Genomic DNA, 121896 nt, shown 5'->3' on the forward strand with positions numbered 1-121896 from the left:
CCTCTTACACCAAGTGTTTGTCTTTCTTGATCTAGAATTTCCCCCCTGGTCTCTGGGGTCTGCCATTTCTGATGGCTGGCCTTGCTAGTAAAAGACTGAAGCAAAGAAGGCATTCAGTAGCTGTGCCTTTTCCATGTCCTGGGTCACCAGGGCCCCTGCCCCGTTCAACAGCAAATCCACATTTTCCCTTGTCTTGCCACTTATGTACTTACAGAATCCCTTCTTGCTGCCTTCAGTATCCCTTGCCAGCTTCAGTTCCAGGTGGGCTTTGGCTTTCCTAACCATGTCTCTGAATGATCAGACAGTGCCACTCTTCCTCCCAGGTTACCTGTCCGTGCTTCCACCTTTTGTATACTTCCTTTATAAGTCTGAGTTTTGCCAGGAGCTCTTTGCTGATCCATGCAGGCCTCCTGGCATTTTTACCTGACTTCCTGCTCATTCGGATGGACTGCTCTTGATCTTGCAGGATGTGTTCCTTGAATATTAACCAGTTTTCTTGGGCCCCTCTTCCCTCCAGAGCCTTATTCCACAGGACCCTTCCAAGCAGATCCTTAAAGAGGCTAAAGTCAGCTCTCCTGAAGCCCAAGGTTGTGACCTTGCTTTTCACCCTGCTCCCTCCTCTCAGGATCCTGAACTCCACCACCTCATGGTCACTGCAGTCAAGGATGCCCTCAGCCTTCACATCCCCAATGAGCCCTTCCTTTTTTGCGAGTGTGAGGGCCAGCAGAGCACCTCTCCTCATTGGCTCCTCTATAGCACCTCTCCTCATTGGCTCCTCTATAGCACCTCTCCTCATTGGCTCCTCTATCACTTGGGTGAGCAAGTAGTCACTGATGCTCTTCAGGAACCTCCTGGATTTGCTTATGTCCCACCATGTTGTTTCTTCAGCAGATATTAGGGTAGTTGAAGTCCCCTGTGAGGACCAAGGCCTGCAAATGTGAGCTATTTCTAGCTGTCTGTAGAAGGCCTCATCTGCTTGTTGTTTCTGGTCAGGCAGCCTGGAACAGACTCCCACTCCAGGGTCACTCATACTGGTCTGCTCTTTAATCCTGAGTGGTAAGCTCTCAGTCAGCTCATCATTCATCCCTAGAAGAGCTCCATGCATCCCAGTGGTTTTCTCACATCAAGTGCAACTCCACCTCCTTATCTTTCCAGTCTGTCTTTCCTAAAGAGCCTGTATCCTTCCATTGCAGTCACACAAGTCATCCCACCACATCTCAATGATCCCAACAAGATCACAGCCCTGCAACTGCACAGAGATCTCTTAACTTCTCATGTTTATTCTACACACTATTGTACACATCAGAGAGCCACCTCAGCATGCTGATTTCTCAGAAGGGGTCTGGGGGGTTTTTCCATAATGGTGCCTTGTAGGTACTTCCTTGCTTAAACACAAATGTTTGAGATGACCCCACTTAAGCCTTGTTTTGTTGATTTTGTGCTCCCTTTCATTCACATCACCCCAGGCTTTTTGCTTTCAACCCTGACCATCACTGTCTTATGGGGCTGCCAGTAACTCTTGTCCTCCCCAGCATGGCTAGTTGAAAGCCCTCCATACCACATCAGACATCCTGCTGCTATCATCGTTTAACCCCAGCCAGCAACTAGGACCATGTAGCCATTCACTCACTCCCCAGCAAGGTAGGGAGAAGAGGGAGAAAAGGAGGGGAAAGAAAAGAATCTCGTGGGTTGAGATAAAGACACTTTAATAGAACAGTAACAGAAGAGGAAAATAATAATAATAATAATTGTAAAAGGATATACAAAATAAAATGATACAATATAAGTTCCTCTCACCACCCGATGATTGGTTGCCCAGCTCGTTCCGAGCAGTGATTTTGGATCCCTGCCCCCTGGCCAATGCCAATTTATATACTGATGTCTATGGTACGGAATAACCCTCTGGTCAGCTTGTCCTGTCTATGTTCCCTTTCAGCTTCTATGGGAAGCTGAAAAAGTCCTTGATTAATATAAACAATACCTAGCAACAACAATATGTGTTATCAACATTCCTAAATGTTCTTCCCATCCCAAATCCATAACACAGAAGCTACTTGAAAGAAAATTAACTCTATCCTAGCTGAAATCAGGACACTGGCAAAAACACTGTTGCCCTGCTTACAGGGGTGGATCCCCACCTCCTCCAAGCAGATGCCGATCCTCAAGCAGGGTACCATGGTTGTAGAAAACAAATCCCTGTTGCCAACAACAGCTCTGCAACCAAGTGTTGATGTGCAGTATCCTTAAACCCCTTCCCTACAAGATTGAGAACACCACCTGGGCCCCCATATCCCTAACTATTGCCTCCAGAACTCTGTAGTCAGTTTTGATACTCTCCAGGTTGCCCCTGGCAGTATCTTTAGTGCCCATACGGAAGAACAGCAGGAGGTAACAGTCACAGGTCTGGTCAAGCTTTGGAAGTCTCTCCACCATGTCCCAGATCCAGATCCCAGGCAAGCAGAAAACTCCAGACAACAGGTCAGGTTGGCAGATGGTCGACTCCAGCTCCCGCTGCATGTAATCACCTACTACTATCACTCAGCATTTCCTCCTGGTGGTCTGGCATAGCTGAGGGTCAGTTGGCCCAGATGCTTTGCTTAAAAGCACATCTGGCTCCTCCTCAGCTTTGAGGAATTTCTTTATCTCCTGCCAATGACTGAGTGTTTTCTGTTGCTGGGTATTCAGCATGCAACCACGTTCTTAACTCCAGAATTAATACACCTACCTTTCCAGATGCTGATTAGTTAATCTCCTATAGCAAGTACAAAACCCTGCATTTTTGTTTCAGAGAAACTACATCACAGATTATGCACATGGAATTTATTTAATTTTTGAACATTATTGATTAACAAGGAGTTATTAGAATACTTCCTGTATTATACTAACACTTTGAGTTACATTTTATTATGATTTATGATTTTTATGAAAGGGCTCAGACTGCCAGACAGGCATTCATTATGAGGGCGTGAAAGTAAATGAAATAAACAAAATAATTTTTGTATATCCAATATCACAAACTTTGTTTTGTACATTGAGTATTCTAAAGAATTAATGCTTGATATATGAGCCAATTAGACAAAAAGAACCATTCAATTCACTTTATAATAAATATATTTTACTCAAAGTGCCCTTGAAAGCAACTAAACACATCCTGAGTGTTCCTTCCTATGTACTCTCTAATCCTTGCCAATGAAATTAGTCTTTATTGATTTCCTAGCTCACTAACAAAAATGTCAAAATAGAAGAGATAAATGAAAATAGTACTGACCTCAGTTTTGTACTTTCTGTTCCTCTTTACATATAAGACAATTTTATTCATAAGGTAGTTTTATGTGCTTTTTTCCTTTTTTCCTCTTTTAGAAGCTCCAGTCTGTCTAATGCAGTGTTTAAAACTCATCAGGATCTCACTACAGTTTTTAGTATTACCTGCCGAGGTCTATAATTTCTTAGTTTAATGCAAAGGTAGGTCACACAAAACTTTATCATACCCCACAGACCAGATTTCTAGAAGTAGCATGGCTATAGGAATACTGAACTTTTTCTGGTGTCACTTGATGTGGGATGTCAAAGAAAGTTTTAAGTATAGGAAGTCCTGGTACTGATTAAAATAATAAAGTTACAAGTAATAGAATCAGACTGAATTCATTACTCCTGTGTGCAAAGAGCTCTGTATTTTATGACCTCCCAATTTTAGGACTCAAATTCTTTCACTTGGTACCAACTCCATTATTTAATTGCACAACTGAAGAACAAATAAGCAAATACAAACAAACCCTTTTTCATATTCTTATTTCCCTTAAGTTCTTCTAAGAATATCTGCCATTTGGACTAGTTGCACTATTTTGTTTACAGACAATTTTGTGAATTTTAGAGATATACTTATAGATAAAATAGTGAAGAAAGGTTAGCAAATCTTTCAATAGAGCCTCTTTGGAATACTCACTCTTTTTTTGTAGCTTTTTAGCAAAAAGTATCAGCATTTGTTCTACACTTATAGATTGGCTCTCTGATTTTTCTTCAATTAAGAGAACTCTCCATTGATCAAGACTCATGAGATTATTTTAGATTTTACTTGTAGGCCACACATGCTATTAAACATATGAGAAAACAAATTATTTATAAAAAAAATATTTAATTACTTGCTTTTTATTACAATTATTAATTCATGCTACAATTAGCTTAGAGTGCCTACCTGAAAACTTCCTAGCATTTGAGAATGCACAAAGATGTGCAGATAAAAATATGAAAAATACATGCCATTATAATATGAATTATAATCCCTTTTTTTTTTTGGAAATTCTGATTTTTTGGTCACCTAAACTCAAAAATGACAAAGTACAGGTAAAAGAAGAGCAATTAACTGACTGGACATGTGTGAAAAAAGCCTTACTTACTCATCTATTATGCAACTGAAAAAACTAGCATTACTTAGAATGAAACACCAGACACAAAAATAGGTAAAACAGTTATATACAATAATAGAATGAAAAACTAAAAGGAAAAGTCTTCTAGTTCCTTTCCTTACCTGTCCCAACCAGAGATGAAACAGAAGTTAACCAGACTAACCACAAAAATAAAAAATTAAAAAGCTGTAGTTTTCCCAGCTTAAACCAAGGCAAACTTTAAAGAAATAAATACAGACTAAGACCCACCAAATTTAATTATTCAGTGTTCATAAGATCCACATATTTATTATGATACCATTCTATTAAATATCTCCACATCATTTAAAGAACAATTATAAATAAACTTTTATAAATGCACTTGCAAACTGTACTTCAGATCACATTATTTGAGACACGTATTCCCAAGGATACAGGATGAAAACTACCATTGCACAGGGAGACAATACTCTTCTGTAAATACATATTCTGGTTATTAAATGAAGCAAGTCTGCCTGGTTGGTTGCAACAACTGACATATAAGGAAGGAGTTTCTAACATAACAAACAAATTGATAAAAAAAAAAAGAATTTAAGGATAAGTAATGGAGATATGCCAGCCAGCATAAAAAAAAAAAAAAAAAAAAAAAACCAAAAAAAACCCTGAAAAAAACCAACAAAAAAACCCCTAAAACCAAAACCTTTCAGTCTGAATTTAAAATTAAACTCTTTGCCAAAGAAAGTTGTAAGTTTTCCTCTTTCAATTGCAGAACATCTATGGCATGGAGTTCTCAGGAAAGATGATGCAACCTCACTGGCATCAAACCTGAAACTCAAAGACACTACTTTAACAGATCTGAAAAAATGTGCAATGGGACACAGTATGAACATCTACAAACGGCTTCTATGGGGAAAAAAAGCCTGCTGCAGTCACTGTGTTTAAAAAGGAAAGACAAAAAAGATAAAACATCTTGCAAATACTAAAAAAAAAATGACAGTACCAAAACCTCCTAATGATATGCTAACGAGAGACACCTAATGGATAAGGAAAAACAAGCCAACCTCCTAAGCTTGCTGGGAATTTTGACAAACCATCTTATATCAGAAAACAGCACGTTAGATAACAACAGATTTCTCAGCCCCTTAAAACTTCTGATATGAAAACGGAAAGCCCCAAAATAGCCACCAATGCAATTAATAAAAAACGTACAATACTCAGGTTTCATATTGTCTTGGGTACTATCCATCTTCCCCTCATGGATATGCATACCAGTTTTAGTTTTTAGTAGTTGCACAGTATACTCTATTTCTCACTCATTATCAGATAATGGACTACTACATCTGTTACATACACAGCAAGCAATATACCTGAGAAATATTTAGTATGTAATTCATATCTTATAAAAGCTGAGGGCTTGGGAATAAACAGCAACATACTTTCAACAACTTTTTCCTGGTTCACAAGATCATAACCTAAGAATCTTATAAAGCATTGAAAATAATATAATCAAAAGGAAAAAAATATAAACTTATTACAGCAGAATGATTCTTATGACAAGGAAAGAGAATAAGCACACAAGAACTTACACAAAAAAATTAAAGTATAGAAAAAATATAGAGTATAAAGAAAGCTTTTGCCTTTCCCTTTTGAAATAAAGGACTGAAGACAACCTTACTCAGGCAATAATGTCGTCATTCAGACAAACGAATCAGAGGATGATACTAAATGGAGTTAGGGCTTTCTAGAAAACAACAATGTAACCAACTATACACAAACACATACACACATATATTGACCTACAAATATCTATATTTAGCATATATTCCTGCATCTACAAACACTTGGAAAATATGAGGTCTCACTACCTTTTTTCCAAGAACCTAGCAATAACTCTGGGTCAGTCCCCAAAACTGTTACAAGTAACTTGCAAGTTGCTCTTTAAACAGTTTCTCCTTCATCCTCCAGTACTGACTTTCTGCCAACTCTAAGGTTCCCATGTACATGTCCTAGAAAATAGCAAAACACCTTCAAGAAGCAGCCCCAGGAACTCCTACATCAGGTCTGGAGTCTGCTCCAGCTGTTATGGTATTAAGACAACCGAGAATTTAATAAGCCATACTTCAATCAGAACTATTTACTTTTCTGCAAAAGATTTCATTGCCCGGATTTACAGAACTATGCCACACACGTGGGCTAATGATATTCAAAAATGAAAGCCAAACTGGATTTAAATATTTCCCATTAGAACAAACTTTGCAAACTTTTTTTTCCCCACTGTTCCTTCTGATTCAAAAAACACAGACTTTGACAGAGTGAAGTGGTTATTTGTTTCTAAGTGTTGAAGCATCTGAAACTGGTAAAATCCCAGTACAGATTAAAAGATTTATAGTTATCACCTTTTAATATATCTGATCTTCACACCCACAGCAAGATACCTGACTGGAAGAGCTAGAAAAACAAAACAAAACAAAAAAAACACTTAAAGAGCAAAAAGAGTAATTGTAGCAAGTATACAATCTTATTTCTTAAGTCATAATGTCAAAATTATTTCTAATAAAAAACTGGAAAAGTTAAAAGGCATAAGAGAAAGCTTAGATTTCATTAAGTAAAACAAACTCTCCATTAAAGTCTAAATTACACTTAGTTTTAAAAAAGCAGTGACAAAATTTAAGTCCCCTCAATGATTTCCAGAAAAAACATTTTTAGTCAATCACTTTCACCTACAGAAGAGATAAGAAAAGTATCATTTTTCAAACGCATATTGTCCGAGAGATTGAACTTGAATTATCTTGTTCCCTAACTAGAAGGATGCTAGTCTTTTCTTTATAGAACAAACAGAATTAGGGTAAAAGCTTCAGTCAAACATAACTGACAACAATGAGAAGAAAAGATATTGCAAGAATAATCACAGCAAATGCAGAAGTATGAAAGTGCTATTTTTTCCTGCAAAATTAATTTCAATATATAGCATATAAAATACCTCCCCAAAACAACTTGTAACTACATGTGGTACTGTAAAAGGAATATTTGTTTAACTGTTGCTTAGATGAAGAATTCTAGAAAACATGAAGAATCTGGAATATGAACAGGTCTTGCATGTAAAGTTTTATTACGCTCTATAAAATCTACATGTACTGTCTGTCTATATATCAGTGAATCCAATTTGACATAAACAAATTTATCTGCCTATTTTTTAAGGGCTACATTGTAGGCAGTGTCTGCATATTTACCTGTATAATTACAGGTATTCTTTACCTCTGAATTGTAAACTTCTGTGTAAAACATAACAATACAAAATAATCAATGCTCAACACTTAAAATCTGGTCCTGCATTTGGATCTACTGACATGTATTTCTGGATGTGTGGAGTCTCATTCTCTTCAATGGATCAGGACTGGTATGTGAATTTTTATTCTAGGTGACTAGTAAATTTCTCTACAAGGTTATCAGATTGGGGTATTTAAATTCAGCCAAAGCAGCAGATGTTTTGTGTTAGTTCAGTGGCTATTCATGAGCACATATAACAGGTACCAGAGGAGTTGTTATCAAAGATGGTTCTAATAAAATACTACTACCAACTGTCAACTTTTTACTATTTATCACTTCACATTCCTAGACATATTCCAATTTGTTTTCTTTTCTTAGATTAAGAAAATTGATGACACAGAGATAACGTGAAATGTCATAATTTTAACTGAAAATTCTAAAGATTTCTAGAGCATTAAGAAATAAACCTGATGCTTTTAAAAAGCACACAAAATGTTTACCTGGCAATAATTTCTGAATTTTTTTGCCATTGATTATGAAGTATTGAGGGAAAGGAACGGATTATTTGAAGCCAGGAAAGTGAATAATCCATTATAAAATAAACATTTGAGAAAAGGATAAACCAGTGAATACTATAAACCATAAAATAATAGAGATATGAAGAGCAGAGGAGAGTAAGGAAATAAGAATGTAGGGTGTATGGTGCAGTTTTCTAGGGTAAGAGTAGAGAGAAGTAGCAGTAATAGCGTTCCATCAGAAGCTGTTACTCCTAGAAGCCTGGCATCTGACCTGATTCTTCAGAATATGGATCAGATTTCTATGAATAAGAAATAATGAGTATACTTAAATGAGTTTAAATGAAAGAAACACCATATCTTTACTAAGACACTAAGCTTAGCAGCTTTTTTTGTAGACTCTGAGGGAACAAAAAGCTCCTTGGACCAGAGCATTGTTCCGTTTTACATGGTTTCCTGAAAAATGAGTACTGTTGCCTTGCTCAGCTCCTCTTGATCACTTCCAGTAACCAATTCCATCCAAGTCCAATACATGGGAAAAGGTCTCAAAGATATAACAGTCCTGCAAACTTTGTGAAAGCAGGCAGCTGCATAGGGTGTCTGCTAGCTAAAATAAAATGAAGTGAATGAAACTTTTACTTAGCAGTGCAGAATCTACTTGTCAGAAAAGGCCTCTCTTTCAAATTGTCTCTCTCTTGTCTAATAAAGGGTGAATTTATACTGCAGCCTGAGTATTACTCAATTAAAAACAGAAACACAAACCCACAGGAAATAAGGACGCATTTAGTCTTACAGAACTATTTCTTAAACGCCAAACCTCTAATTTAAAGTATACTAACAGGCCAGTATGCTGCTCCTTCCTCTCTTTCTGTCTCTCTGGCATGCAGTCAGTCACTCTCTCTTATTCTTCCTTGCCCTATCAATCTGGCATTCCTGCCTGCACAGTGGCTCAGGACCAAAAAGCCCAATACCTAGCAAGCCCCCTTCCCCAGTCATCCCCCTCAGACTATTGAATAACCTGGCAGTTAAAACTGGCTACAGAAAAACAGAGATGGGACCACAGTTAGGGATTTATGCTGAACTTAGTGCTGCCCAACCGCACTGGGAGTGTACCAAGTACTTCTCCCAGAACATACCGCACACCTCCAAAGATGAAGGCAGTGATTCAGTGCCACCCTTTTATTGCTATATTTTAGCAGATATTAAGGAGAAGTAAGGGTGTAGTGATCACACTGGGAAACTACATGCAGGAACCAAAATGTACGTAATTCCATGGAAATTAACATCACAATAACATATACATGCTGAGTTTTAGGCACATACAGATTTGGGCAGCTGTGAGAGCACTGATTTCCTGGGTTATTTGCTAGGATTTAGGCACCAAACTTCCACTAGTCTCATTTTAATCACCAAGACAGGCAATCTAGCTTTTGTTGCTCTCAATCATCAGGAATCATACACATAAACAACGTCCAAAAGATGGTACAGAACGGAAGTATTTTATCCATCTGCTACTCTTAGTAACATTCTGCCAAGAAGAGCTGCAAATAGCTAGAGAAATGCACAATGTATAAGGAAATGTGCATTTTGTTACTATGCCACGGTTTTCTTTGTATGAGGAAGTTCATTATCTGTCCTTTGGATCAGATGTTAGTTATAACAGATAGTTGCTTTAAGAACATTTGAACGGGATCAGATCAGAAGTCCAACTGGTTCAGTATCTTGCCTGTGACAGCATCTCTGACAGCAGCCCAAGGGAAGAAAAAGAAGAACATAAAAAGCATACCATGATTCTTTCCCTGGAATATTCTCTCAGCAATCAGTATTTTGTGTTTGCACAAGAGTGAGACTGTGTTCATCTCCCAAACTTGAAGTTGTCTTCATAATATTTTTCATCAGAGGGTTACGCTGCTGGTGACTCATATAGGGTCCAGAAAGGCAGTAGTGCTACACCTCTTTAAATAAGTGACCCTGCTGTACTATCTAAAGGAAAGAACAGATGAGCAGATGCACCAAAATGTTTTCATGAAAAAGTTTTGTTAAGATGTTAACTACCATAGCCTTGAAAGATGATCACAGAAGTCCAAGTTCAGCTATCAGAAAAGAGGTCAAAAGAGGTCAGACATTTTTCAATTTATCCCCCACTAAGTTACTTTTTTTTTTTTGGGGGGGGGGGAGGGGATAAAAGAAAAAAAAAGAAAATTCCTAAGAATTAGACTTATCACTATCTACATTTTATTGGATCTTTCTGGAAGACATTACACAGTCCTGTATATACGTTTGAAAGCAATAATTGGAGAACGGTGCTATTAACAAAAGACAGATCATGTAACTTCTGTTATTACTGCAATGTAATGATGCAGAATTTAAAGGGAAAAATCTGTCAGACTATCGTATGATTCTAAGCCTTGCACAACAATTTACTTTACTAACAATTTTTACATTTGAGCTGGGATAAGAGCAAGTTCATAAACAGTGTTAACACCAGTGAAATAGAAGAGAACTTTGCCTTCCCAACTAACAACAGTTTGAGAAGCATTAATTGAGAAATGCATTGAGAATCCTGAGTTTCCAAAATCTACTGTTCAAAACTAATATGGTGAAAGACCATGCTTGCAGCAGAGTACTGGGAAGATATCCCACAAATCTGTTCAGATCAATGTAGCTCTTGACGTAGACATAGGTATTGTGTCAGCACAAAGCTGTGTCCAATTAACTTGTGTGTTAAGATGTACCATATATCAGCTCAGACAAAACAATATGCTAATTCAGTGATATTACTTTTGAGACCCCAGTCAGTGTCTTTGCACTTCAAATATGACATAATCAGCTTGATTGACCCTCGTTTTAGGTTCAGGAAAAATCTTGTGGGTTAATTATCATACTGTTTACTTATAATGGATAGGTGGCTTTTGTGTAGCTATGATTATCTGGTATATCTAGCTGATTTTGGGGCTAATAATAGCTTGCTCTAAGAAGTATTAAGATACAGTATTGATTTCAAAAAGGCTGTATCACTGTGCTAATATACATGAAATTCAATTAGTAAAGATGACTGGCAACATTTATCTAAAAAAGCCCCCTGCTTTCCTGTCACTATCTAAACTATGACTCAGCTAAATACTAAAAATCAAGATCTGAATATTCAAAAGCAATCAGAAATTTGAATTCTAAAACTTTAGAAACAACAAACAATTTCCAGAGAGTAAGGGTTCAGAAACCTTGGTCACTTTAAATATCTCAGACTGCATATTCATAACTTGAAGACAGGAAAAAAAATCAGCTATTATTTTTTAAAATCTTGAAAATAAATCCATTTTAAAATAATTTGCCAGATTCTCACTATAAGTTCTGCTACCCATTCCATTCCAGTAACATGATAATTTTTTGCAGTCCATCTGCTTTACTGAGCAGTATAGAGGTATTCTCTCTTGGTAAATACCTAGAAAGTTGAATGACAGTTGAGCAGTGACATTTATTCTCTTTTCCAAGTCTCTCTATAAGTTTCCTACTGGCTTTTTTGTTTTAAATTATTGTTTCTGCATGCTTTATGGTACCATATCTTCAATTAAAAAAGAAAAATTAATTTTTATAGGCCAATTCCTCCTCCAGGTGAAGTCTAAACAATTTTCATCATTTCAACCAACAATACTGCCTCTGGTGTTCATTATGCTCAAACAGAAAAAGAGATCTCTTTCATTCTGTTAGCATAGGAAGAATCTACTCTCAAATATCTGATTGTTCGAACGTCTGCTCCAGTGAGCATCTGTCCAGCACACTGGAATAAAACTACAAATTTTTGTCATGAATTTAAATGATCGGATCTTAGGGTTTGTTTGGGTTTTTTTGCTGAGAACCATATTTGTTGCTGCACCAGGACAAAGGACTATGCAAGAGCTTTTCCTATCAAAGTGCAAGGGTGAGCCCTATGTGCTCAAAGTTGCAAGGGCTACTTATAGTTCACCCCTTCGTGAAACATAAATACCATTCATTCAATGCACCTTTGAAAATGCATTTGTCCAAAACGAATAGTGATAAGAGAGGATCATTGCCTCAGCCCTTTCTCTAAGATGGGCTGCCACAATCTCCTGGAACATTCAGCTTCTATTTGCACTCAGTGTTGAACAGGGAGATGTTCTTCTAATTTAGTCTACAATGGATAGCCATATACTGAAATCCACATCAACCTGAGCAGGGGATAAATTAAAATATCTTTGAAGTGTTGTTTTACTGTATAGGGTTGACTAAAAGTGGTTAGCTCTAAACATAATTACAGCACAATTTTATGGCTTTTATCAACCTACTTGAAATTATTAGATCTAATCTGTTATATAATACCATTGTACAATTTTCATTTTTCAAAAATAGCAGTTTCCCTATTTTCGTAAGTACTGTTAAATCTATTAGAATATACAACATGCAATTAGATAAGATTCATTACTTATGCCCACTAGTTAATTTGAGACACATTTTCGAATACAGTTTTCATGACAATGTATTTTCATTTCTGTCTTTTAAGCTTGATGTGAGACAGCTGTCAATTTATTCTCACTGTTCTCTACTTCCATTGTTCCACACATGTCAGACTGACAACAAGGAAAGTTTAATGTACTTCTAAGTCATATAAGCACACCTGGCAAATTACAGTACAAAACTCTCATCAGGAAACCCGAGAAATCTCTAAAAAAATTATAAAACCTTGAAGCTTCTGTGTGTGTGTTTACTAAAAATACTGTAGACAGCATGAAATACCAGGCACTTTATGAAGTGGAAAATTACTCCAGTGGCAGACAGACAAACTTCCTCTCCTCTCTCCCCAGGAAGAAATCTGCCTCTGGAGATGTCAGATCTAGTCATCGGGCATCATCAACACCATCCTATCTTGTAAAACCTTTCTTTGCAGAAAGGACAGCACAACTCATATTAAGATCAGAGTATGGACATCTAGAAATAGAATCACAACAGTAGCATTATTTTCAGTTATCATACAGACCTAGCCCTTTGAAGGCTAGATACCAGATACTGGGAACAAAACTCCTCTTTTTTTCTCCATGACAGACACTTCAGAATAGTTCCTTTGTACAGTCCTTTAAAGTTTGCTATTACAAACTCTTCAGCCAGAATGTCTGTTTCAGCCATATTTATTTACGTGATTGCTGTCAAAACAAAGATTACATCATTTTACATCCATGTTTTACAAATTAGGTAGCCAGGGCATCTGCGAAATGAAGGTTAAGCTCTTTTACTTTGGCAAAGCCTTTGAGATCAGCAGAAGTGATATCTGTATACAGTTGCCTCAATGTACTAGCTAACAGCTCATCCTCAGACAACAGGTACTGATTTCTATATACGTTTTTGAAAGCATTTGATTTTACTGGTTCCTATTATGTTTTGGAACACCTTTAAAGACAAAGGTCTTCCTTTCTTCACTATTCGTTTTCCCCTAGGGGAAAAAAAAACCAAAACAAAACCAACAAACCTAATAGGAAATAGTTTTATAAATATGTTTTTAGTACAGTTAGCTAAAAAGGTAGCTCTATGACATACAGTTTGAACAACCTCATCCCACACACTGAAATAAGTACCATGGTTGATGAAATCTAAATGGATGAAGAAAAGCTTCAGGGCTAAATGATTGTGTTGTTACCGAGTTCTATGAAAGAGAACAATGGGAAATCACAGTAAAGCTGTGCAAAAGATGAATGGGGCAGTGATGACCTAAAATAAATAATAAATAAAAGGGAACTAAAGAATCAATTCAAATCTGAAGATTCCAACGCAGAACTCCTTTTAAGAATTAGTATTTTTAAAAATTTCCCTTGCAAATGTAGAAATATGCTAGCTATAAAAAAATGTTTTGTGTAAAAGATGTTTCTGGAGCAGGATACTAAATGACCCCTTCCACAGACTGTTCCTTTTGTTTCATTTGAAAAATCATCTCTTTCCCCATCTCCTTTCAGGAATCTCACTGGACAGACGTTCAACAGAACTTCTTTTCATTGACCGTTGGAAACTTTTGTTAATCTCCACACTTGTTCATACCAACTTGGTTTTAGACATTTGTTCAAGTCCTAGAGAATCTAGGAGCCTCCTGGAGACTTTGGTGACAGTAAGATGTCACTGGTGTGCTTTAACGACATACTAAGAGAGAAAAGCTGCATTAAAATTCATAACTTTAGATTCTGCAAAAAGTAGGAAGATTTCCTTTTCTATTACACAATTGAGGAACATAGATACAAGGATGAGCTGAGTCTCTGAAATCATGCAGATAAGCTATGAAGAATGAGAAACTGAATTTGAGCCATTGCCTTTGTATCCTTTCTGCTAATGACATCTCTGTTTTCCAAGTTGCTAAATGAGAACCTGAGATACTCAGGACACTTTTTTCTTCCATTATATAAATATTACTATAAAATTCTCAGGGGCAAAAAATATCAACAGATTTTTTTAACTCAAAAATTGTTTAAGTCATGCTAACTATCCAATGGTCATCCAAAATTTTCTTTTTGGCAGGTTACACTGAGGCAAAGAGCACAAAGCACTGAGAAAATGAGAAGGGAATATTAATGAGATGAAACAAGAATGGACAAAATAGCATACTTCTGGAAACCACAGATGAAGTTTATCAGAGATACACTTTCTTGAATGGTTAGTGTAATTCTCAAATTTTCTTGAATGGTTAGTGTAATTCTCAAATTACACTGGGTTAAGCCAGCTATTTTTAGATGCCTATTTGAACATGTGGTTTACACTCAGAGTGCCTCTGTGTGATGCCCACATTCATATCCACACAGATCATTTATACGCTTTCTAAATTTACAGCCTCTGGACAAGCCATGAGAAAAAGAGTTTTGCTAACTAGCAAAGCAGGAGCCCAGCATTGTTTCCCAATAATAGACAGTGTGAGTTGGAGAATGATAGCTGGCCTCACAGTATTATACTCTTTTCTAATTAACCACCTTCATTCAAATACTGTCAACTACAAATCCATGCAGTGGTGGTAAAGCAGATATTCTGTTTTTAAAAATTCTGCACCAAAACGTTTGTGAAATGGTTTAGTCAAAGGTTCCTGCTAAGCTTCATGTTGGATTGCAGAGTTGTGCCTTCCACTCCCCCACGTCAAATCCCCTTCACATTTGATGCTACCAACATACAGTACACCAAAATGCTGATAGCCAGAAACTCATCCTCCAACATCTAGAGTATGTGTTTATCACATATTCTGTAATATCACCTTAAAAACACTGGTTCTTTCCAGGACTGTGCATCGTCTTTTTCCTCTCACTCTTCGAATAAACTCTTCCTTGATGTTGCCTTATGTCTATAGTCTTCTCCCAGACAGACCTTGGTTCTAAACCCTGTACACATTTATTCTCAAGAGCCCATAGCTTTTAGAGTCCAACTTATTTCAGTCACATTTCTGTGTCCCTCCTTGTCCAGCAACCCTTCATGGATCTCCTTGCCAGTCCCTATGCCAGGAAATTGCATTGCCTTTCAACACCCTGACCCCTCTTTGCACCGTGGTGCCCCCACCACAGCTTTATAATGTCCCTTTTTTACAGAAGTTGTTTGCTCCACCACAGCCACTCTTCAACAAAACTATTCCTTATGGCAAAAATACCTTCAGCCTACAGCTGGACTGATACAATCCTTCAGCTGTACCTATGGAGTCTGTATTACCACACCAGAAACAATTTATGTACCCAAGAGCCAAAAAGCTTTCAGCTCAATTGTTATTGGACCTAGGGTCTTTTTGATGAAGTATCACATAGGAGAAGCAAAGATAATAAATAGAGTCCAGTTAACAGAAATATTTTGAGCATAAATTCTGCTTTGCTTGTATTCGGCCCCTTTCTTCCTCAGTTTCTTACTGCCCTAACCTGTCAACTTCCCGGGATCCACATGGAATTCTATCGCAAGGAAGTTGTAGGTCTTGAAAAGGCTGTCTGTGTTGCTAGAAATTAAAAGGGTAGGAGTTAAAATTATTAACTGCACACATTATTTGTATTTCTACTGTTATGATTATTCATTGTATTAAGACAGAGCCTAAAAGTCCTCTGTTTTGTGCTCTACAAGCTCAGAAAAGAAAATACAACAGTGTTTTCACCAGAGACCTTGCAATCTAAACATAAAGAGACAAGATTCTACTCGTAAAACGATGAAAAAACATAGTGTGATAGGAAGAAATCTCAAGGACATCAGCAGTCTAAATGTTGTCAACTCATGTACAAATGTAAAAAGAGTTTTAAGGAGGGATTATTTGGGAATAGTAAAAGCCTACCAAGCTTCAAAACAAGCATGGGGAAAACTTTAATAAGAATGGCTGAAAAATTAGCAAGTGAGCAATGAAAGCTGGAGTTTAATGAGGATACAAAGTAGCTCCTAGCATAACAGTAGGTACAGAAAGTATGTATAGATGATGAGACAGAAGAGAAGACAGTTGGAAGTGGCAAGATGCTTTGGTGCAGTACTAAGTATTCTTACTACTATTTTTTCTGGCCTACTATGGATGCAGATAAGAACTGCAAAGTTTTATGGATTTACATTTTATAGAAGATTGAGCATGTGAACTCATACAGTACATTAAAGCCCAAACTGAGTTTATAGTATGAATATTTATCACTATTCTACTTCATATAATGTATACATAGACTTATATATAGGTTGGAATTCTTAATACCGAGTCTATTATATGGAATTTTACGGACTAGAATGCATATGATATGCAAAATATTTCCTGGAAACCACTACTGAATGTAAATGCATTTGAGATTTCTATCAGATATTCTGATTACCATTATTCCACTGGCATATATCTTTCAGTGGAGAAACAGATAAATTTGGAATTCAAAATATTATCAGTAACTCTCTTTTCACTCTCAATATTTGTTTCTTTTGGTTAACCTTATTCTTTGTCAATTGAGTTAAAACAATGACTCGAAAGGGAGATACCCTGGCATATGTATCCATTATTCCTCCTAGAATGTAGTACTTCCACTGGTTTTCATGGGAATTATGCATATGAAAGGACTGCATTATTAGGCTAGATTAAGAGAAGACATTTGGAAATACTTAACTCATCATACCACTTCAGAACCTAATATTTATAAATGGCACTTGAGCCTGGAGCAATATAAATAAAAGCACAACTTACTACTCCTGGAAATATATTATGGATGGATTTTTCTTAACTTTTTATTAGAGATATCACTAAAAATTGCACTGCGTTAAAACTATTTTCTTAGCTTTTTGATATACGAACAAATACAGAAATATAAATCAGATCCAAAAAAACTTGCAGTATTCCTCAACCTGGGAAGTTACAGGCCAAGAGACTGTAAAAGGATTACATTCCAAATATATAAAATACATGGTCCTTAAAATTTTCTTTGTTAGCTACTATGTCTTCAAGACCAGATTATATTAACCCTGATCCCCTGGAAACATCGCAAATCATCTTCAATTCTTCAGACACATGACTCTTGCATTTTGGCTTTGGAAATGTTGTTCTCCTCCCATGCCATTACAATTCGGGGATACTATGAATCATCTTCCTCTGACCTAGGAATGACAGCGAGCCCTTCCTTCCCCAGAGCTAAAAATTAATTGACCTCCGCTTTACTTTAACAGACCAGGTAGACGACAACTTGCTCTTTCCTAGATAGCTCAGATGTAGAATGAATCTGCTAGGCTAGTTAGAATGAGCTAACTTTCTAAGTTTTGTGGTTTTTTTTTTCCTAACTAAAACATACTGTTCATGTTTGCTGCAGTTAAATCTGGGCCTTATTTTCCGGTTGCCACTAACACCCTTGTCACTTTCACAAAAACATTTTCTCACCTGAGTGTTGTAGTGCCTCAGCTAGGTTTCATCTTTTTATATGGTACTAGATTGTATCCTGGATTAACAAATGTCATTGCACCCACAATGTGCACGTCATATTGTTAAGATTTTCTTCAGAAAACAACATAAGTGAAAACTACCTCTCATTAAATGAAATCATAGAACTTATATGCAATTAGAATATCATGCCTTAGTCTGGAGCAGTGCATTTCAAGAAAGAAGAAACAGGGAGAGGCCAGAGGAGAGCAACAAGAATTAAAGATTTGAAGTACAAGAAAAAAAGAAGCTTTTTTTTTTTTCCAATAAAGAAGAAAACAACTAATTGGGATTGGCTAAGAGAACACAGTGAAAACACGACTGAATCTCAACTAGGTAAAAGTCTCCTGCAAAGAGGAAAATAAATTCCCTGTAACCACAGTGCAAAAAATAACAGGTTCAAGTAATTTACTTTCAGCAAGTTACATTTAAGATCAGAAATCAGGAAAAACTTTCTAATGGGAAGGCTACTGAAATGCTGGAAGAGATTACTTGAGCAAGTAATCATAAAAAATCTTACGAAGACAGGCAAGCATTCATTAAAGAAGAGAGATATTATTGATCCTGGCTTCGAAGGGAGAGTGAAGGGGTGGGCATGACACCTTCTTGGAGTCCTTTTCAACTGTATGATTCTATGCTTAAGTGACTGAAGAAACGTAGCTATGTAGCAACAGTGATACCGTTTTACAATACCACTTGCTGTGGGATCTTGACTTGGAATGAAAGTCTTATTCTGCAAAAGACTCCATCAATTTCTTCACGTAGACAGTCAGCTAGATTGTGATGCAATCTTCCGGCTATGCATCACCTAGCTACATTGATCTAATCTGCAGCTTCTTTATTCAATAGTTTAACGATAATTACTTTCAGGACTAGACTATACATAAACATCATGTCTAATCTGGTCACGGTATATAGCACTTTGTTTGCTAAGAGGAATAACTTAGTAACTTGTCCCATGGCCTTTAAGGCCAGACAACACTAGCTACAGCTGCTAATAACACCAAATTCCAGATGTAGTCCTTGGTGAAAAATTTTTAAAGGAATTACCTTTAAAATATTTTGCTTCAAAAATTTAGATGTCCTCAAAATTCTTAATCCCATATCTGTATTTGACCATGAAGTTGAGATCTTTAGTGGTTTTCTTTAAATTTAAGCCTAAAACTTATATTGGTAGACCATCTTTAATAATTAGAACTGCAATCCTTTAAACACTGCACAAGAATATGTTTATTTCAGAGTAGTCTTTGGAGAGTTAACACAAAATAGGTAAATAACCTTCCCTAGTCAGATATTTTGTTTCCAGTAAAAATTTATGATTGTTCTAATGTGAGAACTCAGGACAAATGTACAGCTGCCAGTCTAGCAACTAAGTATGGAAAAAGTAATATTTTCTAACTTCATTTCAGTATTGTTGGGTTTTATTCTATAATAAGCAGCATACAGAAGTAGGAAAATTGCATAACTGCAAATCTCCTACATTCAAATCACCTGATGTAACACCACGTAAATGATCCACGGAAAAAAGAACAAACCTGCATTATGATTGACATTTTGGATGGTGAGAACTAAACTGTTAGAAAAATAGCATGTTTTTTAAAATATGTATACCATAAAGACCACGACAGCTGAAATAGATACAACCACAATATAGCAAGCATCAGGTGTTCTCAAAGTTTCTACACATAACAAAGTAGCTCCCATTCAAAACATCCTAATTTGATAGAAGTTACAAACACCTGTGCTTCAGATAAAATCCTTTAAAATACATTTAATCTCTCCTACTGGAGATTGCTCTCTGATGGTGTGTACATTATTGTCCTTCTCACAACCTTTAAAAAGAGGCACAAAACAACTCCACCTCCACCCTCCGATCAGTGAAGTTGCCAAAAACATGAGTCCAAAGTGAAATGCGCCCCCGGTTTGCCCCCTTGGGCTGTCCGCAGCGTACTCACCAGGGTGGGCTAGTTTGGAAGACTTTCTTCCCCTCCCCCTGCACCTACATACAATGAGGGAAAATGGAAAGCAGTTTCAGCATTAAATTTGAACTTCCCCGCTTTTGTTAGCATGAGTCACCACCTTAACATTATCTCAACTGTAGACTTTTATCTGTGAACATCTAAGCCCTGTCTTGTGGAAAACTAATTACTGAGCCACTGAGAGGCTTCATAATGTCCTGCATTTAAGTCCTGAACATCATACATAATGCATAGGAAGCAGTCTCTGCACTCTGATTACAGAACACTGTCATTAAGAGAGCAAATTAAAGATGTGAATAATTCACTGGCTGAGCTTATTGTCAGTGCTGCATTGTGAAATTAGAATTTCTAATAAGTACTGCAATTTTTTTAACCCAATTAACACAGAGAACATCTTGAGTCTGATTAGTACAATAAAAATTATTACCTTATTCTTTTGCTTCACAACAGCCAAATTAAATACTGTACTTAATTATGCAGCATTCATCGCTTCTGTGCTAGAAATAATAATAATAAAAAAATCTCACTATCACTTTAATAAGACTTCCAATATTTAGAGTGCAACCGAAAAATAGAGCATATGAATTTCCAGCACAATTTCTTATCACAAAGTTACTGGCTTTTTTTTTTTTGCCCTTTTTTTTTTAGACTTTGAAAATCGGTTTTACTATCAGCAGTCAACCATGATGTCACTGCTGAAGTCCTCTCTGGAAACAAAAATGTATTCGGAAAAAAACCCCCACAAAACGACCCTTCCAAACAAGCTCTGAATATATATTGTGAATTAACTTTCTCTGGGTTGATGTGAAGACAGAAAAAAAACATTATCACTTACTGACTTGAAACCTAACATACAAATATACAAACATTGAAATATATGAATATACACACATATACATATACACATACGTTGTTTCAGACAAGACGCTCAGGAAATATACTATGAAAAAGCAGGAGCTGGATCAGCTCTCTTACCTCAGTTCTCTCTTGGCACGGGATAGATAACATCCTTTCATCCTAGAAAGGAGAAAAGTCCAATTCAACATCGAGCGTGTTGATTTTCCCCCACACGGTGCCTGCTGCCATGTTAAATAAAGAAAATGATCACTGAGGATGCAGCTTTTGTCTCCAAATATTTTAATACTGCCTTTTAGTGTCAAGGTCCCCAGGAGCCTTAGCACATCTGGCAGCAGACACCACTGGCTGCAGCTGCTGCAATGGGCTTTTTCCTTAACCCTGTTTCATTCCCAGCTCCTTTTTCTTCCCCATCCTGGGTTAAGTTTAATCACCAAGCATGGGTGGGGAAAAAAAAAAAAGAAAAAAAAAAAAAGGGAAAGGTGGCATTGCAATCACGAGCTTTCTTGGTTTTGTCCTAGAGACAGGGACTGCTGCAACCACCTTACATCTTTGTCTAGTTATTTTAGCATGTGCGTGCAAGAGGAGAGGAAAAAAAATAAAAGCTGAAAATTATTCAAGCATAATGCAATAGACGTAAAGAGAGACAAAAAGACAGGGAGGAAGAGAAAGAGAGGGGAAGAGAAAGAGGGAGAGAGAGGGAGGGAGAGAGGAAACAGAAAGACTAAGAGAGGGAGAGGGGGCTGTCAGTGCAGATAAATCTGCATATGGAAATCAGGGTTATCCTGGGTACAGTTTTATTTAACCATGATGTACTGCTTTTTTAATTAGACAGGAATTTAAAGAAGGAAATGAGGGATTCTTACAGACACAGGAGCAAACGAAGCATTTTTAATCACAGGAGAGTTTTCACAGCAAGCTGTAGCAGCCACAGCAAAACTTTTTATAGCAACTTTCTTCTTAGAAACAAAAGTTTCATGCACTGCTGCTAATTTACAACAAAAAAAAAACAACAGGCAAAACTGGAAGAGCATTTTGAAATGAAATCACACAAAGGCAATCCAAAAACACTACAATAACTATTAAAAAGACCCAGAAGCCGCTAGGTGCACAGTATGCATTTTAAGCTAAGTTATGCCAGGCAGAGGCTTTAGGACTTTCTCCCTGGCCCCCTTATCCAGCGGTGACTGTCATACCCAACGAAGGCGCTTCAGTAAATGAAAAGAGCAAAACCCAGCCTGAATTTCAGGTGTTCCCACGCCTGATGGGAACTGCCTGTGTCGCTAGACGGGAGCGGTACCTGACAGACATGGGAAGGTTGAATCAGGGTCCGTAAGGGATCAGGAAAAACCAGGACCTCTCACCCGTGGCTGTGCGGAAGCATGGGGAGGAGTGAACCCAGGTGGCTGAGGAGGAGGAAAATGAGGCTCAGGTACAGGCTAGATGAGAAGGAAACCAAAGAAAGGTAGCAGACAGCTGGAGGGCAGGAAGATTAGGGCAGCAGTCTGAGCTGGGGCACTTACTAGCAGTAGCAAGATGGTGACTTTCAGGTGACAAGTGGCCAGGATCAACTCTGGGTGGCTGGGACCCACTGAGGGGAGCTGCTGGAGTCCCATGGGCTGGGGGAAGCCGGGGGAGAGTGACTACCAGGAACCTCCACCTAAATGACAAGCGGGCGAGGAAGAAGTACATTAGGAAGAAGTACATTGGGAACGAACAGGCACTGGGAAACGTGTCCACGGCACGGCTGAGAGGAACGAGGGGCAGAAGCCGGAGGCGGGCAGGAGTCCACGCTGAGGGGAGCGCGGCGGGGCCTGCGGGCCGTGTCGGGGACCAGCCGCGCCTAGAGCGGCCCCTACAGGCGGCGGGCAGAGGCCCAGGGGGCCGCAGGGTCGCGCACCAGCAGGGTGAGGCGGACGGACGGACCGACCGCCACCCGCCCGGCGGCAACCGCCTGGCGGGCGACGACCCCGGGCGCCCGCGACGCTCCGCCCTGAGGCGGGCGTAGGGAGGGCGGTGGGGAGAGCGGAAGGGAGCGGGCGGGCGGCCCCTCCCCAGCTCCCAGGGTAGAGGAGAGGCGGGCGGCGAGGGAAGGAGGAGCGGCCGGCGGCCAATGGGCGCCGCGGCGCTTGCGCAGTATGGGGCTGGCGCTGGGGCGCGGGACCTACGGAAAAGCGTCTGGCCGCGGAAAGGAAGCGGCGCCTCCGCAGGCGCGCAGGTACTGGGCCGCCCTCCCTACCCACATCCCCCTGTCCCGTCCCAGGTTTGTCCCGTCGCGGCCAACTGGGGCTGGCGAATCCCCCCGGCCCGGGAGAGGAGAGCGGCGCTGGGCGTTACGGGTGGGGGAGTCGTGTCCATGGCGGCTCCCCGGCGGCTGTGCTGCCCGGTGGGCCTTCCCCGGCCGCCGGAGAAGTCGTTGTGCAGCACGGCCGGCCGGCCGCGGTGGCGGTGCTTAAAGAAGTCAGGAATTGGTGCCCCTGGGTGAGGGATGTGATGGGCAAGTACAGAAGTGATGGGGGCTGCGACCATGAAGAGCTGCCTTTTTTGTGCTTTTTTTCCCCCCAGTGTTTTCTGTCGTGCGGGGCGATTTTGATACCCCAAAGTGATCAGACTTCCCTTAGAAACTCTGCTGACTTAGGGCATGCCCTTTAGCTGCTTATTTCTGCCTTGCCAGCTGTGCTAACACACCTATACGCAGGGTCCTGCTGTAAGCTGAAGCACTGAAGTCATCTTTCCACTTAAGAGTTGCATGGCTTCTGCTGCGTGGCCGACTGCATCGCAGGAATCTGAATGAAGGAGGAAAAGTACGAGAGAAACTTCTCTCTTTTTTTTTTTGCTTTTTTTTTTTTTCCTGTCATGCCTCTGTATTACCAACCTCTAGCCACAGCGTAAACTGGTTTCTGCAAGAATGGTGTAAAAAACTGCCAGCAATGAAGCTTAAAACTTAAATTAGAGTTAATAATTTTAATTACATTGTTTGCGTATTACTGTAGAATTCTGTGGCACCTGTTGCCTAGTTCTAGTCTTGCAGTATGTTGTATAAAATATTAATTCACTAGTCTTAACTATACTGTGAACTTCTTTTGGACATGATCTTCCTTACCCTTTTGCTTCTCTTTTTTCAGATTGCCGAGAAGTCAGACTTTTTTAATAGAAACTTCCAACTTGAGCTATGTCAGAATCATTTTCTGGGCCTTAAAACTTTAGCATTTCAGGGTTCCGTAATTATCATATGGGGGTGTATTTCCTGCCTCTTAGAAAGAACTTGAGCTGTAATATTGCCTTAAAGTCATGGACAACTGGGAGCCTGCAATGCATGATGTGTTTTCATAGCATAGCTATTCTGGCTGTAAAATGAAGTGCTGCTGAAAGTAGCTTCCCCATGCCTTGTAATGCATTCCCTCCTCTTAATTTACCCTCGTGCTACTCAAACCTCATGACTAATCAATTTAGAGAGCTAAGCCAGAAGAAAATGAACCTATTTTGGTTTTTTTAGGGTTAGCTTTTCACTGAGGTGAATCCCTGAACAGGTTGTGATGGAGGAAGATGGAGCTGCACAAAGTTTGATGTTATGGTTAGTCAGATCTGTGTCCTCACTTAAGCTGAAGGAGATTGTGGGGAGTTGTAACAATGAGAAAATTATTTGAAGAAACACTATGAGTGTTTTTTAATTTATCTATTTCTTTTTTTGAATCAGGTGGAAGCAATGGACGATGACTTTGAGGGTTCCTCCACACCCCTGTTTCTCACTGAAAGCTTGGAGATGGCAATAGAAGTGGAGAATGAGAATTCAAAGCCGCCTTGTTTTTCCTGTGCTTTTGACAACCAAAATGGAGGGAGAAGCTTCTCTGCAGAGTCATATTTAGCAAGTGGGTCTCTTAAGAGGTATGGGTGTTTTTTTGAGTTGCAAATACCTTACCCTTCTAAGATGGTCTTTTCACTGGTGTTTGGTGCTTCTAAATGCCGACAAGGTTTCCAAATCTGTTCTTCAGCTCTTATGATCCTGAGATCAACTTGGTGGTATATGAAAGCAGGAAGGGCAATTGTGTTGATAGACTGCTTCGAAAGGTGTACTAGGTACAGTTCCTAGCTTTGTGAACTTTAAGATATTGTAAAGGACCTATTACAGGCCTGCTAGGCGTCTGAGACCCCCTTAAATTTCTGAGGAGGCTGCAACACTGCTTTTTCCAGTCATATGCTTTATTCAATGCCAGCTCTTTCTCTCTTTTCCACGTGATAGAAACAAACCTGCACTGCCCAGCTTCCCCAGATCGCTGGGACTGTCCTTTGTAGCTTTAACACCATCCTTCTTAAAGCTCTACCTCTGCGTGCATTCTGGATTTAAGGTTCATAAGTCACATGCATAATAAGCAAGTATTTTATGTGAGATTCTAAAATGTCACTTTGGTTTAGTTAATATCTTCTTCACTGCCTGTGATCCAGCTTAGTTTTGTGTGCCATTTGCTGGTCCTTCACGGGTTGTCTTGTTTTTCCTACAAAAACATAATCTTTCTGTCCGTTTTTCCCAGTACTTTCTCTATGCCTTTGAACTTGAAAATTTTCTTACTGTGGGTTTCTTCTGCTAAGCCTCATATTTTGTGTTGTTACTTTGGGGTTTTATAACCTTCATTTCCACAGCTTTTTCTGTAAAGCCTTAAAGGGTATTCCACTGTACCTCTGCCATTCCCTACCTTATTTATCTTTTTTTATTGTTGGATCAGAGCACATTCATTCAAATTGTTGTCAAATAGAGGACTGAGAGAGCTGCGTCTGCATGAACAGATCAGTAATGAATTTCCACACTGACAAAGAGGCATTTCATGACAGAAACAATTTCATGTGAAAACTCACTCAGGACCTTGTATGTAGACAGGTTTCCCAGATCACTACAGTCAGGATAATACTGTTCTCCTGTCCTTTATTCACCTTGTCTACTTGGATTGTAAATTCTTGGAAAAGGCTGTATGTGAGGGACTCTTCTGTCTTCATTATCTAGAACAGGAGTAACTGGATTTAATTGCTAAAGGCTTCAAACCAGACCAATGTTTAGGCAGTTACCAAGTGAACTACAGGTGTTGTGGGAGATTGGGCCAATTATTCAACAGATGGTCTTTTTGCCTCTGAGAACTGAATAGTGCAGTTCAAGAGGAATATGAATATAATAAAAACAGTACATTTTTTAACTTTTAAGAATAGAAATATTTCTTGCATCTTAGTGAATTCAGCTTCATCTATGCTGAATTATTTTATGAAAGTCAGTAGGAAAATTATGAAATAATTTGTTTTGATGTCTTTGTTGTTATTATATGGTAGTCTTGGGATTTTCTGGAAAGCACATTAGTGAAATATTTCTATATTTGCACAATTAGTAATGTTTTAACAATCTATACAGATGTCTAAGTTTCTCCCCTTTGAGTAAAATGGTAATTCTGTTTTTATTTTTTTTTCCTTTAGCCAGAGCAAGGGGTAGTCATGGCCTAGTGTTAGTTTAAGTTATCATAATGAAGTCACATTTTGTGACTCTCATCAGTTCACCTACCTAAAAGTGTGCTTTTATTAATGTGTTTTTATCAGTGTGTTCTGTATAAATATTATTAAATGTCTATAAATCTATGTCCTAGCATTATTTATTAGGCCTATAGTGTACATTGAGACAGATTCCATACATACACTTACAGTGAAGCACGTTATCTAATGTAGCAGCCCTTTCTGCTAAGGACAGTCTGTATGTTATGTCTCAGCCTTTTTATAAGGATGAAGATGCTTCAAGGTAGTAGCTTATTAATTTTTATGTGTTTCTAAAATATACTGTGCCCTGTGACTATATCGTGTTTTTCTGCTCTTGAAGCTAAGAGTTGTCATATTTTATGTACTATATATTACATTGCTATAAAAGGTGTAACAGTCTGTCTTTTGAGAGCACTGCTACACCTTCCTATCTATAGTATACGTTACTTATATATTGATAAAGTATAAGTGATACATAAGCCAGATGTAGATATTGTATTCTATAGGTTTATTACTGGGGAATGTATGAATATTGCTGGCTCTATTTTACAGGGTTTTGCTGAGACTAGATCCTTCTCCAAATGACTATGAAGATGATGTAGTGGAAATGTTCGGCTTTCAGTGGGTTACTGAAACAGCATTAGTTGAATCCTGTGGACTTCTCTTTGGATTATTTAGGTATGATCACGTTAGTGTATTTTATAATTAATGCACTTCTGTAATCATACTCACCTTAAGGATGTAACAACCTTTTCAAGTTTTTGATAGTAAAATCATAAAAGATTGTGGGCTATGCAGTGCAACCAAAAAGATTACGCTGTCTGTCTAACGCTCCAGTAAGTGATGGGCAAGACACAATTATGGGAAGAAGTATATTTTGTGTCCCAGATTTTTAATATTGTGGGACTTAATAATAAGTTTCTAAGCAGTGTGGTGCGTATCTTAGCCATCACCAGATAAAAATTGGTAAGTATAGTTATTACAACAGTCTTGTGATTAATTTAGAAGGCTCTAGCTTCAGAATAAATGAGTAAACTATATAAGATTTCGGTGAATGAGATTGTGCTACCAATATAATTAAAGTTGTCTTTTAAAGATTTTAAATCCTTTTTTTCTGCATAAAGAAAAGTGGAGGTTAAAAATCAAATACTGTAAATGCTGGATGCAGCACTTTCTTCAATTGTTTGGATTAGGATAGCTTCAGCAATCTCTTCAGATACAGTTACTCACTGTTTGACTAATTCAATGTAGATGTTTAATCTGGTCAATGCAAATACACAGATCACCGATAATCCTCTTTGCTACTGATAATCCTCAGGATGTACGGCACATACAGAGAGTGGATGGGAGAGGAGCTTTTCTATGATTCCACAAATACATGTGGTATATTCCATCATTCCTTTGATTGTAGTAGATTCTTCCATCCCTTTAGGGTATGACCAAGGGCATGATGTGAAACAACATTAATAGGGTCTGGCTTATCAAAACACGGTGGCATAGATGACCGGACCTATATTAAAACCAGTATTATTTAGCTTTGCTTGTTTGATGCAAGCTTTGTATTCACTGTGATTAAAAAAATAAATAAGTAAATAAAAAGAATCTTATAATGAAGGAGATCGTAGGATAACTTAGTTAAAAGAAGCAGTGTACCCCTTCCAGCATTAGTCTGATCTGTTTATTAACATAAAATCACTGGGCAGTGAGGCAGTGATATAGTTGATCTCTTGAATTAAATATTTTTTTTTTCTGTAATATGAACTGCTCTGTAATTGTAATAGAAATGAACATAAGGCATAATATATTTTATTGTGGTTATTAAGTTATTCAAGCTATACATGTTTTAAAACCTACTGAACTGGTAGGAATAATGGATTTCATCTAACTCTTGGCTGTGAAAGTTTGGTTGCTAAGCTGTCTTTTGGTGTGACAAGTCCCTCTGCAAAGATATTCTCTCTTTCAGTTCATATGTTCAGTCATAAAATGGAATGCTTTCATTTATAGACCGGTTGACAACTGAAAGTAGGAAAACTCCGTTTTCCATTGTAGAAATCATATGTGTTAAGTACAAGTTATAATGATTCCTGAGGACAAGGTACCTGTAAATAGTTCAATTTATAAAGTACAGATAATATCTATGTTTACATGCATGCTTACAGAAACCTAATCTTTTTAATGTGTCTGTAAATGTTATAGATTGTTATTTAGTATTTTCAATATTGTCATTAATAATATTGTACATCAGAACTGCAAGTTAAAAACATTAATTGCACAGCAAAAAGAACTCTTACCTGTGACTTTTTTTTTTTACGTGACTGAAGATGTGTGAGCGAAAGTGAGTAAGAGCTGTGTAACTATTTAAATGTCTATGTTAAGACAATATATCTTTGATTAATAAACAGAAGTACTGGCTTAACTGTTAGAATATTTATTTGCAAGTTAAATGATTTAATGATTAACAACCATGAGGATCGATCTTTGAGGTACAAATTGAAATTACTTATTTAATTGATGATATCTTTATGATTCTCATGCATAGTTTGTGCTTTTATTTTATCAGCCCACTGTATTCTATCTTTTGTCAATTCAGTGGAGAGTCTCTTATCTTTTTCCTATGTGGCTCCTTTCTGACACCATCTAACCTTCAGCCTCAACAGCCCCCTCTCATGAAGCCCTCCTGTTTTAGACTTCCTTCCTTTCTACATGATTGAAATGCTTGAGAAGTTAATGCAGAAATTCATCCTTGATTTCAAAACAAAACAAAACCCACAACCCATCTAAATGGCTGAAGGTGATCTTGGGTAGCTGACAGGATTTTATCCAAGGAAGGAAGAGCTAAGGGAGATAATTTTAATGTGTGCCTGCCCTTTAATATGCAGGTTACAACCAGGGGTTTTGGATCCTAGTAGGCACTTCCTAGTTTTCAATTTATTTATTATTTTCATAAGAACATTTGATCTGGGTTGGATCCAAGTATCCTGTTTTTGAATCTTTTGGTAGTTGCTGCTTTGACTGTATAAGAAATGAGGCAGAGAGCTCCTTCCTCAATTTATGCAGCATTTTCTTTCAAAAGTCTGTCTTACACAGTTGCGCTTTTCATGTATTCAGTTTAGCACCATGTTATCTCTGTGGAGACTATACTTGAGACCATTTGAAAATAACAGTTGTTGCAGAACATGGCTGAGTACTTACCTATGTTACAGCTTTTTTTAATTTTCATTTGCAGTTAGCAACTTCTTTAGAAGTGCTCTCCCCTCCCCCAAACTTAACTGAGTTTTAACTTTTTTAGAGATACTTTCTCCTCTTACTCTACTATATTTGTTTCTGTTTATCTTTTATGGTCAAGTTAAGCAGCAGACCACCCTAAGCAGGAAAAGCTGCTGACAGAATTTACTAGTGCTCATTCACAAATGAATTAATTTAGTGTATACTGAATGTATGCCACAAGGACTGACTTTCAGGTTTATTCTGTGGTCAGATATGAAGCTGAGTTACACTTATGGAAAGACCACTTACAAAGAAAGGCTTTCAGGGTTTTTGTGCTTGTGATTGTTTTTTATCTTCCCATGATATTTAGCTAATTTTGTATTTGTTGTTACTGTATTTTAATGTTTTAAAAACAAGCAAAAATTCTATCCATTGTCATCCTTTGGCACTTGGATGTGTCTGTTGCTTTCTGCTAATACTCTTTCCTAAGTTACGTTTCTGTAAGCTTTTTCAGAAATACAAAGCAAGGAACAGCTCTCACCTCTCTCTGTTCTATTTAGGCCTAACTAAAATGTAGTTAAACAACTTTTACCTATATAAATACCATAAACTTTTGTATTCCTTTAATTAGGCAACAGATATACAGACTGGAAAACCTAGTACAAATGAGTTCATCAGATTTTGGTAAGTTTAACACATTTAATTTGACATGGAGATAGGTGTTTGACTACCTTTTCATTATAGAAGTATATTATCACAGATCACACTTGTGCTTTGACTCTTGACCAAGGGCTCACGGAATGTACGACAGAACAGCATATAACCAGCATAAACCTGCAGTAAGGGTACAAATATAGGCAACCAAGTGATGTAAGGTAGTGTGAAAATAGATAGTGGAAATGTTGTCAGTTTGGAGCCAGATCTGCCTGTCTAGTAGGTGCACAGGGCAATTCTGAGCTCAGTGGGGAATTTCGCATTAATTTGACTTGAGCTAAAATGTCACTCCTAAGGTCGAACTACCTTGTAACTTTTTAAACTAAAAATGGAAAGTTGCATCAAAATTCCCAATGACTATTTTAGTTACAAAGGTAGCGGTTGGGACTTTTTTCAATGTTCTCTTGGGTTACATTTAAACAAGCTAGTTATATTCACTTAGTTTAGAGTTATTTAGAAACTTAATTTATCTTTGCTGCAGGATCAATAAAATGAGATCACTACAAAATGCTTTGTTTCAATTAAATACTAAGGCATGAGAAGCAGTATGTTTCTGAAGGATTATTATTGCAGCCTTGGGCTTATTGTAAGTTTGAAGGCTGAATTACTTAGCAAAGTTGAGAAGTTCAGTAATTACTCAGAAATAAACTAGCTGTAGTATCTTCTCATTACAGACGAATTGTTAGTGTTCTAAGAGTACAAGTGAATATTTTATTATTTCGGTTTGATATTGTCATGCTCTGCCATTTAAATCATTGGTATGAATTTGTCATCAGGCTTTTTTCATGTTGATTGTATCTTAAAAGTCTAATTTTGTTGACAGTTAATACATAAGTGGAAATAGCCATATTTTAAATTAAAAATGAACTTTTATATAATAGCTGGACACCAATAAACTGTTCTGTAGTTCTTTTTCCCTTAAATTTAAGCACCTGCTTTGTTCTCGTCTTTGTATCCTGTTCTTCCTCTTGTCAAATAAGCTAGAAAAATAAAAACCTGCTGAATTTTATGTTTTGCACTAGGCTTTCTTTGTGACTTGCAGAGCAAGTCACTGATATAGCCATGACTTAGCTCCTGCTTGATGCAAGCAGGCTAGCAGTAGAGGAGTGTAGTGAGGATTAAAATATTTAAAATGATCAGGCAGTATGATGTTAGGTATTATTGATGTCTTAAATAAATGCACTATTGCCACTGTTTAAAACCTCTCGTTAGAGTTTTAGCTCAGTAAATCTCTGTTGTCTGTATGTGTTTATATGGATATCAATATCATACATTTAATTTCCTGTCAGTCTTAATGAGCTTTGAAGGCTTTGTACTGAGAACTTTGTAGCATGGAAGACATGTAAAATATTTTCTTATGCTCTTTTTTTTTTTTTTTGAAAATGCCTGGTCTGTTCTTAACACTGCTGTTCCTATTTTGTTCCACTTACTTCATTGATCAATGATTTATGACAGGATGCAAAAGATAATGTAGTGAAATAGTATAATATAAAATTTTGCTTAAACAGAACTTCCAAGAACTTATGATAAAATATTTGTAATTGCTACAAAGCAGCAGTAATACCTATAAATAATTCATTTAGAACACAGTGATTTGAGCCTCTAAACCTATGGTTCATTACCATAGCAGATCCTATGGCTTCTTATGTGGTGGGGGTAGACTGTACACTGGAATTTTATGGTACTTGTACCATTTGATTTGCTTTACTCAGTGAGTATTGTTGCTCAAAAGGTACTGAGATAGGCTTACATGCACGAAACTTTATTTGTGGGGTCCGTAACAAGTGTCATACGTGAACTTCAAAGTTACCTGGAAGGCTTGGGGGAAATCAAAGGGAGAGAAAGAGCAAGAAAAGGAAAGAGAAGACTCCCCAGTGGGGCAAGGCGACTGCCATTCCCTGGACATGCAGTCCCGTGCAGTAGGTGACAGAGTTCTTGCCACACATCTCCTCTAGCGCAACACACTTTGATTGGGGCCTGCTCAAACTCCTCGTTTGCTTTTCCCATTTATGATGCTCTTAATGAGTGGCATGTGCTTAATCAGGTACAGCTGTTGCAGGCTGACTGGTTGCTAAGCATTTGTGTATATATATTCTTGGGCAGTAGTTATTGGGTATTTAAATGACTATCTGCTTTGTTATGCACTAAGTTCCATCTTTCCCTAATAAAAGCTGAAAGCTACAAGACAAAGTATAGGAATAAATAAGGAGTGATTCTCACACCACTGGCAGTAGCTTCCAATGAATCTCTGCGGTTATTGATGGTGTTTGAGCTTGCAGGTGCAAGATAAGAAGGGAAACACCATGAGAAACAACAGCTTCAGAGAGCAAAGGAGAGGAGGTATAGTTTAGATTAGTGATGGCTTTTGTCAGAGTTAGGTTGATGGTTGGACTAGACTATCTGAAAGGTCCCTTCCAACCTAGGCAATTTTATGATTCTATGGGAGGATACAGAGCTGCAAGTGAAAGGCAGGGTACGGGATTGGGAATGGACAGCTCTTAGCATTACACGTCTTAAGGCACTGTGCAACAATGTGATGTTTCCTAGGAGGTGAAGTTACATGTTTCCGAATTAGTCCACCTGCCTATGTCCCCCAAGAGAAAAGGGTGCTGAGAAATTGTTTCACACATGCCTTTTCTGAAGGTGTCTTGGAAGCAGACAGGGAGCAGGGCAGTAGGGCTTGAATGATTTCTTCTAGCACTGGTTGCTTGCCTCTTCCACCTTTCCTGAGGGACTGGATACCTTCTTTTCTCTTTGTATCTGGCTATGCACCTGAGATGGTGAGGTAAAGAATGGATCCCTCTGGCAAGATGACTTTTAGAAGTGGGTGTTTGCCACCAGCTACCTCCCAAGTGGTCCTCAGAAAAGAGGATGTCTTTCCAGTGGTCTGGTTTAATTACTGTGGAGAATGCATATGTTACGTGAGTCACAGCGTGGGCACATCTGCTTTAAGGTGTTCATCTCTTTTACTTCAGGTCAAGCTGCAAACTTGCACTCTGAAGCAGAGAGCATCAGGCATCAATGTATTGAGTTTTTGCATTATGTGAAGGTTTTCATCTTCAGGTGAGACTTGCACTCAATTTTCTAACTTATGCACTGAGCTTTGTGTAGCTGCTTCTTATATGTTTTCTGACTGTGTGTCTTTGTATGTGTGTTCAGGTATCTGGAACCCCCTAAAGCGGAAAATGATGGAACGCTTCATCCATACGAAGAAGCATCTGTAGAAACGCAGTTACCATCAATGTTGGTGGAAGAGCTTCATGATTTGACTATGCACATTGGTCACCTTTGTGAACTCCCTAGTAGTGTCCTGGTAGCATTTACTATTCAACATCAGGCAAAGGTTGATGTCTTTTGTAATTTTAAATTTTTTTTGTGTAACAGTACATATTCAACTTGATAAATTTTGGCTGAATAAGAATTAATCTTTCTTCAGGGTGAAATTGAAGTTACACTTTATATTTTGGGATTTTTTTTTCCCCCTTATTGACTAAGTGCCATCCCATGCTTGACAAACACAACTAATGAGCTCTGGATTTTCTGTTGTTGTTTTTATTTATCTATTTATTTTAATGTTTTAGAACTCTTGGAATTCTTCCTGCACTATGCAAATGGTAATACCAATTACAGGTAGATAAGTAGGCTTGAATTAGCGCAGCATGTTTAAAAAATTCCTCAGTGTTTGTCCTTGCTAATGTTTTAAAATTTCTGAGCTTCCCGGTAGGAGGGGCACTTTTTTAGAAATACATTCTGAAATCTCACTCAAAATAGGAAAAGATCACGCATATAAAGAAGAAAAGTGCAGATATGGAAGTAGGCGCTGCACCATTAAACACTAGTTTGGTGAAGTACACACCATTGTTTTGTGCATACATATAATAAATAGTGCTTTCAAATCTTTTAGAAAGAAAAAAGGAATTTCAGTCTCGGCTTGCAAAAACTAATATCTGGAGAGGAATGATCGCTGAGAAGCAGCATTTTTAATCTTTCTGTTTGTTTAGCTTGTCAGTAGGGCCACTGTTGAGCTGATGAAAGAAATAGTAATTTCAAGTAAATTTTAAGGAAGACAATATTGAAATTTTGGAATTACTTTAAAAGCATGCTTTACTTCAGCAGTTTGTGCTACCTGATACTTTTCTGGAAAGGAGAGGATAACTAAGAGTGTTATAAACTGTCAGGCTTGAATCAAGACACTGTGTTTAAATTGTAGTTTAGATTAAATTAAAGACTTCATGAACATCCTCTACAGACAGAATTAATTGTCATGAAGGTTATTTGTTTGTTTTCTTTTTTTTTTTCCCTGTAACTGAATGGCACGTTTGTATGTTACGGTGTGTTTCATCATGGATATCCATAATGTTTATTGCAGGCAAAATATATGCCTATCTTCATGTTCTTAGTACAGTAGCCAGAATGAGCTAAAAAAATGTTAAAAATAAATAAATGTGTGTATTTCTAATGACAGGTCTTTCCCCCATCGTGGCATTTACTGCACCTCCACTTGGATATTAATTGGCTAGTACTGGAACTTCTTCATGTACTAGGTGAAAAAATGATGAGTAAGTATGCTGTTTTTTTCTTGAATGTATTCTTGTACATATGACTTACCTAGATTTCTCATCTTAATTTGTCCAGAATCATTTACTACTTTTGGTAGTGTTTAAGCGTAGCTGTATTTAATTAGATAAACTCCAACATGATGAAAACAGATTCTCTGTGAATCTTCATGTAGTTCAAATTTAAATTAAATATTATTAGGGATTTTTTCTATCAAAACTTGACCAGGGTTATGAAGCTTGTTCTCAACTGATGCTTACAACACAGTAAATAATAACAATACACTTTTTGACGTTGCAAATAAAAATGCATTTGCAGAGATCCAGAATGCATAACAGTGAACAGCAATTTTATGGAAACAATGTAGGAAAAGTGTCCAAGGATGGACCAGAACAAAGAATCTCAGAACAGAGAATTTGCATTGTTAACCATATGGGACATTAAGAAAATACTAGGCAAAGGAAGAAGCCTCAGTAAAAGTACGGGAAGAAAAGGGCAAGGCAATACTTCTTTCTTTTTTTTTTTAAAGGGCAAAAAGTATATTGATAAGAGTAAGCTGTTCATAGAAGCTAGATAAAAAAGGTCATAGAATGCAATTGAATAACCCAACTTCAAAGTAGTTCAGTTTGCTGAAGAAGAATTGTTAAAATACAGAAGAGAACTTTATTTGCTTTGTGAGAATTATGTCTGTTGTTCATGTCCATGCTAGCAAAATAAATCATAAAAATGTACTTTCTTCTGTAATCATTGTGTCACTAGAACTAAACCTTCTCCACTGCCCAGTTGTATGAAATATCAATGTAAGTTCCATATAGGAATTGCAACAGTTAGAGTAACATTGAGGTCTAGAAAGAATGCACTGTATGTTTAGCCCAAGTAACTGCTACTGAATCTGAACACTTGAATTAGCTTTTGCCTGCTCTTAGCACTGTCACAACACAGCCTTGCTCATATTAATGCATCTTTGTTGTTTCTGCATGTCTCTGTTACTGGATAATGTGTGGGTTGGCTGTTCTATAATTCTAAGTGTCTTTTATGATCTGTTGTGGGATAACCTGTTTTCCTTTTTGGGAGGCTTTTGGAGAAAGGATGGGAAAACTGTTGGGGGCAATTTGTTGTCCAGAATTCTGTATTTATTTCTAGATAAAGTTCTGAGTAATAATGCAGTAGTCCATTTTCGTAAGAGAAAGCTTGTGCTTTTTAACAACACTTACTAGTCAAGACAGTAGTATCTCTGCATGTATTATCTTGTCTTGTATTCTTATGCACCTTGTAGAATTTCTTAGGTTCTCATTTCGTTCTGTAAAGTATGCTGAGTGGAAACTTTACACTGCTGAGGCCAATGGCAGGATGGTGGGTTCAGGGCTTCACTCTGCATTTCCAAGAATAAAATACAGGCTTGTTCTACGTATCTTCTGTTCCACTGATGTCAAGGGAGCTGTGCTATTGATAAGATCTTACAGCCTCTTAACTTTATCATTTTATCTGTGTTAATGTCTACAAATGCTCAAGCTGGAATATGATCATGCCAGCTTTTTACATCAACACATCCAAAGGAAAGTGTTAGACCTCTCCAGAATTGTTTGTCATCAACTTGCATATCTGCAAAACATGTCATGATTTCAGAACATGCGCACTGGCATGTGACAAAGAGGAACTTGCAGATAAATAAATCTTTATTCTACTGCAAAAACTGTGCCAATAAAAGGCTGTAATGTGCCAAACTATTTTACAGTCAACCAGAATAATACCAGACTTCAGTGTAATAATGAAGTGTCTAGCTTGAATTTAGAATGGATGAACTTTCCCAAATGAGTTTGTAAATTAAAGTTACATACGGCTCAACAAACCAATTCTAACATATATACAGTACAGATTAGAAAAAAAAAAAATCTTGTCTTGTATTCCTACAGCCAAACGCAGGACTAAATAGGTCTAATTTTCTTTTGTGTTTTAGGACAAGTTGTATATGCTAACCATTTCACAAATCCAACTGGAGAGAATTTAACCAGTATCAGTTTGTTTAAAACACACTGTGGAAGTCTCATATCTGATTTAATAAGCTTGTCCATCAACAAGTATATAAAGGTAACTTTTTTCTTTATACAGGACATGGGCAGTTAGATGCTTGTATTGGGAACCGTATGAATTAGATATTGCAGCAACGCATAGATGACTTCTTACTGCTAAGTTTTAAATGTTATGTATGGCTTTATATCTCCATGTTTTAAAGAGTGTTATTTGTTAGGAGCTCAAATTGTGTTATATTTATTCATGACCATCTGGCAGTTGAATGAGAGAGTAATATTGAAATGCGCTGTGTACAGAGCAGAAGTGAGTGCCACATTTTGTAAGTTCAGTGTGCCAGGTTTAATGCCAAACATGGCACAGTCTAAAAGGTTTAGAGCTATAGATGAAAAAAAAAAAAATCTCTTTTCAAACTCTCTCAACAGGAACAAAAAGAGAATAACTGTAATCCTGGCAGTAAGCTAACTGGACAGTTACAGAATGTCATATTACAGTTTATTGTTGCACTGCTCCTATTGCTGCAACCGCGTCTTTCTTTTACAGCACTTTTACGTTTGTCAAGGGAAACCTTGTCCTTCTCTTTTCTTTTCTTTTTCTTTTTCTTTCCTTCTGTAGCTGCAGTGTTTTTCTCACTTGTTTTGAGCACTCCAAAGCTAGAAAGTCATAATAGCTCCATATAGCAGCTAGTAAAAGAGCTGCGTAATCTTCTTTGACTGTGTCATTGTGAAACCTGCTTTAGATGGGTATGTGCGGACTAAGCGCAGGACTAAATTCTGAGAATAAGTAGCAGTGGCCACTGTATAATTCATGTTTTCCTAGTACAAGGACATGAAAAATGGAGTCCCCCTTCTTTCATGTTATTCTTTGTGGCAGGAGGGGAGGCAATAGCTGTAGTAGTATTTGATAACTTCTTTTCAAACTGTCTTTCTGTAGAGAACTCTGTTAACTTTAAATTATTAAATTATCAAATTATCAGATAATATTGCAACCTCCTCCCCCATCAAAAGGCAAATAAATGAGAGTAATTTTTTTAAAAGGAAGTTTCAAATAGTATCTGTTTACCATTGTACTTGATGATAGGCTTTGAAATGTCAGATGTTAAAATGACAGATTTATCCTCCTTTCATAAAGCCATGTTACAAAGAGAGAAGATCGCTTTGCCACTGCTTTTCGTTAGCTCTCCCTAGGCTTGGGCTGCACATCTTGAACTAGTTCTATTTGAGATTAATTTCTGAAGCGTAGCTTGGACTTGAGCTGGATCTTCAGCTGGTGCCTCCTCTAGTATGCATTCATTGCTATAATCCAGTAATGGAAATAGTGTTCCTCAAAACTGTTGAAAACACAACAGGTACCCATAATAGATTACACTGTCAGCTCATCACTAAAACATATCATTAAGCTTTTGTCTGAGAATATTCAGAAGTGCAGCTCTTAATACTTGTGGGTAACCTCGGAAGGAGGGACACGCTCCACACTCATCTTTTCTGATCTGTTTCTTGGGCAGCTCTGGTATCAAGATGCTTGACTTGGATCATGTACTGAGCCCATTGTGCTCTAAGATACGTTTGGCAGAGAAATATATGTCCTTGGATATCTTCTTTCTATTTTCAGCAGCACATCTCTGGCACCAGAGATGTGTTGTCCCAACAGCACCACAGTTTGAGGTTATAGCCCTTCTTACCCAGACACTGAACTCCTCAGGATGGTGCAAGAGGAAATCCAGACTGACTCTGAAGAAAACAATGTCTCAGTTATCCTTAGTCTAACAAATATCTGTATGGTGTCTTGCTTTGATACTACTAGCCAAACTCTATCCTGGACGGATACTGCACATCTTCTACAAGATAGCAGGATCTCTTCTGCAGAAGAGCACAATAGTAGATGCAAGTAATAGATGAAGAAACCTAGTTGCTGCAACAACTGGTACTCCATGTAAAAGGCTTGAAACTCTCACTTGTAAGATAGTTTGTGTTTCTAATACTTCCATAAAATCCTCCAGTGTTACACCGTATCTGTAATAATAAGTAGACTACCTCTTTCTGAAGGATCTATTTTGCTCTTTGGTGATGAGTCATAACCAGAGTATTTGTGAGACGCGTCAGTTTTGGATATTTAGAGTTAAGTAATCAATTTTACAATGGACTTTAGTTGGCATACTGATTCTTATTCTCAATATAATATTGACATAAGATTAATTCAGGTTGTTGAGAGATTCCCATTACAGATCTTTAAGTAGAAGCATGAGGTGGCATAGGCACACTGAAGAACTCTCAACAGCATATGCAGAATGTGAAGAATATAACTTTAAATATTTCAGCCTTGACCTCACAATGTTCTTAAATGAAATTGCCAGGGTGGACCCTGACAATCAATAGCGTAAGCCGGGCTCTTTGTAGAGAGAGAAAAACAAATTATGTGTCACGCTTGTAAATTCATATTTATAATTAAGTGTTCAGTATTTAAACCTGATTTGGAGCTGTATGAGAACAGTAGTTGTAAACGTGTTAATCTAAAGGTGGATGATAAATAAGAAGTCTGTATCCTTGTAGAATATTATGTAGATTTGAAACTATTGGTGATATACATGTTCTTCTAATTGTGAGAGTGTGGTTTGAAGTCCTTCACTCTTCTGTGTCTTCCACACAGCTACTGCTGTCACTGGCATTGTGTATTTTGATTTAATTTTTATTTTATACCATTAGGTTTCCAAATACAGAAATGATTTTAAGTGCCAGTGTGTTTTGAGAATAGTTGTGCATGAATGGATCACGAAGAGCATGAGGATATAAAAATTCAGCATTCATCTCATCAGATCTAGGTGTCTAGGAGTTAATTGGCTAAACTAGTTCATTTTATTCTTGGGGAAGGATAGAAACAGTTCTGCAGTGAGTTAAATGAATTAGTTGCTCTAGGTACCCAGTTGCTCTGTGTGCCTTATAGGAGTGTAGGTTGATCATTCAAACTTGGATTACTCTTTGTTTAGGGATAAACTTGAGTATGAGCTGCTTTGTCTTGCCTCTTTTCTTTATACATTTCTGCCACTGTGTCCTTGCTGAAGGTAAAACGTGCTGAATTTATGCTATTTAAACAAAGTTTTTTCTCACTGTTTTTACCACCTCTGATTACAGTTCAGTGGATTCATAGGTCCTAAGACAGAGTAAGTAAAGTTTTGTCTATACTATGATTATTTCAAATACAGTGCTGGTAGGTCTTGAAAACATTAAAGTGTATAGAGAATTTTTATGTATTTAGCACTTCCTTTTGCTGTTTTGCTTATTTTGTTTCACAATTCCGGGAATGTAAAACTGAAAGATGAATCACAAGAAGACTACTTTGCATTTGAAATGCATCAGTCTGAGTGAATTTTGTTAAATATGGAATAGTAATCAAATAACGTACATGATTTGAAATATGCTGTTTTCTGCATATTAAAAGAATGCCTTGCAGTAAATTTACCGAAAAGCAGATTTTGTGAAATGTTGTGGGAACATTAACATCCTCATGCCAACAAAAACATATTCTACTAGCATTATGCCTAGTCATTAAGGATTTTTCAGTTAAAAATAACAACAATAATAGCTATTAAATCATTTGAAATCTCTTTCTTATCTTCCCAAGAACATCAAGAAAATCTAATCAATCATTTTCTCTTCCCTACTGTCAGACAATGAATCAGTATTTATTGCAATTCCTTTTCATTTAGGCCTCAGAATCCCATTTTCATTTGATTAAATAATGCTTGAAAGTGGCTCAGAAGAAGCTAAGAAATAGTACAACCTATAACTTATGTAGAATTAGGAAACAGTCTTTGTTGTATGAAAGATACATTTTGAATGTTAATGTAATAATGCACTTTCCAATATGTTATTGTAGCTATATTGTTTAACCACAAAAAAAAATTCCACAAAACCAAATAACCAAAATCAGAGGAAATATTGGTACATAAAATGCAATTTCAAAAGTAACACTTCCCTGAATAATTGTATTGCATATTCTCTTTCAGGTGAGACCTTCTGAGGCTCTTACTAGCCACCATTATTCCTGTGTCTGCGTTAAAGAATTATGGATTCTACTTATTCAGCTGCTGGGCCACAGAAATAAAGGGTCTCACACAGAGGTAATGGAAGAATACTGTTACATGTGCGTGCATGTTAAATATGCAATACAGTTGCCAAATGTTCCCAGATTGCCATGAGTGCACTAGATGATAGAACTAAATTTCATATTTGCTTTAGGAGGACTGCATGCTAACTGTGGTGCTTTAGGCTGCCGTCTTGAACGTGCATCAATTCCTAACTCTAGGTTTGCAGTGTTCTGTTTGGTTATGACCTAGGGCACTGATGAGGAGTGCTCTTTGTGCTAAAGAAAGCAAAGCAAAGGAGTAAACTGTGTACGTTGTGTGGTAGAACAAAAGAAAAGAAAGCATCTTTGCCTGTTTTTTAGATTTCTTTATTATTATTTGCAATTTATGTGTTATGTCGTGCAGTGATTCGCCTCTGGATATTAGAAACACAGGTAGTCAGACAAATGATCCATCTAACCCATGTTTCTGTCTTTGATACCTATACCTTAACTACCTATGTGAGAACAACCTGGTTTTTGTTTTTGAATCTTGTAGTTGCTGACTTCTTTTGATGCCCCATTATACTTTGATTGGAAGAGCCAATCGCTACCTGTTCTTCTTCCTTGTATCCATATAACTTTATATGCCTCTTCAGATTTTTTTTTTTTCCTGATATCTCCTACCTTCTGCCTTTTCTAGGCTGAAGAATCTTACTGTATTCAGTCATTTATACAGGTGCCATTCTCTACCTGTGTTCATCTTGGTCACCCTTCTCTGAACCTTTTACATACTACCACATCCTATTCCTGTCCTTTGAATTGCGAGTACCAGGATTGCATGTTGTATTCAAAGTATTGATTAGTTGGCCATGTGATTTTATACACTGCATAATGATGTTTTCTGTTTTATTCTTTTCCTTTGCTAGTGTTTTCTACTGTTTTGATTTTTCTTTCTTGACTGCTGGTTAGAATTGAGCTGATGTTTCTCTGAATGAATATTAAGAAGTGTCAAAATACTTTGAAAGTTTTCTGAAATAATCCTTATAAAAACCAAAGCTGCCATCTGCACAATGAGTACGGTTCTCTTAGTATAGCATGAAGTACTTTGTAGTAGACTGTTTGTGCTGATAGTTATTTACTCATTAATGACAACAGATGTAAAGGTGGACAAAACAAGTGAAACTTTGTTAGTGTTAAGCGTTTGTGCTAGCACTTTGAAGCATAAGTTAGGATCAGGACCCAGCTAAGGTGGGTGAAATACAGGTGTAAGGAAGTCTCAAAGAGTTTCTGTAGAATTAGGACAGATAGGCACAGGCTGTAAGAAGTAGTAATACTGTGGTATAGACAGGGATCTGAGACAAAGAGAATGAGTTTGTCAGTGCTGGAACAGACTTGGAACAAAACAGGGAACCTCAGTTTGCTGTCTTTCAGACTGATTCTTTACCATCTACTACTGTCTTCCTCTTGGTTAGGTTAGCCTGGCACTAAAAGTTTTCAAAAAATCTGTTATAAAAAAGTCTTCATTAAAGAACTCTGATCTCTCTCATGTGAGTGTTGGTGCATCATCCCATCTGCACATCGTGATTCCATCAGCTTGTAATTTTGCCTGTGAAGTATCCCACCATGTTCTTCCTTGTGACCAAAGCTTGTCCTTTCACATTGCTTTCTACTAGCACTTGAGAAACGACATTCTAAAGTAGCTCCAGGTTTTCTCTGGTAATACTGAACACTGGTTTTTATTTTTTTTAAATGACTGTCATTTTGCTTGTTCTGCGTAAAAGCAAATTAATCAATAGGACAGTATTGTAGAGAAAATTGTTAACATAGGCTCTGTTATTCAACACAGTTCAAATTTACTTTTGCATTTTCTACAGTGTTTCTGGAGCTTGGTGAACAAAACTCTAAAGAATATCTTTGAACGGCCAAGTAGTTCTGAAAGGATGTCTGGTTTTGAAACAATTCAGTGTAAAGACCCATTGAGTTTTAGCTGGTGGATTATCATTAATCTGGCATCACTCTACCAGTTTGACCGTAATGGAAATCTAGATGAAAAGGTGGGTGTGCTTTCTTTCTAAATACCTAAAAGTTGTTATAATTTATTTAGGTGTCTAACTTTGCTTGGTTATTTTTGTTGACAGAAAACAATTCATGTTGTAATACAGGAATTTTCACACTCCTTAAAAAAAGGTCCTTTGAGGTTGGTGGCATTAAGTTGTGCTTTGTACAAGTGAGTAAACATTCCAGGAGCCTCTGATGTATTCATGTTATATACTAGATATTCAGTAGATTAATGTATTAAGGAAACTTGAAATATCCCAACTAGTTAGTAGAGCATATACTTAATGACGTAGCATACATTTTAAGATTGTCTGCCTGCAGCATAAGTCCTTCATTGGGTTTGGTTTTTTTTTAGGAACTGAACACATTAGATTGTACCCTATGAAGTATAAACCTCAAACATCCACTATGTAATTGTTAATGCCACTTCTTTTAAAAAAAGTGGTAGCTCTGCTTTGGATAAATTCCATTTGGTCTGACTGCATTCCCGTTGCATCACAGCAAGAGCCTGATGAGGTGTTTATACAGCGTAATTTTCTGTGTTGGTGTGGTACCAATAGACACTACCTGATAACTATTGAATTCAAGCTTCAGTTTAGGAAGTTCTGGTACTAAGTTGCAAGACATCTGCTTTTAGAAGATGGCCTTAGCTTTTCCTACTGGCTACAGCAGGCTATTGAACCAATTGATCAGGTTCTTGTCTCTGAATCTCATTGTGGGGGACTGGACACTTCCATGCGTTCCATAAGTAGCCTGGATGAGACCTGCACATGCCATTCCTGCGTCTGTAAGGTGTATGTATGGTCAGACTTGATAGTAATGCATCAAATTCCTTCATGGACCTCACTGCAGTTTTCTGCAGTTCTGGAGTCATGTAAACTGTTATTTTATCTTTCACCTCATTGCAGTTGTTTGTGTTTGGGGGTTGTTGGGTTTTTTTTAAATTTTTTTACATTTCAGCTGGATTGCATATATTCCTTAGATTGCCAAGCATCAGGTATATATGGCTTCTTCCAAATTGGGCTTATTTGCCCTTTCTTGCGAAGTGCCTTTTATTATTTGTAATTTAATAGTGTGTATTAATACTGGAAAGGTCGTACCTTTTTTCTGTTAAAATTTTTACCAAGATTTCCCATCCTGACTTAGGACAAAAGGTTAAAACCTTGAAACCTGTTTATGAACTGCAGATCTGTAAAGAGGGAGAGTCTGATCACATCAGTTGATCAGTCTGTTTTGGTAACTTAGAAACCCTCCCCCCCTTCATCTTTAGATCTTTAAAAGCATTAGTATATAAACAGAGAAGGAATAAAAAATGTTGAACTTCTCTGAATGCTTTTAATCCTAAGTAAAATTAGACTTTCTAATAAAAGTAAGAATGACTTTCATTGATTTTTATCTTGCAAAAGCCCTGATTTGTCAAGGAAAAAAAAAAACAGGGAAGATTTGATAACTCAGTGCTTGAGTACTTAGTTGAAAAACTCATGACCGTTTCTGGTGACCAGAGGACTTGATGAACGTGGGATGCTTATGCTGCTTGTCGGCCGACAGATCCTTTCGGATCCCATGGCAGGCTGCTCATTACCATGTGGTTTGCTCTTTTCTAATAATAACACAACAAAATGAAGCAACTTATTACACATTGTAAAATTGCAGACCACATCTGTTACGCTGAAGGTTGTCTCAAGCTTCTGTTGCTCTTGTCCCATTCCTACGGTAGTGGGGGAGGACCATAGTCCATATTGTATTTCAGAGGGACATTGGGAAGATAAAATTACTGCACTCCCTGCTTATTAGAGGAACTTAGATGGAGAGAAAAGGTTATTCCCAGGTCGAATACTGAAACTAGTGTGAAGCAGACATTTATCGTGGGTTTCTTATATTTTATGCCCTAATCAAAATGCAGTGATACTGTTTACTTTGATCATTGGATTTTTTTTTCTCTCTCTCATACTGATACGTACTATGTGTTTAGCCTTGTGAGAGATTATTTTTTGCCCCAGGCACTATATTATTTAAATATGCCAAACAGACGTAGAATGGAAAAAAGGATTCCTGTTGTTCTTATATTGAAGGAGGAATCTGAGACGCAGTGACAGGAAGTGGTTTGCCCAAGATTAAATAATATTTTTTCCTTAGACCCCACCTGGGAGAAGAGAATTACCAAGTCTTAATTTGTAAATCATGAGACCATCCTGTGCATGCTCTTTGTGATGTTTCCGGTAGTCTTTATGTTCAAACTGTTAGCCGTGCTTTGCATTCTCTGAGTGTGGCTGTGAGTTTGTTGTTGTTTGACCAGGGATCCCTGTTCTCTTAAGTGCTATGGGTGCTTACAAAAAATCTGTCAGTAACAACAGTGCCTTTCCACACCCCACAAAAACGTAATCTGTCTAGACAGTTGATGGCAACCATTTCTTTAGGTCCCCCCCCCCCCCCCAGATTACAGACTCATTCTTTGAACATTATAAGATAAAATAGTTCATGATACAAATTTTTGAAGTCAGTGGAACTACATCGGGGCTCAATGTAGTCCTGTTTTGTTGGTTAAACATCTGATGCGATAGCTTCATGACACATGCTTTCTTTTAATTAACTGTGATCAGAGGTGGGAGGGTGATGTGTCATAATGATGGTTATTCATGTGCTCTGTAGCAAAAATTGCCTCTAAGCCTATGTCATCTGTGGAAGATTTTCAATTTTTTAATGTGGTCTGCATGGCCTTGAGGTTATTATGAAGGCTTTTAAAATTCTAAATAGGTTTCAGACTTGCTTCTTTTTATTTTTTCCCCTTTAGCTCATATAACGTAATTTCAAATATGCAATGAATCAGAGATATTGAATATATATTTCATACACATGAAACCATATTTTTAAACTAGAAAATTTTGGCCAGGTTTCCTAGAGACTCTGTTGTGAGGGATATACAGTACATGTGTCTTTCCATAACCCCACATTCAAGTCCCACTTCACTCTTCCAAAAAGCAGAATTTGTACATTTAAGATGGGACCTGATGAGAAAATTTGCTACTTCTGAACATTGCAGGGGTCAACTTCAATATGTGGGCTAGGGAAGTATAGGCAGAATTACTTGGGGCTAAGAATTCTTTCCTTTGATAGAATAATCTGAAATGACTACATGACAAGATATGCAAACATGGATTTTCAGCTGAGAAGCCCAGTATGGCTCTTCCAGGTAGTCAGCTGTTAGTCCTTGGCAAAACTTTCTTCCTGAGAACCCAGAGGATCTCAGATCAACTTTTTGGTTTTAGCAGCACTTTTATGCATTGTAAGGTCTCCAGGTTCTGTTGATTTTTGGACTTTTTTGGGTGGAGGGGAGAATGTTGTAAGCCAGCAGGTTTGGAGTAAGAGTTGTAGTTTCTACATACTATCTGACAAGGATGTATTGTAAACAGTTGCCGTGCCATATTGCAAGTGTAGCAGGGAATACTGTTAGGATGTAAATTCAGTGGGATTTGAATGAAACAAGTCTGTTAAAAGATAAGAGACAACTGAGACTTAAAAAAAAGAGTGCAGCAGGTGGTTGGTGTCATTCTTTCCTGAGTTTGGGCTGAACCTGGGTGCACTCTTGTAATCGATTCCAGTTGGTGTCAGGAGCTTGCCCTAGACTACTCCAGGATCTTGTAAGGTGATCTGCATACTGCAGCTGAGCTGCAAGTTTGGCAATGAACACCTTTTGTATAAATCATGTGTCCTTGGACTATGGGAGTGCTAAAAGCATGTTCTGAGCAGGCTGGTCCAGACATTTGGAGGTCTCATAGTCATGTAGCATGACTCTTAATATCTACTCACCTCTGCCAAATCTGGCTTTTGAGCGATTGATTAGCTCTACTTGGAGGCTGCAGTACGACTGTACCAGTGGGTAAGTATTCACGTAACATCAAGCTCTAAAATACAGCAGTCAAAATAAAAATCTGACCTAAATACTAGCCAGAACTGTCTGGGAATGCTGATTGTGCGCTTCCTGGGTTTTACTCATTGAAGTGCTGCCTTTACTCCTTGGCTACTTGTTGATGCAGTGGTCTCTCCTTCTGACAGGATGCCAGCTCTGTTTTCTGATACAAAGGCATCAATAACAGCTTAAGAAGTCCTGTTAACCACCCTAGGTGTGATATGCCCTCTGTTGTTCTGGCATAATTATCTGTGTCCCTATTCTATGACCTAGGTCAGGCCCTCCTCCCTTTTTCATTCTTCCTTTCTTTCTCTCCTAAAGCTCCAGGCAGGTTCACTGATCTGTGTCCCACAAACAAAAGGAGCAGAACAGCTGGGCAGTGGCATGCCACAGCTGTGAGGGCAGGAAGAGCAGCTGGCAGGATGAGGAGGAAGCAGTGGGAACTCCTTAATTGATACTGCTCGAGTTCCTAATCGTGAAATCGCAGGTTTAGTGTAACATTCTGCAGATCTGTCCTTTCATTCATACTTGTTCCATAAACAGTCTACAGACTGCAACTTGATACCATCAGCAGTCTTTCAGAATGCTCTTTTTCTTGTCGTGCAAAAATGTAAACCCACCAAGTTGTCAAATTGTATTTCTAAGTATTAGTGCATCTTTTTTAAGAGTTCATCCTTAAAATTCTCTCTTGGTACTCTCTGGAGTTCTGTGTGGAATTGCCACCAACTCACAGCATTAAGTAGTGTTGTCAGTAGCAGAGGGGGATGGGGCATGATGGTGTTGCTGCTGGAAAGCAGTTATATTTCAATTACCAAAGCATAAGATGCTCTTTATTGTAAGCTCTGTACAGACATTTAAAGGACAGATATCTGCAGAATAATTTACAAGGCTTAACAGTTGTGACAGTGGAGGGAATGAGTAAGGCAGGACAATGATGAAAGTACTGTGTTCACACATCTAGTTATCTACACAAGCTGTAGAGAGAACTGAGTGTAAGAGATGATGTTTGGACCTCCTAGAATTTTAAAGATGTTGACTTGGTTGTTTTCGCCCCCACACCCTCCCACACCCCTCTGGGAAATAAATAGCCTTGTTTGCCAAACCTTCTACCCTTTTCTTTCATGCTTCACCTAAATATACCTTTTTCTATTCTCTGTTAATATACTTTGCTATGCAACTCTCTTACTTCACAAGTGTGGTCTAGTTCATTCAAATGGACAGTCATCTGTCTTCCCAAGCTGAAGAATATGAATTATGGGCCATATTTGACCTACCCTGTATTTTTTTTCTATCTATATAGATTATTACTATCTGGCCAACTCCTTACTGATTGGCCAAAACAATCCTTAATGTTTGGCCTGGAAAAAATTAGTTAGAAGTGTTGTTTTTCTTTTTTTTCATTGAAAAGGAAAAAAGAAAAGAGGAGATTGTACTTTTCCTCCTTCTTACCCCATTTATCTTCCTTATAGAAAGTTAAAGAAAGAAATTGTAAGACATACTTACACACTTGCTTGTGCTAATAAAAAAAAATGGCTGAATGTTTTGCTTCTTTATTAAAAGTGAAGGTTGGGATTGCAAATGAGTCACTTAAACCAGTTTAAATTGTGTACTCTTTATTTTTGTCTCTCTATTTGTTTTTGAGGCCTAATTTTTAGGACAGGTATCAATTACCTTCATAAAACAAAAAAATCTGCTTTTGGGGATGACTACAATATGCTGTCATGAAATGAAATATTTCTGGAAATCTCTTGCCTGCTTATTTTCATGTTATTACATAATGATTCCTGTGAGGAATACAAATGCTATTTCACACTGTTAATTGTTATTTTTCAGAAACAGAAGGAAAGCAATTGGGAATTTGTGGAAGAACTTCTTAAAAAATCCACTGATGCTCAAGTAAGTGTCTAAAGGAAGAAATAAGGAACAAGGAAAGTGTCAGGGATTCTTTCAGGAAAAGACAGTGCATGAAACAAAGTCCAACTAACAGCTGTATTTTTGCAATTCTAGTAGTTTTATCACAGTTAAATGAACATCCTTGACATAGCTGAACTACAGCAGTATACAGTTCCCTCCTTGTTAGCAGTTACATTTGCTTTAAAGTGGTTGTGCCTGATGCTAAATTGTTAAATAAAGGAAAAAGATAATTATCCTGGAAGGGTAAGTATATGGCTACTCAGACAAGATGTATTCAGAATAAGAACTGGATGCTTAGAAAATGTAAACCAGATCCTGAATGTAAGGACATCAAGTTGAGGAGACATGATGAGGGAGATAGTCGGTTGCATTGAAAATTCAGCTATATCCTCATCACAGCAGGAAGGTGACTTGCCTTGCTGAGCAATTTGTCTTACAGGCTTGAATCAAACTCTTACTGATAAGGTTCTAGTTTCTGAGCAGTCATTTCATACCTTATCATTTTTCTTTCTGCAGAACTGTTAATGCAGTGCTTCATGGCCCAGAGGTCAGAATTGACCTCCTTTTAAAATGCTTTTAAACATGCTGCTGTTCATCATGTTTTTAAATATGTTGCGTTGCAACTCTGTAAATTTGTTCTGAAGTTGCACGGTACAAATTGCAAATGCTATATCAGCAACTCCTGTAAAAATAATTTCTGTAATTTGTGTATGCTTAAGACAGGAATAAACATGTTTATTTTTTATTTGGTCTCAGATAAAATAATAAAAAATCCTGCAAAGTTCTGTTGATGAAAGCAGAAGAGGACTCAGTTCTATTTTTTATTATTGGTGCCTTGCTTATGCAGTAGCAACAGCTGTGGCTGAAGCTGGCACACAGAACAATACTTGTTACAACTACAGTTTTTACAAAACGATCTTTTGTAGTTGTTAGGATAGTTGAAACAATAGATAGGGTATTAAAAAGTTGAAAAATCACGCTATGCATAAACTGTAGCATTTGTTCATGTAGTTTTTCAGCTTAAAAGGTTAATTCTTTTTGAATAATTTTACAGTATGTAACGGAATACACACACTGCGCATATACATTAGAACTACAGTGACAACATCACTTATTGGATGCTTACCATCCTGTGAGAGAAACTGGAGAGTTTTAGATAAGAGGCATAAAAGCTGTGAGTAGCTTATTAACCACCTTCCTGTGTTGCATCTTGTGTATGTCAGCAACCTGAAAAACAGTAAGAGGACACTTGTAGTCATGTTTTTTCTTCAAAATATTCCTCTTTTCTTGTGAACGATTAATATTTTGAATAAAGATTACTCTGAAGTTTAATATATGTAAAATATACAGCTTTTTGATGCTTCTGTTAAACAACTATTGTAGACAATTTAGAAAGGTAAATAGGCGGCCAAGTTTAGAAGATTTGAATGAGGAGTCAATCATGACACAGTAATATGAGACAAATATCTGTTTTACTTTCCAAAGGCAACCACTGTTGGAATTAAAACAAACCCTCATTTACCAAGTATGTTTGCAACTATTATCAACAGTCTAAGGAGCCATCTAGTTTATTTCTTTCTTTTTTTTTTAATTTGTTCATTATTTTTTCTTGTGTTATGGAGTTAGCTGCTTGTAGGAAATGTTCCTTGTAGGGGATTAGTCCCTAAATGTGCATACATGAGTGCATATACATACTTTTATTAAAAAATGAATCCTGCTTCCTATTCCTGCACACCAGCTGCCTTGACAGTGTCTAGGAGGGAGATTTTCTTTTACCAGTAGACAAGTCCCTCTCCTCTGTTGATCTGTCAGCTTCATCTGGCCACTCTTACCTTACAAAAACTTATGCTTTTGTATCTGAAGTATCTGCTGAGTAATTTTTTTTTGAGACCAGAAAATGTAGGAACGAGAGTAATGAAATGGAACATGGAGAAGCAGGAAAGAGCAAAAGCGTGAACATTGCTCTTCGAATGAACAATAGGACAGTATTGATGATACTGCCCGCTAACATTTGGCTTGAGTTTGTTAGTAAATCCTACCTGAGCCACCCTTTTCAGCATATGCCCTCTGTTATCTATAGTAGAGATGCACAGTAATAGCTGTGTAAAATAAGTTAGAAGGAATGATACTGCTGAATCACTCATTTGCAAGAGAGGGCAGGAATTGGTGGTTAGAAACTTCATTTTTAAGTATATGGAAGCTTAAAAACTAATAATGTTTAGTACATAGTATGTCCATCAACCTCATAATCCACTTGTGCTTGCTGCTCCCTAACGTCAAAAGCTTGTAGGCTATAGGCGTTCAGAAGGAGAATGGGAATATACAAAGGATGGGGGGGGAAATGGGGATTAAATCAAGTACGTATAACTTTGTGCATTCAAAAGCATCTGAAAAAGGTGTAGATCATACATCTGTAATGTAAATTCATACTCTCTCTCCTACCGGTAACTGTTAATTTCTCTTCATGTGAGCTTCAGTTTCTATTTTGTGGAAGGATGATTTGATAGGCATTGCTGCAGACATGGATTTTGAGGGTAAGGAAGCATCATGAAAGTAGAGAAAAGAATGGTCACTTTTAATGATGAGTCAGCAGAAGCTGGAGCTTTAACATTCTTTGGACAGCTATGTATTGGAATGCAAAAATGACTAACCAGTGTTAAACATGCAGCACTTTGGTAGTTTCAGTAAAACTGTTGAGTTTCGTGGTCTCCAGAACAGAGAGGGCAACCCTTGTGGGCGGCAGAGAACCTGAGCCGCCTTCATCCAGCATATGCTTGATTTTTGGGGTGATAAAGACTTTTTGAGGAAGGTGTCCCATGTCTAGGTGAAGGTGGCAGAGGGGTGCTACAGTGCCATGTCTCCAGAACTCCTTCTTTATAAGCTTATAGTCAGCTTGTTTCTGAGCAAGGAAAAGACGTGAAGGTGCTGCTTGGGTTAGGGGACCAATGGAGATGGGAAGCAAATATTTGTGAGCTGTAAATAAAGATAGGAGCAATAATGGATACCTGGGCAAGCGTAGGGTGTTGCTTCCTTGGATATATCACTTCAGTCATTTGACAGGTTGGTGAGTTTCTCAGCCAGATACTGCCCTCTTCTTTTATAATTCGTGATGGATAGAGTTGAAGACAATTGCTCGTGTGAAAGATCTCCCATCTGTATCACAAAGGATATTTATGGGGAAACTAGTTACCTAGGTATTCCCTATTTCTGTTGTAATTTGGATTTCTGTTACTGGGCTAATGACAAAAGTAGAGCTGGCTTACAATTCTATTTGTACTACAAAATGAACATTGTTGTACTAGGAATATTAACATAGCTGTATTTGTATTCTAGGCAACATCAAACTGACTAAATTTATGGATTGTCAGTATAAGATGAATTTGTGTTTACAAAGTTTTATTGTAAGTGAGAATCAAAAGCTTTTTTGTTTATGAGAACTAATAGCGATCTGTCTTATTAGCCTTCTCTCGTTTTAGAAAATAAATTCTTCATGTTGTTTCATTTCTTTCTCAATTTTGTTATACCTTCAGTATGTTTTTTCTTTAATTCTAGTCTAAAAGAGATACAGAAGTATTTGGTGGAGTTCTAGGAAACCAATTTTGTTACTACAGTAGGAGGTCATAAGAGAGAAATGTTGTGTTTAGATAGTACTATCATTTTGATAGTATCTGGTGTTCCTCCCTTCTGCGATAAATTAAAAGCTGACTACCTCAAGAGTTCTGATAGTATTTCCAGCAGTGCAAGAGACCATTTTAAGCAAAAGAGCAATGAGAGAATCCATTAATCCCAGGGATATTTGAAGTCTGGAGAACTCTTTCATATTAAATTTGAGATAAAGCCTTCAGTACTATCTTGGTTTTGGAAACTGTTTGAAAACTGTTGTTGGACGGGTAAATAATGGTTGAAATTGAAGCTGCTCACAATACCATTTTTATTGTTGAATTAATTTAACTGAAGCAGTCACTGTTTGTTCAGTTAGATCCTAAACATAATCCTATGCACAAATTACAGCTTTAAGAGTAAGCATTCTCTTCTAAAGGGTGTATGTTTTGGTTTGGGTTGTTTTTGGTTTTTTTTACATCTTTCGTAACTGTGTAGATCTCTCTAGAGAAATAAATATATTCATCTGCAGTTTTGAGTTTTATATCAAGATTCTTGTTTTTATTCATAAAAATAAAATTGCAGCTGTTGAAAATGGCTGCAGTTCTGACCCTTTTTTTGTATAAGATTATTACTTTGGGAAAATTTAGTAGTTACAGTTATGTCATTTAAAAACAGTACTTGAGGATGACCTTTCATTTGTAGGCATTTTTATTGTAATTGAGCTATTATTTTATACATCTTTTAATGAGTCTCTCTTGAAGAGTTTCTTTTCTATTTCAGTGTTTTCATATGTTATACATAATGTCTTGAATATATAATTTTCTATGACAACTGAAAATACCTTTTTCAATTTTCACGTTATTTTAGAACTATACCACTTTAGAAGCCACATGCCCTACATTAATTGTTCATGAGAAGGCAGACATGATTAGAAGTTATTGTAGATGATCGGTGTAATTGTTTATAGTCTTCTGCTGAAGTGTAGCAAATAATGTTTTCCACATGAATGTATAGCCAGGTAGAGATAAGTTAATGAGTTGTAACTCCCCTGTGTAGCATTGAAAACAGGAAAAAAAGCAGCTCTAAGACATAGGAAGCCATAAGAAGTAGCATTGTGGGTGAGAGCACAAGTCCTGCTCTTCTAGTAACAGCTGTTTAATGAAAGACTATTTTAAAACAACAACAAGCAAACAAACAACCCCCACAAACAAACAAACAAAAACCCCAACACAACCTAATTCTATCTTCTTCCATCACCTGCCATCAGTGGTTTTTATATTGTTTTTTTTTTTTTTTTCATTTAAGCATTTTCTGATCTGGATGAGCTTGGAACGTAATTCAGGACTTAGCACTGTAGTTCGAACTGAAGGGGATCACAGAATCACAGGGTTGGAAGGGACCTCTGGAGATCATCTAGTCCAACCCCCCTGCCAGAACAGGGTCACCTTAGAGCAGGTTGCACAGGAACGCGTCCAGGTGGGTTTTGAATGTCTCCAGAGATGGAGACTCCACCACCTCTCTGGGCAGCCTGTTCCAGTGCTCTGCCACCCTCAAAGTAATGAAGTTCCTCCTCATGTTTAGGTGGAACTTCCTGTGTTCAAGTTTGTGCCCATTACCTCTTGTCCTGTCGCTGGCCACCACTGAAAAGAGGCTGGCCCCATCCTCCTGACACCCACCCTTTCAGTATTTATAAGTGTTGATAAGGTCCCCCCTCAGTCATCTTTTTTCCAGACTGAAGAGACCCAAATCCTTCAGCCTTTCTTCATAAGAGAGGTGTTCCAGTCCCCTAATCATCTTGGTAGCCCTTTGCTGCACCCTCTCCAGCAGTTCCCTGTCCTTCTTGAACCGGGGAGCCCAGAACTGGACACAGCACTCCAGGTGCGGCCTCACCAAGGCAGAGTAGAGGGGGAGGATGACCTCCCTCGACCTGCTGGACACACTCTTCTTGATGCACCCCAGGATGCCATTGGCCTTCTTGGCCACAAGGGCACATTGCTGGCTCATGGTCATCCTGTTGTCCACCAGGACTCCCAGGTCTCTTTCAGCTGAGCTGCTCTCCAGCAGGTCAGCCCCCAACCTGTACTGGTGCATGGGGTTGTTCCTCCCCAGGTGCAGGACCCTACACTTGCCCTTATTGAATTTCATAAGGTTCCTCTTTGCCCAGCTCTCCAGCCTGTCTAGGTCTCTGTATGGCGGCACAGCCTTCCGGTGTGTCAGCCACCCCCCCCAGCTTTGTGTCATCAGCAGACTTGCTGAGGGTGCACTCTATCCCCTCATCCAGGTCATTGATGAATATATTGAAGAGGACTGGACCCTGTATTGACCCCTGGAGAACACCACTCGTCACTGACCTCCAACTAGACTCTATGCCCCTAATCACGACCGTCTGAGCTCTGTCTTTCAACCAGTTTTCTATCCACCCTACTGCCCATTCACCTAACCCACTCTTCCTAAGCTTCCCTATGAGGATGCTGTGGGAGACCGTGTCGAACGCCTTGCTTGAGTCAAGGTAGACCACATCTACTACTCTGCCCTCATCTATCCATCCAGTCATGCCATCATAGAAGGCTATCAGATTAGTCAGACATGATTTCCCCTTGGTGAATCCATGTTGAGTACTTCTGATAGCTTTCTTTTCCTCCACATGCCTTGAGATAACGCCCGGAACGAGCTGTTCCATCATCTTTCCAGGGATGAAGGTGAGGCTGACGGGCCTGTAGTTCCCTGGGTCCTCCTTCTTGTCCTTTTCGAAGACTGGAGTGACACTGGCTTTCCTCCAGTCCTCAGGCACCTCACCTGTTCTCCAGGACCTTTCAAAGATGATGGAGAGCAGCCCGGCAATGACTTCCACCAGCTCCCTCAGGACTCTCGGGTGCATCCCATCGGGGCCCATGGACTTGTGAATATCTGATTGACCTAATTGATCCCTCACTTGATCCTCCTCAACCAAGGGGAAGTCTTCCTCTTTCCCTGTTACTTTCTCCAAAGTCTGTGACTCCTGAGGGCTGAGCCGAGCAGTAAAGGCTGAAGCAAAGAACGCATTCAGTAACTCTGCCTTCTCCGCATCTTCCATCACCATGGCACCTGTCTCATTCAACAGCAGGCCCACAACTTCTCTAGTTTTCCTTTTGCCTCCAATATACTTGAAGAAGCCCTTCCTGTTGAGTTTGACATCCCTTGCCAGGTTTAATTCCAAGGAGGCCTTGCCTTTCCTCGTTTCATCCCTGCACACTCTGGCAGTATTCTTGTAATCTTCCCAAGTGGTCAGTCCATTCTTCCACTTGCTGTAAACTTCCTTCTTCCACTTGAGCTTCTTCAGAAGCTCCCTGCTCAAACATGCAGGTCTCCTGCATCCCTTGGCCAATTTCTTGCTCTTAGGTATGCACCGATCCTGAGCTTGGAGAAAGTGGTCTTTGAATACCAACCAGCTATCTTGAGCCCCCTGCCTTCCAGAGCCTTAGCCCACGGGATCTCTCCAAGCAGTTTCTTGAAGAGGTCAAAGTTAGCCCTCCTGAAGTCCAAGGTTGTGATTTTACTTCATGTTGATTTGTGAGTGCTGCCCACAATCTTGAACTCTCACTTTTCATGATCGCTACAGACAAGGGTGCCCCCAACCTTAATGTCCTCCTCTAGTCCCTTTGTGTTTGTCAGTACTAAGTCCAGGAGTGCTCCTCTCCTTGTTGGCTCCTGCACCACCTGTGTCAAAAAGTTGTCATCAGTACACTGGAGGAACCTCCTGGACTGGGCATGCCTGGCTGTGTGGTCTTCCCAGCAGATATCAGGGTGATTGAAGTCCCCCATGAGAACCAAGGCCTGCGATTGCGAGGCTACCTTCAGCTGTCTGTAGAAAGCCTCATCAGCTTCCCCATCCTGATCAGGTGGCCTGGAATAAACACCCACAACTGTGTCCCTCATATTCGCCTGCCCCTTAATCCTTACCCGTAAGCTTTCAACCCTCTCTTCATCCGCCCCCAGTGAGAGCTTGATGCATTCCAGTGGCTCTCTCACATAAAGAGCAACTCCACCACCACCCTTTGCTGGCCCATCTTTCCTGAAAAGGACATAGCCATCCATGACAGCATTCCAGTCACGTGAGCTGTCCCACCCCATCTCGGTAGTTGCAATGAGATTGTGGCCCTGCAACCGCATACAGATCTCCAGCTCTTCCTGCTTATTCCCCATGCTGCGTGCCTTGGTGTATGAGCATTTCAGAGAGGGAGTCTTGTGTGTAGTATTCACCCTGAGATGTGGTAGGCCTTCTGGCTCTCTGAAATACTGGCACGCTCCCCAACAAGTGCTGAGCAACTACGTGCAGGCGCCTCACCAGCAAGCCCAGTACCATCCCCACCCCACTTTGAATCTAGTTTAAAGCCTTTTCAATGAGCCCTGATAACTCTTGTCCTAGAACCCTTTTCCCCCTGCAAGATAAACTATTCCTGCCTGTTACCAGCAGGCCTGGTGTTTTGTAAATCAGGCCATGGTCAAAGAAACCAAAGTCCTGCCGGACTTCCCAATATTTATGTGCAGCACGGTTTCCTTCATTCCCCTTCCAATGATTTTGAGTCATAAAATTCATCCTGTATACTTTTTTTTTTCCTTACCCTTTCATTCTTCTTTAGCTTATTTTATGCAGTTAAAAATTCCAGGCCTGTATAGCGTTTAGATGTATTTGAAAGCTAGAAGTAGGTCAGGGGTTTCTCTTGTCACAGAACAAGTTTACTGCGATCTCGGAGATGTGTTAAACTTACACGTGTAAAAATCTTTCCTTAAGACAACTACACACAAGCAGGTCCACTAAACCACTTTCGTAGTCGAGACAATAGACACTAGATGGTCTTTAAGGTCCCTTCCAACCGGAACCACAATAAAGCCCTTCCAGGGCTTATCATCCTATACTTATCATCATCCTAAAGTAGATGTCTAAAATAAACTGGATTAAACATGTGATTTCAGTCTGAGCATGGAGCTTGTAATGTCCTAGCTCAAATGCAAGTACTGCTGATGTCAAAAGCTGGATGAGATGAATCCCACTCTCAGTATCCCACAGTTACAACCCGAATGCTTCACTGCGTTCAAATTGTTTGGAATTTCCTACTTTCTTTCTTATGAGCCTTCTTCCTTCTGTGTACAAAATTTGGAACTGATGAATGCAAAAAATGTTGTGTGGTCTGGGGAGGGCTTTTTCGCTTTTTTCCCCCCCAGTGTTCAGAGTCTTATTTGCCCTTGATTTAGAATTGTCCGGACGTTAGGAGTATAGCCATGTTGCAGAGGTTTGAGAAAGAATGCAATTCAGAAAGAAAAGATCCTCCTGTTTGGAACTCTATAAAGAGAAATGTGAACTCTCAGATAGTTGCACCTGCCCTCTGTTTTGTGAGGTTCTATACCACGTGGTCATTTTTCAAGTTAGGTTCACAATACTGAGTTAGCTGTTATCTTAATGTGTCTACAACTCTGTGGACGCCTGAAATCATGCATGATGAGCTATTATATTGGCTGCATTTCAGGATGCAAGTGTCAGCTTTTATCTTCTAGTTCATCGCTCGCACTAGCAGATACATTTACTCAATGTTATATAATTAAAAATAATTTTTATATTAGGAAATTATTCTTAATGGTCTGGTAGTATTGGGCTCCCCTCCTACAGTAAACTTTTTATTTCCTTTTCAAGACTGGTGTGTTAGAGGAGCACTTACGAATGCATCTTCAGTGCTGTTTGACTTTGTGTAGTTTTTGGGATTTGAACCTATCTGTTGTCACCATACTCTGGGATTATTACAGCAAGAACCTGGTAAGTAGATGAATACATAAAAATGTAGAGTTGCATGTGTATGGTCCTTGATTTTTAGCAATTGATTCTGATTCTCCTCTAGCCAAGCCTGATTGCTACATGTTTGTAAAACTGACTAATCAATGACAGTTTGCTATATTTATTTATTTGTATTTATTTAAGAAATTATGTTTAAAAATGTCACGTCACGATAGAACAAATTATAATAAATTTTTACTCTTATTTTTCATCAGGACTACTGATTTTAAGATCTTGTAAAAACACTTTGCACATAGTTACGATACACTTTTATTTTTCGATTTGTGGTAGGAACGCGTCCTTTTGTTTGTGTGAAGGATAGCATCTTAATGCCTTTGGAATATTAACATTTATTGTTACTTATCTTTTCTTTTAGAACAGTTGCTTTACCATTCCTTGGCTTGGTCTGAAGGGTCTGGCAAACGTTAGTAAAACTTCTTTGTCGATGCTTGAGTTGGTGAAAAGTTGCTGTTGTGAACAGGAGATCCCCGCCCTGTACAACTCCAGCAACAGTTACTTCATTTTTCTCAGCATTTTGGCACAGATGATGAAAGAAGAGGCAGAGAACAGTGGCGTGCATCCTTGGAAACAAATTAAAGGACGGTATGGCCACAATTTAGTTTGTCTCACTTTCTAAGAGGTCTGGTCAGCCTATCTGTGTGCCTGTCCAGCCACATACCAAAGCAAGCGGGGGGTGCTGTGCTCATGAGAAAGCAAAGGGGATGAGGCATCCAGGGTGATTTATAATTTGAAGACGACAGTTGTTCCCTGAAGTTTCTGTTGCCAGCTGAGGCTGTGATGGGGTCCAAGAGCTGGGTCCAAGAATCACCTTGGCAATCATAGCTTGTGATGATTTACTTCATCCCACAGGCCAGGAATTTGGTACACTGGCAACCTATGCAGTGGTACAACCCTATCGCCAGACAGACAATGAAATTAAAGGACAGAAATTCTGTTTGAGCTTTATGTAAGCCATGTGTTGTCTAAGAATACGCAGACTGGCTCTTGCTAGGCCTGCAGTTTCATTTATATTTCCGTTCTCTTTTTCATGGTTTCCAAAATTTCTCACAATGTTTTCTTTTTTGTGAGGGATTTAATTTTTCATTTAATTTTGAAACATACTAATTAAGAGGTATGGTCAGTCATGATATAAAAATCCATAAAGTGTATATAGTCTAAATCAAAATCCTGATATTTTATATGCTTTATTAATCCTTAAAAATTTTATTATAGTAATGAAATTACGCTGATCTGTTAGAGGTGCTAACGTTTGAAAAATTTTTTCATTGGATGTAAAAGACAGAATTAGTTTTGTTTTGTGCTTTTTGTTTTGATTTTTAAAATATTTTAGTAAGTATTAATAAAATTATTAAAATTTTATTAAGCATTAATGAAATCCTTTTGTATAATATATTCATATATTTAAAATGAACATGTAAAATATAAAAATATATTAAAGTATATTAAATATATTTTAAAATATATTAAAAATGAACGTGTGCGTGCACATCTTACAAAGCTATGTGGTATGTTCCGTCCAAGAAAGAAGGGTTATCCTGGGTATCAGAAAGGGAAAAATGTATCTAATGTCTGTGTACATTTTATGAGTTGTTACAGGCAGAAAAGTTTGAGTTTAAAAATTGCTACAACTACATAGAAACAAATATGTTGTTGGATGCTGAATCAGTGTCTTGCTTTAGTTAGTAATTCTGATTAGCCTGCTCTGTTTTTACTGAAAACAAATCATACTTACATTTTTGTGCTATTATAGCTTGTTACTTTCCCTAATTTAAGAGGGGGAATAATAATACACAACACACAGTATGTCGCTCTGCTCAACCGGTATTCATCGTTTCTACCTCGAATAAATCAATTACACAAGTAGCAAAATTTAACAGCCTACAGCTATGATTTTGGGATGAACTCTGTTTTCAGCAGCTAACCAACCATTAATTGATGCATGAAGAACGTAAATGCCTGTCAGTAGTAATTTACTACTAAACAACATTAATTGGATTTGCTGTATTTTTTGGTGGCTAGATTTGATAACCTCAGCACCATTTTCAACTATTTTTCCAGGTGACAGGATAGGAAAACAGCATTTATGGATGTTTACCTACTGTTTGTGGAACTTACTTAATATTGAAGGTGAAGGGTATACCCAAGGTTTTAAACACAGGAATCAAAAAGTTAAGCAAGCTATTTTCATCTTATTCCTCTCTCGTAGGAATGGTGACGTTTATTTAAAAGTCCAGATCTGAGAAAAGGTTACAGAAAAGGCATCTATGTAAAAGCTTTCTGCTTTTTCTCGACCACTTTAAAGTTGCAAAGTAGGAGCGCTTCTCCCATCCGCCACGTATGACTTGAGCACCGTCATATCAGCAATACAACTTAAAGTTTCTTAACATCATCCTGCTGGAGAGACATTTCTCTCACAAATGCCTTAGTTTCCCTGTTTTCTCCCAAGCCTGTAGTTCACAGTCCATACAGTAGGTGTGCAATACAGGTCGGTACAGACTTTGGGGGGTAGCACTGTGGAGAAAAGGAGCTTTCCGTCAGAAATCTTCCTCTCCCTTTTACTGAGTGATGGTTATGTAGGTGAGCCTTTGATGGCAGCAGCTGTGGGAGTATCACATAAGAACAGGCATCACTAGTTAAAGGAAGGAGGGTCCCTGGTCATTTTTTGGCATTTTCTTTATGCCATCTGGAAACAATGGAGTTTTAGGAAAGTTGCACAGAGATTGTTTGCTGTTGCTGAGAGATGCCACTTAATAACAAATTACTTCCTTTCCTAGTAGCCCTCAGGGACTAAGTTTGATTGATGTGAATGCGGACATCCATCACACACAAAGTCGAGAGAGTCTGCTCTGAACGTTGTGCTCGACTTTGTACTAGAGGCTGGATAAGGGAGAAGGGTTAGGCTGTACCTGGGGTTGAAAACTCCTCACTTGGTCCTTGTATTGGGAGTGGAAAATGAAATGGTGTGTTTGTTCCAGTAGCTGAAAGAGTAGGAGAGAGGAGGGAAAAGAGGATATTTAAAATGTCTGGGTTATTGGAAGAAAGTAACTGTAAACTAAAAGCATGAAAATACAATTTTATTGTATCAAGCAGATAGAAAATTGCATACTTTAAGAAACTTTCTTGGGTTTTTTTTGTTTTTGTTTTTTTTTTAATGTAGAATTTATTCCAAGTTCCATCGGAGAAGAATGCAGGAGCTGACGGAAGTGGGACTGCAGAACTTTTTTAATCTGTTCCTCATGCTAGCAATTGTTGCGGAGACAGAAGATATAGTGAGTCGAGTGTTGGATCTTTTGGATTTCCTGACTCCATCTGCCATTACCGTGTCTCAGAGAGCTCTCATCTGGAGAGGTCATTTTGCTTTCCTTTTGATTTATGTTGAGAAGAACATGGACATTAGTGTCCTAGCTGAGAAACTCTCAAATGCTTTCCGTGAGAAGGCAAAGGAGTTTTTAGTAACCAAAAATGACTACACACAGAAACAAAATCTCTGGACTCTACTTTCAACCTACATCGATGGTGTCCAAGAAGTGTTTGAGACCAGCTGCTACTTGAGCCTTTCTGAGGAAAAGTTGTTAAATGATGGCTTTACTATGCTGCTGCCTGCTTGTCGAGGAGCTGAACTGAGTATGGTCCTAAATTTTCTTCAGGTTGTTCTAGCCAGACTTCGGTAAGTTATTTAGTTAAACTGTGGATATAGACTGGCATGTTGGTTTTGTGTTTAGGGTTAAACTGTAGTTCATATTAATTTCTTTCTGAAATAGAGTAAAAGGAAAGAGAAATCTCTGGAGGACTGTGAATGACATGTTAAATTTCAAAATCCACCAATACCTCACTGCATTTAAAATCTTAGAAATGTTTCCTTATTGTTTCAAGACATGAGGTTTGACATCCCTGATATTTTGTTATGAATTAGTGGCTCTATAGAAAGTCATCCAGCTGCTACTATTTCAGACAATACCATCTTTTGGCATCCTGTTTTGGGAATTGCAAAATTATTACCTGTACTAAGTTACTTAAATTAGAGGGTTTTGGTGTTTGGTGTGGTTTTTTTCTTTATTTTCTTCAGTGAATCTATTCTATTTTTCAGACTCTTCATTCTATTTTTTTTCTCTTTCACCAAGGTTGCCATCAAATACAACAGTTATGGGGATTTGAATACTTGTCTGGGGTTCGACAGGAAAGAAGGAAATCATATTTTACCACTTTCAAGCAGTTTTGCTTTGATGTACTAGTTCAGTTTGCAACATCCACAGTGCCCTTCAATAAGCATATTTATGTCTACTGATGCTTTTCAGAGATAGTCCTCCAGTTTGAAGCCCAAACTGCTTTTTTTTTTTTTTATAAGATATTAAGAGGCAGCTATTGATCTGCCATTACTTCAAATGTGCAAGACTGAAATATGTGGAAAGAGCTGTGGAAGGGTGCATAATAGGAATAGTGAAGCCCATATGCAAGATCTCTCTTTAACTAGGTTCTTTGTTATTGTCTAGTAGTTTGACTGCAGCTGTCAATAGCATATACATCCAAAGACAACTGTTTTTCAGGCAGTCTTTTGAAAAAAGATGAAGCACGAAACTAAGTTTAGTTGATTTATTATTTATTATTTCGGTTCAACTGAATGTATTTACTGGAATAAATTGGAGACTTCAAAAATACTTTGACGTTTTCTCCATTAGCTAATACACAGCATTTGCTGTGTTCTTTTTAAAGATGAAATAGGAAGAAATTTGAGACTGGTGAAAAAGTTGCCTATTTCATAACTTGGCATTATTTTGAAGCTTTCCAGAACTGGGGGTTATGTGGTTCTTTTGTAACACAGCGAGGAGGGCGTAGAAGTTCATTACAGACTTCTCAGGTCATCACAGACAAGGTACAGGACAGTATTCGTAACTTTTCTTACAAAAAGCAGCTTGGCTGAAATATTTGAATTACCACCATGCTGAAATACTAATTGGTATGAGAGAGATTATTAGAGCCTTGTTTTTAATGGTTCTTTATTTCAACCCCCGTGTTTATACATGTGGTTACTGTTACCTGCCTATTTATCCGCTCTACAGAGAAGGCTTAATTCCTTAAAGTTTATAAAACGCTTTGATCTTCAGGTTGTATGTAACAGGAAAATGTTACTCGTTCTCTCCCACTTTGACAGACTCACTGAAAAAAAAGTCCTCTATGGCCATGTAAGTAAAACAACAGTAAAAACAGTTTCTTCATTGAGAAGATTTGGATGACTTTGTGCCAACCATATGTTAAACCGTTATTGGTTTAACCAGACTGATTAGGCCTGGTCTGTCTGCAAACTCAGAAAAGGATGAAATGGTTCAATGCCGTTCTGCCTCCTGTTTTTAAAATCCAGGCAGATATAGGATAGTAGGCCTTTCATAAATGTAGTTTTTCTGTACACTGCACTCTAATAATTTTATAACTGCATGACAGGGAATTTACAGGTAGGGAGGAAGTGAGATCACTGATTAAAGAGAAAAGCGGCTCCCTCTAGGCTGTTAGGAAATAATAACTTCATGTGCCACTTTTTGCTAACCCCAGATGATGGCTCACAGGAGCATTCTTTATTGCTGATTAAGTAGCATTATGAAAATACTGACTTGGTTACGTTAACTAAATGCCTCAGTATTTAAAGCTTAAAATGTCAAATAGTTTTAGCAGTCCCCTTTAATATATCTTGTTGGATTGCTAAAATCGCATACCAGGCTTCCCAGTTGATTTTATTTAAGGATACTGTAAAAATGGCAATCTTTCATTTGCAGAGTGAGGTGTAGCCAAAAGCTCTTCCTTAATTATAGCTATTCATGCTGCTATGGTTAAGGGTCTGTCAGCATTTCCATTATAAACCTTTATTTTCAAGGGTTTGTAACATAGCAGTGAAAACTTGCTCTGGGCTAAAACTTGGCATGCAAGGTTTTGAAAGTGCGCTTGTTTTCTTCCTTTCTTTTTTCTTAAAAGGCATCTGAAAAGAGACTCCCACCTTCACCATTTTTACACTACTGTGTTTTAAAGTAACCCTTCCCAGGTTTTTATTGTATTTTTCTTGTCTGCTAGAAAAGTACTGGTGGCTTTTGATTGTTGTATTTACCTATGCTTAGACTATTTTAAATAAGCTTTTTTAAACCACTTTTTTTTATTGTTATCATTAAGGTTATTTTGGTGTCAATATATTTAAATAGAACTATGACTCGGCAGGAGAACTCATTTTTTGGTGTGTAGTGAGTGGATAATTGGAAACAAGATGCTACTTGCTGGCACTTCCAAGTATTTGATCTTCGTAGTGAGATTTGGTATGAAGTGAAGATTGTATTTTAGTACAGTCTCCTTTTTAAAAACATATGTAAAATAAACAGTAAACAATCAAGAAACTACCCAAAATAAAAATGCAAAGTGCTTCCTTCCTGTGTTTACTTGGAGCATTCAGCTTCTAGCTCAGACATAAGTTTTTCCTTTATTTTTTGTTTCTATTTTTAAGCAGTGGTTTAGAATCCTGATTTTTTTTTTTTTTTCCATTATTCTTAATGGTGATGCAGGATGCTTCTTTCTTCTTAAAGGTAAATGCCCATGTGTGTTTTCATTTGGTCCAAATCTCTAGCACTACCTGTCATCTGAGTGCCTCGTGACACAAAAAGAAACCCTAGGTTAATAAAAATACAGGCATTTAATGTATTTGACAGAACTTACTGTAAAAATTGACAGAGAAATTTGCTGAGTGCCTGGAAACAGTAGGTTCTGGCATTGCAGTGTGTTATTCTTAAAAGAAGTGCTTGAAACATTTAAAAATGTCTTTTATTGTAATCAGGTATTGCTCTGACATGAGCTTTCTCTCATTATCATCATCCTGGCATTTGGGTTTTGTAGTGTATTAGCACTGAGTTACAGGATTATAAAATGCACTTACATGCCTGGGTGTAAAATCACTGCTGTACTCCAAACACCTTTGCCTAGTTTCAGGGAGACTTGCTACTGATTCCCATAGGAGAAATGAGAAGTACCACAAACCTAATAACAAAAAAAATGGTAATTTTATTTTGAAAACAGTTCTTGCGTATTTATGCCAGTTCGTACTGTTCTTCCAATGTTGAAGGACTTGAAAAGTTATTGAAAATTTCAGTGTGTAAATTTCATAAGATCTACAGAAATACTAATCAGGTAAACCTGCCTCTAATTAAAAGTTACATTAATAATTGGGCCGCAGATAACAGCAGAACTGGATGTTTCTATCTGTTAGAGTGTGTCTAGCCTCGAGGTTGTGAGAGAAATCACGATAGGGATGGATTATCCAGTATATCTTTGCTATGGAAATGTATAGTCGTTTGTAATTTTTTTTGCGTTATACTTGCCATCAAAACAGCCTGTGGGAAGCTTTCTGAGACCAACAGAAGCCTCTCTCCCCCTCTCTGTTACCGTGTAAGTCAGCAGATAAGCTCAGGAGGAGAATAGAAAGGTCTTCCCCCCTCCCTCCTTCTTTTCTTCACCCTCAGGGGTTTTAGTGTTCGTCTTTGTAAAATGTATTTTCTGATGTTGAACTTCTGAAAACTGTATCCAGAAGAGTTTGGAAGAGCGTGAGTCTTCTCTTACCCATCCCATCCTGTGAGTATATTTACAGCTACTGGCTGTGATGTCCTGATAAGCACAGGGGGCAATTCTGTGACTATACCACTGAACTGAGAGTCGGAAGATCTTAGTTTGGCACTAAGATCTCCCAGACTTAATGAACGACCATTAGAAAGTCATTAAAAGTTGCTATGAATTTTGTTTGTCTGTGTGGAAAAAGGAGTAAGTCCTTCCTTTTTGACTTACTGACATAGATCTTACATGTTGGGGAGCAAGCATGCCTTGCTGTGCTAACATGATCTAGGGTTTGTTTTTTTTTAAGTTCAGTTATTCCATTAATAAATCTGATATTTGAATGAGCGTAAATAAAATCTAGTCTCTAAATGCTTTAGAGCATGGGAAGCAAGCACTGCTTTAGAATATAACAGCATTTTGAGGGGTTCACTGTGTCCAAATCCTTAAAAGTAGTCTGTTACAATATTCTGTGTATATTGGATGTGTTCTTAGCTACAGTTGTTGCCTTAAGGTGTGTCTCTGGTAATTAAAACTGAATTTCTTTTCTCTTCTTACTACTTTATGTGAGATTTGAGATTTTTTTTTTTTCAGGATATTTTCTTTGGTATAAAATAATGGGGTTTATACCTTTGTCCCTTGTTTTCTGATACTCAAAGACAACTAGTTAGAACTGATGTGTTTTGATTGTGTGTCCTCCGCTCAGAGAGTATTACTATACAAAGGAATTAAATGAGATAGTGTGCTCTGGAGCTGTGTACCTAATACTTTGCTTATAGAAAGTTCCTGTGTATGTCTAGCACTGGTTCAGGTTTGCAAGAATACTCGCTTCCACTTCTCACTGTCTTTGTTTCTCAAATCAGTAGGCAGCCACGTGAGAGCTGAATAATTGATTAAAATCAATTTCATATTGATGTTTAAAATGTAATAGAGAGCATCTGCCTTAGAAGGAGAGCAGCAAAGCTGGTGACAGGGCTGGAAGGAATGTCCTGTGAGGAGCCGCTGAGGACTTTAGGCTTGTCTAGTTTGGAGCAAAGGAGATTGAGGGACAACCTCATTGCTCTCTACAGCTTCCTGAGGAGTGGAAGTGGAGAGGGAGGTGCTGAGCTCTTCTCACTGGTATCCAGTGATAGGACGCATGGGAATGGTTCAAAGCTGCACCAGGGAAGGTTTAGACTGGACATTAGGAGGCATTTCTTTACTGAGAGCGCGGTCAAACACTGGAACAGGCTTCCTAGAGAGATGGTCAATGCCCCAAGCCTGTCAGCATTTAAAAGGCATTTGGACAATGCCCTTAATGGTTTGCTTTAGGTTTTGGTCAGCCCTGAATTGGTCAGGCAGTTTCCCTTCCAACTGAAAAATTCTATTCTATTCTAGAATCACTTTAAGAACAACCTGAAACAAAAAAAAAAAAAGCTGTCAAAGGACCTTGTGATTGTTGATGCCAAAACAAAGCCAATCTTGGTAGACAACTGGAGCTAAAGAAACTCAAATCTAGTACTCGGACATCAATCATGAGGATACAGAGCTCTGTCCCCTGTGCTATGGATTGAAACGCTTTTCTGTGTTTCATCCGTTGTATTCATTTTATCTCCTGAAAATTAATCCACATAAGCTTTCTGTGGCCTACCTGACAGCAGTACACGACTTAACTGTTGTGAAAAAGTAAATCCACCAAAAAAAGCAGGTGTACTGAGAACCTGCTGCTTGGGACCCTGCAGATATTTAGAGAAATACGTGCTCCATGAAGGACATAAAGCACAGATTTGTTTTCTAATGGAAGTATCTCACTTTTGAAACTCTCTTCCTCAAATTAACTTTCCTCTCAGTTTTCTTTCTTTTGTTCTTCACACGAGGTGTGAGAATGGCTTTTCATATGGAATATTTTTTTGTTATGGGTGTTAAACAAAGAAATACTTTTGCCAATAAAACCGTTATATGCAAGTAGCCTTCTAATCTCTTAATTTTGATTGTTTCTTCGTTACCTTACAAGATATATATTTCTTCTCTCTTTAGGATATCTCTTGTCAGATTTAAGGCTTATTTAAAATGAAAAGAAAGCTGAAGCAATTTTCTTTATTCCATTTCAGTCTCCTAAGGCCTATTTCCCCCTGGTGAGCTCATAGCAACAGGGGGGTTTAAGGGAATTCAGCTTTCTGCAAATTAATGTCTCACATCATGAAAATTCAGGACTTTTTTTTTTCCTATATCTTGAAAAAGTAATACAGTGAGTGCGAGTATTATTTCTTGCCAGCGGGTGGAAGATGAATGATTTTGTCACAGTTTTACTGCTTGATGAGCAGTGTCCTGAGGGTCAGGCTTAAGTCTGTGTCACTATGCTGCTCATTACTCTTGAGCTAAATAAGGGCTGATTGGATCTAAATTGCCTAGCACATGGGCCGCAGATGAGCTCAGTGAGTAGGGGATGACCTGCTATTCAGGCTGGGAGTAACCCCGGTGTGCAAATGCTGCATTAGAACACCGTGGGAGAATGAGAGGCTACCGACCGCTGCCAGCAAAAGAAATCGAAATGTAAAAACTCTTTGATGCTGCAGTGTTAGAATTTGAAATGTAGGAAGTGACAGGTTGATGGTACTTATCAGCTTTGGCTGGATTAGAGAACAGTGTCATCTTGCTTATATAATGACAGAAGAATGAAGCTGGCTCCCAACTACTTTGTGGTGCAGAGCTGCTGCTGTCAGAGTCAATGCTGCCTCCTACTGACAGTCTGCGTGGAAGGATGGAGAAAGCGGATGGACAGCTGGCTCCGGAAGACGTTCTAGGGCTCTCTAGCATACCGAAGTGCACTCTCTGCCTCTGCCTATCTATTCCTGTATGGTTTTGGTCTCTCCTTTTAAGCAGCAAATTGCAAACCTGATTGATGAAAACAGCGAGTGTACGTTTTGGGACAAGAGCAAGTCACTGCTGTCTTCAAGAACGGTTAGACGAGTCGTCTACATGCACTGAACCTATACATGTGTGTCTCTGCTTCACACAAAGTATTTCCCTTAGTACTCTTCTTTCCATTGCTAGCCCCTGTGAAGGGATGCGATCTCTGGAGAGGAGAATTAATTTGTGCCTGAGTGCTTTAAAGAAAGTTGACCTTTAAAGAGGAGAAAAGAAATCTGAATGAACTCGAAGGAGAATCCTTATGCTAACTGAACACATGAATATACCTGTCTTGATGGAGGAAAAGGAAAAGCAAGCAAAGCACCTGCCAGGTGCTGAACACAACACAGGTTGTAGTTGTTTGTGCAGTTCCGAAAAATTCAGTTCAGTGGTTCAGTAGAACAAGCTTTTGGGTTTTGTTCCCCCCCGCCTCCATCACTGGTGCTTTGGAAACTCGGTAATAGCTACAGTGATGATAAATACCTACTTGCTTCATGTTTTCCAAATTTGTTTCACATTCTGTTACTGACAGCTATAAACTACCAGCGTCAGCTTCTCTTACTCCTAACTTATGGGACTACCTCATCAGCAAAAGCAATTTCGTGCTCTTACGAAACTGATGACTAAATGAAGAGAAGGGATGAATCTAAATAGATTATGTGGTTTCTGTTCACTGTTTTCTATTTTTCTGTTTTCTGGGTATATACCATTTGATTCTTCTTCCCCTGGGATGCTTTTCCTTGTGATAAAATTTCTTCTGGGACATTAAACAACTTCCAGTTTACTTGTTTCTCGGTTTTGCAACAAAAAAGAAAGAGAAAAGAAAACAGCAGCCTTACAACTACAAAAGTTTTACTGTAAAATGGTGTGAGTCTATGGGAATGAGAGAGAAGATTTTCATAAGGAACATAATTAGTGTTAGGCTTCAGTGTTACTTGTATCATCTTAGTATTATCAATGTTTAATGATACCACTTCAGATGACTAAAAGTGAGGAACTGTTTAGCACAACTAGTTGTAGTAGATCAAAATGAGTTACAGAGTTTGTCTGAGTTTATATATGGACAAAAGTTACAGGGTATTTCTCTGTGTTCAAATGGAAAGCAGAACCAGAATTTAAAATTTTGAAAAAAAAGATTATCAGCAAGAGGAAATAGTGAAGGCCAAGTACTGAAATTAGGAAGGAGAAATGCTAATACAACATACGGGATGCTTGGCATGGCGGCCGTACTGTCAAAGTGTGGGGAGGTGGTATGAACGGTGGCGGGAGAGAAACGAAGGGGATCGAACGGGGAAACGAAGGGGACGTCAGTTTACAAAACACTTATAAATAAATTGAAGATTGGAGATAGTCACAGAAGTGAATGATAAGAGTAGGAAGTTTGTAGAAGTTTGACGGAACTGATTTGAGGTAGGAAAGGTTGAGAGGAGACATGCTAGAAGTTATCCAGTACTTAAAAAGACTTTGCAAAGAAGACAAGTTGCCTGTTGTTCTCTATGCCAGTGAAGAAGGAATTTGCTTAATTTGGGGCAGAAGTTTAGTGTGGTTATTTAGAGTAGGCTGCAAATGTCAAGACTCTGGCAGACTGCAAGAGAGAGTTGTGGAATTGGATTTCATTTTTTTACTTTTTAGACAATGCATTAGACAAACATTTGCTGGAGGGTAATCTTTGTAAGCTTACCAGACTGCTGAGATGAACTCCCTCAATGACTCTGGAGATGGTACCCAGCCCTTCACTGATGTTTCTGTGATTTGATATTAAGGACCACTGGATGTGGCTGGTGATTGATTAGTAAGGATGCTTCCTAAACAGGATTCGGTGCTTTTCCTTACAGAACAAAAACTCAGTGAAATCAGAAGGTAAAGAAACCGTACCTGAAACAGTAACCTGCCATAAAATTTAACTTTAGAAATCTGTCATTCATTTTGATTTTTAGTATCCACACTCTTTTTAAATTTCCCTTTTCTGATGGGAGGGAAGTTGAACCTGTTTAGTGGTTCTGTATCCTACTGGTTCTTGGATTTCTGGGGTAGAAGTGTAAGTGTGGCTCATACTGTGTGTGCAGCACAATGGCTCTGCTGAAGAGGGTGCTGGGTTTTCAGTGATTTTTGTGTTCAAGTCTGGAAATCCATCTAGAAAACTACTTTGAAAATGCTTTTTTAGACATTTTCTAAAGAAAGCTAATTGATACAGCGCATGTACGTGTGCATTGCCGTGTTTTATTTGGCTTGGAGCAAGTCCAAGTGCCATTAATTGCCAATGTCTAAATGCTCCAGCTTTCTTTCCAGTGGTACTAAGCCAGGGACAATGAAAATGTGCCTAATGTGAAATGAGCCTGAAATACTATGCCACCCTATCCTCCGTAAAAACAAAGTGGAAAGAGTAGAGCATACTCTGCAACATGTGCATCGTGCAGCATCTCATGTTCTTGTGGGGGTCCCTTCCTGATGTTGTTATTTGGAGTAACAAGAAGAGAAAGGTAAAAACAATTTGTGGTTTACTTAGTTCTCCCATAAGCTGAAGGTACTGTCTTATTCTCTCCTCTCTTTCTCAACCAGAAGGTCCTGTTTATCTCTAATCGGGGTTAATTAAAGCCTTAGGGCAATGCTGAGACCCTGCCAATGGCTGGAAGGTACAGACATAATCAAGGCTTCAGCCCCTCACCGTAGGGAGCGGGGAGGTAACTGTGGGCTCGTCGCAGGCTCTGATAATACAGCTGTGCTAATTCTTTCTGAAAATACATGAGTGAACTTATTTTTGTGTGTGTGTGTGTGTCACATAGTTCTGTTCATTTATTAATTTCTGGCTGTTATCAAAGAGCGGTGTGAAGTCTCTGGTTTAATGCGGGCGCTTGCAAATCCACGTTAAGGAACGGAAACCTTCTGGTTCTCTCCGTGGTAATGCAGGGACTACACAGGCAGCCACGGCAGCCATTATGCACGCAGCAGGAGCGTTCGCTGCAGCCAGGGATGTGTGTCATCTTTTATTGAGGGGCAGGAGAAGGGAGGAACAGGCAAGTACATATGCGCTTGCCAGGACAATGAGGATTTCTTTTTTTTTTTTTTTTTTTCTTTCTTTTACTGCTATTTTGCAGTCTTGTTTTCCTTACAAAAAGTCAACTGGGAGAATAAAAACAAATATTTCCATTGGCATTCTTTGTTTTCCTGGACAGGAATACATTGATTAGCTATTGGCGATGTGCATTTGAAAATACTTCCGTAAGTGTTCCAGGTATCAGCCTAAAATATTTTAAAGCTGCTAAAGATTTGCTCCCAGGGAAGTCCTCCGATTCACACCACACCTGTATATTCAAGGCTGTTCTACAAGGGCTTGATTTGGGGATCAAATGGTGTGTGTGTGTCCATGTTACATTTACATGGAGTTTTGTATCAGGTGCAAAGATGACATCAGAAAGTAAAGCACAGTGATCATCTCTTAGAAAATAATTAACTATAGCACAGCCATGATTATCCAGATGTCATAGGGAGAGTGAATATATATTCAGGCAATCAAGGGATTTTACAATGTAATTATTAGACACTGGGGAGACGTGACCTTGTTTAGGGTAACAGGAGCTATGGTTAATTGATGTTAGGATAATCAAACTTCTACTGTTTTATTATTCTGGGACCCTAGGCTTTGCAAGAAAATGTGTGCGTGTGCTTAGAAAAAAGAAATCCCCCAAACATCTGAAAATAAAGCCTAAAAGTGAATTTTGAGGCTATGCTTGCATTGCCTTGCTGTACTAAATTACTCCTATGATTATAAGCATCGAGAAATCATTTATATTGTCTGTAAATCATCCCCATTTTACATCACAGTGAAGATTCAATACATCTTGATTCTGAGTATTTTGTAAAGGTATCTGTTTTCCTAAGACATCAGAAATGACTAGTTTTTTCCAAGTCAAACTCAAAAATTGAAGGTGTCTTTTCCTGCAGCCAAGAATTTTTGTTGTTTTCTTTCTGAAAAGAAAACCTTTGATATGCGTGCACTCTGAGCATTATGACAGAAAATACAGTTGGTGCAGTCCTCCTTGAGCTTCATTGTCTTCTCCAAGTTTAGAACGTGAGGACATAAAACAGAATTTCTTTTCATTAGAGTTCATTATGAAAGGGTTTCCACTGCACTGCTGTGATACTGAACCTCTGGAATTTCTAATAACTCAACCTGCCCTCTGGAAGATTTGAAGATTAAGTCTAGCATTGCTACTGTCTCTTACTGAAAGTTTTTCTCTTTTTTTTCCTTCTCTCGCTCTTTTTTCCCCCCTATTCCTTGAAATAGGGTAATTTCTGAAAACTCTTCAGCAATCCTATCTCCATGTAAATTAATACTGTAAATTGTGCTGCTAGTGAGGGTGGAGGGAGTAGTAAGAGTGGGTGGGGGGAGAGAAGAATTAAAATCATTCCAATAAATGGTTTAATTTATGCCTCAGCAGTTAAGCATGCTCCTGGTTAACAGAAATACCCTTCAGCTACACAGGATTTGGGAGGGTTGGAGGGCACTCATTTGCACATAAATAGCCATTAACTGATAAATTCCCAGAGGTCTCCTGTTGCACGCTAGTGGTTCTGACCTACTTAGCTAGCTTAAATTTGTTTTACAGAATTATTATAATTCCATCCTTGGTACTTAAACTTTGTGATTAATGCATGCCTCACAATACAATTAAAGTATAATTACACAGTTTTACAGTTTGCTATCATGGTGTTATTATTATTACAAAGAGCTGGATTTTGCAAATATTAGAAGAATTAGGGTTCTGATACCCATCACTTTGCTGTTATTAAGTGATTATGTTAAATGGGACCCCTTTATGTCTGAAGAATGAAGTGGAGAGAGGGGAGTCATTAACTAACACATCAGATGGTTTCTAAGTGATTGAGAAAGAGATGTGTGATGGGGTTTTTTACACATCTGGAGACGATAGGTGCAAATACCTTTTGTTCATCTTTGCCAGCTGCCTATGACATGCTCTCGCGCATATGCGCTTTGGTGGTTAAAAAAAAAGTTTCATACTAAACATTGCATCTCTGTAATCTGTCAAAAATCATTTGCATGTGTTAAACATCTGATTTTATTATATTTCATTGAAGCTTTTTATTACAAGCAGAGGGTTTTTTTGTACCCTTATTAAAAACATTAACGGCCAGATACAGAGATCCAATAGGTCTGTGCAGTGTAGATTAGGATGTGTGTGCAAGGATGATACAGATCTTTCTCTTGTGCTCCATAAACTCAGAGCAGTTCTGTATAAGGGATCCTCCGTCTTTTCAGTCTGTGTGCATGAATGTATTGTATATTTATATGGGCTGCAAATAACAGTGAGGCACAAACGCTTCTGGTTTTACCTTAATTGTAAGGGTTACCTGGCCTCACCTATTTTTCTGGCCAAACTTAGTTCTGTGGCCACTGTTCGTTCTTCAAGGAGTGATCTGAGAATCACTAACGTTACTTATACGTGACCCAAAAATCACTGCTGTACTGCATAATTCTTCTTACATCCTTTTTTTTTCCTTTTTTTTTCTTTTTTTTTTCCAATGCAACTGCACCAGAAAACGTAGGTCTTTACATTAACAATTAATACATTTAGCAAATGATTTTTTTAGCAATATTTCCCTATTCCAAAGTAAGTTACAAATCAAGTTTTACTTTCTTTATCTGTGAATATGTGTTATATTGCAGACTTCAGTGGTGGGAAATGGAGCAGTTGACACATTTTCTGAATTACACTTTCTGTTCTTCTAAAGCTTTTAAGGTTACGCTATAAAATTTTTTAGCTGCAGTTGCACAGTGGAAAAACCAAATGGTGTACGGAAATCGAATGTTGCACCCTCAAGTCTTATTTGATCCAGTGTCTTGGATTTCATTTTTGCTTACTTTAAAAAGACCTGTTGCTTTTGTGCTTTTCTTGGTTTTTTTAAGTTGTGCTATTCATTTCTTTAACAATGAAAATATTTCTTCTTTTTAATTCCAGAGAACATGAAGAGTAAAAGGCAAATAGAAATCTTTTTCTTAGAGTGACTCCTTTCACATCTGTAATTGTAGTCTGTATTTATGCTACTACAATGATATAATCTCTACTTTAGCTATTATCATTTGCTGTCATTGAGCTCAGAAAACATTGGTCATTATTACTGATGCATGGAAGCATGCGAGCAGGTAGCCAGTAATTATGCTTGGAAGAATTTACTATATTTCAGTGCTTCCTACTTGAATATTCGTGAATTGGTTTTATTTCTAGTCTTTAAAAAAAATGCTGCATTGAAGTCATTTAAATCATTTTCATGTGGCACAGCAAAAATGCAAAGGCACATTACCAGAAAGAAATGGTCAGCAATAAGAGCTGTTTTGCAAAGCTGGCTTGCAACAACTACTACACTATGTGGAGAAAACAGTTATCCTGTAATAATAAGACTAATGAATTCAGAAATCCATTGATTGAACTGGCTCTGGGTAGATTATGTGCAGGCTCGCTTCAAGGAGAGGAATTTATGAAATGTTTGCCGCATCCAGCAAGTGCTGCTGCTATAATACAGCTGCCTCCTCAGTGGTTTGCTTTGATCCTGTGGAATGAAAGGACAGGAGGATCAGCTCAGGTCTAAATGAGATTACAGCTGGTTCGGCAGCTTATCTGGTCTAATGCCAACTAGTGTGGCTTTGCACGTCCTAAGGGGTTTACAACAGAAACTGTTTATTGAGTATCATCGGTTTACTCAACACAAGCAGGCTAATCCTTCCCAGCCTCAGCATGTTGTAGGATTGTGCATGAGCCAAACCAAAAGCTGGTGTAGCCAGGGCCTCCAGAGCCCTTTGTCTCGCTTCATATTGATTTTTTTACCTGTGTTAAAGACAGTAAAAAATAAAACCAATAACCAGCCCTATTGTGAGCAAAAGGTTAATCTGACCTAAAATCTTACAAAAGCATCTTTTAACCCTAGAAGGGATGGAAGCCTTTCCCTGACTTTTCACTCAAGGGATTTTCTAGTTTAAGGTTTTGAAGAGCAAAATAAGAAAAACAGCTTAAACGTTTAACTCTGTGTGTCTTGCAAGGTCTCTGAATTCTTTCATCAGCTGCGTAGAAAACTTTAAACAGTTATATCCGACATTATTAACATTGTGTCATCTGTCTGTGGTAGGTGATGCTGTGTAGCAAGGACATGACATGCTGAACGTGGGCAGAGTAGTAGGAGCTGGTAGGTGTCCCAAGGCTCATGCTGGTTTTTCACTGTAGTGGCTTATATGTAAAAACATAAGAAAATGCCTTTATCAACTGCTTTCTCCAAAAAAACCAACCAACCAAACAAAAAAGATACAAAAAAAACCCCAAAAAACCAACTATGAACTAGGTGAGTGGAGTGCGTCTTAAGGAATTCAAAAAAGTACCAAACAGGCCCATAGAATCAGAATGTTTTAAAAAAATAGGTGCTGCAAGTTTTTAAACAACGTCACTTTCTGTTTTGATGTGAAATACAATGGAGTATTAGATATAGTAATATATTATTGAGCATGTTTCCTGTCTGAGGTGAGCCTTTTTTGGAAAACATTGTGGCACATGTCGAATTATTTTTAAATCAAATGTTTTTTATAGTATAGAGGAAGAACAGATTAAACTCTAGGAAGCTTTGCAGAGTAGTAGCAACACCTTTGCACTGAAAAGAAACACAGTAAGTTATTGAATCTGCGTTGCTGGAGTTATGTAGGAATTTATTAGATAGCTGCATTTGTATACTGTGCCTATTATTGGGAGTAATTAAATCAGTTCTGCTGTGATGCAGGGAAGAGAATTTGGTGACACACCTATCTGTCATTGACTGCATGTGGCAGACTTCAACTAGGATCCGTTTTGAAGACTGTTAAATTCTATCTAAAAGAAAAGATGGCAGTAACTTGAGGAATTATGAATGTCTGTTTTCTCATTACTTCACCTAATTGGAATGGATGTGTATTTTAAGCTATATGTTAGCAAAGAGGTTAAGAGGTTACCATGGATACCACAGAGGCATTATGAGCGTTGTGTGGGGAAATTGCTAAAAATGATGTTTAAGATAAATGCAAACTTTACTAATACTTAAACCTAATGGACAAGATGTGTACAAGTTTAAAATGTAGTGTTTATCCAATCACTCGTGTTTTATCAAATCTGGTCTTAAAGCAATAGGTTGCTCTCGTGTCGTATTACACTTTTAGCACATTTGGAGATAAAAGCTATTGTTGGTGATTGCTTAAAGTCTCTTTGTTCAATCATCTGAACAGTGCAAATCAAAGCATTTTGTCAGACTGTGAGAAGTTTCGCCTGGATAATGCTTCCCACACACGCAGGTCACCAAATACACTATGTGCACGGTTTTACGGCATAGCTGGTGCTGGAAGTTAAATGGATGCCCAGTGGTAGAACTTGTAAAACGTTTTCCTGTTAACACGACCGGGCAGAACTGACATTGTTGATGGTAGCTTTGATCTAATAAACTATCAGTTCTAACAGTGATTTTTACTGTGTTTCAGAGGGGATGATGATAAAAGTTTAGCAAGCCTACCTTTCTTCCTGGATGACAGAAAATTAGCTCTACTGTCTGCATTACCAAATGTTGGGAACAGTGTTAGTAGGGGATGGTTTGTGCCCAAAGTCACCTCCTTCACTAAACAATGTATTACATGAACAGCATCCTTTAACACAACAGATACTCCATGAAAAACAAAACTGATTTTTCAGAAAGGAAATGAAATGCTTTGTTTTGGAATTTGGAAACCAGTTACTTCATTATCTTGAGTACAAGTTTTCCTGCCTCCCAAGATATGTTTTCTGTCTTGGAGAGAATGATTTTCCTAAACCACTTACAGTGTATGGCTCCCAGCAGGTTGCTAGACAGTATCCGTATGCATATAGTTTTTGATTTTCTGCAAAGGTGGCTAGAGGAGCTGGAGCAAAAGAGTTTCATTTTAAAAAAGAAAAACTTTATTTGAACTACAGTTCCTCTCTCTCTGTTATGGTCTTGTTTTACATTAAGAGAAATGCAGAAAACTTGAAGTCTTTTTTTCTCAGGGTTCCTACCTGAAAAAGAAGAATGGCATGATAACAACAACAGTGTTTTACACGTGTAATGGTAAGACAGGTGTGTTACTGGAAATTGTGTTCAGAATGTATGCGGTGATAACTGGGTAGTAGTACTCTGTTTGTTTTCAGTATTTGGGGTTTATAGTTTGATACTGTTCCTTTACCTCCCCTCAGGACTTTGTGTAGTCATCCTCAAAGTCCATTTCGCATCTCCTGATCAGATCAGGAAATTTCAACTGGGATGGCACCAACTCAACATTTGAATTTCTTCATCCAGGATGGCTATTTTACCAATTTCTCACTGTCGTCTTAGTACTTGAGTTTGGGTGAGAACATGCTGAATGAGAGAAAACTGCATGTCTAAAGCTGTGCTAGATAGACAAAAATATTTGAGAGATGTGGTGAAGTTGACGTCAGTGAATTTGTTTCACGCAATTTGCCAAACTTTGATTATTTTTTTCATAGTGTGGCTCAGAAGAATTTTAATGATCTCTGCGTGGCCATAAATTTTACTATCTCATCTCTCAAATTGTAAGCTTTTCCAGAGTGATCTGTACCCTTTTGATCTGTTTGAATGAAACACTGTGAGCTTAAACAGAGATCCACCTTAGTACAGTATGTGCGTGTCTGTTCCCCAGTGTGGGGAGTCCATCAGCACTGGGAGTCCATTAAACTGCCGGGCTTTGAACTGTAAGAAATCATCTTTTTAAGGTCAACCTGTTAAGCTTTAAAAATTTTTTTAGATATCTTTACTGTGTGAAAAATTACCTTAAAAAAAAAAAGTGTAAACAACAGCTTACAGAAGATGTGAACCTATCCCATCATTATAATTCCTTGTCAACTGGTGTTATCCTGATCTCAGAGTCCCGTGGAAGAGCTAAAGGCAGGATCGTGGAAATGATTGTACTTCAAAATGAGTTTCAGTACTGGCCTTTCAGAATGAGTTGATTTTCATTCCAGTCACACTGCGTAGTTATCATTTCTCATGGAATTTTTTTGCGAATAAAAGACAGTAAGGAATTGGTGAAAAAGGCTTAGCTTGTAAAAATTCAGAAAATTTGTTCTATCAGGGCCTGGGTCATTGTTTAGCTATAGACAGCTACGCTTCATTGCCCTCCTGGTGCTCTAGAAGAATGTATTTCAAGTAAATTACATTGTATAAGTAAGCAGCATACTGGGTTCCCAGTACAAAAAAAAACATTTAAATACTGATTTAAGTCCAGCAGAGGACCACTAATATGATGAGGGTTCTGGAGCACATGCCCTCTGAGGCGAGGCAAAGAAAACTGAATTTGTTCGTCCTTAGGAAGAGAAGTCTTGGATGGGGATGGCGTGGGGTGGAAGGTATTTCACTGTTTTGTTCAACAGTCTAATGGGAGGGCTGCAGATGAGATGGAATCAGATCCTTCACAGAGGTGCATAGTGGTAGGAAGCAATGGACTGGGATTGTGATGAAGGAAGTTTTTATTAGATATAAAGATAAAATTGTCAGAGGATAGTCAAACATTGGAACAACTTTCAAAGTCAGGTTATAAAATTTCCCGCCTTCTGTTATTCAAGACTGGCATTGCTATGAACAGGTGTTGAACCAGATGACATCTAGAGGTCCATTCCAATTTAGATTTTTCTGTGACTAGCTCTTAACAAAAAAAAAAAAAAAACCAAAACTAAACACCACCACCCATCTGCCAAAAAAACCCACCATAACAACACACAAACAAAACCCAATAAACCAGAAATCCTATTTAACACACAGTTTCTAGGAGATGACAAATTTTAGAAGTTTTGCTCTAACAGAAGATAGTTCTCTGAAAGATAACCATTTGCAATCTGCAGATTGCCTGTGTGTTAGCAACATGATTGAAAGTAGAAGCACTCTTTTTTCACTTCAGCATTGCTACTTTACTTCAGTTTCTCAGATAAACTGGCATTCTGATTCTCACTATAAATTATATTCACGTATGATTCATTTTATAATGATGTGGAATGTTTCCGTATGCCTTCATTGGTGATTTGAGCCAGCAATGTACCCTTGCCACAAAGAAGGCTGATGGTATCCTGGCCTGTATTAGGCAGAGCGATGCCAGCAGGTGGAGGGAGGTGATCCTTTCCCTCTGCTCAGCACTTGTGAGGCTACATCTGGAGTACTGTGTCCAGTTCTGGGCTGCCCAATACAAAAGAGACCATGGACATACTGCAGAGAGTCCAGTGAAGGGCTACAAAGATGATGAAGACACTGGAGCATCTCTTCTGTGAGGAAAGGCTGAGCGAGCTGGGACTGTTCAGCCTGGAGCAGAGAAGGCTCGGCTCAGGGGGGAATCTTATCAATGTTATAGCAATTCCTGAAGGGAGGGTGCATAGAGGACAGAGCCAGGCTCTTGTCACTGGTGCCCAGTGACAGGACCAGAGGTGATGGGCAACAAACTGAAACACAGTAGGGTCCCTCTGAACATCAGGAAACACTTTTTTAACTGTGAGGGTGACCAAGCCCTGGCACAGGTTATCCAGGGAGGCTGTGGAATCTCCATCCTTGAAGATATTCAAAATCTGTCTGGCCATGGTCTTGGGTAGCTGGCTCTAGGTGGTTTTGCTTGCACAGGAGGACTGGACAAGATGACCTCCAGAGGTCCCTTCCAACCTCAACCAGTCTGTGATTCTCAGATTTCTCAGTAAGAATGGGGAATGTGGGTTTTGTACTGAATAGTATGTATTCAAGGCAGGACTGTTGCATATAATACCAGGATATTGTTTGATGTGTGGCATCTTTTTAGAACTTTGCAAGCAAAGAACTCACTCAGAAGGCCTTGACCGGGTTGAGTGGATCTTTCTTTTGAATACCTTTTGAAGAAAGGTAGTCTTTAACAGATAGAAAATGGTGCTAAGTCAGCTTATTTGCTGTGACCCTTGAGTCTCTGGTTGTAATTCCATCCTGCTTTGATGGCAAGAAGGAAGAGCTGTCGTGGAAGGTTGTTAAAAATGATCTTGTGTACCAGCAGTGATTTGCTGTTTCCAGCTAAATGCGTAACAGCTAATACTGTCTGTTCCTTGTATGACAGATACTAGCATTTATGTTCTTAATAAGCTATGAACTTGAATAAAGATTATCTGAAGTAATCGAGACTTCCTGTTCTCTCAAATATAAAATACTTTGGAAACCAAATTTAGTCTCATGTTATAAAAAAAAAAAAAAGAGAGAGAGAAATGGTGTCGCTATAATTTAAAGTTACAGACATGTAATTATGATTTCTCAGTAGTTTTCGAAGAAATCTTTGATATAAAAGATGACCTCTGTTTAAACAAGCAATTGAACAAAACCATCAAAACCAAAGGGTGAAGTGTTTCTCAGTCAGGGCTGATCAAAGAGCTCCCAACGACTCCTGCAAGATCCTCCATCAGTGGTGGAGAAGTATGTTTTGTGTTTTTCTTTTAAAATTCTCATCATGTGAGGTGACATGCCTGCAGACCCTGCCCTCATGACTGAATGTCTACCTCTGGTAAAGAACGTATTTCAATCGTGTGATGAACATAGCTTGGATCCTACGGTGGGCAAGACCTAGCTTTCATGGGTCAGGTTGTGTGGCTCAAATCTCGCTCGTAGCTCTGAGAAGACTCTTGCAAAACAGTGCAGTAGAGGCTGAGACACATTTATTTACTGTTCTGAAGTTTTGCACATGGAACAGGAATTTGGTGGGAAATTTTGTCTTACTGTGATCAAAACTAATTGTAATGTCAGTCTGTTACAAAGATTACTATTCAAAATAAGGCTTTTGAGAATTGAAATGGAGCGATTTTAAATTCTGTGAAATTACAATGATTTAGAAATACTAAGTTTGGTTTAGGTGGGCTTTTTGTATGCATGCAAACTGAAAAAGAGGAAAACAACAGCTTTAGGATAGCATCAATTTTAAATGTACCCTGTCCATGTTTTTCCTTTATTTGTCTCTATTTTGTGTTTCAGAGGATTAAAAAATTCTGAATCTGACCTATGCTGAAAGGCTGCATAGGTGAACTAAATGTCTTTTTAAATGTTTGCTTTTTCTGTGTTGTTTCTTGAAAGAAGTGAGCTCTGATTTACCTGTTCAAAGCAACAAGGCGACTCCCAGTGCCTTGAACAGTGCGGAATCTGGCAGAGAGTGCTCGGCTGAGCTCTGTGAACGCCTGAGCCCACCTGCTGAAGCGAGTACCTGGACTGACTCTCCTGGGATATAAGATTTTGGGACAGCAGAGGGTCACTTTGTGTGTTTGTTCGTTCCAGTTTCTATTTTGTATTAAAGACACGAAGAAAACTGCGATCTTAGCATATGCCTGTGTAGTACAGGGGAGAAGCTAACTTGGCTGAATACCAGTGAAGGTAATGAAGGAAAATTGCAGTTGGGCTCAAATTAGCTGTCTGTTTTTCCCAAGGCTCTTCCGCAAGCTGAAATGTGAACTAGTGGCACTGAATTAACGCAGGTTATGTTGTCTTTGCTGCTCTTACAACCTCGTCTTAGTTAAATGTGGTTAGAAAAAGACAACGGCTCTCTGGCACAAATTTACTGGGGTGGCTGAAGCGGATGTAATATTCCCTCCCAGCAGACCTAGCCAAAGCAGGCTGGAGCTTTGTTGCTTGCATTTAAATTACGGCCATAGCAACTTGTCTTTTTGGTGATGTAGTTAAACCCTTTGAGAAGGGTTAAGGAGAAAGTGCTAACTAATATTCTGCGGCTCTGAGTGTTTGGCTTTTCCGTACCTTTGTGTTTTAGGGTTGTGTGTCTGTTCTTGTTAATATCTTTACTTTGTCTTTGAGCGTAGTAAAGATGTTGGGGATTTCTTGTTCTCCCTGTATATTTTAGAAGTATTACTGAGCACACACAACATGCTGTCACAGTGAACACAGGGTTCTCTATTACTGTGCTTAGCTATAGAGAGGATTATATTAAACTCGGTAACCTTGCTGAAGCCCCTTTGTACATTGCTGCTATATTGATAATCTTCACATGATTCAACTGCAGTTGAAAACCTTTTCTTCACAGCATTAACACTTTCCATCCTAGTGAAGATGAGGATCTTTGATATTAGAAAGTGAGCTCTTTGATATGCAGATATTTTTTTTTTTATTAGTGTGGTCCTGCAGATGTTGCCTTGGACATTTCTTCGCCTGGGCGTATGCTCATCAAGCCTAACCATTCAAAAATGGATAAAACTATTGATGAATGAATTAGTGGTTAACTAAGGGACTGTTGTGCTGTTTGATTGCTTACAAAATAGTGAATGCTTTACAAAAATATTTGCGTTCTAAAAGAAATCCACAATAACATTTTAGAGTAATTAATAAAAATAATTTCCTAATGTTCCACATCTAAAACCAAAGAAACAGTATTACTTACGTATCAGTAGATTGAAGGAGCTATATAAGATGTGTTGACAATTTGTATCTGTGACGAATGCAGACCTCTTAATGGACAGCTTTCCTCTAAAATGTAAAGTTAAATGCATAGAAAATCATGGGAACTTGCTGCTCCTTCTTCAGTATTGCACATTGTGGAATCAAAATTTTGGTGACGCTTGCTTTGCCTCTCTTTAAAGTAAAGGGAATCCAGATAGTAAAGAAGAGTTTCAAGCTTGATTTCCTTTTTCTTTGTCCATGATTTTATTTTATGCTAATTCTTTTTCCACATATTGGCTGTTTCTTGTAATTTAATAAGAAGTGTTTCAGGTAGACTGCTGACCCATTTCTCTGTATATTTAAGACCTTCATCGAGCAACCAGTGGAAAATTCTTGCAAGTGTTTAAATGACAGCTTTCACCTGCATCTCACAATTATGGCATCTCTTTGGCCTGGATCATTGCAAGTCTCACTGCATCCACAGTCGTCTGGGAGAGTCAGAAGGACAGGACAGGCTGATCATAACACGTTCCAGGTCTCCTACCATATAGTGCATGGGGGAAGGTCGCTGCAGGAAGAATGTGATGAAAGAAGTGGCATAATAGAGGACAGAGAGTTGGCTGTGCTTGGAGGTCACTTCGTGTCTGGTTTTCCTCTTTCTGAGTTAAACTTTTCAGCAGTTGCTGTCTGTCCACTTTCCTATTTGAAGGATTTTCACATTTCTTCCTGCAGCCCCATGGGTTTTAAAATAGACTTTTTTATCCTCGTCTCTGACAAGTCTGTTGGTGGTATCCTGGGAACTTTTGCTGCTCTCCAGTAAAGGGTGGGAATGTTCAGGCTAGTACTGCTTTGGCCTTTGTGCAACTTTTGCTTTCCCGTAGGAAAAAGTAGAGGAGTGTACGTGAATTACACCTGCATATGGAGTCGTCTTTGTCACTCCTATGCGCTACCTCTTTCTGAAAGTTCAGAAGACGAACTCACTAAGAATGAATACATTTAATGTTTCAAGGAGTGGCTGTGTTCAGAGATGCTGCAGCTTGACCAACTAACATATCTTACTTTGAATGCTTGGTTTGAAAACTCTGAAATGGATTAGGTCACGGTCGCGTTTACCAATTTTAGTGATTCTTTGATTAGGAAAATGGACCAAGCAATGAGAAGTAACTTTGCTGCTTATATGTCCTAACAAAATGTATTATTGTTTCCATATTGCTGTGGAAAAGAAGACTGTCTTAAAACCTGAGAATTTCTGTTCGCTTTTTTCTGTGCTACATGCTGTTTGTAGTGTTACATTTAGATCAAAAGAATTTAGTGAAGAATATAGATCTACCAAATTCCTCTGTATTAGTTTCAGGCAAAGAGGAGCCATGTTTCTTGAATCGTATTTCTCTAATGAAGTAGCTGCCAAGCTGTGTATTATAGCATCTGTTGTTTTTAAAAAAAAAAAAAAAAGTTAGGAATATTGACTTAAAATTTGAATAGGATATGTTTTCCATTTTTGCTTATTATGGGGTCAGTTGTAAGAGTTATGTTTTGAGGGGTTTGTTTGTTTGATTAATATAACCTTAAACTTGGAAAGCTTTATAAAGAGTGCTGGGTTTGATTTACATTTTACTTTATATCAAAATATAATGTAATCAAATGCTTTTAATTGTGCAGTTGATAGACTTGCTTGTAGAAGATACATAAAACAAACAAACAAAACAATGCCAAACATAAATAGTAAATAATATAATTGCTTGTAAGGATATTAAAAAAATCAGAAGAGCTAGATTCCCTAGCTGTTGATAGTGTAATTATTTAATTACTCACAACTTACATCGTATGTACTAATGCACAGTCCAGTAATGTGAGAAAATATTGCTGCTGCCGTACTTACATTATAATATTTAAAAGGATCTCACATTTTCTCCACTCTTTCATGTGTTTTAGTGAATATCCCAAGTAACATCTAAGAAATGAAACTTGGCTTTAGTCTTCAAATCACTAAAAGGAAAAAACTGGTTGTTTAAAAGTGGTTAACTGTTCTTAAAATATTTGTATCTTCAAAGAGCTTTATCCAATTTCCTGATTATGTTTGGTAATGAGTAGGGATCATTTAGTTTAAGGTATTTTCTGTTGATATTATTTAACTTGGGAAGGTGACCCTGAGCTGGATTGCAATGTGTGATTTGAATGCCCATGGGCAGCTCTTCACCAGTTTGGTTGTGGGAGATTATCTGGATTTCTAATATACTTTAATTACTCTGCTTATATAAATTGTCACATTAGAAGCTTCTTAACTGTTGAGTCTGTTCTGTCAATGATCCACTAACAATAGGAATATACTAGGCTCTTCCACTGAGATTTGAAGATTTATACCATCAATGAAAGAATTGGAATGGCTCCGTTTAAACCTACTGTACCTTCAATAGGAAAGAGTATGTGATCTGCTTCTACTCAAGCAGCGACTGATGTGTGGTAAATTGAAAGGATCTGTAGCCTTTTTTATTTTGTTAATAGTCATTTTTTCAATTAAGGGAACATAATGCAAAATATGTTTTAGGATGTTTAGGGGCAGTGTTTTCCTGATGTGTGTGTGGAAAAAAGAGAAAACAGTATGGTTAGGATTTTTGGGTGGAGGAAGGTGGAGTATCTTTTGGCAATGATTAGCTAAGGTTTTACAGAGAAGCTGTCCTAATTGAAATGCTGCCCTAATGTCTGTGTGTGTTTCTTACAGCCTAAGCTAGATGCCCTGGTATTTTTATTTATCTCTCTCTATAGCTACACATACACATATAAACAAGTCCTTTGAATTATGGTCTGAAGCACCTCAGTCTTAGAGTGTTATGGTGATTTTGGCCTCTCCTAACCTTTTACTTCTGAGCACTAGGGCATCTGCCTGCCTGACAGCTCTGTTCAGATGAGCTAGGAGGATACCAGAACTTGGAAGACTCCTGCTCTCAAATGGTGCAGGGGTCTTCCAAGATACAATGATCTGATGGTTTACGGTAACAGGTCCAGCTGAGCAGCAACTTGTTTGGCATGTACAGCACGTGTATCTTATAAAATAAACCACTCCTGCCTCCTACATGCGACTTTGTCTACTGCTAGCCTACAGAAAACATGACGGATTGAATGAAGTCTGTGTCTGGTGGGTCCAGAGATGTCTGATTCAATGTCACGAAGAACAGAAATCTGTGTGCTAGGAACCGTTATAGAGTCCCACTGCTGAACATATGTATTTAAATATGTTTCTTTGGGTTTTTTTGTTTTTTAAGTAACAGACAACAGAGTCTGAATGATTAAATATCTGTTACCTAGTGGTTAGGACATAATACTGAGAGGGAAGCGTGTAATGGGTCTCATTCCTTGTTCTGGAATTCCACATTTTTGTCCAGCAACTGACTTAATGTAAAACTCTCAATCCAAGAACACAGCCTGATCTCCAAACCAATCTATCAAATCTGGACCCAGGTGCTATCCACCCTGAGGCTGTGACTCATTGGTTGTTATATTTAAAAAAAATAATAAAGTGTATTCCAGGTTTTAAAATGAAGGTAGCTACTGCTGCACCTTGTGCCAGCCTGCTGGTGTTGGTGTGGGTTAGTCAGGATTTCCGTGCTCCAGTAGATGGGGATTGTGGATTAGATGCTCAGCTCAAGGCATTTGTGTAGCTGAACTGCAGGCACCTAGGGGACTTCCTGGTCAAAGGAGTGTGATCTGTCAAAGTGAGCAGTTTGGGAAGTATGAGTCAGGAGTCTGAGATCTGTTTGTGCCCTGCTTTTTAAACATTACATACTTTTATCCCTTTGGATCTCATACAACATTTAGGATGTCACTTTGCATATGCTTCACATTGTTGTGTCTGATGAAGGCATGTTGTAACACTGACATATATATGATTTTGTGCAAGTCTGTGCTATAAAAAACTTAAGCGCAAATGGATGAATTAAAGCGTTGGATAAAAAATCCTGGATGTTACAGTTGTGAAAAGTATCCGTCTTCCCTTGTTAGCCTTCCCTACCTCATCACGCCAATCGGTGATCATCACATACATAACCAGGCATATTATTCTGACATCTTTTTTGCAGTAAACATTTAAACGTGCATTTTACTGTGGATTATCGAAGCAGATTAAACTGAAGAAAGAACACTGAAACATGATTTAATAAACGCTGAGCTGATGGAGGCATGTTAGTGTTTGATAATGTCGTATCATGATTTTTCCAGTTCTGTTTGTACAGTGAGCAGTACAGCTCCGTGGTGGTGGTCATGCTGTCATTAAGGCTTACACAGCACTGGCACTTTCATTTTAAACTGTGAGGTTTTTCAAGTGTTTCTTTTAATGGATGGGAAAATTTACTTTTGGCCTTAAGTTTCTCATGTCGCTTAACTTTCTGAAATCTATTTTTTAATTACAAAACGGTGGGTTAAAATTCTGTGCTCTTTTGGGTTGTTTATTTTTGGGGTTTTTTTGAGTTATCAAAAAATGAAAAGGCTGTTGCTCAAATAAGAAGAAATTTTATAGATACTTTGTATGTATATTACAAATACGGAAACTACTTAAATTGCGAAATTCTGATATGAGGTGGGATTACTACTTCTGTCCCATTGCTACTGCAGTCATACCAGTCTCAACATACTGGGTGCTATATAAAGGGATATAAAAAAAGCAATTGTGTCCTAAAGAGCTTAGAAACAGATTTAAAAGAGGACTTGGATATTTGAATCAGACTTGGTTAGAATTTAGTTACCTTTCTTCATACGTGTTTCGCAGAACCAGCCTGAATGTGGAGGTCTCTGTAGGTGACTCCGTTTTAACCACTGAAATTCCCTGGGTACCTAAACTTGTGTGCCCAGAGACACTAAAGCTGTTTTGACAGGCCATAGCTGTTTAGCAACCAGCTTAGGCACTTTGAGGCCATAAACTAGATGTTTTAGCACTTAAAATTCTTGTAAGCATGCTGTCAATGCACCTACTAAACACACTGATAACCAAGAGTTCAGTGCGGAGCTCTGCAGCCCGGCCAAGAGAAAGAAGGTTCACCTTTTTACACATTAGGTCAAGTGGCCACATCATTCACCAGTGATCAGGAAACCAAAAGCCTTTACCATGAGATGCCTGAAACCCACATCTATGACGTTCCACCGATCTCTAACTATGATTAGGTTGGGGCACTTTCTTCTTGGAGGAACTGGGCCATTGTGGAACCACTGTGCAGCCAGTGTGCCACTTCTGTGAATCCAGATCCATTTTATTTTCATGAATCTGCATATATCAGAGAAGCAGGATCAGACAGTTTGTTACTTGCACCTTGGCACAGCTCCATGATACTGTATGAAAGTAGACTTGTACCCAGATGCAACCATTTTGTCCTTGCCATTGTGAATGTGTGTCCTGTGCTTTTGGTCTGGAGAAAAGGAGGCTGCGGGGAGACCTCATCGCTCTCTACAGCTACCTGAAAGGAGGGTGTAGCGAGGTGGGGATCAGTCTGTTCTCCCAAGTAACAAGTGATAGGACAAGAGGAAATGGTCTCAAGTTGCACTGGGGGAGGTTTAGATTGGATATTAAGAAAAATTTCTTCACAGAAAGGGTTGTCAAACGTTGGAACAAGCTGCCCAGGGAAGTGATTGAGTCATCATCCTGGATGTATTTAAAAGACAGGTAGACGTGGTGCTGAGGGACATGGTTTAGTGATGGTTTTGGCAGTGTTAGATTAATGGTTGGACTTGATGATCTTAAAGGTCCCTTCCAACCTAGACAATTCTATGATTCTTTGAATGCCAGCGTTATGGTCCATACTTAAACTAGCTTTTCTTTTTTGAATGTTTTGAAAAATTCTGTATAAAAGTAATTAACTCACTCTAAAAATGTGCTCTTCACACTTAGTGTTATGTTTTATGGTAGTATAACAAGTTATGATTTCAAAAATCTACATGTATAAACTGCATATTTGAGCATGGCATAAAAATAAGTGAATACTTATACACAAATTATGAAGTAGAACAGTGAATTTGTCAACATGGGAGTTGATATCCATCTGGATCAATGAAATAAGTGCTATAGTTGCAATTTTCTCTAACTGTCATGTAACTAAATGGCATAGTAGTCAACTAGTTGAATACCCATACTGGATTATTTTCAAAGGCACATGGAGGGCACGCAAAGATCTTTTTCATCTTAATCTTGGATAGGACTAGTTAATGGAAATGTGTGTGTGGCTTCTGCTGAAACCTTGCTTCCAGTTCTGGTCACTGTAAGAAGCAACAATTCTGATGGAAATGAGGAAGGAAGAAACGCGTAGAGATAGTAAAGAAGTATTGATGTTTTATGGCATTTGAAGGAAGTGAAATTGGATGAGTAATTTTGAACTAAATTCTGAAATGCTGCTTGGTAAATAGTAGGATAAATTCTGAGTGTATCACTGCAGTGAGATTTATACAAACGCAGCAAACATGACTGGATAGATTTCTACAGGAAGGCCCAATGTTTTTCTGTACAGTAGTGATATATAATTTCTTTGTATTAGTAGGTAAGGGGATGGGAAGCAAGAAACGCCTTTCCGTGTGAAATGGAGTAGTGTCAACATTGGCACTTTTATTTTGGATTTTATTCTGTTGCCATCTTTATTGCGTAACTTATTGCTAATCTTTTCAGCAGAAAAAAAAATATGCTTTTAATTGTATTAATGCAGCTTTTGAGTTTTTGGGAGAGCTTAAGATGATAACTTTGTTGTTGTGCACATTTCCAAGTAGCTGACATCACTTCCGTGTCTGGGGTTTCTTGAGAGAATGTAAAGCTCTTCTGTCTTCTTCAGTGAAATAAAAACTCTCACTGTTTTTGTTCTCTGCATCGGCTAATCTCCCTATCTCTTCAGTTCTTTATGCTGAAATCTTCATAGCTACCCCATAGCTGAAGAAGCCTCAACTTCCCCCAATCACTTCTGTTTCTATTATCAGCTCTATGGCAACATTAAAATATGACCAAGGCTCAATGCATTTGTTGCCAAAACATCAAAATGAGAAACTGTGTTGCTAATCTTACAGTGATGCAAAAAGAGGGAGAATGTTTGGAAAGGAAATCTCCAAATTCAAGTATTATTCAAGTTCCATTGATCTGCAGAGAGCACAAAGCCCCTATTACTTGTCTTTGAATCTGAGTGCGATGATGGTTTGTTTCATTTTACTTTGCCTGAGTTTTCCTTGAAAGAACTGATGTTAGTAGTTGAAATTCTAAGCATCGAAGCCATTTATCATTTTAGAAATGCTCATATATCCCTACCCAATCTACCTAGATTTATCCAAGGGTGTTGGTCCTGCAGGTCTTGTTTTTTAATTATTTGTTTGTTTCAACATCAAAAGGTCATGCATTTCCTTTAAAAAGATTTTCCTGAGCTTAATCTTGGCTGTACTGGGTAGCGGAGTTCTGTGGATGCTGTGGCTGGCCTGGTGTGGTCTGGGAGCAGAGGAACTGGGAGCACCATCTGTGAAGAAACCAGTCTCTATATTTACAGCCTGGGAGCCCCTGAGGGTGGTAGTATGTGCCCCTGGCAACACTGGTAGGAGGAGAGAGGTCTTCTCTCATGTTGGGGAGTTCTGAACGCTTGTAGATAAAATTAAATGACATTGTATTAAGTCTGCATGCCAATATGCGGCCAGTGCAGATTAGGAACTAGTAGTGACTTGAGTTTCTGTTATATAGGTGGGCTTCTGCATTTTATGCGGTTTACTTTTCCAGCTCAACCTAAAGTTTCACTCCACTTTAGTAATCCAGGCTTGCAAAGGCATGGTTTATGTTTGCAAAAGGATAGTTTGTGGTTACAATATCTGCATCCAGATAAATGGCTGCAATTCCAGGTGTAGGATGTAGAAAATAATCCCACCTGCTCTGCTATGCCTATACGTCCAGCACAATCCTTATTCAGGTAGGAAAAACATTCCCTTCTTTTATAAACCCAGGGTTTATTTGATCTGATGGTAAAATGAAAAAGCACACCTGTCTTTACATAAATAGGAACTCCATGACTTAAAATAAGTAAAAACCACACCAAGTTATTACCATTGTAATGAGGCAACTGGTGGTTCTGGAGCTCTTGACACAATGGAAAACTACATGTATATAGTTTCACAAATGGAATGATGTTTGATGGTATACTTGTCTAGTGTTAGAAAAAAGCCTGAATAAAAAGTAAAATTGTATTTATCCATTTCTTCATGGAATTAAAAAGATTTGCTTGTTGGTAGAAGTAGCCGGCTACTTCTGCTGCAGCACATATTGATGCCCCATCGATTCTAAGCATTTACCCTATTGCAAGCATTTGTGTAGGTTACTATGAATAAACATAAATACTGATTTGTACGTGTTGCCCTTCCACTGACACAGAGATATATTACCTTACTTTGGAAGTCTGTACACCCTTCTGCTTTGCATAGATGGCTAAAGGAGATGCAAAGCACCCTTCTTCGGAGAGGCAATTTAGAGGAGAGAAAAAGGTCTTTGTGCGATTTTACGGTGTAATCTGGATATAAGTAGGGCAGAATTTGGTCCCGTGAGTTTTATTCTCTGCACTATGAGGCATCTTGCTTTCCTTTCTTAACAAAGTAAACCAAAAAAGTCCTTCATATTTTTCCTGTTAAACCTTTTTTCTTGTAATGGGCCAAAATATATTTTTAACTTGCTTCTTTAGCCCTACTTTTTACTTTTTCATTGTTTGTCCTTTAGATCTCACTATTTCTGCACTCTGTTCTTTGTCCTTTTTTTACCAAGGGATACTCCCAAAGAAGTATTGCTTGACTTTTTATGCTAATCTCGCTTCTATTTCAATTCATGTTGACTTGGAGAATATGCCTTGTAAATAGGAATACCAACTGACATACTGAATATAATCCTCAGTTTCTAAGCACTGGTTGTTTTCACAGCATCCTTAAAGGGTAAGCTGTCTTACTATCCAAATATCATGGCTGGGAAACTGAGGCTAACAAAGGCTGTATGATTTATGTGCAGCCACAGAGGGAATAAATGTTGGGCTTAGAATTCCTGGCTTCTGTTCCTGTGTTTGGACTGGCACCGTCTCTCGAAGAAATACTTGATTCCTTCTAATATTACGTACCCTTCCATGTCTGTTAAACGTAGCCATTTGAAAAGTAGCTGGTACTCGGTTCTCTCTCCGTCTGCCCTGTTCAAACTAATGGACGCCTGCAGGCAGGCATAAGGTATCGTTACCTTTGACAGCTGGTATGTTTTATGTTTTAAATTATGTGTTAGGCAGAATTTTTGGATACTAATTTGGTATAATGAGATGCGCTTCTAATATCAACCCTAGTACGGGAAGGCCTTGCAGCCAGCCTACTCTTTATTTAAAATTATTCCATTTCAGATGTCCTAATGAGTGCTGTGAGTTGTGTAATTCTTTCATAATTTTCCCACATTCCCAGAAGGGAACTAGGGCATGGACTCTTTTTTTCTGTTTTTGTTTTGGTTTATTTCAAATTAGGGTGAGCACAGAATAAAGATCTAGGGGAAGAGTTTTGTGAAACGCTTGCTATTGTGAGAACGGCAATTAAGAAAAAAAATATTACAGTCTACAAATGTTACTGTTAAGGCAAGTCTCGATGCCACCGCTGTTTGCCATTATCTTATAAATATCTTGACTCTGACTTTACAGTGCTGTTTATAGAATTTAATAAAGCAAATGTAATAATGCTGCCTGTGCTTTAATGCACAATCTCAATTGAGTTGACCAGAAGATAAATAGGAACAGGAATGATAGTACGTTCCTACAGATTGTTTTTAATAAGCATGTTATTTAGTTGATCAGCCCAGTGCAGTAATGCCTGCTATCCTGCTCTACCAGACAAATTTATTAATGCTTCCTCCCCTCCCCATTTCTCTGAGAACATTGATTCCCTGCAGACATATCTCTATTAAACCTCTAGAAAGTCACAACTTCCAAATTAGATTAAGTAGCAGGAATGGTACTAGAAGAATCAAAGAAAATTGAGTGCGTTATTGAATTCATGCCACATTGTCTCAGGAAGAGATGGGAGTTATGTGCAGTGGTAACTTTTGTCCTTACTGTACTAACAAAGCTGTGGGCATTGCTGTCAAACCTGATTGTCTGCAGCGCATCAGGATGAAATGAATCTTTTCTCTTATCAAAACTCATACCTAGTGAGCTTTTACAAATGAGAAATAGGTTTCAGAAGGAAGCTTTACAATTGATCAAAATCATTTGCCATTATTTGCTGTACGCAACCCCGTCCGAAAAACCCTGCTGACAAAAAATTTAAAAAAGCCTCTGGCTTTGGATTGTGAGCGGACTGGCTTGTCATGCTAGCAGTTGCAAAATGCAGATATTCATTTTAAAGCTGCCTATTTCTCATTTTGATCTGACATATTAAAAAGCATATAATTAATGGTTGACATTAGTAATTAACATTAACTTTATGGTGCTTAATATGCCATCATTCATCCATCAAATAACTGGTACGCATAATGTCTTTGCATAAAGGTTTTAATTGCACCGAACGATCCTTCAGTTCTCAGGCTCTACGGTTTAAAGTAGTTGTAAATGCGTTTTTTAAATATGTGAATTTTTTTTATTATTATTTTTGAACGTAAACGTTGTTTTTGTTTCTCCCTAGGAGCGTGCACAAACGTGTAAGCCAGGGACTTCAACTGGGGAACGGGGCCCCCGACGCACAGCTTCCATTAGCGGCTAAAGAGCACCACCTTGCTGTCGCCAGCGCTCTCTGGAGAAACTTCTTCCCCTATTTGAAGAGCCAGAGAATGTCACAGATGCCACCTTCCCCACAGCTTGCTGATACAGCTGCAGGTTAGCACTGACTCTCCCTGCGACTACTGGATTTGGTGCTATTTTCCTGGCCACAAACTTTCAAGGATTTTGTGGTTTGGGGTGTTTCTCCTTCCACGTAGTAACTTCAATATGCATAAATGCAAAAAGTAGATTCCATGCTAAGTATTTTGATAAGAAGAAATATTGTAGTGTTGAATTACTTGATAAAATACAAACAGATTGAGAACTCCAAAGGGGTTTGAAGCTATACAAGCCTGACTTCTTTTTCCCCTACTAGTCACAGATTACAGTCAACATTGCAAATGCCATACAATATAAATGACGACGACTTCTTTCAGTATTATCTAGAATTTGTATCTTTTTGTAGAAGTTTATTGTAATTTTGTGTTGAACTGTTCTTTTCATTATGGTTGTGATTCAAACTAAATTTTTAAAAATAATATTTTACATTTGAATACATTTTTTAAAAGGTTGATTACATGACGATTGTTTTTTGCTGAACCTTTATGGTCATGATCGTAAAGCTATTTCATAATTAATTTTGATTGTTTATCTTGTTTTACACTGAAGGCTTTTAATCTTGAAGTACAGCGTTCCATATGTATGTGAACTCCACGTGCAACGAGTTAGCATGGCAGTAAATAGAAAGAAATCCCAGTTTGATCTTTAACACCAGTAGCTAGCATTGTATTCTGTACTTACAGTGAAATCTTGTATCTATTTAATTTAGAGAAGTGAAATATAAAATATTTTTTTCCCATCACGGTATGAATTAGATAAAGTTCAGAAGTACTGAGTTAGTAATAGGAAAGTTAAAAGACCTTTCATTTAAAGCAGCTCTGCAGCAGTTAGTGGGTAACACTAATGAAGGAGGCAGCGTGCAACGGTAGTGGTCTGACGCTGCTGAAGCATGTATGGGAAACAGCAATACAAATCAAAGGAAGAGGTTGTCCGTGTCAAAACTTTCATTCATTTCCTACAGCGTCACATCTTTTTATTTTATATTAACACAGTGAAATAGCAAGAAGAGCCACCTATTATAAAACCCGCTTAGAAGCAGAGGAGTGCAGTTGTGACCTGCTTTATAGAGCTGCGCTAGGCAGTACTACAGAGGAAGGCAAACCCTTCCCACGCTGTATGAGCTTCTTGCCTTAGAGGTTGCAGCCCAGAGGAGAGAGAGCAGCTCTGGCAGCTCTCCTGCTCCCCCTGCCAGGCAAATAGCCTGGGACTCACGTTATCCTTCCCGTCTCCCGTTTCTCCCCCATCCACGTTATGGCTGATGCTGCAGAAACAATGTGATACTCTGGGAGAAGGCTGCCACAAATTGCTTCCTCACCTAAGGCAGAGTGGGGACTCTGTATGACCTCCTTTTTTATTCCGAGGCACAAAAGGAAATGTGAAGTCCTTCGTAGCTTAAGGTAGTCTGGCCCTACACCATTAATTAAAAGAGCTTCATTATTATTTCTGAAAACTAGCCTTTCCTGCCTAACTCAAAGTCAGCTTCTCAAAACATGCAGTTTTATAAATCATTATTTTAATAAATTAATATCACATTTATTTTTAACTTGAATTGGAGAATTTGGAAACTAGTGAGGCCTTTTATTTCATTGCCCTCCAAAGGCAGGTTTCCAGATTCATCTGATGCTTCTCATTTCCTATAACTTAATAACTGCTCAGCATTTCAGATTGCGTTTTCTTCCTCAATTTAAATGCATTTGTCATATGCAGCATAAAGAATGTGCTGTATTTTTTATGCTGGTAGTGTTAGATATAGATTCCACAGTAGACCTAACAGAAACAGCAAAAGGTTATGCTTCATTAACAAAAAGTCTGCACAAATTACTGTCCCAGTTTCTAGATCTGCAACTGTTATATGAAGATCTTTTTTTCAAGAAGCAGCTTGTCTATAGTGCTTTATTTATATAGTAGCTTCTGATACATGAAAGTCTAATCTAAAAATAGAAAGATACCGGCTTTTACTGAGTGAATTCTTTCCAAATACAGTTCTTCATTGCAAGAAGTGTGTAAAAACTACTAAGCAAATAAATAAAACTCAGCCCTGTAAGGCAGGGTAATATTTATGTGTACAAGGGAAGAAGTAGTGGATGGAGGCAAGAAAGGGAGGCCAAAAAGACAGAAAAGCAAGTTTTTAAGACATGTTTTTTTATTGCATAGGTGGTAGAGCTATGCCTTCAGGATTTATAATCTGTGCTTTTGTGAATATATTTAAAATTGCATTTGTTTGGATATGTTTTTCCTCCGGTGTGTCATTTTGACTTACAGACTCCTTGGGACAGAGACTACATTTTAACATGTGTGCAAACGCTATCTGTTACAATAGTTGCCCAGTTTTAATTGAGATTTTTGGTGCTCCCAGACTGTGTATTATTAATCATAATTAATTTTCAATGCTTTTTAGTGCAACAGGGATGTACTGAGAAACCATTAACACAGTGCCATGTTTTTTTCTCTTTAAAATCAGGTTTTACTCTCTTAGCTTTGGATATACCCAGCAAAGCCCTATCAGATCTCCAGCCACAGCCCGTTCTATCCATGATGCAGCTCTTTGGATGGGATGACATGGTGTGGCCTCAGCTGGTGTCAAGATATCTAAGTCATCTAATTCAAAACAGGTGAAAAATTGCAACTACTTGTTCTTCCAGTACCTTGTCGTTCCTTCATTAGAATTGAGGAGGCTGTTGCTTCGAACAGTAATGTGTCATTGAGGTGGTCCAGGTTCTTTGCCTCTGCTGAAGTTCTAGGTTTCTTGAAATCGTCTGGGACATTTCATAGTGGGTTGTGGGTGTTATTTGGGTTGAGTTGTTTGTGTGTTTTCATGTGTAAATAGCTTAAGATACTCAAAATTTGTCAGGAAGATAGGTAAGTATTTTGAAAGACTTATTTGTCTTTTATATAGCAAACCACTTATTTTTTTCCCAGTGGAAACAGTGTTACTGACAGATTTTGGGTGGGGGCCTAGACGATATCTTCAGAGAAGTACTTCTGCGAAGAACAATACTGCATTGAAGTGAAATGCCTGAACCATAACCTATTTTTAATTTGCATAGTTATAGTTATCCACCTCCCTTCTATTGTTGTTTCACTTGGGCAAATTGTTACAGTTTGGCAAGGCAGTAACCTCCTGCCCTAGCTGCACTTCAAGTTGAATAATTTAACTTCGTAAATTTGAAAATTTCCAGTTAAAAGTGCTGGAGTTATTTTTCACATAAACTTAAATCTTCTTATAAAAAGACAAGATAAACATTATCATACAAATCTAAAGATGCTGTAGTAAGTGTTCAGTGTTTTGACTTCTTGAAAACAAAGAACTTCCCCAGGAAGCTGAGGAGGATGGCTTGGGCAGCATTGAAAGTATTGGGAAAATCATCATGTGGAAATGCACGCATTAAAACTTTCTTTTTGGCAAGCTTGGAACACTTTCTGAGTATATATTAATGTTCATGTGGCTCAGATTTCTGAGACCTGCTAAACCTATTAAATAATAGATTTAGAAAAATGCATGTTCTCACTCTTTCTGGTTCTCCCTCCTGCGTTCTCACTCTGTGTCACCCTCTGCTTTTCTGAATCTTCCCCCTTGCTGGAAGCATGGGACAGAAAACACTCACACAGAGGCCAATGTTTTTGCCCCTAAGCTGTTGGGGTTGCAGTTGCCCGGCATCGAGGAGAATTGTGTTTCCCCTGTCAGTTGCCTCAAAGCCAACAAGGGGAGACGAGGCAAAGGTATGTCCCGACCTCATCAACAGAGCTGTAAGGTGCTCAGGTTTCCTTGTGAAAGGACAGTGAGTACCTATGATAAGACTTTTTTGGTAGAATTGTACAGAGGTATCATGCTCTGAACACTGTCATTTTATTATGCGCTAATAAGACAGCAATTTTTGTAGCGCGATTCATGTACTTATTTACCTTAGGCAGTTGTAGAGCAAAAGTTACCAAAGTATCTAAGTGCTGGGATCTTAAGACTTCATGGTTACTGCCTTGCGATAATTTTCACATCAAACATTCTCAGTTAAAAAGCAAAAAGATTATTTCCATGATGATGCTGGTATATACCCTGCAAGCTCTGCCTGGTCTCTTTAAGATTGAAGCTTATTCTGCATATCAGCTATTTCAATATTGATAATAAAGGTTCTGATGGACAAGCTGTGCCCTTAGGAACGTGCGCACAACTTCGGCATTTCTTTTGCAGTAGTGCCTAAAAGTTCCTCTCCAGATCTGTGTTGTGTAGTGCATGATAGTATTACAACCTGCTTAAACTGACTTTGAGCATGTGTATAAGCTCACTGGTTTAAAAAGACCACTTGCCGTGCTTCTAGCAGGTAGTTATTGTGCTTTTCTTTCTTAAGGGTTAGGAGCATATTCCTCTCTAGTTTTAGGAAGATGCTTAAGTGGCCTACCTACCAGCAAGCAACAGAAACACGAGTGAGACTACAGCAGAAAATGTTTTTGTGAGCCGTTGGGGCCAAGTAGCCTAGCTGTCTACATCAAGATTACATAAGGCTGGAATTTTTTGTTATTTATACATTACTAATAAGAGCATTAAGTCCGTAGGCATCCTGGGTTTTTTTCTCTTTTGGTACTGGGATTTAATTATAATTTTTTATATTTTATTTGCTTGCATTTGGTCTCCTTATTTGTTTTGTCAGTAGTACTTCAGAAAGGATGTTCAGACAAAATATACAGTTGTCATTGGTTTTAACTAAATGAAATAGAAAAAAAAACAACTTTACTAATGTTGCTCAGTGAGGAACAGAATCCAGTTTGGTTTACATTTGGACCTGTGTTGACTTTCTGTTGCAAGCATGAGTAAAAATTCAGTAGAAAATAAGTAGATTTATATGTACATATATCAAGAAAAGAGTACAAGCATTTTTCATTAAAGTCAAAGCACCTAGGACTGACCAGGGAGGAAATCTCTTACATAAAAAGGTGTAACTATTTTCAAGAGATTTCACTGACGTGCAGCACACCCGGAGCTCATCTGATAGGAATGGCAAACAGGGTGCAGCACAGACCCGCTGCCCGTTAGCAAGGCGTTTCTGCAGAACTAATGATGTGGGGCTGAAGTCCTTGGGAAAAAGTGGCTCCAGCAGCTACTTGCGGTGGTAAGGCAGGTGAAACTTTGGGAATACCGAGCAGCAGAGTAGAGGGATTGCGCATTGAGTGTTGATGGTGCCATTGACTCCGGCCTGACACCTGGCTGGTAGAACAGTAGCGAGGGTTTGATTGAAAGTACGTACAGCGAGTTTGCTGTGCGTGGGCATGTATAGACTTGTGTGCGTATACATCCACAAATGCATACGCCTGTAAGTGTACATCGAGGATAGCGGTTTCCTTTCTCATCTCCGAGCTGCCTTTTTACGTTTCCCCTTTTTGATCTGTTTCTAACATGATGTATCTTTATTTGCAAAAGCAGACCTTCTCTTCTCCATCTTTTACGTAGCGAGGACAAAGCAGACTTTTCAGAATGGTGCGGGGCACCTGAGCTACCTTCATAGGAAAGGCCTGGGTAGCTTAAGCCGTGTCAATAGGAAGTTCCAAGTTGATTCAGATAAACTCTTCCCAGCATTATACATCATCAGTTTAGGTAATACTACCAAATTATCCATTGTTAGAATAAAGCGTTTCCTATTGTGCGAATTTTTTCCCCTCTGTTTTGTTCTATGTAGAGAGAACATACGTATGTGCGTATATATGCTTTTATATTACCGTGTATGGCATTACCAAATTTATCATGTTGTCTGTATTTAGGCATCAGGATATTGTGGACAAAGTCTGTAGAGTACACAAAAGGAGTGCCAGTTGGCCTTTCTGTTACTTTAGTTCTAATTGTTTCTGTGCACTGTTTTTATACGTCTACAACCAAATGAAACACTCTGCCACCTTTTTGCATACTTTTATTAGATTGCTGTACCTTTTTCTTCCTCTTCTACCTGTGCAGCGCACTGTGTGAAGCTTTTTCCAGTATGGGATATACGTCCTACGAAGCTCTGACAGTACGTTCTTGGTTTCGATGCATTTTGCAAATGTTCATAGATCAACCGACTGGTATGCTGGCCAAGACAGATGCTGAGCGAACAGTTGGTAAGTGTTCGCATTTCCCTAATGTTTGCAGTAACGATTCTATATTGCAAAACTGGCAAACATTTTCAGCTAATTACAAAATGTATTTTTGTTTGTATTCCTTTACTTTTACCTAATTACAAAATGTGTTTCTTTACGCTGCTTGTGCTATTTATTGATAGTTTGCCTGCTCTGCATATGACAAATTTATCACAAACAAAGATAAAAGAGCTTGTTTCCTTGGAAGCAAAGAACAAAAACTTGCTCCCAAGGAGACAAGCTATTTTTCCCCCATGGAGAAACTGCTCTGAAAAAAGTGAAAATCTGAAGTAAATAGTCAGAAATCATGCTGTGAATGCCCTAAAAGAAAAAAAAGGGAAAAAAAAATCCAGTTGCAAGTAATTCTTTCATTTTCTATATTGGATATTTTGCTTTCTTAGAGCAATACTTCATCACTTCTATAAAACACTGCAGTTCTAATTATTTGTAAAACACATCTTCTAACGACAGGTTTTCATACACATTTTGTAGATTTTGCAGAAAACCGTCAGTAAAATGAAAGACTTGGTTATCTATCACTAATACTCTTCATTCTCATATATCTGTATCAGAAACATAACTAGTTTAGACACACGTTCTTCGTCTAGAGAGATAGTTGCAGAATCCTTGTATTTTAGACATTTTAAAATCATGTTTCATTTTATGATTTTGGGACCCAAGTAAATCAAAAAGCACAACTGTATACTATATTTACTGCTCTCTTGTAACAAACAGAGAAAGCCTATATGGAGCAGCTGACTGAAATGACAAGACTGGTTTTTAAGCTCTCAGAAGTGGAAAACATTCTTTCAAAGGCTCCTGATGAAGAGTCCGTTTTCAAGCAAGACCCTAAAAATGCTCTTGTCCAATTCATTAAGGTACTGTAAATCTCTGTGTTAGCTTCATAGGACAATTTTTGGGAAAAGAAATTATGTATCAGATTTTGTTTGGTGTAGGAAAAGAAATTATCACACAAACCTGGTAAGAGACTTAGTAAGTAAGTTTGTATTTATTTCAATGTTTCTGTTTTCTCAGGCTGTTGGTAGAACTTACAGTGGCCTTCAGACGCTCCCTGAGAAATCTGCCATGGTAGCCAAGGCTCTGGAGTATTTAGGTGATGTATTAAAGTATGTAAAACCTTATCTGAAGGTAAAAGGACCTCCAGAAGGTCTGCAGCTTACATATTGGATCATAGGTAATTATTTTGCAACCTCTTCTCTTTTAGGAAATAGTTTTAAGAGATCAGTAAAATGTGCCTTTTAATATTCTTTTTTTCTCTATACTGTCCATCTTAATGGTTTTAAAAAAGAAAAGTCACTAAGATGTTACAGTTAGACATTTAATTTTCTTCCACTGATTTTTTTTTCTTTATCCTGATGTCTAACCTCCTTGTGCCTTTTTTTTTTTTTAAATTACCTCTGCAAATGAGTATTTTCAAAAGTATGATGTTTTCATGTCTTTTACCACTGAAAACCACCCATTTTACCTAAACAAAACCAGAAACAATGACAAGGCAGTGAAGCAGTGTTACGACAGGCTACATCATATTTACTGGAGTTATGATAGTGGACTGGTTGGCTTAGGAATGTGATTTGCTGCCTTTTAGAACTGCTTCTCTTGCATATAATTCAAATCTAGTATTTGTTCATTAAAGTGTGGAATCCCTGATAGGGTGGAAAAATAAGAGTGCTGTTTGGTATGAATAAATGAGCCAGTCTGACCCACTTACCTTTATGTACCTTAAACCTTATGTATCTTAAATGCAATTCATTATCTCTGTCTTTATATGCAGTGTATATCATGATTATGAGGAGTACAGTGGAAAGCATGACCAAGATGCAGAAAGTGCATCAAATGTAATGGAATTTGAATTTTGTAAAATATTTTACTTTTCTATTGCAAGACCTGCACATTTGAATGTATAAAGCACATGTCGAATTAAATGTTTTTAGATATCCAGGTGTTGGGTTGGAGCCCTGTAAAGTAATTTTAGATCGGTATTTTCCTTTCTGTCTTGCAGTAGGAAATGATTAATCTTCAGTGATGCTCTTGTGTGCAAGAAATTGTCCTTTCTTTTTAGTTAAGGAAACATAAAAAAGGTTTAAAAGAAAAAAAATGTTTAAGTGTGTTTCAATCACTTCTTCCCATTCAGTGGGCTCGTTAAATTATAAGGACAAAGCAAGAAACTTAACAAATCTAAACACCTCTTGTCTGTGGTCAGATTGTGTCTTCTACTGTCCCATACATCACAGCAGTGATAATAGGAGTACTTTTAGCAGGAACGAGCGTGTTTCTTTCAAAGCAGGAAGCTTAGACAACATTATTAGAAGTATCGTTAAGTGATCGTTCTCTTTCTCTATGATTGATCATTGTGTTTTCTTTCACTCCACAAGATTAATGTTGTTTTGCGTTGTTTTTAGAGATGGTAATGGATGACTTTTATAGATTAATAATATCTTGTAACAGCCTACTTTTGATCTTTCATTATTTTCAAAGTCTTAAGCATATTTTCTTGGGTTATTCCTGTACTTTCAACCCAGCAAACTTTCTTGCTTCTAATTAAATATAAATTTAAGAATGTCTGTGGGAACTGCTACATAGGAATCTTGTTTTATTTAATCTGTATTTTGAGTATTAACACTCAGGAGTACGGAGTTATTTTCTCAAGAAAAATTACACCTCACCTGCAATAAAGATGTTTTTCAAAGTCAGGGTATTTACACATCAACACCTTTTTACCGTTTTTTTGCAACTGAAGAGCAAGATCTTAAAACTGACTCAAAGCTGCGCAAGTGATACGTTAATGTGTTGAAAACTAGAAAGATGTTCTCTGAGGCTCTCATTTTGGGGACTGAGTGTCCACAAAGATCTGGAGAGACCGTGCTGCTTTAATGAAGTTGTCTGCCCCTCGTTCTTTTTAATTTGCCAAATTAGATGCATTAAATACAATTGGAAGGATACCTAATGTTTTCCTGACATTGAATCGCTGTGTTAGTACTTGCTGATGTGGGCACAGTGGTATTAGACAAATGTGAAGGGAAGGCAAAGGCAGCATCTCTCTGTAAAGTGTGATGAATGCACACAGTGAGGTAAATGTTTAAGTCCATGTGTGCTAATTGCAGTAGTGTTATGTATCAAGTTTAGTTAATTTTTCTGCAGGGATGTGAGAGACTGTCCTTTCTTTGCATAACTGTACTTTTCCTAAAGCAGGTTCACTTGCTTAAAAACTTGTAATGTATTGAATCAATTTAGTACTTTTATTTTGCTGAACTGCAAATGGACTTTGAGCTGTCTTGACTGGGCTTTTTCTAAGGGGATGTCATGGAATGAGAACGTGAGAGTTAGACATTTCAGTTGCTGTTGCTACTCTTGCGTTATCTAATTGAACATAATTGCCTCTTTAGGCTTGCTTTTTTTTTTTCCAGGCTGTAAATGGCTTTGGTTTTTCTTGAGTGTTTTTTGTTTGTTTGTTTTTTTCTTCAACAGGATGTCTGGTAAAGTTCTGGGCACCGATACTGGCTACTTCCAAAGCTCAGCAACTCTTGTTCCGCATCGTGGATTGCTTACTGCTGCCGCACTCTGTGCTCCAGCAGGACAAAGAGCTGCCTGTGGCTTTGCTGTCTGCCATTCGGGAAAGCCTACCTCTTTATCTTCAGGTAAATATCTGAACTCTGTTATCAGCAGACAAATGTATCTTCAGGAAAAGATTCATATTGCACAGGGTGTTTTCTTTTTCCCTAATCAAAACAAGCATTGACTGAATTTAAAGAAGCAGCAAGAGGAGTTTTTTCTTCTTGTAGAAGTGGAAGGGAAAATGCCACCCCGTTGGCTTTCCTCTCGTTGCATGCAGCTATGCTGTGGTGCACTCCAGAGCTGCTAGTCTATTCACTGTATATAGAAAGCTTTTAGCCAGCCTGCTGTTTACACTGGTCTCTGATGTGAGGGGTTTCTGAAGCAGTGGATCAAATAATCATAATATGTAGCAAGACGCTTGTTGAGATGACAGAGCAAACAAATGTTTTAAATCATCCTCGACTTGGCTAACTGTAGATAATTAAAGATGAGCTACTCTTTTTTCGTTGCTCTTAGCAACGAAAGACAGTCCTCTTCCTGTCGTAGCACTGTTTTATCTTAATAGTTTGAGAATATCTTTTGCTGAATCAAGTTCCTGGTGCTTACAGTCTTACGTGACTAAAGCCTTCTTGCCCATTATTCGTGTTATTCTTCTCTTGGCTTAACTATCACTATTGAAACTCCGTAAGGCTAGTTCATGCTGCAGAAAGACGCTAATTCCAGATGGTGAGGAAGAGAAAAGAATATATTTTTTAAATAAATAAGTTGACATGTTTTTCCTTGGGTCTTTTTTGCTGACTGTTTTCCCTTCCCTCTTAGTCTTCACTTTGATTGCAGTCTTAACAGATTACGTTACAGGATCGTATTGTGAAACAATGCAGTGGTGACATTGTAAACATCCCTCAGACTTATTCCTTTCAAAAGTTGCGTTGTGATCAATGGCATCTCATATGGAAGTGAATATGATAACGTAATGATGTGCAGAATACGACTTGCTTTGCTGCTCTGTAGGTATTTTCAGAAGCTATATATACGTGTAGGACTATCTGGACACTGATATTACCACAGAGTGTGACTGTCTGCTTGCTAATTTAGTATTTCAGTCAGAGAGCACTTTTTCGCTGTAGTCTGCGCATACGGATGTAGTCTTAAGATGAAGCCACTCAAGTTGGCTTTGAAGTCCGAGTGTTGTGGACCCTTGTTTCCTGTTCTCTTTGTCATTCTCAGACTTCCTGACCTCACTGTCATACTCTTCAGCAGTCTGCTGTGTAGTCCATGTGCTTTCCGGCTAAGCTGGATGATCTTATTGACCAAATAGGTTTTCTTAGACAAATGCTGCTTCTAGAAAACCAGTAATTCTTTAATTTGACAAACACTTTTGGGGAGAGAAAACAAAGATGACAAGACTTATTTTTCCTATTTCAATGTGGAACATCTGCATTTTATTAGTTGTTTGAATTTACAAAGTTCTAACATTTTTAAGTGCTTCGAAGTGCTTTATTCATTCCAAAAGGCTTCCTTCCCCTTTATTTGGGAAAGTGGAAGAGTTCTGATTTAGGATCAACTCAAAATGAAAATATTTCAATATCAGTTAAAAAAATATTCTCTTAGGACTGCATCTGACCTCTTTTGAGATTAAATGGATTCTAGGCACTCTCTGACTTCTCAAGTTATTGTTTCACAGTTGGCTTAAGCCAAGTTGGCTTGAGGCTAAATTCATTCCCTTTCACCCCTACATGTGTTTCCCATTTAATTTGCTTTTAATGATTCTGTGAATATGAGATGACTGCAATTTGAGTCGATTCAGCTAATAGCTAGCCCCACAAAACAAAAAAACAAACCCCCCAAACCCAAACGGGCTTATCAGAAAAGTGATAAAACAGGAAAGCATGTAAACATGGTGGGAGGAAAGACAGGGAAACAGCATTGTCTGGAAATAAGCCCACTTTGACTAACTTAAGGTACTGGTGAGATGTGTGATCGGACTCCTTGGATGGCTGCTTTATGTCTGGTGACCATTCCTGGAGGTGGAGCGGTGGTATTTTAGTGCAGGACCCTTAATTCACCCTAATGTTAGGCAAACCTTGTTCTGTAGATCTGTCCCTGTTAATACTCTAGTTTACAACTTAATCCCTTGGCAGTTACATGAAAATAAAGAAATGGTAATTTGGAGACCATGCAAAATATCTTCTTATACATGCAAATTCTTTATTCATAGTCAAAGCATAAAAGCCCTTGAGTAGCATTTCTACTCGGAGGTCTTTTCAATTCCTTTTTTTCTTTCCAGTCTTCTGAAAAGTTCCAAGCTCCATCTCAATCTTTTCTTCTTTTCTTGTCCTGAATTCTCTTTCTTCAGCTTCTTCAGTGTGGGTTGCTCCTCCTTTGTCCAAAAAACCTCCTTAGATCTCAGAAAACATCTTAGTTTGCAAGCAATGGTTTGCAAAACTTCTCTTTCCAGAGATTCCAACAACTAATCTTAATGTGGTTTATTTGATCCTTTTATGTGGGTTTAGAAAGGATTTGAAATCAATCTTAGTAGAAGGTAACTAATTTCACATTGATTGATGCAGAAATCTTAGTAAATCCTATAGAATTCCTGAATTGTAGAGAAAAAGATGGCCCAAACACTTGCATTCCCAGCCTAATGGTAGTGCAGCTGGCCACACAACTTGGGCAGCAGGCTTAAAAAAAATGTTGTTGTCACTGTGCTGTACTAAGAGAGGGCATTGCCTTTGTTTGTCACCCTATAATGACGGAGGCCAATTTTTCGTCTTTTAGGACAACACACGAAGCTCCTTCTCTCTCCACAACATAGTTGGAATAGTTTATTACTACCTTCAAAATTCAGCAAAACTGCTGGCTGTATCCCACCCTCCCTCATCCCGTGGCCCCCAGCCTACAGGTTTATTTTTAATAGATCAAAATTACAGGCTTTGTTTAATTTTACACAAGAGCAAATAGTCAAATGCTTTAATTAAGACTAGACGTTGCATTTCTCTCTCGTCAATTCAGACTGACTGTGTTTAGTTTGTTATATTTGTGTTTATGGTATATATAAATTTGGGCTATACAGTTGTGTCTTTTGGCAGCTATTGGCAACCGGTCTGTTCTCTGCAGTAGTTTGAACTTCTCTAGAAGTTGTTTTTCAAACATACTCACTGAGGCTGCCTTGTTAAAATAGCTTAGCTCTAGCAACTTTTAAATTCTTTTTTTTTTTCTTGCCTAAAGGGTTACTGTATAGATACTATTACTTCCACTGTTTATCATCTGTTTTGTCATAGAATCATAGAATTTGTTGGGTTGGAAGGGACCTTAAAGATCATCTGGTTCCAACCCCCTGCCATGGGCAGGGACACCTCCCACTAGACCAGGCTGCTCAAAGCCCCATCCAGCCTGGCCTTGAACACTTCCAGGGATGGGGCATCCACAGCTTCTCTGGGCAACCTGTGCCAGTGCCTAATCACCCTCACAGTAAAGAATTTCTTCCTGATTTACAATCTAAATCTACCCTCTTCCAGTTTAAAACCATTACCTGTCGTCCTATCAATACACTCCCTGATAAAGAGTCCTTCCCCATCTTTCCTGTAGGCCCCCTTTAGGTACTGGAAGGCCGCTATAAGGTCTCCCCGGAGCCTTCTCTTCTCCAGGCTGAACAACCCCAACTCTCTCAGCCTGTCCGCATAGGAGAGGTGCTCCAGCCCTCTGAGCATCTTCGTGGCCCTCTGCTGGACCCGTTACAACAGGTCCATGTCCTTCTTGTGCTGAGGACTCCAGAGCTGGACGCAGTACTCCAGGTGGGGTCTCTCTCACTAGGGCGGAGTAGAGGGGCAGAATCACCTCCCTTGACCTGCTGGCCACGCTGCCTTTGATGCAGCCCAGGATGCGGTTGGCTTTCTGAGCTGCAAATGCGCATTGACTGCTCATGTTGAGTTTTTCATCAACCCACGCCCCCGGGTCCTTTTCCTCGGGGCTGCTCTCAATCCATTCTCTGACCATGCTGTATTTGTGCTTGGGATTGCCCCTGCTCATGTGCAGGACCTTGCACTTGGCCTTGTTAAACTTCATGAGATTGGCAGGGGCCCATGACTCAAGCCTGTACAGGTCCCTCTGGATGGCGTCCCTTCCTCCAGAGTGTTGACCTCTCCACCTCCACACAGCTTGCTGTTGTCGTCAAACTTGCTGAGGGTGCACTCAATCCCACTGTCCATGTCACCGACAAAGATGTTAAAGAGTGCAGGTCCCAATACCAAGCCGTGAGGGATGCCCCTTGTCACTGGTCTCCATTTAGATATCGAGCCGCTGATCACATCTCTTTGAGTGTGACCATACAGCCAGTTCCTTATCTGCCAAGTGGTCTATCCATCAAATCCATATCTCTCCAATTTAGAGACCAGGATGTCATGCAGGACAGTGTCATATGCTTTGTACAAGTCCATGTAGATGATCATATTTGATGACCTAGGAAAGATTTTGCTGGGATATATCAAAACTGTCCTCAGAGTTGTCTGAATGACAGACTTCAGCAAGTAAAGCATGAAGAACATGAATGAACAGACATTTTATAATTTTATGGGACTGTTCTTAATTATGAGATAGTGAGGCATGTAAAATGTAACATTAGATATTTTGCCATTGTAAAAAGAAATTGAGTTGATTTGTGTGTTAGTGGAAATTTGAGAGCAGTTTGCTCTTGGATAGATTGCTCTTGGATAGATTTCTTGGAGAATGATTCGGAGGGAATTTGGTACACATTTAGCAGTAATATGGGAAAGAACTGAAGTGGTATACAGAACTTAGAGAGGAAATAGTAGTTTAAATATATCTTGTGGTGTAGGTGAATGGAGTAAGCATAATATGCCTAATGGTGGGAAAGGCAAGGTACCTTGCTTGATTTATCAGCATTAATCCTGTCCAAACACAGAAGATAGTTGATTTCTGTCTAAATACAGGAGAGTGGTGAAAGAGCTTAATTCTAAATAGTGCTTGGCACATACATTTTCCAGTGATTTTAATGGGCCTGTGCAGGCTCAGCATTTGTCAGAGATCAGACCTTAAAAGCCCTCCTGTGAGCCACATCTGTGGTCCGATATTTGAGCAAGCTTATTAATACGTTTTGTGAATTATAGTATGTGTTTAATAGGAATTGTACAACATTAATTGGTGAACAGCAGATTTATTCCAACAGCAGGACTGATATTATAAGTCATCATTAGGTGCCTTGGCATTTCTGCAGTGAATAGTTCCAGTAATCCATACTAATCGGTTCTTTGCTCTCCAGGTGATTTACAGATATATGGATAAATCAGAAGAAAGAGGCAGCTCTGGCCACAAAAGGTTCCTGCAGTGAACACGCACAGGAATCAGTTGCCTTTCTGCTGAAATGAGGAGCAGATGTTGTCATGCCCCTCTGCTCCCCTTAAAATGTCTGGGGTTTTTGGTTTTGGGTTTTGTTTGTTTGTCTTTTTTTAACCTCAGAAGATGGAGTTAAGAAGAAGTTAAGAAGAAAAGAGCAGCTCTATCAACCCTTTAAAATCCATCTGCTATGTAGGGATTGTCCTAGGGGGCTGATGTGATTGATTTCAGATCTCTGGTCCAGAATTGCAGTCCAGTAGCATGTGTTTCTTTTCTCTCTCATGTGAACAGTAGCTTCCTTCATCTCTGTTAATTACCAGTAGGATTTAAAAGCAAAAAGTTCCATGTGATTCCCTTGTAATCACATCCTTGGACAGTGCTGCCTAGGATATTTTGCCATTGCACTCGGAGATTTGCAGCTACTGTCCTGTTGGTAATTTATCCGTTGTGCCACTTGGGATATGGCATTGTCAGATCTTGTGCTGGTCTGTTGCTCTCTGCACTTTGTAAGAAAAGGAGGAGTCCAAAATAAAGAACACGGTGTTGAGCTATGGCTAAAGTCAATGGGCCTTCACGTCCAAAAGAGAAACCCAGGTTCCTCTCTGGAAACCTTTAGGGAACAGGGTCAAAGGTCTGATGGTTCTTCCCTGAAGAGCTTTGATGCTGTAGATGTGCCCTTCACGTGTGATGGGCATGGATTTTTCTACTATGTAGAAGAGAAGGCTTTTTTCGCTTGGGTTGCTTTTCCTGACAACATGGAGGGTAATTTTTCTCACTGTTGTCTTGCTGGACAAAAGAATTTGGATCTTGGAAGGCCTTGGTGCTAATCTTGTAACTTTCGTTAGGAAAAATGATGAGGATCCTCCTTATTGAAGAGAGACTTCTGGTATTACTACGTGGTTTTAAAAATTTCACCTTTTTTGAGAGGCAGCATCTCTGCATGGCCCACCAAAAAGGAACCTAGAATCCTTTCTATAGAAAACATTAGGTTACACAAAAAAGGGGTTTTCTGTGTTTTATAATTGCTTCTTAAGTTAACAGCTCTCATTACAGGGTTCCAAGAGCTCTCTCTATCCTCATCAAATACCTAAAGGAAAAAAATCACTAGTTAACATATGTCCTTTTTTTCCTCTCTAGTCAAGAAGAGTATCTTTCAGTAATGCTCTTGACAGGATTTTGTTTTACTTATTCCTTTCCATCTTTTCCAGAATCCATCTCTCTCCATCCCACATCCCAGAAAATTAGAATCAGTTTACTTCAACTCGAAAAATGGAAATGCTTTTACGAGTGATCAGGCTAGGTTTGTTGATCCATCTTTGAATGAAACTATTAGAATGTCTGCAAAAATTAGTCAGTGTTCCTTCAGATATCTAAATTCTAATATTTTTTGCTTTTTATTGCACCTATTAAGTATCTTTAAGATCATTTCTTAAAAACGGTAACTCTTACTATTTAATAATGATTGATTTTTTTCTGTCTTTTCTTGATACTATGTAGCATTTGCGAATCCTCAGTTTAAAGAACTGTCTCATTTTAGTAATTATTGTTAGTACTTCACAGGTGTTATATTTTTCATGTATTCCTGCAGGTGTCCTCTGTAAGGTTGTGATGTTCTTTGTGTCCCTTTTGTCAGATAGATTAATACACTTTCTCCCAGGTTTGGGTTTTTTTTTTTCAGTGAGTGCCAGCTCCGATTTGGGGATTATGGAATATTTTCTGTCTTTTTGTAAGAGCTGCAGTACAGAAATCACAGACAACTCTTCTTTATGCCTGCTGCAACATCTTATTGAAAACACCACACAGTCAAGCTTGCATACTAAATAATCTGTCATCTGTAACAGCCTCTCTGAGTCTGCTACTTGCCAAGCGGTGTTTTTTAAGAATTCTGATATAGCAGCAGCTGCTCTTTCCTACAAAATTTTGCTGTATGTGCACAAAAGGAGGAGAGAATCTGAACTGTTTATGAAAGCCCCGGTTCAGGAAGCGTGGTTTTTCTCATTGGGACTTACCAAGATTACCAAGGAGCTCTAGAAGTATGGGAAGTTAAACCCTAACCAAACGTGTCTGTGTTCAAGAGGGCCACCTACAGCAGGTCTTCAGGCAGGTCCTGAAGCGCCTCATTTCCTGAAATCTCATGTTTCTTGCATTCGTTTACTGTGGAACCAAAAGTGGGAAGTCCCCCTTTCAAGACAGTGCCAAGAAGACCCTCAGCTATGCTTCAGCCTGCTTTTTTTTCCTGAAGGAGTTGTTCTGTCATGTTCGCGCAGACCAAGTATAGACGAAAATCTTTTGGGGGAGGGACTGCGATGTGAAAAGCAACAGAAGTACTCTGTGTCAGTAGCTGGGGAACAAAAGCAGCTTGTCTTGAACCTTTCATTCATGTATTAGCTTACCTCAGCGACCATCAATATTCGGGCAGATACTCGTCCTACCAAAACTGGAGTCTGGATTGCAATGCTAGTGGAAGTTTGAAGTACTGTTGTAGTTGCTGTCTAGGGAACTCTGTGCTTGAACTTCTTTTATGCCATTATTCTTGTTGGACAAAACTATTGTGAAAACTGGGACTTCTCAAGAGGCTTCTGTTTGTGTGCTGGCTGTGACCCTTGTGATAGGAGATCACTGGAGGTTTTTTTGGTTTTTTAGTGATTTGTTCTTCTACCTTTCAGTAATCAAAGGAAGGGGAAGGAAACTCTTAACTTTCTCTCGCAGCAACTCGTACCAGTAAGAAGAATACTCTTTCTTCAGAGACGTACCCTGTGTATGTTGTATAACTATGGGTAGTGTGCAGATAGGCACTTTCTGGGCAAGTACTTTCATTATAGATTTTTCTCTGGATCAATATAGCTTATATTGGATAAATCACAGCAGTTTTAGCCTTATCTTAAGCAGATTGTAAAAAAACCCCTCTAAATCCCTTATAAAGGGTGCGTAATTTGCCCTAATTTGTTCACACTGTGAGCAAAGTGTTTCTTGTCAGACCACAATTCTAAGTTCTCATCTTTCTGCTATGTTGGTTGTACAAAAATTTCACCCATTGCTGTACAAACAGATGCGGTATTCTCTCTCTCTTCAGAAATCGTACCTGACTAGTATGCTTTGTTAGACCACGTACAGAGTTGAAAAAGAAATGAGGAGCTCTTGGGCACAGAAACACTTCTCAGGTTTGAAATGCCAAGGTTTTATTTCAAATTTGAAGGGGAGCTTTCGTGTCCCAAAGCTTATCTTCCAATATATTAATTAGTCTAGTAAAAGATTTTCTTTGCTTTGCAAGCCTTGCTCTGGCTCTGTCTTCATTTATAGACCATCATATCTGCAGCAAATTACTGATGCTTGTTTGTCATGCAGTAGTTATTCTTTGTGCAGCAGTTTACACAGCGTGTAGCAAGTATTTAGCCTACAGTTGTTTAAGATTTATTCAAAAGTATTGTTAAAAATTTATTCAGTTTCTCACTTTTTAAAATTTTCTTCTACAGGGCCTGTCCTTTATATGTTGTCAGTCCCAAACACAGGGTGCTTATTTAAATCAACTGCTTGGGAGCATTATTCAACAGTATTTTGGACGATTTCTCCCTTCTTCTCCGACTGCGCTTGGAGCGGAACAGCATCCTATGCTGACTGCTTTATGCACTTCCATTACAGCCTCCCAGATGCTACGGCTACGGAAGACCACTCTGCATGTCATAAAGTAAGGACCAGCAACGTAAAAAAAAACAAACCACCACTTATTCAGATTTCAAAAATAGCTAATGAGAAAGGGAATGCCACTGTTTTCTTCTCAGTAACTGATAGTTTGGCTGTGGGAAGAGCCTGTGAGTTGCTGGGCAGGGAACAGAGGAAGGGCAATGTGTATAGAGCAGGAGAGTAAAACTGGGAAGACTAGTGAGAGTCACTGAGGATGGAGGTCCTAGACTATAAAATATCATAGGAGGCTGCATGAAAAGCAAGTATTTTTCTAGAAAAATTGCACTCCAATATACAGCATCGTATATTTGCGTCTCAGGCTGTGTTTAGGGTCACAGAGTCGTAGTGCCGCTTATAGTTGCCACAGTTACCTGTACACGGGAGGCCTCATTGCTCTTGTTATAAATGTCAGGGTATTGTATTTTTCTGTGTTAAAGAGTGTGTATGCATGTTGATTAAGCGAATTTTAGTGTTGATCTTAGATAAATATGATAGGCAATCCTGTAAGTCAAGCCTAAGGGAGTGAATTAAGATTTCACAATCTTAGTTCTGACATGTTTTTAACTTATAAATGCTCAAACTTCGTCATCTTACTAAAGTTATTTGTGAATGTGCGCGCGCACGTGTGAATTTTAAGATGGATAGTGGAAAGTAAGTTCTGAAAGTGTAAGGCACTCAGTGATTCGTAAGACATGAAACATTCCTTAGAAGTGAGCAGCAGGCTGATTTGCAAACTGTTGGGTGGTCAGGAGGCAGTCACTTAGGTCTATACATAAATACGTATAGAGTTTGCTAGTTCGTCAGCTGTTCAGTAGTGTGAAAGCTACTGAATCTCTTGCTGCTGCGCAGAGGAAGCTGAACCACATGGTCAGGGGTCTATTATCCAGGTCAGGGAACAGTTTTAGTGGAAGAGCACCCCTGAAAAAAATTAGTGTGAAATTTTCATAGTAAATTAATGGGATAGAAGATTTCGGAGTTGCTAATATTAAAGTGAGTAAGATCCCATGATACAAGAAACATAGAAGTTAAGTATTACAACTTTCATTTACCAAGTTATACCAGTGCTTTGAAGCTGTGCAATGAAATGCTCAGATCTCTGACAGTCAGGTTTCATTTCAACGTTGTAGAAACAGGCCGTAGTAAGTTTTCAACAAGGATAGTGGATTTAATGATGCATTGCTCAGTAAACGTGCATGCCTCGTTTGGGTAGCTGATGGTACCTAATATTAAACGTCTAAAAAGTTATTTTGAAGGTTCTGGGAGCGCTTTTGCTAACTGATTGGTGAATAAATGCTGCGCTTTCTTTTTACCTGCACCCTTCTCCTGAATGCTTCAATTTAAATTTATTGTCTTCAAACTTCAGTAAAGTAATTTGTAATGTCAAACCAACAGTAGTCCTCATTCTTGTATCCTTTTGTGGAAAAATAACAAATCAAGCCGTTCAGATTGGAACGCTCAATGGGCGTGATGCCAAAATTTGCTCTTGTTGCAGATTGACAGGTCAACTTTTATCTATGTGACAAATTTTATACTGGAGATGATGATGTTAATTCTGACGGAGCAAAAGCAGACTTTGGCTGTCCCGTTACAACATACTGTTGACAAAAATAAAAGAACAGTACCAGTATCACAGCAGAGCCGTTATCATATCGCAAGTTGGATTGTGAGTTGACGAAAGCACATAAAGCTAAATAAAGGAATTGAACAACAGTTGTGTTTTGGATGTTGTTTTAGGGTCTTAGAATCTGGACTCCTCCCTTTATTCAGTTATTTTGTGAAGCTGCCTTTGTATTTTAACTTTTATGGTCTCACTTGGCTTTTTAACTATAATTATGAAAGCTGTTATTCCTCACTTCCCTCTCAACAGAAGAGTCAGAAGGCATCACTGTCCTCTGATAAATTGCGAGTCTTTTCTTGAGACCAAGACAAATAGAAGCCATTAGTTGAGCCTAGATAAAGATAGAAATCTAGGTAATAGGCCTCCTGCTGAAACATCACAAAGTTATTTTAAGGTGTACAGTGCTTGCATTGAATGGGAAAAACCCACAAATTATCGACTCTGCTTTGGTTTGCTTTGTCTTCCCAGTGAAAACTACATGCAGTTCAAAGGTAACGCTCCACCTCCTCGCTTGGCCTCCGTTCTCGCTTTCGTTCTTGACGTACTTCAGAGAACCCAGAGCACTGAACTATGTGACATTGACTTGGTTCTCCCGGCTGTGTTGAAATGCATGGTGTTGGTTAACGAGCTACAAGGTGAGCTGCTTCTTTGCTTTAAATACATTTCTGCACACCTGTAAGATTTTTGTACTGCTGAGCATCTTTCATCTCAATATTTAAGACTCTCAGATGAGTTGAATGAGATACTTTGGCTGGATAATCTGGACAAGCTTTCTTTTGTCATTAACTGGTCTGAGACTTCTGTTTCCATGAGACGGAGAAATCCTGCCTTCTTTTGCTCTCTCATGAACTAATGATCGGTTTCTCAGGAATCTGAAAAGCATTTTCTTTCTCCCCATCCTTCCCATCTCATTTCTCCCAGGCTTGGTAACTGTGGAAATTTTCTTGCACCTAAAGGTTTGAGACTAAATAAGACTAGCGTATGTTCTCCCCATAGAGGCATTATAAATGGATTAAAAGTAGCATATTGCTCTCTGAAGGCATCTTTGAGTCTTCTTTCTTCTTTTAGCATGCTTTGTTTGGTAGTGAGAGCTTCTTTATTTTTAGCTTCTTAAAAAATGAAGCTCTCTGTTCACCCCACAGTTGCATAATGAATGTACGTGTGTGCCTAAGCTCAAAATTTCCACTTCTTGCTGCCAGTAGAGGCATTAAGCGAAATGGGGATTCACCTCTTGACTTCTCCTGGGAATTTTATCTAGTGAAGTACTTTTTTGATTCTGGCCTGTAAAAGTTTCCAGGACAAGATAGACTTGGGAAATTAGCTGAATCATCACACACCTTTCTTCCCCCTTTTGCCATCACAGTCATTTCAGCCTGAAGCTGAAAGTACCTAAAGGACCTACTTTGCAATGTGCCGCTGTAGCCACCAGATAGACAGGGCTCCATCACACCCTTGTAGAAAAGTCCTTGACAGCCCAGTTCCACAGTCATAAAGGAAGACCTGCATCTTGCAACTTGAGTATTGATTTGGAAAAAATTAGAAACAGTGGGGTTTTGTGGAGGGTTGGTTTTTTCCCCCTTAAAAAAAGACGTAGGGTGGCTTCCAGAACAATACCCACCACTGAAAACAAGGAGCAGATCTATATAGCTTTGGGCAGGATATAATGCCATGACTACTTTTCTTTAATTCAAATAGGAATGATTAAATAAACAGAACTGAAATTTAAATAAAATCTCTATTTCCACTAAGTGTGTGTGTCTCTGCTTTAAGAGACCATAGCGTACTTAAAAATCTGTATGTTTAAAGGATAATGGTGGTGAAAATAAGACTTTTGCATAAATCTGTGGTTCATTCTGTTCTTTATAGGCAATCTAACTAACTGCTCTCACAGTCATTTCCCTTGCATCAAAGTAAGATAAACCCTTTTTCTTTTCTCATTTAAAAATTGTAGTCTTCATGAAAGACATTCTCCAGATGGTCAGTTCAAGAGCTCTGTGTGAATCTTGTGATTTTTCTTTTACAGTTAAAAAAATATCTACAGACATTCTACAGTACGTGGTAGAAGGCTGCCAAGTAGGGTCAGGAGGAGAACGTGCCACCCAGCTGACTTCTGTATTTAGGTAACCAGAAAATATGCCAATTGGCAGTGAAGCTACCGCAAGCCAATTGACAGCAAACATGTTTTTTGAAAATAACTAATTATCCTTAACATACTGCATTGTCACTTGTTTATGGTATTTAAATAACGGTATTTTTGGCACTGATTTTAAACATAGCTTGGCCAAAAAGCCAGAGAAAAAAAGTAGGAGAGAGAAACGTACCTGCTTTCTGAGGGATTAGGTACTGTTTTAAAGGTATGTAATAGAGAGGTATGTTGCTGCTGCAATGGGAAGAACTCCTCAGGGATGGTGGCTTTCAGTGTTAGGTGCTGTGAAAGATGTGCATGCCTAATTTGAAGTGCATAAAATAGAGATCAAATCCTCATATATAATAAGCTTAGCTTTTTTTTTTTTTAAAATCAATTGGATTTTGTGACAAATAAGTAATAGATTATTATCAAGTAAATTATACTTATTCCATAGCTCTGCAAAATGAATCCAGTAGAAGAACTGCATGAGCTGAGACCCGGAGACATTTTGCACCCCTAAGCCCTGGTGCTGTAGCGGGTGGTGTCTAGACGAAAGCTCCAGAGAGACCCACTGAAATAAGAGTGGACGTCTGTGGGCAGTGCCGGTCCGTACACGATCCATCACGTTCACGGGATGTGTCATCCCGAGGGTGTTACTTCTGATTCGAATGTAATCTCTCATCTTTAAAGACCTCAAACCCTCAGGAAGACAAACGGCTGTGCTTCCGTCCAGTGGTCTGCCCTGCTTAAGATCCAGTGGAGATTTATACGAAATGCCAACATCATTTCTGCAGACTTGAATCTAGATCCCTTGTTTTGCTGATTTTTTTTATTATTATTATTTACTATTTTTTATTAAATAACAAATTCCTGTTGTAGTTTTGCATTCAGACACGTTACAAAGTCAAGTGCTCTGGAACAGGTCAGCCCTGGTGAAACAGCAGCAGAATCTGACAATTTGCTCGAAAAGAAACGTGTGGGATTTTTAGCATCAGCCTCCAAAAGCGTGGCTTCGTTTAAAGAAAGTATTCTGTGTAGAGTGTTTCAGTGCAACAATATGAAAATTGCCACGCAGCCAGATTGCTTGTTCTGATTAGACTCTTCAGTTGTTGTTGGCACGTTCTGCGCATCTAGTTTTGACCTTGCATTAAATGCCTGTGTGTCCCCCTCAGGCAGTTTATCCAGGACTATACTGCAGTGTACGATCACCGGGTTTTCAGCATCCTAGAGACAGTGGCGGTCTTGGATCCGACGTTAGTTACCAGCCTGATTCCCACAATCACACAGTCTCTGAAGGATTCGGAGCACAAACAAGGCCTTGGAAGAAATGCCGTACAGAGGTTTGATTTTTTTTTTTTTATTTAATATTGGTTTTTGACAGTATGCAGTAGAGGTTTATTCTCTTGAAAGAAAGCAATGTTAGACAGCAGCACAGATACTCAAAAATGAGTTAGTTTAAGTGTGTTCAGCCAGAAATCTCCCTTCGCTCAGGCCTTTCATGGTTTTAAGCCGCCTATATTTGCTAAATATTTTCAGAGATGTTTTGACACTACGGTCTTACAGACTGCTGTAGAATTTATGCTGAGCCGAGTGGCCTCTGCTCACTACACTGTACATTGCAAAACAGAATAAAGAAGAATTCCTGCCCCAAAGAATTTTCCTGTCAGTCCCTCTTTTAGAGGACTTTATGGGTCGTATGTAAAATTACGGTATAATTGGGTATGATCTGAGATGCTTGGAAAAGAACTAGCTGTAGCACTTAATTTCAAGAGTTGTCTCATAATATAAACACAGGACGGTTGTGGGCGTCCGGAAAAGGCTGGCCTCCTCTCTCCCGTAGGCACAGCAGACTCGCGCTTCCTCCGTTTGCCCTTCAAGAAGTTAGGTCAGAAATATTTGACTTGTGAATCCCTCTAGTGTTAGGAGGAGATGGCCCATGAAGCGAGCAGCTCCGCACAGATGCTGGTGTCTCTGGGTGCAGATGCAGCACTGAAGACTCAGGAGGCTCTGCCCAGGGTGGCACCCGAGCCAAAAGGGCTTCTCCTGTTAGTTCTGCTCACTGGAAGGCTGGGCCCTGACCCTCGTGTGGTCTGGGCAAGGAACTGCCCTCGCTGTTCGCACTAATGCACGTACTGGGGCTACCCAAAGGGTAGGAGCCTACTCATCCCCCGGGCTGAAGAAGGCATGAGGTGTGTGTCGCCAGGGCCTGGGCTATAAAAAAAAAAAACACCCAAAAGACAGAGTTGTGCAAGAATGTAACTCAAGAGATGGTAAAAAGGGTAGTCAAAAGGTGTTGATTCTCCATTTAATAAAAAATATATTTAACTCATTTGTAATTATGTTATTCACTTTGTATTATCTGCTACCAACAACTAGATTTGCTTTTATTGAAGGGAATTCAACCAAGGTCAGGCTGAACTACCATTATACACAGGATTTTCATACTACCTGCTTTTAATCTTTTGATAATGTATTTTGTATCCAACTTTCATATTTTTCACACTGTTAATTCATCCCTTCACCTACAAAATATGAAAAAAGCAGGTTGTTTCAACTTCCTGAAATATATACCTGGAAATTACTGAAGAGCTAAATTTTTTAGCCTCATCACTTAATGTATACATTATCTAATCTGTCATCGATGTTTTGTATTAATAATTTGTATTTAGAATGTGCTCCATTACCCAGCAGTCTAAAATGATCCATGAACACTGCATTGTAAGAACACTAATAACCGATTTTCTCTCTTCAGTCCTGGCCACTAAATAACATTATAGTAACATATTCTGTCCAATTACTGTAGACGTTAAAGTGCAAACCTATATATATAAAAGAAACAAAGTTCAGAAGTTGCATTAGGTGCTTATAGTGGTGATGTCCAGTGCTGTTATTGCAAGGAACTAGTATGAAAACTGCAGTTTTGTTTGCTCAAGTTAATTTTTCATGACAAAGATAGATAATTAGAATAGACCTAAATGTCAGAGGCAGTACTTTACCAATAATTATATTGTCTAGGTTGGAGAGTATTAGAATGAACTTGAGGTGAAAAGTCTCGTCAACACATACGCACGCTTCTGGAAAATCCACTTGAGTGACAGTCGCCTTCTGAATTTGAGGTCTATTTTAAAACAAAGGTCATTGCCCTTTGTTGAGGGTGATGGTCTAAGTCTGTGTCGCTCCCAGTCTGCACCCTGGTGCCAGTGGCTCGCATCACTGTGCTGCAGCGTGAGTCACAGAGAGATTTCTTACGCAGAAATGAGATAGCAAACATGATGAAGTCTGAATGCCAATCTCATCTAAGCCTGGGAAACTCCGTGTTTTAAAATAGAAGATTTCTATTTCACAGCAGTTTCCTAAGCAAGTAGACTTCTGAGCATCTTCACTACGTTTCCAGCTGTAAACAATGCAGTCCTTAGTCTTCTTCCAACCTGGCGATGCTAAAAATTCACAGTAAACAAAGCACTTGAATGGATGGGGAAGGGGAAGAAGGGAAGTTACTGTGTTTTAATAACCCAGTATGTAAACAATGTGCTTGGGAATTATGTGCTTTTACTCCTAGGATGTGTGACATTGTTTAAGTAACATGGTACATTTCTTTTGGTTTTTTTTCAACAGAGAAGCCTATAAAAGACTCTTATCTTACCTCACAGAGGCTGGACAAAATGAGATACAAAAACTGGAAAATGAGACAGGTTAGCAGTGATTAATCCGTTCCTCTGGAATGTTCTGACGCTGTCGATAACCTAAACCTACACGCTATGACACACCAGCCAAGTTCTTCATAATGGCAATACATTTCTCAATTTTGTAGCATTTTTTAAATAATTTCTGCGGTATTTGAATATTGTCATGCATCTGAAGAGTAACTCTCAATACGCTGTTGAACGGCGACTGAAAGATACAGCAAATTTATGCCATTAAAATGTCTATAGGAGCAGAGCCTGTATTGCAACATACGAGGTAGGATTTCAAAGAATCGAAGTAATTTCACAACTCCATTCACATTGAGCAAGACCTGACCCTCTCAATGCTGTACTTTTGAAAATCTTATTCAGTATGTTCTTAAGAAAATCGTAACTTTGTAATTTTTAATTTATTATTTTAGTAGAATGAGGAAAAAAAACTCGTACTGAACTTGTTGAATGCAGTGCATTCACCAGGAGTTGCACCCGTGTGATAGAGCTCTCCTTTGTTAAGCTGTCATTTGTTAAGCTTGTGTAATGTTGCACAAAATGTATATAGCTGTCTTAACCTTCCACCTCTATTAAAACATTGAAGTCTTTCAGATTCCAGTGTAAAATCTCTTCTGTTGTCTTTGTGGGTAATATAAGAAAAGGTAGGTTCGCATTTCCTGTTCTTTTCAGTACTAGGTTCTTAAAATTAACCCATAATTTCCAGTGATCCCACGCTCTTTTTGTTAGTCATGACACTGTTAATTATCTGTTTAGTTTAGACTAGGTGTAAATGGTGTGAGAAAAAAGAAGAGAGGACAGACTTCCAAAGAAAATACTCATTTGGGGAATTTGTTCCATTTGATCATAGGTTAAGTAGTTATTCCTGTTTGCCTGGACCGTTGGATCTTTCAAATATTTTACTGTGCTATGGATTATCTTTTGGGTCTTTCCAGGACAGGTCTAGCTCTGTAACTTTTTCTACCTTTTTTTTTTTTTTTCCTAAAGTTCTCAGGAAACTTGGGTTAATGGCTGTGGTATTCACATTTTTCACTTCCCTCAATAACCTGTATTTCTGCAACTGCCTACTGGACTTTGGGAGTGGACTTTGTTGCTTTAACGGCAACACTGGTGAACAGGCTCCTTCCTTACTTTTGAAGTTATTCAAATTTTAACTTTATCACATTAACGGGAAGGAGAGATTATTTTTCTGTCTAATAGCTCCACAAAAAATCCCTAAAATCTTGTTCAGAGCAGCTTCTCTTTCGTTACAGTAATCTTATCAAGTCGAACTAGATAATCTTTTTGCCTAAATCGGCTGTCGTTACTTCAGATAATGCAGTAACTAAAAGCCTCTTTAGGCTACTTAATAGCGCAGAACGTGGAGGTTCTTTTCATTATGGAAGTGACTCGTTGAACTTGCATTGTAGCTTCTTGTAAGCTTCTGTACCTGGGAGGAGTTTTATTAATCTCAGGAGGGTTGCGCTTCTAAAAAGCGTTTTTAAATAACTAAATTAATTAAATAAATAACTAACCTCTCCAAGAGACATTAATCGAAATGTCTTCAAAATTTGAGTCCTACCACCCCCGCGGATTACAGAACAGATGTCTGGCTGTGGTATTACTTCCGGACAGTAAAGCCTTTGGCTTTTAAAGGCTAGAGCGGCTATTAGAACAAAACATTTACTGATGTGTTTAGTAGGTTGTTAAAGACATATTTAATACTATCTAGTGCTTGGAAGTTTCTGAAAACGCAACAGGGCTTTATGTAAATGCGTAGCGGCTCCTGGTGCATGAGAAACTAATTTAAGC

The 121896-nt window shown here is 38.4% G+C and overlaps 1 protein-coding gene across 2 annotated transcripts; it reads left to right on the plus strand.

Annotated features, from left to right (window-relative positions):
- Nucleotides 1–22984: 22984 nt before the first annotated feature.
- MMS22L (MMS22 like, DNA repair protein) lies at nucleotides 22985–120797 on the plus strand. 2 transcript variants are annotated; one of them, XM_054197048.1, is made up of 25 exons: nucleotides 22985–23093; nucleotides 24573–24760; nucleotides 26936–27061; nucleotides 30222–30274; nucleotides 33280–33367; nucleotides 33464–33647; nucleotides 34770–34863; nucleotides 36819–36949; nucleotides 40893–41006; nucleotides 42826–43005; nucleotides 48750–48812; nucleotides 58102–58221; nucleotides 58616–58842; nucleotides 61418–61927; nucleotides 93769–93959; nucleotides 96424–96574; nucleotides 99901–100043; nucleotides 100797–100939; nucleotides 101097–101256; nucleotides 103548–103717; nucleotides 112460–112671; nucleotides 114754–114920; nucleotides 116309–116405; nucleotides 117586–117753; nucleotides 120029–120797. In XM_054197048.1, exons 1-25 carry the CDS (start codon nucleotides 22989–22991, stop codon nucleotides 120108–120110), a joined length of 3867 nt encoding a protein of 1288 aa, XP_054053023.1. In that variant the 5' UTR covers nucleotides 22985–22988; the 3' UTR covers nucleotides 120111–120797. The 2 variants fall into 2 exon arrangements, with proteins under 2 accessions (XP_054053023.1, XP_054053025.1); XM_054197050.1 differs by having other exon boundaries at nucleotides 23049–23138.
- The last annotated feature ends 1099 nt before the right edge of the window (nucleotides 120798–121896 follow it).

The sequence above is a fragment of the Rissa tridactyla genome, chromosome 3, assembly GCF_028500815.1.
Source record: "Rissa tridactyla isolate bRisTri1 chromosome 3, bRisTri1.patW.cur.20221130, whole genome shotgun sequence".
Classification (NCBI taxonomy): domain Eukaryota; kingdom Metazoa; phylum Chordata; class Aves; order Charadriiformes; family Laridae; genus Rissa; species Rissa tridactyla.

Coding starts and splice junctions, on each gene's coding strand:
- MMS22L (XM_054197048.1), top strand. CDS start 22,989: ATGGGCGCCGCGGCGCTTGCGCAGTATGGGGCTGGCGCTGGGGCGCGG. Junction 61,928..93,768: donor GTTGTTCTAGCCAGACTTCG/GTAAGTTATTTA, acceptor GTTTCTCCCTAG/GAGCGTGCACAAACGTGTAA. Junction 103,718..112,459: donor GCCTACCTCTTTATCTTCAG/GTAAATATCTGA, acceptor TTTCTTCTACAG/GGCCTGTCCTTTATATGTTG.